Genomic DNA, 144,179 nt, shown 5'->3' with positions numbered 1-144,179 from the left:
ACTACTGACAATTATCCCTGAAGCTTCCCCTCAAGTGAAGAGGTTGGTCTCGTTTGCTGATGAAAATGAAAGTGTTAGTTGCTCAGTCTGTTTGACTCTTCGCAATCCCATGGACTATGGCCCTCCATGCTCCTCTGTCCATGGGATTCTCCAGGCAAGAATACTGGAGTGGGTAGCCATTCCCTTCTCCAGGGGATCTTCCTGACCCTGGGATCAACCCCGGGTCTCTGGCATTCAGGCAGATTCTTTTCCATCTGTGCCATCAGGGAAGCCCTCGTCTTCTTTGCTGATACCCAGCCTGAAATCCAGTCTGATCGTGTCTGTGGCTATCTCCTGGGCACTTGGAATTTCCTGCCTGGCATGTGAATCCCTACTGTGGCTATAACCTGTAAACAGGCCTCTGCATAGATCCTTGTAGAATTTTCCCCAACAGTTACTATCTCACTTCCTTGTTTCCGAGGAATTTATTTATTTGTTTGTTTATTTATTTCAAATTCTAAACTTGTCTGAAATCAGAACAGGTCTTTAAATCTCTCCATACAGGTAACATAGTAGTAACTCTTTTTATTTTCTTCCCTCCAGAAAAGCTGGTGAACCATCAGTGACAACTCAGAGTGAGTAAAAACACATAGTTCCCATTTTTTGGATCATTTCCAACCTTGTGTCTGTTGGCTGTGGTTGCCAGACCTTCAGAACTCCACCGCTCTGGAGCCTGGCATCTATGGGGAAAGGGGCCTTTAGGGAATGAGCTGGTGCCACAGCGCCCTCTGGTGTCCAAGAGGCTCTGCCAGCACATGCAATGGACCGCCTAAAGGCAACGAGGGGGTTTCAGAACATCTGCCCAGCTTTTCTTCTTCCCCAAGGAGGGCAGTGTAAGAGGCGTCATGCCTGCCTCATATGAGGCAATGGCACCCCACTCCAGTACTCTTGCCTAGAAAATCCCGTGGACAGAGGAGCCTGACTGAGCGACTTCACTTTCATTTTTCACTTTCACGCATTGGAGAAGGAAATGGCAACCAACTCCAGTGTTCTTGCCTGGAGAATCCCAGGGACGGGGGGAGCCTGGTGGGCTGCCATCTATGGGGTCGCACAGAGTCGGACACGACTGAAGTGACTTAGCAGTAGCAGCAGCATATGAGAAAGTGGGGATCAGATTGACCGTCCATGAGCCAATAAATTAGCAACCACAACCCAAATGATGAATCCTGACCTGGTGTACCTGCTCTCCAGCCAGGGCCTGGGAGACCTCCAGTTTCTTTCAGATGCTTCTTTGCTAAAGCTAAACCTGGCTTTGGTTTTCAGAGAAGATTTAATCCCCAGGATCTCTGCTCTGGCTTGTGCCTGCCAGGGACTGGGAAAGAAGGGATGCTGGGTCCAGAGAAGGGACCCTTTGAAACAAGAGAAGGGGAATTAGGGTACATTTCCAGGCCGCCCTTTGCCCATTCCTGCTAATGCTCTCTTGATACTAGGGTTCACTCTCTGTCACATCCTGCTGACTGTCTCTGCTGCTGGCTGCACTCAGTGGGGCTCTGCTTTGACTTCAAGAGCCAGGATCCTGCATCCAGCCCAGACATTGGTTGGGCTCCCCTTCCTGAATTTACTAGTTAGGTCTCACCATGGACCTCTGGAAGAAAGTAGATTGTATGAGCACCCAGCCTGATCCAGGACAGAATGAGGCTCAATGGGTCAGAAGAAAATGAGACAGGACCTCCAGCCTCAACCACTCCAACAGGGCCAAGTTCACACTGTGCCTGAGCAGGTCTCCCATCAAGATGTGGACAGTTAGCATTCAGACAGTTTCACTGAGTGCCCTGATAATTCACCTGATGTCTCCTTGGGTTTAATGTACAAGGAAGACCTGTGAGGCTGAACAGCATCTCTAGAGTCTTATACATGTTTTCAGGCAGTGCTTCTCAAACTGTAGTGTCCTACAGCATTAATGGGGAGCTTTCTGAGACTTTCTCTGGATGCAAATTCTTCCCCCCTGTCCCTGCCCGAGCAAATCAGGAATTCTGGGGATGGAGCAATCCGTGTTTTATCAAGCTTTCCAGGTGGGCCAGATACATCTGGAGTCTGAGAAATACTATTTTAAGGGAAAATGGAGAGAGGATCCATTATGAGCCACGCTGCTTGCTTGATACTTTCTTGTGTTTATTTATATTTTCCTGGTCATTTTTGAGTCGTGGGTTTGGAATACGTTGAGACGACGCTGAGCCTGGAAGTAGAAGATTTACTGACTGCGTCACTGCTCCAGGATGCATGCCACCATGTCATTTGAAGTGGATTTCCGGAACTTGTGACGTACAACATTTAAACGTAAAGACTTGTTACCAGCAAAAACATAAAAGAAGCTCCTGGAATTGCTGCCCTTTTGAATTACATGCTCTTGCTTTTGTTCGATTTGGGGTCATGAAAATTGGACTGTACCTATTCGGGAAATGCTGTCCTGAGTTTGCGACTCAGTTTCTCCTTTTCTACATGGTTTGCCATCTTCAGAGAATCCCCTTTGTATAATTTCAACATCATGGGAAATGACAGAAAATCAGCTGCCAAATCTCTGGAAAAGGAGCTAACAGAGGCAGTCCCCTGCTGAAAACAGCAGCGGCTCCTCTCTGCTGGGAGAAGAGGCTCACAAACTTGAGTCTGGCTTTCACGATCTTCTCTGATTGGCCCTTGGCCTGCCTTCTTAGCTCTGAGCCCTGCATTCTCCTTTACAGGTTCCTCTAAGTTCAGCAAAACCATCCACTCTTCCTCAAATGCTCTGCCTCTGTTCCACGTCCTTTCTCCACTGTCCCTCAATTCGTGGTTCCTTCCACAACTTGGTGAACCTGTCTGTATCCACCAAGGGCTCAGCTCAGAGGCCAATTCCTATATGAGATCTACCTAATCTCTGCCCGCCCCCCACACCCAGGCAGAGTTTGCCCCAGCATTAGCCCCATTCAATGCATCAAACTCACTTGCATACATGACATTTCAGTAAGTCTCATGTTGGCATATAATTTTTTATTTTCAAACTTTTTATTTTGTATTGGGGTATAGCTGATTAACAAACAATGTTGTGATAGTTTCAGATCAACAGCGTGGGGACCCAGCCATAGATACACAAGTATCATTTTTCCCCCAGACTCCCCTCCCGTTCAGGCTGCCACACAACATTAAGCAGGGTTCCATGTGCTATACAGTAGGTCCTTGTTGGTTTTCCATTTCAAACGTAGCAGTGTGTACATGTCCATCTCAAGCTCCCCAACTATCCGTTCCCCCCACCCCACACCCTGGCAAACATAAGTTCATCTTCCAAGTCTGTGGGTTTACTTCTGTTTTGTGAGCTCATTTCTTTTTAGATTCCACATAAGAGGGATGTCGTATGATATTTCTCCTTCTCTTTCTGACTTACTGCACTCAGTTCATCCACGTTGCTGCAAATGGCATGATTTCATTTTTAATGGCTGAGTAATATTCTGCTGTATGTATGCTCCACATCTTCTTTATCCATGCTTCTGTTGATGGGCATTTAAGCTGTTTCCATGGCTTGGCTATTGTAAGCAGGGGCATATAATTCTTTATCTGTATCTCTGTCTCTTCCATAAGACTGTGCTTTTGCTCTTCGGTAGCTGGGGCTTCTGTTATTCACCATGGTCAGTGATCGGCACACATAGATGTTTAATAGAATGTTCTGAATGAGTGAATGAGCCAAAAGTAAGGAGAGGAATAGGATAAAATTTAATGGCCATCGATAAACCTGACCGGGCAGGTCATCGGCTGCCACCACTGCCAGGACCAGCCCTCAGTTGGCTGCGCATTGGAAGTTCCAGCTGGAGGGGGGCCCTCCAAACTGTGCTCACATCACCACCCCCATCCCGATGCAACCTTCAAAGAGGAGCCTCCCCTACTTTCTTACTTTGAGAATCACTATGAGTTAAGGGAGCTATTACTGAAGGGACTCCCCAATGACCTATCAATAGTATAAAGGCAAAAAAAAATTGAAGGCCATTGTTTTCAAGTTCTTCTTTGAATAAAAAGGCATAAAAATGTAAATGGATACTGAAATACCTAACAGTCAGGAGATGACAAAATTCTGACATCAGCGGGCGCGTTTCTCCTGCTTTCTCTCCTGGGCTCTTTTCTTCTCTTGGTGTGGTGCTCACTTGGCATACGATCATGAAAGGATATCTACTCCAAAAAATGAAATTAGTCAAAATGTGATGGACACCGTAATTCAATGAAAATAAAAGTTTTGTCTTCAGGGAGTTGTATCTCTTTAGGGTTTGTTGAACCGCACCCCCCCCTTCTTTTAAAGCCAAGATATATAATTTTTCCTTTTCATTTTCATCTTGCTTACATAGGTAGTTGATGACATACCCAGAAAGTTGATTTAATTTATGGAACTGATTCACTTCTATAGTTACAATTTTCATAAAAGAAAGGCTTATCAGTTTGCATCTGTGAAATACAAAACAGAAGCCTTCGTGGGACTGTGAAAGCTCAAGTGCCAGCTACTTCTTATATTTTCCAGGAATAAATGAAAATCCAAAGAGGATTCAGAGACAATTTGAACCAGTGAAGCATAAATAGGCACCTTTTATTACATACTCACTTTGTGCCAAGAACTTTCAAAACATGATCTTATTTAATCCTCATGGCAACCCTGTGGGGTAGGTATTTTAAATCCTCACTTTATAGACAGAAGGGGAAACTGAAGCTCAGAGAGTTTAAGTAACTTGCCTAAGGTCACACAGCTACTGTTTCAGACTTGTGTTTCTTTGCAGAATTATTGGATTCAAAAGCCATGCTTCCTAATTATTATGAGATTGGCCAGGTACAGCCCATAAGAACTGAAGCCATAAGTGCTATTAAAGGCACAGCGGGGCTCTATATCCAGCCTCAGTTGGTGCCGCAGCTTCAAATTCCTCCATAGAAACTGGCCAGACTGATTTTAATGGAATGATACTAAGATGTTGGTAATTATTTAAAAACTGTTTACAATGCCATGCAGGCACATATGTAGGGTCCCTGTGGGATTGGCTGAGGTCTTATTGTGACTTTTTCTCTATTCAACTCCTCTCTCCCCAATCTTCCTTCCCTCCTTGACAGTGTCAGTTTAGAGAAAATTCACAGCTCCCCCTGCCAAAAAAAGAAAAAAAAATCTTCCATAACTGATAATTCTCTATCTTTGAGTCTATTTCTCTGGAACTTAACCTGTTTACACAAAGTTTGGGGTGAGAGGAACTCTGTATATCTGAGCATTTTACCCCAAAGAGATTGAAATAGCTAAGGACCTATGTTGAACCAGACTGAGTTCACCAGATTAAACTAAACTGACTGCCCATCTCCTTCTCTTCTTGTGCCCACTGCTATTCAGCAAAGTGGAGGCACTAAGGCAGATTCTATCACTGTAAGTAAAGAAGCCCCATACACACATGCACACAAGCATGTGTAAACTAGCAACTCTGCTCTCTGTGATTTTAAACAGCCTTAACTTAAATGGCTGTGAGCAGTGGTGTGCTGGTAAATATTAGACAGTGGACAATCTGGAAGGGGGAAAAAAGTGCTTTGCTTTAGAGCATGGCTGATTTCTATGGTGCAAACATTCCCACCATGGTTGATTTCAAGTGAGCTCTGTGAGGTTCCTAAACACTGGTTGGGAAGAGGTGCGCACAATCAGATTTTGTGAACAGGTGTGAACGTGCTCCAACACCCCACTGTTTTGGGGTTTCTTACAAGTCAGCAGTAGTCTCAGTGCTTGGCTGTGTAATATACAGCAATCCAACAGGCATTCCAGAAGCACCTGCTACATTCCAAGATGGTGCATTTGCTCCTGAGAGATGCTTAGAGAAGAAGAGATTAGTTCTAATACACAGCTGCGTGGGAACTTCACAGAGATTCTGCAGAGTAAATGCCTACCCTGAGGAAAAGTCGGAGAAGACCATTGGCTTTTATCTCCTTCTATCCTGGGACCTACATTCCAGAGAGAGTCACATCAGTGGTTTCTGGTCCTCTGGTCCTCCATCTATCCCTTTGTCACCTTTACTCATCATAACCCAATCTGGGTTTTGTAAGCACACATGCCTCTGGGGCACAGATAAAACACTCACATCTCCAGATGATAGTATCTCCCTCCTGAGAGGTTTGTTAGTGCTTCTACAAGGCAGTCAGAGCAAGTCATCTCTTTCCACTCAGGGAGCGAGTTTTGTGAGGTGGGTTTCAGGTATTCATATGGCACCATCTATTTCTGTTTGCTCTTATTCCTAGAGTCTCACCCTTCTAGAATCCCAATTAAAATCCTGAGTTTCTCCAAGGCTCCTCTTCCTTAATGGACCCTGAATTCTTTTTTAATTTTAACCACCCCTCCTCCTACCATTCATGTTCAGGAGCATATTCAGTTCCCCCTTGCAGAGAGGGCGCCACCAAATCCTGGACTCCCTTCTGGGTGTTTCCATTGGCCCCTAATGTCTTGGCTGCCTTGATAGACCTCAGTGCCACCTTTTGGTTCTCGGCCCGTGAGGCTCCGGAAGACTCTGCTCAGCCCCTCTGCCTCCCAGTTGCCGCTATCTCCAGGGCGTCAGCAGCCTCCATCTGCCCAGCTTAGGCACTGGCACATGACTTGAAATCGTCTGCTTCATTCTCAAGTATTTTCCTTTCCTCTGGAGCCCTATTTCCTCAAGCCCTGGCATCCTTAGCAGCCCTGCAGTGTTAGCCCTCCGATAGCGGTTTTTAAGTCCAGCTTCTCTAGTCATTTGCTGTGGGAGGGTTGGTCTGAATCAAGCCAGTCCATCACAGCTAAACGTGAACGACGTAACCTCTGAATTCTGTGTTGGCAATGGATCTAATTTTTGAAATATACTGTGTGATCCAATTCCTAGGAGCCAAACAAAACATATCTTTAGGCCAGTTTGAGTCCACCGGCTGCCAATTTGTGACCTCTGGTGTTTTGGAATGCGAGTGAGTGAAAGCTGTGCTCTGAGAGGAAGGCTGGGCTCTGATTGGGGTTTGTGAGTAGAGCTCAGGGAAACAGAGCAGCCTGGACTCTCTTTGGTCAGGTATCAGAGCACAGACATCAAAATCCAGCTGTTTTCTTTTTCTCTTCCCCTCCCCAAGTCGTTTCCCCCTCTTGGCTTCTCAAAAAGGACATGTGTTTTTATAAGTTGAGGTCTGTAGAGTCAGATGCACATGGGTTCGAATCCTGAATCTGCTACCTACGTGCTAAGTGATTTTGTCTAAGTTGCCTAACCTGTTCTGTAAGCTATTACTGTTCCCCTCAGAGGATTCAAACTGTGGGGATTAAATGAGATGTGGATGTGACTGCAGAAAGTAGTACATATTCAATATCTATCATTTTGAAGCCAGGTCCTGCCTCCCACAAATCTTCTTCTCTTTGGCCTCCTTTTCTATTGTCCCTGTTCAGACCTGCAGACCCTTTGATCTGTTGTTTTTCCAACCCTGGGTCCTTTGGTCTTTCCAAAAGGAGACAGAAAGGCAGCGCTATCTCCTCCCTATGCTGTTCACTGCCATATATCCACCACAGGAGTCAGCCAGCTCCAGCCCACGGGCCATGCTGGGCTGGGGAGATTTATTTCTGGGGAAAACTCAGGCTTAGGGGTCAGGAAGGTTTAAGAATTAATCCCCCATAAAACTTGAGAAGATGAAGAAGAGAAGACAAAAGAGTCATCCAGTGTCATTCTAGACTCATCGGTTGTCCAACTCTCCCCAGCTTTGGAGGAAAGAGAGCGCGCTGTTGATTAATGTAGGTTTCTAGATGTCACAAGCACAAGAAAATATTGGGCGGCAGGCTGCTTCCAATGACAAAACGCTAGCCGTCTATTTTGTTGTTGTTGCTGTCGTTGTTTGAAAGCAACAAACACTGGGAGACAGGTGATAGAGTGCTGAGAAATGCCATCTCCCCATTTCTTCCGGGGCTCAGCAAAGCAAAAAGCTGCAAGATAATTTAGAAACACCTTCCATCAAATGCCAACCCGCTAACCGATTTTGGAAAAGACCCTGAAACTGAATTCTCCACATGCCCCAGAATATGTAGGCCCTTACGAGGAAAGAGTGACAGAGGAGGAGAGAGGAAGAAGTACATTTAAGACCAGTAACCTCTGTAGTTTAAGGACCTTGGCAATCACTGAGAGCTTCACTTGACCCATGCAGCTGTAATTCGAAGTTACAGATTTTAATTCAAAATGATACTCAAAGGCAAGAATACCAGGGGGAAAAAAAATAATAGATTCTTCTGAAAGCCTGCCTGTTAATTTTTATGAACTCTAGAGAAGAGATTGTTAATTTAGTAGAAGGTGAAACTGCTCTTTGCCAAGTATTGTTAAAAACTCGCGGAATGCTCACAAAAGCTCCGGGAGGTCAGTGTGTCTCGTCTCCTCGGGTGGCAGCAACACCAGGGTTCAGACTCAATTCTTTCCTTTGCTCCCACCCCAGTCCCTGCTGTGCTGGAAGAAAACATGTCTTCAAAAAGTCACTCCGTGCGAGTATGTCTAGATCCAAAAGCTCACACATAGCTGTGTGTGCAGATTCTCTTTGAGCTTTCATCGAGGGGAATTACATAATAATATCACATGATTTTGCAAGAAGTTCACCAGGGCTGTGTCGGAGGCTGTCAGCCAAGACACTGTTCAGACAGGGAGGCGTCAGAGCTGCCACTACAAAGTGGATGTTAATTACCTAAAACAATGTGTGTAATAGGCAAAGAAAAAAACAGGACCTGCTCTCTCAGCCTGAACCACTCATCTATTACAGCGCCAACTGCACAGTTATTTAGCCCGGAGGAGTTGTAATTAGCTGGTTTGCAAATTAATAAGACCTTTCAAAAAAAAAAAAAAAAGACTACAACGGGGAAAGAATGGTGGGAAACTTTATATCTCTGATTCTCCAGGAATATATTTAACCTGCAATTACCTCATTAAGTGTCCAAAATTCACTTCATATATGCTGTGTACATTCCGCCCAGTTGGAGTCGCTGAGTATTGCCCAGACCCTAAGGGGCGGGCAGCCAGGGAAGGAAATCTGGAGGAACAGTCTATCACCCTGCTTCTATCTTAATCCCAGATTGCTTGTCTGGTTTGAGTTTGCAGATGCTAATAACCATGCTTGATTATGCCCGAGAAAGGAAAACATATCCAGGTGAACCAAACGCTCTATCATGCTGGTTCTTAAAAAGCTGGGGACCGGGCATGACTCAGCCCTGGTAACAATGGATAATACCAAACCCAGGACACTGTAATTAGCTCTTTAATCCTATTGGCCTTTAATAACAAAATGGACTTAATGAATGGTTAGTCAGTTTTGTTGGATTGAAGGATGCTTTCTCTCCCAGCAGTGAAAAAGTTTTTTTCTCTTCTTTTTGTTTGTCCTCTTGGCAAAGGAAGTTTCAAGATGAAAAGAGACTTAACTAGCTAGAGGATTGATGTTAGAGCATGCTTAACCAATCAGCGGAGTCACCCCAGATTCTCTCAATTCCAACTTCAAGGCTTCTACACAGCATACAACCATGACTACTATTGTAGTAAACAAATTGTAATGACCATCAATTCAGTATTCACTCTGTTTTAGCCATACAAATTATTTAAATCTCCGTTTCAACCCTGCAAAGGGAATATGATGAGTCTCACATCAAAGACGAGATGCTTGATGCTCAGATGGGTTTTGAAGTTTACTCAGGGTCCCAAGTGAGAGAGGATTTGAATTTAGGTGTCTTGTCCCCTGTGTCCTTTGTCCCATGTCCCCTGACCACAGGAATCTTTCATGAGGATTAAGGTTGGTCCTACAGAAGGGCCAACGAGTCATGATCAAATTAACTGAGCTAATTTTGCTTTCATCAGTTTTCCCAGTGAAGATCAGTCTTGTAGGCATCAATCTAGGGTGTGTAGCTTTAGCTGCCCTTCCTACAGAGTCTCCAGTTTTCCAGAGACTAGGATCTCCATTTATTGGCAGACTTCTGACAACCCACCAATAGAACTTCATTTATTGGGTAATTCTCAACCTGGGTAAAATGAAAATCTCAATGAATGGACCAACCATTACATAAGAGTCACTGATAAAAATGAAAGATGGATGGGAAGAGGCCAAGTGGGCCATGGATAGGAAAGGGCTGAAAACGCGAAGAAGGAGGTGCTTTAGACTAGTATCGTCCACTCGATAAATTTTAGAGGATCAAGCCTTGTGCAGCAAGGGAGGACCCACCAAGACCAAGTCAAATATGGGCACGCTCGCTGTGTGGAGACAGTCAGGGGGGTGAATGTGCTGTTTCTTTGTAAGCTCCATGAGGGCAGGTCTCTTTTTGCTTAATACTCTATAACTCTTTACAGTCCCTTGGACAGCAAGGAGATCAAAACAATCAATCCTAAAGGAAATCAACCTTGAATATTCATTGGAAGGACTGATGCTGAAGCTGAAGCTCTAATACTTTGGCCACCTGATGCAAAGAGCCAACTCACTGGAAAAGACCCTGACGCTGGGAAAGATTGAGGAAAAGAGGAGAAGGGGGCAACAGAGAATGAGATGAGATAGTTGGATAGCATCACTGACTCAATGGACATGAATCTGAGCAAACTCGGGAGTAGTGAAGGACAGGGAAGCCTGGAGTGCTGTAGTCCATGAGGTCAGAAAGAGTTGGACACGACTGAGCACCTGAACAGAAACAACGAACTCCAGCACCTTAAATAGTGCATGGCACCTGATAGGTGTTCAAAAATAGGTGTCCAGTGAAAAAGTGAGGTGAATGAATGAATGCCCTTCTCTCTTCTCCCAATGAAATCTTGCTACTCCATGAAAGACAGCAAGTGTGGCTATAATTGTCAAGTTAAAGCAGCTCATGCTTTCATGCATGCTAACTTTTCTGTCAGAAATGCCTTTCTCTATTTTTTTCCCGTGATAAATTCTTATGCAGTCTTCGAAACTCAGCTCAGCATGGCTCCTTAGCCTGCGATGATCCCCTAAGAGAAAGAACTGTTCCTTCTCTGTGTTCTCATAGCTCTTTGCACATATATCCCCTGTCCATGAATAGAGCCCTTCTTAAAGTGATCTTTTGTTTGGACAAAAGATCACATCTATTATGAGAGATGGATATAAGAAGTAGACTAAATTATTATTTAGCTCAGTTTAATGGAACTATCAAACTTACTACCCACAAACTAGACTGTGAGCTCACGGCATGACATAATTAAGAAGTCATCCAGGGCCTTCAGTTAGAATGCTGTCAGCTGCGAGTAACAACGATCTTGTCCCCCTACTGCCATAAGCAATGAGGATAATTGCTGTTTTTCAAAAGCAGAAGTCCTGCCTGTGAGAGGACAGGCTTCAGGGTATAATGATGTCATCAAGTTCTCATGTTCTTTCTGTTTCTCTGCTCTGCCATGCTCAAAATGGCTCCATCCTCAGACCACAACATTTCTAAGCCTCACGGGATGTAACAGCCCTCACAGGAAGACAAATGACCGATTTCTTCCATGACTCGCTTTTATGAGTAAAGAACTTTTCCTAGTAGTGCCTTCACTGACTTTTACTCACATCTCATGAACCTGAACTAGGTCCGGTGACCTATCCTTATCCAAACACCAGTAAGCGAAGAGGAATCCTTCTTGGATCTACCAGCCCCTTCCCCAACTGCTGGGGTGAAATTAACTCTCCCTGATGTACATGGCTGGAGAAGGCGATGGCACCCCACTCCAGTACTCTTGCCGGGAAAACTGCATGGACAGAGGAGCCTGGTGGGCTGCAGCCCATGGGGTCGCTAAGAGTTGGACACAACTGAGCGACTTCACTTTCACTTTTTACTTTCATGCATTGGAGAAGGAAATGGCAACCCACTCCAGTGTTCCTGCCTGGAGAATCCCAGGGATGGGGAAGCCTAGTGGGCTGCCATCTATGGGGTCGCACAGAGCTGGACACGACTGAAGCGACTTAGCAGCAGCAGCAGCAGCAGCAGATGTACGTGACTGCATGGGGTTGCATAGATACTTGAATATAACTGGGGTTCTAGAAAGAAAGGAAAGGGAACTGCACCCTGGAGAGACATCCTTAGACATGAAAAACATTTATAGAATGCCTGTCAAAAGGTTAAGGCAATGAAGGAACAGTCAGTAAAATTTTAGCATTCAGTGTAGACAAACTTCTGACTTGTAAGTTGGAGGCAATTTTGTCTCTGTTTCAAGTGATGCCCCAGTGGTTCTGGCTAAGACAGTGTGTTTTTAAGTCAACCATCAATTACCTGACTAACTGGTGAGGTAGGTAACTGGTTCGATAACTTGCTAAGGTCATACGACTTTCTTAGATTCAGTCCCGATCTGATGACACTGCTTTGGACCTGTCAGGATAGAGGATAGAGATCCAAGGAGATCGAATGATGTGCCCAAGGCCATATCATTCTAATGTACTTATTATCAACATCGCATTTTCTTCAACCTTGTATTATGGAGAATAGTTTTTTAAATTTTTTAACATAATCATAGGTCCACTTAGAGTATTACTCATATATTTGTTATGGGTTGAAAAAATACATTAACAATTGACATCAGAAATACTATCTAAAGAAATAAAATACTTTTCTTCAGGAAAAAACACGGTTAAAAGACAAGGTATACACACACACACACACACACACAAATCCTGACTGCTTTTCATTAGATTTGGGAGTGACGAAGCAAGTGGGAGAGGAAAGGGGATAGTCAGCAACGGAGGTGGAAATTTTTTAGACCAGAGACGTAGAGTATTCGTCTTCAAGCTGCGGTGGGTGCTTAAATGAAATCACTGTTCTGTAACCTCAAAATCTGTCATCAAAATCTTCTTCCTTTTTGTTGACCACGCCATGAAGCATGTGGGGTCTTAGTTCCCTCACCAGGGATCAAACCTGCCCCCCTCATTGGGAGTGTGGAATTTTAACCACTGGACTGCCAGTGTGTGAACAGCTCAGTCATATTCAACTCTTTGCGATACCATGGACTGGGCCTGTCAGGCTCCTCTGTCCATGAAATTCTCCAGGGGATCTTCCCAACCCAGGGACTGAACCTGTCTCCTGAATTGCAGGCAGATTTTTTAACGTCTGAGCCACCAGGAAGTGCCTAAAATACACAGAGGTCATATGTTTATAGAAAGGGATACATTTTACGACCTGGAGGCAGAAGATTTCAGAATAGGAGTTACAGAAAAAGTATGTGCTATTATAGTTACACTCTGATCAATGGTGTCAAAGTGTGGTTCTTAATTATACCTTTAGGTCTTTGGCTCTACAAGATAAAAGGAGTTCTCTCTTTCCCTAAGGAAGGCGTTGGCCCTGAAACTTCCTGAAGGATCAGAAGAGGGATGTGACGTGAGAGCACAGCTCGCAAATGAGGGCCGAGAAACTTAACCAAACAGGCAAAGAAGTTCAAGGTTGATCAAGGAGAGTAGGCCAAGACTTTTGCCCCTTACCTAACATCCTCTCTCCACACTATTTTGAGAATCAAGCAAGAGCATAATATTTGAATATAGAAAGATTTGAAATCTGTGTACTAAATATATCACTAATAGAATTTTTTTAAACCAAGAATTTGTGAAAGTATTTGTACCACAAATGGCAGAGAGTTAGTATATTTAATATAGAAAAATCTCTTTCAGGTCAATATGAAGGTAAAACACCCCAGCAGAGAAACTGACAAGAAACATGATTCACCAACAAACATTAATGCATCATTCGCCAAAGCATAGACTCCAAATACATAAAGAAAAAAGAAAGGCAATGAGAGATTAATAGAAACACCAGGGGAAAGGAGAACATTAGCAAATCTTTCTTCTCTTTGAGAGTGAAGAAAGCATCAAAAAAATAGAAAAACAAAAAAGGATTATTTAGCTCAAATTAGCAGGTACATATTGAACTTAGTACCTACAAAGAATATGCATTCTTCTCAAGTTTTGTGAGCACAGTTGCAAAAAATGACCAATTGAAATCATATAGAAAAATCTCAAGAAGAAACCGTCTTTCAAAATTAGAAAATTTATAGAAATATCCTTTGACCACAATAATAGATTTGAAACAAAGTAATTATCCTAAAATCACAATCTGTGTGCTTATGGGAAATGAAAACCAATCTAAACAGTTCTTAAAACGGAGAAAAATAAAAGTGTAATTATGGGTCATTTAGAAAATAACGATGAAAATCTATCAGATCTTAAGAGATGTGGTCAAACTAATTCAAAGAAAAGATGGCCTTCGCTTCTTGAATGAATGCAAATAAACGAGCCAAACATCTTGCCCTAAAGATCTTAAAAGAAAATAATAAAGTCAGCTTTAAAAAAAAAAAAGCAAAAGTATAAATTAATCAATTAGATATGATGGAGACAAACGCCCAGTAAAACTGATAAATCTGAGAACCAATTCTTCACAAGACCAAATAAAAAGAATGTTTTGGAAATTCTAATTAATTATTTTTAAAAAGGAATACGGGCATTTAAAATAATTAAAATATTTGTTAACTGATGGAGCAGTAAGGACTCAGATCAAAGGAAAGCAATAGGGGTCCAGAAATTGAACTAAGTGTTATAAAAATAAACGATAAAACAATTAAGCCAGCATTTGAAATCATCAAAGAAATAAAACATATTGCAAACAGACAAACCATGGATTAAAAGCAATCGTTTTCCCTACTTCACACTAAACAATAAATAAATTCCAAAATAGGTGAAAACTCTAGATGTGCAAAATACAGCCATAATCTGGAAGGTTAGAGTGGTCAGGCAATGCTGATTCCTTTGTTCTCAATACCCATGAGTTGAGAAGGGCTTTCTGGGTCTGACCACAAAAGCAGAAGGTTAAAGACCTATGGATTTGGCTATAGATTTAAATATATTCCATTATTTATTCAGTAAATAGATAATGTCTCCAGTGTCCATGTACTATTAAAGGCGCTCAGGGAGCAACTGTGAACAAAACTGACAGAGATCACTGCCCTCCACTGGGAGCGAGAGATCCCAGGCAATAGTAAATTAATACATAAATAAATTCTAGATTTTCAGGAAGCGATAAACTATAGTTTGTTCAAGTTTGAAAAAATAACTATGCATAAAGCATTTTTATTTTTTAAGGGGGTTGGGGATGCAGAGGTGGGGGCACTGTCACAGTCAGTAATCCGGTCAGTATAGGATTCACTGAGCAGGTGACGGTGGTGACGGCTGAAAGAGGTGAGGGAGGGACCATGCGACTGTCCCAGAGAAGAATGTTCTGGGCAGGAGCAGATGTGTGAAGCCCCTAAGGTGGGAACATGCCTGGACCATTCAAAGACTAGCAAACGGGAGATGAAATAGCTATGGCTGGAGACGAAATAGCCTAGGACAGAGCCCAGGGAGGTGAGGTCAGAGATGTCACGGGGCAGGAGGGTCATGGCAAGGTCGTTGGCTTTACTCCAAGAGAGGTGGGAGAGGTTTGAACAGAGGAAGGACAGGCTCTGCTTTGTCTCAACTGGCTCACTCACAGGCCGAGAATGGACTCTAGGAGGTCGAGAGCAAAGGTAAGGAGCTCGGTTAGGAGCCTGCTGCATTCCCCTCTTCTTAAAATGAAAATTTCTCTTTCTTAGAGAAAAATGCCACTTTAGAATCCTTGTTTAAAAATATAGTCATTCTGAATGCCCTTGAAAATGTATTTTTTTGGACTTGTCTCCTGGGTAGGCAGATGGTTACAGGGCAGAGACTTGGAAACTGAAAAATGCAGGTCAAGTCTCAGCTCTTCCTCTGTGTGACCTCGGATTGGTTTCCAAATCTCTCCCCTGTTTGGCTTCCTCACACTGAAAGTGGAGAATGACACTTAGAATGCAGAGTGATACAGGCACCGGCTCATATCACTCCTCACCTATATTGGGACATCTGTGAGAGTGAAAGGGGGCCCCATTAATAACGCTACTGGGACAGGTATAGATGGGGACTGTCCTGGGCTGGGGGACTCAGGATGTAGACTTGCCTTGCTACAAAGACTGCTGGGTGTTTGGAATGAACTAAGGAGCTGGGCGTGGAGTAGGGGCTCCGTCAGTGGTAGTTTTCTTCCCAGTGCATCTCTGTTGGCTATACTTTGGAAGCAGGGTAACAGAGGAGTGGTTCTCAACCTTGGCTCCCTTTGGAATCACCAGGAGATTAAAAAAACACGAATGCTCTTCATACTTGGCCGCAGTTGCAGCCAGGTCATCAGGATTTTTCAAACGTTTTAGGTGACTGTAGTGGGGAGCCAGGCAGCATTCCTGTTCCGGTGCAAGTGATTCTGGTCCCCTTGCACTCCTCAGCCACCTACCCCTTTTTCTATTGTAGTAAAATATACAAAAGTCTTACCATGTTGACCATTATTAAGTGGGCAGTTCAGTGGCATTATGTACACTCACATTGTTGCGCGACCATCACCACCATCCGTCTCCAGAACTGTCTCATCTTTTCCAACTCAAACTCTGTACCCGTTAAACACTAACTCCTCCTTGCCCACTTCCCCCAGCCCCTGGTAACCTCTATTCTACTCTGTCTCTATGAATTGGACTATTCTAGGTACCTTATGTCAGCAGAATCATCTAATATTTGTCCTTTTATGTCTGGCTTAGCGTACTGTCTTTAAGACTCATCCATGTTGTGATATGTGTCAGAATTTCTTTCCTCTTTATGACTGAGTAATATTCCATTGAATATATTACTATATAGCACACTTGATGTACCATCCCCATGCGTCTGTTGATGGACACTTGAGTTGTCTCCATCTTTGGGCCATTGTGAACAATGTTGCTATGAACCTGGCTGCGCAAATGTCTGTTTGGGTTCCTGCTTTCGGTCCTTTGGCAGGTAAATACTCAGAAGCGGAACTGTTGATTCTTTGTCCTTCTCTCTTTGATTACCATCTCACACCTTCCCCACCGAGACATTTGTCAAACACAAATCATTTACTCCCAAACTGAATCATCCTAAATCAACTTAAAGACTGGGCTGAAGAAGACTTGCAGAAAAGAAAAGTTAATGGCCTCTGAGCAGAGCAAAAATCAGTTACAGATTCACATCACCCCTGAACCTGGAGTGTGGAGTGTTTGGTGCCTATAGTGGAGGTTTTTGCTGATAAAGCACAGGTGCTGTGATGCCAAACAGCTCAGGCTCATTTTCAACTGATTCTGACATGAGCTGATGGTTTCCTGTCTGAGTTCATGGCTGGGAGGTCTCCAAGCCATTGTTCCCCTGGAGCCCAGACCTCCTGATGCTGGGAGGTTGTGACAGTCCTGGGAGGAAGTGGCTCAGACTTTGCCTCCTCCGTGACATATGCAATAATATGTGGGCATTGCAGGGGGCCTCCTGGGCATCACCCCCCTTCTTGACAAGTCTTGGATCTCCAGACTCCGGAGGGGCCTTCCTTCTCAGTTTGTAGGAGCAGCCCTCCTATCAGGAGCCTAGAGGCTGTGGGAATGATACGCATTGCTTTCTTGGAGTTCATGGCTCCCAAAAGGGATATAATTCCCCAAGTACAGAGATCGAGTTTAGTACTGCATTAGGCAATGATGATCTTCAAATATGGTAAAGATTAGTCAACCCTGACATTGGAAGCCATGATTAAACTGATTCCAAAGTTTCTGTGACAGCACCAGTCATCCTTGAAATGCAAGAGGAAAGAGCCAGGAAGTGAAATAAGACCCAAGGGAGAGCTGCTTCTAAATAGCTTAACTCATTTTAGGAATTCCCTGACTGTAGCAAGTAAATGGTCAAGTCATCTGACAAGGACAGTTTCCTGAATACCAAGACAGGACAGGCTTTGTCCTGGGAGGCAGGATATCTCCAATATTCAGAGCATAGATGGGCGTCGACATGCCCTGAGTTGTTGGTAGACATCTCCTTGCACAAAGTCTTGATAGGGGTAATCGTAGGCTTACAGGGAGAATCTACTCAGCGTTAGCTCCAGTAATGACTCTACTACTGGCTGAGCAAACAAGAGTTCTGGTCCTCCCAACACCCAGTGAAGGACCTGAACCTTCCCATCTTACGGATGGGCAAATGGGTTCAGCAGAGTGAAGTAATTTGCTCAGTCAGTCCCCTACTGTTGCTGTAAGAAGCTATCCCAAACCCAGTGGTGTGAAAACAGCATGCATCTATTCTCTCACAGTTCTGCAGGCCAGAAATCTGAAAAGGGTTTCATTTGACCCAAATCAAGGTCAGTGATGACCAGGCCATGATCCCTCTGAAGGCTCCAAAGGAAAACCCATTTCCTTGCTCTTTCCTGCTTCTGGAGGCTATCCTTATCCCTTGTTCATGCATTTTCCGTCCCATCATCTTTTCTGCCCTTGCTTCCCTTGCCTCCTTCTTCCCCCTCTGCCGTCTATTTTCCCTCTGTCTCCCTCTTACAAGAACCCGTGTGATTACATTTAGGTCCACCTTATAATCCAGGATGATCTCCCAAGATCCTAAACTTAACCACATCTCCAAAGACCCTTTGCCACTTGTTACCATTCACAGGCTCCAGGGATTAGGATGTGGACATCTTGGAGGCGGGCGTTATTCAGCTACTGCAGTGCCCGAAGCCGCATAGTCAGTGAGTGACAGAGTTCAGACTCACTTTGCATCTGATTGCATCTTTCTCTTCAAAAACCTTTTAATTACATTACATATCAAAACATTTTTTTTTTTAGTTCAGAATGTTACAGGGAAAGTTAATGTCTCTTTTGACAACTCCTCCCCCAGTGCAGTCTTGGCTCCTTCCCAGCTTCAGAGATGTATTTGTTCTGCTAGGCATCAGTTTGGGAGGCTGCCCGCCAGTACATTACTCAATCATTTGCACTCATAGTTACCCACCCATAATAAACACATATGTATATTATGTGCTATATTATATGGTGTCCTGCCATTATGCTCTTTCTACAGCTTGGTCTTCCATCTAACAGTATATCTTGGGCTTCTACCTGGTACTATGGATCCTATGAAGACCCCCTCATCCTTTTAAACATCTGTGTAGTATTCCATTAAATAGTCATGCCATTATTTTTATACCCCTATTTCCACTGTTCCCAATTTTACACTGTACAAATATTCTTTAGGCCTCCTGGACCACATGTGGGGATGTTTCTCTAGAGTGGATACAGAGAAATGGAATTGATGGTTGAGAGATTTTAAATTTTATTAGATGCTGGAAAATTGCTCTCTAATAAAACTCAGGCTTTCCTAGACACATTAGTTTCTTGTGCAAGTGAAAAAGCATTTAGGAAAACGTTCTCCTGCCTAGACTTAGGTATCTGCCATGGTGCCTTACCCAGGAAGCTTCTGAAGAAGTCTCCCTCACTTAATGGTGAAGTTCCCACTTGACTGTCCCAAGCTAGAGGGCCCAGGGAAACTTAGTGGGCAGGAATAAATGCTTGGGTGTTTGCTTCAATTAACTATCTTCTTATCTTCAAATCATGTGTCCACAGGCAGCCCTGGAATGGGAGCTAGGAGACTGAAATTCTATAATCCCCTCCGTTAGGATTTCTCCATGTCTTATACATACAAAACATGGGCTATATTTAATGAATTCATCCTGTTTGACCGTGTCAGGATCCCTTAAATATTCTATACTTAGCTTTGTTTTCAATAAGTTATAAAAATCCAACAGAGTTATTTTTCAAATTTAACTGGGTGTCCTATATTTTTGTTTGCGCTATCTGGCTACTCTAAATTTAACCAGCATTCTTATTTGGAAGGTGGATAAATCTAGAGGCTTTAAACACAACTGCATTCATATATCAGCTGTATTAGTTTCCTAGAGATGCTGTAACAAATAGCACAGATGGAGTGGCTTAAACACCAGAAATCTATTTTCTCACAATTCTGGAGACTAGACGTTTGAGATCAAGGTGTTGGCAAGGTTAGTTTCTTCTAAGCCCTCCTGGTTTGTGGACAATCACCTTCCCCCTTAGTCCTCACATGGTCTTTCCTGCACACATGTCTGTGTACTAATACCCTTTTCTTATAAGGACACCAGTTATATTGGATTAGGAGAAACTCACATGACCTCATTTTAACTTAGCTTCCTCTTGAAAGAACCTGTCTCCAAATATAGTCACATTCCAAGGCACTGAGTGTTAGGACTTCAACATATTCAGCCCTAACACCAACTCTGGCACTTACCTGCTGAATTCATTCATTGGACAGCGGTGGATAGTGAATGAAATCTACATGGCACCAAACAGTGACCAGGTGGTAGGGAGAAACAAATGAATGAGACAGATACAGCCCCACTATCCCCACCATTGTGGACCTTGCATTTTGATGAAAGCAGACAATCACTAAATATTACATAAACAGGAAAAAACATATAAAAATAGGCAGTATGCACAGTCATCAAGACAGTATGGTACTGGCACAAAGACAGAAATATAGATCAATGGAACAAAATAGAAAGCCCAGAGATAAATTGACACACATATGGACACCTTATCTTTGACAAAGGAGGCAAGAATATACAATGGAGTAAAGACAATCTCTTTAACAAGTGGTGCTGGGAAAACTGGTCAACCACTTGTAAAAGAATGAAACTAGATCACTGTCTAACACTGCACACAAAAATAAACTCAAAATGGATTAAAGATCTAAATGTAAGACCAGAAACTATAAAACTCCTAGAGGAGAATATAGGCAAAACACTCTCCGACATAAATCACAGCAGGATCCTCTATGATCCACCTCCCAGAATTCTGGAAATAAAAGCAAAAATAAACAAATGGGATCTAATTAAAATTAAAAGCTTCTGCACAACAAAGGAAAATATAAGCAAGGTGAAAAGACAGCCTTCTGAATGGGAGAAAATAATAGCAAATGAAGCAACTGACAAACAACTAATCTCAAAAATATACAAGCAACTTATGCAGCTCAATTCCAGAAAAATATACGACCCAATCAAAAAATGGGCCAAAGAACTAAATAGACATTTCTCCAAAGAAGACATACGGATGGCTAACAAACACATGAAAAGATGCTCAACATCACTCATTATTAGAGAAATGGAAATCAAAACCACAATGAGGTACCACTTCACACCAGTCAGAATGTCTGCGATCCAAAAATCTGCAAGCAATAAATGCTGGAGAGGGTGTGGAGAAAAGGGAACCCTCCTACACTGTTGGTGGGAATGCAAACTAGTACAGCCACTTTGGAGAACAGTGTGGAGATTCCTTAAAAAATTGCAAATAGAACTACCATATGACCCAGCAATCCCACTGCTGTGCATACACACCAAGGAAACCAGAACTGAAAGAGACACATGTACCCCAATGTTCATCGCAGCACTGTTTATAATAGCCAGGACATGGAAACAACCTAGATGTCCATCAGCAGATGAATGGACAAGAAAGCTGTGGTACATATACACAATGGAGTATTACTCAGCCATTAAAAAGAATACATTTGAATCAGTTCTGATGAGATGGATGAAACTGGAGCCGATTATACAGAGCGAAGTAAGCCAGAAAGAAAAACACCAATACAGTATACTAACACATATATATGGAATTTAGAAAGATGGCAATGACGACCCTGTATGCAAGAGAGCAAAAAAGACACAGATGTGTATAACGGACTTTTGGACTCTGAGGGAGAGGGAGAGGGTGGGATGATTTGGGAGAATGGCATTGTAACAGGTATACTATCATGTAAGAATCGAATCGCCAGTCTATGTCCAACGCAGGATACAGCATGCTTGGGGCTGGTACATGGTGATGACCCACAGAGATGTTATGGGGAGGGAGGTGGGAGGGGGGTTCATGTTTGGGAATGCATATACACCCGTGGTGGATTCATGTCAATGTATGGCAAAACCAATACAGTATTGTAAAGTAAAATAAAGTAAAAATAAAAAGAAAAAAAAATAAATCTCATACATATGCATTAGTAAAAAAAAAAAAAAAAATAGGCAGTATGCTAAGCTGAGAGAGTGCCTGGGTGTTACTTTAGCTAAGTTGGTCAGAGGAGGCCTGAGGAAGTGACGTTTAAGCAGAACCTTGAACAACAAGAAGGACCAGCTCTTCTGAGATGAGGGAATGGAGTGTTTCCAGCTCAGGACTCAAAGGTCCTGAGGTGAGAATGGGCTTAAGGTATTGAATCAGCAGAATTTCCTGCTCTGAAATCCTGAGACTGTAAGAAACTTTTTATTATGGGATTTTTCAGACACATACAATAAACAGAATAATATAATGAACCCACGTGTGTCCAGCATCCAGCTTTGACAAAGATCAACATTCTGTCATTGTTTTTGTACTTTTGCCTCCCCAGTCCTCCAAACCCCAACTCGATCATTGGTTTTTGTTTTTTGTTTTTTTGTAGTTTTTAAGGTAAAATTTACATGCACTGAAATACATGAATATGAAATGTACAGTTCTGACAAAATGATACACTCATGTAATTCACGTCTCTGTCGCATCGAATCTTGCCATTCACTTCAGATAGTTCCCTCATCGACATGCTCAATCAATTCCTCTCTCTCTCGAGACAACAGTATTCTGAGTTTTTCCAGCATACGTTAGCTTTGCCTCCTCCTGAACCTCATGTGAATGGGATCATGCCGCGGGTACTCTTTCGTCTCTGGCTTTTGTTCTCAGCCCCACATCTGTGAGGTGCATCCATGTAGTTGTACGTATCAATATTTGTTCCTTTTGATTGCTGAACCTTATTCCTTTGTGTGAATATGACACAGTTGATTTAGTCATTCTCCTGTTGATGGACTGTTGGATTGCTTCCAGTTTGGGACTATTATAAACAAAGCTGTTATAAGCTTTCATGTCCAGATCATTTCATGGATATATGTGTTCATTTCTCTTGGGTGAATGCTGGTTTATACACTAGATGTAAGTTTAAATATATGAGTTACTGCTAAATTTTTTTCTGCAGTGATTGTGCTTTTTATCCTCCAAAGAAATGGGTCTTTTTTACTCTACCTCCTTGCCAACACTTGGCATTCTCAATCTTTTAAAATTTCAACCATTCTAGTAAGTTTGAGTGGTATCTCAATGTGATTTTATTTCACACTTTCTTAATAAACTGTGACGTTGATTATTTTTGTATGGTGATTAACCACTGAGATATCTTCTTTTCTGAAGTGTCTTTGCCTATATTTTAAACTTGACTATTGTTTCTCATTATTACTGAGTTTTAGGAGTTATTTATGCATTTTGAACAGAAGTTCTGTGTCAGATATATGTTTTGCAAATATTTCAACCTGTCTATAGCTGCCTCCTCATTTTAAAAATATGTACTCTTAAAAAGTTATTTCGTAGTCACTTTATTTTTAGAGCAGTTTTAGATTCACAACAAAATTGAGCAGAAGGTACAGAAGTCTCTCATCTATCCTCGGCCCCCACGTATGCACAAACTCCGCCACTGTCAACATCTTAGACCAGAGGGTACTTTTGTTACAGTGATGAGCCCACACTGACACATCATTAGCACCCCACCTCCGTAGTTTATGTTAGGAGTCCTTCCAAGTGCTGAGCAGTCGGTGGATTTGGACAAATGTATAATGACATCTTCATTCTTTTTAATGGTGTCTTCAGAAGAGTAGAAGTTATTAATTCTAATGAATTCTAATTTATCAATTGTTTCTTATATGACTACTGCCATCTATACCCCATCTAAGTGCCCTTCATGGTCTATCTGCCTCTGCTTCAGACACAGGCTATCACCTGGTGAAGTAAGCCTTTTAGTTTTAGATAGTTCTGTGCCCTCTCTGGGCCTGAATAATGTAAGCCACTCCACCTCTCCCAGAACTTCTCTGAATTGCCAGCACTGGACAAATATCCCATTACAAGAAGCAAATAAGAGACATATCTTTGTTTATATGGAAGACTCAGTGTTTCAGTTCAGTTCAGTTCAGTTGCTCAGTTGTGTCGGACTCTTGGAGACCCCATGGACTGCAGCACACCAGGCTTCCCTGTCTATCACTAACTCCCAGAGCTTGCCCAAACTCATGTCCATCCAGTCAGTGATGCCATCCAACCATCTCATCCTCTGTCATCCCCTTCTCCTTCTGCCTTCAATCTTTCCCAGCATCCAGGTCTTTTCCAATGAGTCAGTTCTTCGCATGAGGTGGCCAAAGTATTGGAGTTTCAGCTTTAGCATCAGTATTTCCAATGATAAAAAAATATTTTTGTTCATGTGGAAGATTCAGTGTTTAGGAGAGACAAATCTGAGGAGCTGAGAGTAAATATCCATCTAAGGAAGAAGCAAGAGAAAAAGACATATATATGTATGTATGTATACATGTCATATATATATATGACATATATAAGTATAATATATATATTATATAAAGAAAGAAGAAATATATGTGTGTGTGTATATATGTGTATATATATATATATAGAGAGAGAGAGAGAGAGAAAGAGAGATCAATCTGAGGACCCAAGAGTAAATACCCATCTAAGGAAGACATATATTTATATACATATACATGAAATCAACCTAGGTTTTTGAGAAGGGAACATTCTGAGATCTAAAATGGTTGTTTTGAGACGTTTAATAGAAGGAATCATATTTCTAAAAACTCATCAGAAATCATGAGCAGCTCATTGGTACATTAAAAAACATAGCCAATAAATCGAGGTCTTGTGATAAATATGAATATCCAAGGAAACAAGTAACATGGAACAAAGGGTCATTTTATCACCAAAAGACACTGTGTTAGTATTTTGATATATTTGTATTTATCAGTGTAAATGCAATATATACCCAAGTTGCTTCCATTGTGCACGAAGGAAGCCACATTAACTTAAATATAGCTCCCTTTCCACCGTCTTCCCCCTGCAACAGTTCACTGAGTTATCTCCAGGATCCCCGGGGGAGGGTCTCATGCAGGCTCTCTTAGCCCTCAGGCATCCCCCTGGGGCTATGCCTTGTTTAAGGACTATCTCAAAGGCGGTGCCTGCTCCAGTCATTCATTGTAATTATGAAGCCCTGACCCAGCAGTGGCTTGATGGCAAGAATCATGACAGTGTCCCCTCTACCTGTACTGTAAAGCCTTGGGATATACTCCTGGCTCTATAATGGGTACAGCCAGCCCCCGTATCTGTGAGTTCCACATCTGCAAATTCAACCAGTGGGTTTTCCAGCCACAGTTGGTGGAATTCACAGACATAGAATCCACAGATATGATGGCTGACTATACAATGCCATCTAATATAAAGGACTTGAACATCCAAGGATTTGGGTACCCACGGGGTCTGGGGGGAGAGGAGCAGTTATGGAACCAGTGCCCCTAGGAAACCAAGGGGCAAGTGGACTTTCTAGTCCCTCTGCCTGACAAACTTTTAGTCCATCAAGACCCGGTTCTTATGTCACATTTATGGGAAATCTCTTCATCTCTCACTCACACGATTAGTGGAAAAATCCAGTTGTCCAGACTGTAGAGAAAAATAGACCTGGTCTTCTCTGCCACTCTGCAGCTTGTGACTGGGACCACCTCTCTTGCCTGTGAACAGGGTCCACAGGGGGATGTTCCTCAGAGGCCGGTTTGCAGATGTAACAAGATAGCGTGGGAAGAGGGTAGTGGTATCCTGGTCTAGACTAAGCGGCTATCAGTGTTGAAAAGCACATTCGAGCAGTTTAAGGGCCTTAAATTGATGACATGTGGACCATGTGCAACGCTGGATAGGTTCTGTTGGGACCAAATAGTGTTCACTTTAAAACCAGAATTAGTTAACATCCTGCAACATAAGAAGCTTAAACCTTCAAGTCAGGTGCCTCCCCTCACCCCACTGGCACCACCGAAAGTGGATTCTGTTTCCTCTTGAGAATTCCTCTTAAAGATGAGGCACCCTTTGAAGACCCTGCTCTGTTACAGTCTTCTTTCAATGGGGTCTGGGTACCCTTCTCCACCTACATAGCAGGTGGCTTCCCTCCTTCCTATTACCTGTGGGTCCCTGACCTACGAGGGCCCCAGTCCCAAGAGACAGCTTCGCACAGACACTGTGCTCACCCTGGGGAGGTTCATTCAGTGGAGCATTAGTCCTCCCCAACCTGCCTTCCCTCCGCACCCTGCCTCGCTCACCCCACCTCTAGGCCCTGAGTGCCTCTGAGACAGAGAAGATGTCTTACCATCTCTATAACCCCCTGTTTGTGAAGTGGACTAAAGTCTTTAAAAAAACTCATCTCTTCCCCAGTGATCAGTCTCAGGAAAGATCAAAACACCCAAGAGCTGTGTCAGCATAACAGTGATTCTTAAGAATGCGTGAAAAAAACAGGGTCAAGGTTAGAAAAGATGATGCCCTCCTCCCAATGCCATCTTCTGCCTAGGCCACCCCACCCTTCTGGTTGGCCAGACTCTTCACTTGCAGTGGCTCTGGCTCTTGATCTAAATGTTCACTGCCTTCTCCAACTAGTGTAATTGTTACTCATGGACACCATAGGACATTATATTTGGATTAGAACAGCCCTGGAGAATCCAGAGGTGCAGATGCTGTTACTATTTATTTTTTTCTTAGAACAATAAATAGCACCCAGCAGAGGCTGGCACAAGTTTAAAAGCCTGGTAAAATCCATTGTTGGTGTGAAGCAATAAAACTTCTCATTTACAGCACATGCTTACCAGGTGATACGGGAGAAAATGGTTTATCTTAGCAATTCTTATAATAATGATAACTTGAAAGTGTGTTATTCACTCAGGCATGTCCGACTTTTTGTGACCCCATAGGCTGTAGCCCACTGGGCTCCTCTGTCCATGGGATTCTTCAGGCAAGAATATTGGAGTGAGTTGTCATTCCCCTCTCCAGGGGATCTTCCCGGCCCAGAGATTGAACCCAGGTCTCCCGAGTTACAGGCAGATTCTTTACTGTCTGAGCCACCAGGGAAGCCCTCAGACAAGACTGAAATTCAACCTATGCAAACAGGCGGGCTGGTTTGCCTTTCTGAAACAGCTCCTCGGCCGGCAGGGATCAGGGTCTCTAGGGTTGAGCTGGTTTGTGTCGGTGGCACCACATTTAGAGGCTATCTGTTTGAAACATGTGAATATTCTTTTTGCCTTCTGTTTTATTCATGAGCTAAAGAGCTGAACAGATCTGAAATTACCAATAAATAACAATCCATGTATTATGTTTGAAATGTTATCAGTCCAGTGAATAAGCTACACAGCCATCGTTCAAGCCCAATCTCTCCACCAAGTTGCTTTCTTATCACATTTGCCCTTCAAGGGAAGTCTGAACAACCCAAACATTGTTTGTTGTTTAACTAAATAACAGTTAAAAATGAAACACACAATAAAAAGATATAGAAGCGAAGGATTCCAAACTCCACTGTGTGGGAGGTCAGGACTTTGGGCCTTGACTTTGAAAAGGAAAAAAAATGCCCATCAGCAGTCATTCTAGGTGTGATGACACAGCATAATAATGCTCAGGATGGATGAGAAAGTTCAGGTGTTTCTAGAGTGATTTCTATACGTTACCAGATGTCACATTTGGTTCCTAGAGATTTAGGCAAATCTTAGTATCTCTTTTTGTCAAGTATGATATACAAAAAGATGACAATAGTAGATGTGCCCTAAAGATATGAAAATATATATAAAACAAAACCATCATAAATTACATAGATTTGCAGTATAAAATTGTTTCTCCCCCCATTTAGAGTAAATACCATCCAAGTTTACAGATCATTGAAGTGAATTAAATATGCACACATATCTGAATCATTTTCAGAACTTTAAGAAAAAAAAAATCATTACAGATATGACCAGATGACTCAGAAACCAGAAACTGCTTACTTTTGAGAAGAATCACCTAAGACCCAAAAGGCATGGCTTGGGATTTAGGCTTAAGTTGTAAAACTGCCCCAAAGAACCATATGTAGCCATAGTTCTATAAATTTATAGGAAGCTGAACAATTTATCTTTGAAAAACGATAACTTAGAAACAGCCTAAAGTCTGGTCAATAAGAGAATTGAGACCTGTGTAATGTTTATGCAGTGGATTACTACCAACAATGACAACGAGTTAACTAGAGCTACCAAAAGCCATCCTCCATGTGAAAAGTAAACAGCATCCAGATGTAAATACTATTGTGTCATTTGTATAGTTTAAAAACAGCAAAACTCAAAGCTGTATAGTTTTAGGGATAATAAATAGCGTGACCCCACTGAAGAAGGTGGGAATTCATCCAATCAAGGTAGGGTACACAGGGAGAACCAATCATATCTGAAGTGGTTTATTTCTCTAGAAGAATATCTGAAATAAATAAGGCAAAACGTTGGATTTGACAGTGCTAGACAGTGGCTAATACATGTTTATTATATTATTGCCTACACCATAGTGTGTGCTTAAACTTTTCAAAATAAAAAGAAACTAATAGGCTATTATATGTATCACTTATCTTTGATTAAAATGACTTGGGTAGGAGTTATTTCTATCCCTAGTTTACAGATGAGGAAACAGGTTTTGAGGCATTTTGTGACTTGCCAAGGCCAACACAGCTGGTAGTGAGGTTTCCAGGCTGTGTTAATTCTAAAATGCACATTCTTACAAGAGTGCACGTGTACGCTCAGTTGTGTCTGACTCTTTGCAACCCCGTGGACTGTAGCCACCAGGCTCCTCAGTCCATGGGATTTTTCAGGTAAGAATACTAGAGTGAGTTGTCATTTTCTTCTTCCAGGGGATCTTCCCAACCCAGGGACAGAACCTGCATCTCCTGTGTCTCCTGCATTAGCAGGTGAGTTCTTTACCAGTAGCACCACCTGGGAAGCCACGACCCTTAAAAGATGAACTTGAACTTATTTCCTATGGTTAAACTCTTCTCCCATTCCTTTTTCATATTTCCCCTCCCATGTCTCCCTGCGTCTTGGCACCAGGCCCTGACTTTTCTTCAATATCCTTACCACTTGTGTGACATGGCCAGCCCTAGCCCAGACCCAAAGCGATCAAGATGTGCTCTGGTTTAAGAGTAAAGAGTGTGAACAGACTTTGTCTGTTTCCAGATCCTCTGGGGTGATCGATCAGTGTTTCCTTCCCTGGGGTACTGGGTGGCTTTGGCCGAAACCCACTGATTATTAGTACAGCTTTTGATCTTGTGACCCTAATCACTGATCCTTTCTGTTTTCCACAAATCCTCCTTGGAACAGGGCAACAGATCCCTTTGTCCTTTTCCATCTTTTGTAGACCTGGTTTAGACTACCTGATTTAGCTCACTGGGTACATCCTCATCAATCTTGTCTCCAGTCTTAGTGTCTCCAATCCAAACCCACACTGATGAATGGAATGATCATTCAGCCATTCAACAAACTTTTGCTGAGGACTTGTGGTCCTGAGTTTCATGGGATTGAGAAGATATAGTCAGTCCCTAACTTAAACCATTAAAGATCTAAAATGTATCTTGGAAGGACATGGCACTTCCTTGCTTAAAAATGGTCAGTGATTCCCCAGGCCCACTGACCAGACCCTCTGTTGGAGATGCCCAGAAACAACCATTTGACACACTCCCTAGATGGTTCCCTGGTAAAGCATCTACCTACAATGCAGGAGACCTGGGTTCAATCCCTGGGTAGGGAAGATCTCCTGGAGAAGGAAATGGCAACCCACTCCAGTATTCTTGCCTGGAAAATCCCATGGATGAAGGAGTCTGGTGGGCTACAGTCCATGGGGTTGCAAGGAGTTGGACATGACTGAGTGACTTCACTTTCTTTCTTTCTAGGTGGTTCAAACACTACAGTTTGAGAACACTGGCCTAAGGAGTAAAACTGAAAGTTCTTGGATTGGATATGACAAAAGAGAAAGCAGAGTCCATGGAGGGCCTTTTCTGGCAAGAGAGCCGTGACACCACCCTGACCGTCATTTGCATCCCACACCACCTGGTTTGCATCATGCTGATGTGGCTACTATGGCAGTGATGCTCTGTACCTCCCAGCCTGGTGGGACACTTCAGCACCATGTGCTGTGTATTCATGAAATGAAATTCTGTTAAGACAGAATGCCACAAAAACCATTCTAGTGACTAGATATCCGAATGAATGACCTACTTGAGATCCCTCTTAATAGGCTCTGCTCCCTCAAATCTTTATCCACAGCAGATGCTTACCCTTCTGCCTAAAATGCTTGTCCTTTTCCTTTGTTTTCCATGCAGTCTTCTATTTATCATCAAAATTGTCTCCTCTGAGCAGCCTTCCTTGCTCTCCGCTTTTTACCCCCATAACTTCTTAGGACTTTCTCTCCTGTTATCTGAATTGCAGGCTGCAGTAAGAAAGACACTGCATTTATCTTCATCCTGGAAGCTCACTGACTCCAGCCCAATCTTCTCATTCAAGCCTCTGAATCCCTGCATGGGTTCCTGGAATATGTGGGAGTATTCTATTCTACTAGACCCCAGGTCAAATCCTCCTTTGTAGCTTCAAAGCTCCCCTGAAAAATATTCATGCAACTTGTCTCTTCTTGTTTGAGAAAAAGATTTGTTTTTCTTGTTTGAGAAAAAGATTTGTAGTACTTGTTTGATAAAAAGTACTACAAGCAAATGCTTGTAGTACTGTTAATAATTATTCTCAAGTAAGCCACAGTGGGATACATGTACACAATTTTCCAGAAAGATAAATTCACATGTGTGCAATAAACATAATGTCTGATGCTTGCAAAGTCCTTATGAGAAATGTTTGTTTAAAAGCATGCAGCTAACCCAAATGCTCATCCACTAATAAACAGACAGATAAAATCTGGTCTATCCAAACCATGGAATACTATTCAGACATAAAAAGGAATGAAATATTGACTCTTGCTGCAACACGGATGAATCTTTTTTAAAGGATTTATTTATTTTGTTTTTTGACTGTGGTGGATCTTTCTTGCTACGTGAAGGCTTTCTCTAATTGCAGCGAGCGGAGCCTACTCTTCATTTTGATGTGTTGACTTCTCGTTGCAGTGGCTTCTCTTGTAGAGAACAGGCTCTGGAGCTCTCGTTCAGTAGTTGTGGCAGACAGGCTTAGTTGCTTTGCAGCATGTGGGATCTTCCTGGGCCTTGGATTGAACTGGTGCCCCACTCATTGCAAGGTGGATTCCTCATCACTAAACCACCAGGGAAGCCCATGGATGAACCTTGAATACACGATGTGGTGTGAAAGAAGCCAGTCACAAAAGGCCATATATTATAGGACTTTTCTATAAAGAGAGAAAACAGATCATGGTTGCCAGGGTCTGGTGGGGAGGGGGAATGGGGAGTGGTTGCTTAGTAGGTACAGAGGATTTCCATTCGGGATGATGAAAATGTTCTCAAAATAGGTAGTGGGTTTGGTTGCACAACCTTGTGAATATATGAAAAACCACTAAATTATACATTATGCAAGGGTGAATTTTATGGTATATGAATTATATCTCAGTTTTAAAAATCATGTAGCTACTAAATAACTATAGAGAGACAACTGCTGGCTAAGTGTGCCTGTAATGTGGGGAGGGCCCCCAAATTAGATTTCTTTGCTGCCAATCATGCCTGTCCCAGGAGAGGGTACAAGAAGGTGCAGAACACTTTCCATATCGAAGACTACTGATTGTGAGGAAAAAGCCTCAGGTTCAACCTCTGCCCCTTCCTCAACTGCCAAAGTGGAAGGCGTTCTGATAAGTTCAGAAGTATGAAAAAGAAGAAATCTCAAAAGCAGAGGAATAGAATTAGAATGGTCCCTTTGGCCCAGGACCATCTCATTTTACACCTGCTTTCCCAGCATAACTAGTAAGATTGTCCCCTGCTATTCTCTAAATTATAAGCTTGGATGATAAGTTATTTAACCACCCCACCTAACCCTGTTGGGGAAACAGCTGTGTGTTAGGTAATGTCTCATTGAATATAAAATAAAGGGCAATGGAGTCATTCGCTGACTATCTCCGAGTCTCTCTTTGTCTGGAAACTTCCATTCTCAGTGCTTATATTATAAGAACCAAAAGTAGACAGGACCTAGAAAGGGAGCCTCCTTCATCTTAGCAAGCACCCAGTATAAGTGTCCAAGAAGTGGTGGTGGGTGAGTCTGACCCTCACAGCAAATGAATGCTGCTTCTGTGTTCCATGGACCGCTGCCTCTATGAGCAAGTTTGCTTCACTGGTGTGTCTTGATGGGCACCAGCTTCTGGCCTGTTAGGGTAACAATCCTTACACTTCCTCCAGCCACTCACACTCTCAGCCTTCACGATGCCACAAGGGTGCAGCAATCTTCTGTGAAGAGGCTTCCTGGAGCCATGGGTAGTGTGACATTTAGAAAGATCACTCTCTTTATTCCTACAGTCCTCCCTGGTTTGGGGCCTGTTCCTTTACTGGCTGCCTTTCAACATCCAGAACAACGAAGACCCTTTGCTCCTCAGGCCCTGGACTGGAATCTGGTGTCTCCCAGAGGCGTCCTCCTTCCTTATAAAAATCCTCTGTTAGCACTCAACATCCCTCCCTAGAATCTGGTTTCCACCACTCCCTGGGATACCACCTTCATTAGCAACATCAAGGGGGATCTGAACCTATTGTGGACATGGTTCAGATTTTAATCCCAGGAGAAGAGATGAAAGGATACAGTGAAGAGGAGAGGGTCGTTGCTTAACTCTTGACCAGATATGCTTGCCTCTTAGCTCTGACTGAGGAGGCCTGGAATACATTTTCATTTTGTTTTATGTGTTTATGCACCTGTCCAATCTGCTCAACCACGAACCCCTTGAGGTTAGCGACTGTATATTCCCTGTACCCACAACCTAGTAGTGTCTGGCATACAAAGATCCCGGGGAATGGCTGTTGAATGAATGCACTTGTTAAAGGCTTTTGAAAAATTATCGATTTACTTTTGGCTGCACTAAGCCTTCATTGCCGTGCATGGGCTCTCTCTGCTCATGGCGAGTAGGGGCTGCTCTTCGTGGTGGTGTGCGGGTGTGTCACTGTGCTGGCTTGCCTGGTGTCGCACGGGCTCAGGAGTTCCGGTGCATGGGCTTAGTTGCTCTGTCGCACGTGGGATCTTCCTGGACGAGGGATCAAGCCTGTGCTCCCTGCATTGGCAGGAGGATTCTTCACCACTGAACCACCAGGGAAGTCCTGAATGCATTTGTTAAGACTGACCTACTCATCTCAACCTCCTCCACCAAACATGCACAACTTTGGATTTAACTAACCAACAACTTCAACTTCAGTGGAAGTTCTGCTAACTGTTAAAAGAGAGAAGAGTTGTGTTTTATAATTGATTTTAATTCACATAAGTTAGTAAATTTCTACTATAATCTTTGCATAAATAGAAGAAAAACCCAAAATCTGGTATGGTTAGTCTGGAGACGTGAGCTCTAAATCCTACTCACAGTCAAACAAATGAGAGATTGAGTGTTAACTCCATTCATTACTGAACATCAAAATTCAGAGACCATGACCAGTGTGTGTTATGTTTCATTTCTTCTGCTTGACTTGGAGATGCCTGAGAGAGTGTCAAAGGTGAAGAAAGGGTGAACCTCTGACCACTGAGAGGCAATAAGCAAAAATAATCCATTCACCTTTTTCCTTTCCTGGGAGGGACAACTATTTTTTCACTTTCTTCTGATTTGTTGGGTGGAGAGCTGGCTGGTACCCATATAAAGTGGAGAGGGATCCATACTGTAGTTAAGGCCTAATTCTTATGGCTCCCACATATCCACCTCCTGTGAAGAGTGCTTTTCTTTCTACTAGAAATCATTTGTCCCCCTAATCCAAGCCTGGACTCTCTATATAAAGCTGTAGCCTTATGGGACCCTGCCCCTGACTGGTCCAGAGGTTAGTTCCACACACAAGCTGCACCAATTAGAGTCCTTCCCCAGGGTTAGAGAGTAAAGGCAATTGTACGTGTGGAACTTAAGGAGATTAGGGGCTACATTTGCCATGTGGAAGAAACCCAGATTCATACATGTTTGTGTGGTATATCTGTTTCCATCATTTTGCTTTCAATCTAGGTCACTGAATTTGAAGTGTGTCTTTTGTGAGTGGTAGATAGTTGGGTTGTATTCTTTTTTTTTACCCACTCTACCAATCTCTGTCTGTTTATCGTTGTGTTTAGGCTATTCACTTTTGAGGCACTTATTTGTATGCTAACATCTAACTATAATTTTGTTTGTTTTCTATTTGTTTCTTCTTGTTCTCATCCTCTGTTTCTCTTTTCTTGCCTTCCTGCAGGTTGCTTTAACATATTTTAGAATTTTATTTTTATTTATTTTCAGTGCATTTTTAATATTTCTTTGTATAGTTTTTGTAGTTATTTCTCTATTACAACATCATCTGTGACTTACAACAGTATATTAGTAACAACATCCTGCCACTTTGAGTGAAGCATGAAAACTTTACTTATACTCTGATTTGGGGAAGAGGGTGTTAAGCTACTGGCTATATAAAAATCTTTATCTTCTTCACTTATCTTTCTTACTTTCAAATATTATTGTGTTATATATTAGTTGGTGTTATAATTTTTGTTTCAATCATCAAACATGATTTACAAAAGTATCAAGAGCAGTCTCTCATGTGTACCCATTTCTATTCTTTCCATTGTTTCTTCTTCCTTCCTGATGTTCTGACTCCTCCTTTAATCAGCTCATTTTTGTTTAAAGAATTTCCTTTAGCTAATCTTTAAGCAAATGAATTTTCTTTTAGTTTTACTTCATGTCAGAATGTTATTTTTTTTCACTCCTGAAGGACGGTTTCACCAGAAACAGAGTTTGCAGTTGATAATTCTTTTTTTTCAGCACTTGAATAGTATGGTGCCACTCATTTCCTCCTGGCCTCCAGATGAGTAATCTGCTGTCATTCGAGTTGATGTGTCCCTATAAACGTGCTGTTTTTCTCTGGTTGCTTTCAAGAGCTTTCTTTTCTGTCTATGTTGCTTTCTTTCTTTTTCATTTTTAAAAGTTTAATTATTATGTACCTTAGTATGGATTTACTTGAATTTATCTTATTTGAGATTTTCCCAGCTTTTTGGATCTGTAGATTTGTGTCTTGCCCCCAGTTTTGGAAGTTTTCAACCATTATTCCTGTGAATATTTTTCAATCCCATTTTTCTCTCTGATTTGGGACTCTAGTGATGCTAACGTTGAGTTATTTGTTACTGTCCCATAAGCTCCTAGGTCTCTAATCATTTTTAAGTCTATTTTCTCCCTGTTTTTTAGATTCAGTTCAGTTCAGTTGCTCAGTTGTGTCCAACTCTTTGTGACCCCATGAATCACAGCGTGCCAGGTCTCCCTGTTCATCACCATCTCCCGGAGTTCACTCAGACTCACATCCATTGAGTCCGTGATGCCATCCAGCCATCTCATTCTCGGTCGTCCCCTTCTCCTCCTGCCCCCAATCCCTCCCAGCATCAGAGTCTTTTCCAATGAGTCAGCTCTTCTCATGAGGTGGCCAAAGTACTGGAGTTTCAGCTTTAGCATCATTCCTTCCAAAAAACACCCAGGACTGATCTCCTTCAGAATGGACTGGTTGGCTCTCCTTGCAGTCCAAGGGACTCTCAAGAGTCTTCTCCAACACCACAGTTCAAAAGCATCAATTCTTTGGCGCTCAGCCTTCTTCACAGTCCAGGTCTCACATCCATACATGACCACTGGAAAAACCATAGCCTTGACTAGATGGACCTTAGTCGGCATAGATGAATTGTATTGTTCTTTTCTCGCATTTACTGATTCTATCCTTTTTCATCCCCACTCTCCTATTCAGCCCACCTATCTAGTGTTTTATTTCTGTGATTGAATTTTTCTGTTCTATAATTTCCATTTGGCTCTTTATCTTTGCTTAGAAAAAGAAATAGAAACAACTTATATTTCTTTGCTGAAATTTTTTTTCATGTGTTTCTAGAGAGTTTATAATTAATTGTTAAAGTATTTTATGACAGCTACTTTAAAAACCCTTGACAGAGAATTCAAACATCCGAGTCATGTCAACTACGGGTGTCTATTGATGGTCTTTTCTCATTCAATTTGTGATCTTTGTGGTTCTTTGTATAACAGGTGGGGGAGTTTTAATTGACTTCTGTGCATTTTTGTCTATTTCCCTAGGAGACTCTGGATCCTATATAATTCTTTTATTTTAGCAGGCAACCACTGTGTTCTGGTTCATCATGTGGGTTTAGCCTATTTTGTGGGTTGTGGTTCCGAAGGCAGTTTAATTTTCAGAACACTTGCAGTGTTGTTTTAGTCTTCTTGGTTTATGCGTGCCACTGGGGCTTTCGCTAATTCCTACTTGGGCTGCCTGAGGAGGCAGAAAAGGTATCCCCAGATCTGGCCAATAGAACACCCCTTAATGGAGACACTGCCGAGGGATTCATCCTGCTCATGTCTGCTGGCTTCCCAGTGCCTCTCGGCAGAGGAGAGGAGAGCTGTACTGACAAGGACAGAGAGGCTTCCTGGACCAGGCTGCCTGCTGTAGCTGGTCCTCTCTTGACAGCTCCTCCCATACTCCTCTGGACCTCTCACTACAAAGGGCGTCCTGGGCCTGGCAGGGAAGGAGAGCTCTCCTTCATCCTCTTACATCCACAAGGGGATCCCAATCACTCTCTGTAGGGGGATGTCAGACTCATTTGATGCTCTTAGAGTGACTCCCCTTTTGATCCAGGGATGGAATGAGCCTAGTCTGGCTGCCCTCCCTTGCTATGTTGGACGTTAGAAAATACCAGGTCCAGGGGACATTCCTCTGGTAGGATGAGCTGCTCCTGTGCTGTTCCTCCATTCCTGGGATCTCAGACCAGTTTATCTTCTTCTTCTTGTTTTTTTTTTTTAAATCACTTTTCAGAGTTCTCCTTTGGTGGTTGTATTAGTCAGAGTTCTTGAGAGAAACAGAACTAACAAAACAGATAGATTGACAGATAGACATCCTATGTAAACATGCACATATCCTGTCTATATAGCATAAGTGTATAGAGATGTCCATTTTTGTAGAGAGAGATGTATATATGTGGATAGATAGATACAGAGATAAAAGTATAGATATCTCTATCTAGCTCTGAGAGAAAGACTAATCTTAAGAAATTGGCTCACATGATCATGGAAGCATGGAAAGTCCAAAATCTACAGGATAGGCTGGCAGACTGGAGACTCAGGGAAGAATTACAGTTCAAATCCAAAGGCTATCTGCTCCAAGTATTTTTTCTAGCTCAAGGGAAATCCATCTTTGTTCTATTACAAACTTCAGTTGATTGTATGAGGCCCGTATATGACAGAGAACAATCCATTTTATTCAAAGTCCACCAGTTTGTATGAAAATTCAAAAAAAAAAAAAAATGAAAAAACAACCACCACAACTTCACTGAAACATCTAGGATAATAGCTGACCAAAGATTAGGACACCGTGGCCCAGCCAAGCTAACATGTAAAATTAACCACCACAGTTGTCTCTTGGGCCATTTTCAGGGCTTATAATTACGCTTAGCAGGAAAGAGCAGGAAAAAATAAGTCTATACTCTCTTGACTGGACTGTAAGTTAAAAAAGATCAGAGGGGCAATTTGTAGGGAGAGGGAATGAAGCTGATCCACACAGAGAAACTGGGATGAGAACTGTGTCCCAAGTTCAGCTGCCCTGACCTTATTGGAACTTGGTCTTCCAATCACTACCTAGATGCTGCTGCTGCTGCTGCTAAGTCGCTTCAGTCGTGTCCAACTCTGTGCGACCCCAGAGAAAGCAGCCCACCAGGCTCCCCCGTCCCTGGGATTCTCTAGGCAAGAACACTGGAGTGGGTTGCCATTTCCTTCTCCAATGCATGAAAGTGAAAAGTGAAAGTGAAGTCGCTCAGTCGTGTCCGACCCTTAGCGACCCCATGGACTGCGGCCCACCAGGCTCCTCTGTCCATGGGATTTTCCAGGCAAGAGTGCTGCAGTGGGGTGCCATTGCCTTCTCCAACCTAGATGCTAGTAACCCACAAAGCCTACCTTCCCCCCTTTTCTTGTTTAGTTAGTTTGACTTGGGTTTCTGTCACTTCCAACCAATTAAAAGAAGTGCCTGGCTGGGTCAAAGACCCAGCTACCCAGCAGCTGGTCATCCTCTCCTGATGTCAGCCCTGTTCTCCCTGCAGAAATAGGGTTGAAGTAGAGAATGAGCCCTTCACTGTGCTGGGGGTGGAGTCCCTACAGTCAGGCTGAATCAGGGGCTTTCTCAATGGAGGGCGTATCAGTCTGGGAAAATGGTCATTAGGGTCCTGTCTGCTAATTACGCTGGGGTTGTTCCAAGGGATGGGATCGGAAAATGAGGATCCAAAATAGGCCAAGGTGTCACCGTAAGGTGGAAATGTAGAGTTCCAGATTTCCTGAGAATGGCAATTTCTGAGTGAAACGTGTGTGCGGACTGTAAATCTGCGAGTTTATTGACAGATTCGTATCATCCCCAGTGCCCCAGTCCACAGCTCCTATTGCGGTGAGGCCGCACTGACTGCATCGTAAGAATTTTTAAAGTATCTTAACTTTGAACCCAGGGCTATTGGATTTCCTTTGATTGCAAAGTCAATATCAATCGCTTTGCCCAGGAAAAACTGTGCGTGAGAAAATATGCCCAAACCAGCTGAGTCCTTGTAACCAGACTTGCTTCTGATGAGGTGAAAAATCATTTGGAAATGGAGCCTTTCAGACTGTGCTTGACAATTGAACCTTCACGTTTCAGCTGAAAACACCGAAGGGAAAAGGGGGAAAAAAACAGATGTCCTTCTCCAGAAAAAAAAAAAAAAGAGAGAGAGAGCCAGAGGAAAAAAACACACCACTGTAACCTCAACTTTATTTGCATTTTATACATTTTCTATATTTCATTTTATAAAAACAGTCAAGCTTTAACCACAAGATTTCATAGATAAGAGGGAAATGCCGGACTTTGCTTAATTCAATATTTTAGAGACATGCTCTTACGGGCAGTGAGCAAACGGCATCCCAGCCAGACCGAGACTGCTGACGACTCTGAAGAATGTGACCACGATTCACACTGGGACACCACATCTCATAACACACCGCGTGTGCAAGGGGCTGTAATTACGAAATGTTTGCATTAAGCAACGTGGGTGCCGAAATACAGATGTTCCTCATTGAGCGTAATTGGACCTGACGTGGCTTTGGCCTGCTTTATAACAGTTGCCGGAACATGCAGCCTGCTTCGGCCTGGTCCTCTGAAGGCCTGTGTTTCATATCGCCTTTACGCAGGGGGAGACGCTGGGGTCCGGGGGAGCACCAGGTCGTCTGTCCCTGGGCTTGCTGGAAATGCCTTTCAGCCTGCTTTGAGGGGCACCCTTCTCAGGGGCTGACTGTGAAGCTTTACTCAACAATTTCTCTTTTTATTTGAAAGGGAAGGTCTTCTCGGATAGCTCGTCCTCCCCCAGGAAGACGGAGTGAAGGTGCCGTTTGTTTTCATGTTGCTTCATAATGTGTCCAAGATGGGCTGTCTTCTGAAACACATCAGTGAAGAAAGTCCTTCTCTGAAGCTCCAGACTCTCTCTACTCACTGGCCTCTGCTTCACTACACACCCTTAGAGTCCCCAGATGCAAAAGACCATCCTCCCAGAAGTGTCAACAATCGACACAAACATACCACACACCTCCCATGTGTAAGCCCTTCTGTGAAGGGAAAACTAAGGTGAACACACACAGACTGGCTGTGGCATAGTGTGTAGGAAATGATTTCCTGTTATTTAGAAAGAAATGGATGGAGATATATGTTGAACATCTCTTCTGTCCCAGGCAATGTTCAGAAAGTCACAAAGGCCCACGTAGGTTCAAGGGGCAGGAACATCAACCCCAACACTCAGTGACAGGCGCGACATTGGCACACGGGAAGAAGAGCCTTCCAGGGGAGGTAGGGAGGACAGGGGTTCAAAGGATGGGCTCTCAGTCAGACTATCCTCAACATTAAACCTGTATCCCTAAACTTATTCTGAAACACGCTTAGAGGCATGGATTTATCTACTCTCTGGTACAGAACCCGCCTGCCGATGCAGGAGACATAAAAGACGTGGATTCGATCCCTGAGTCAGAAAGATTCTGTGGAGAAGGAAATGGCAACACACTCCAGTATTCTTGCCTGGAGGATCCCATGGAGACAGAAGCCTGGCGGGCTACAGTCCATGGGGTTAAAAAGTCAGACGTGACCGAAGCAGCGGAGTATGTTCGCCTATGCGTGTACGCTATGTGTCTAATTATCTATCTACCTGTTTGTTGAGTTTCAAGTAAATATTTGGTTGCTCTGATTAAAGAAGAAACCATTACCTATATACTGATTTGAAATTAATGGACCATTGAGATTCAAATGAGATTCTATTCAAGGTAACATGAAAACGCATTTTTACAAAGCAAATGAACCAAGACTTTAACGGCACACAAGAGAGATACAAAGGTTAGAGTGAATGCAGGAATCCCACAACCTCGGCTACCCGGAACGATGCAGTCAGACCGTCCTGGGTTTGGTGATTCTTTTTTCAAGACCCGCCATCCATCTATTGAACCTCCTGGCATTCCTGGCTTCCTTGTATTTGTGCCCTTTGACTCCTCTCTTCCACTTCTCTGTCCTTGGGTAACAAACCATCCAAACTTAATGCCAGATGACACCGGCAGTCATTTGTTGTCCTCACAGTCTGCGCTCTGGGCAGGGCTCCGTGGGGTCAGCTCAATTCTGCTCCTGCTGCTGTCAGCTGGGGCAGCTCAAAGGCTGGAGTGATTCGGAGATTAGGGGCTGGGGTCGTCTGAAGACTCACTCGCTCACTCTCCTGTCCTGCGGTGGATGCTGGCCTGTCTGTGTGGCTGTCTAACTTCTTTGCATGATATTGACCGAATTTCTAGAGCAAGCATCACAGGAGAGCAGGAGGAAGAGCATTGTAACACCTCGCCTTGAGAGCCACAGTGCCGTGTCCACCATATTCCATTGGTTAAGATGGTCACAGAGGTTGAAAGGGAGGAAACATAGACCCCCCCCCAACTCAGCAGTAGTAGTGACAATGGCACATTGGAAGAAGAGCTTATGGGGTGGGTTCTTTCTTATTTTTATTTTGTGGCCCCTTTGGAGCAGCATATACAGGACCTCAGTTTCCCCACAGCCTGCACCCCTTCTATGGAAGCCTGCTGTCCTAACCACTGGACCACTAAGTGGCGTGGCTGTCACCCTCAGTGCATCAGGCTGAGAGACCCTCTGGCCACTCCTAGCTTGCAGCCTCATAATTCCACCCTCTCAAATACATCCAACTTAGTATGCACTTCACAGGCAGGCAGCGCCTCACAGAGGAGCCCCGCCAGCAGGGGTTCCCACATGGGGGAACAGATGACCAGCCACCAGCCCTGACCTCTGAGCTCCCAACAGATCCCCAGCAGAGGCCTGGCCTCCGAAGAGCTACTGCCAATGTGTCAGCTGCCCGCGCTTCAGAAACCGCCTTCCAGGAGAGGGCTGCCCCCTACCACTGCCGCCCTACTGCTCGTCCTCCTCAGAGAAGCTGCTGTTCTCACGCTCCAGGCCAAGGCGCCTCTCGTCCCCAGCCATGCCGGAGCCTTCACTCCACCGTTCGGCTTGCTTCCACCATGTCATTTTCCCAACTGGAGCATTCAGTCGGGTCTACCAGTTTCCTCCCCCCAGTAGCCCCCTCCTCCACCTGCCACCTCCTCGGCAGAGCCTCCAGGGTGGGGGTGGGGAGGGTTGGGGGGGGTGAGGGTGGGGGTGGGTAGGGGAGGTGGGGGGCTGTGGTGCTCGAGTGGAACCCCATGGGGTTGCACAGTGGAGGTGGCACCTAAGGTCCAGTGGCGGCATCCATCTAGACAGATTTTTTTTTTTTTTTTTTTCCAATCCCGAAGTTTTAAATCTGAAGCTGCACATATTTCCAGGGCATTCCTATTTTGTTTGCTTTTCCAGAAGCATTTTTGGGAAATCCTTGCCCTGGAGGAGCTCACAGTCTAGGTGGAATAGGAGATGAGTAAACAGATGACGAAACAGTGGGCAGCAGAGGAGACCCCAAGATAAAGTTCTGCACCGTCATTCCAGAAGCACAAAACGAGTAATTGCCGCAAGGCCACACATCTAGGAAACGGCAGAGCCAAGGTTCACAACCAGATGTCTGGTGTGAAAAGCCAAGGTCATCTGAATCCGTTCTAATGTGGTGGGTGAAACTGGAGCCGATTATACAGAGTGAAGCAAGCCAGAAAGAAAAACACCAATACAGTATACTAACACATATATATGGAATTTAGAAAGATGGCAATGATGACCCTGTATGCGAGACAGCAAAAGAGACACATATACAGAACAGTCTTTTGGACTCTGTAGGAGAGGAAGAGGGTGGGATGATTTGGGAGAATGGCATTGAAACGTGTATACTATCATGTAAGAAACGAATCGCCAGTCCAGGTTCAATGCAGGATACAGGATGCTTGGAGCTGGTGCAATGGGATGACCCAGAGAGATGGTACGGGGAGGGAGGTGGGAGGGGGTTCAGGATTGGGAACTCATGTACACCCATGGCGGATTCATGTTGATGTATGGCAAAACTAATACAGTATTGTAAAGCAAAATAAAGTAAAATTAAAAAAAAAAAAAAAGCCAAGGTCATTAACACAAAACCAAGCACCTTCCCTACCTCTGCGGCAGCTTCCAGCTCTTTGAAGACCGACGAAGTGGCACAGAAAGACCGTCTCTCTGTCTCCTCCCCGTTTCTGCCTTCCACCTGGTTCAGAGGTCAGGAAACAACGCTCTAGAAGATCTGCCATCTGAAAATCCAAGGAACAGAGGGAACAGCTTAGACCCGGACGCTTCAGTTCCCATGTTACTTGGGGGAAGGGGATGGTGTGTGGATTCTGTGACTTTGCTGAAGACAAATGCTGAAAGGTGACTTTGCTCATTAGAGATAAGCATGTTTGCTATTAAGACTCTGCCCAAGCAAATGGAAAGAGACTGGATGTTAAAGCGCTGAACTGAATTATCATCTTTACCATTCAGGTAGGCAAATCCATTTAACCAGTTAATACAGGCAGAAGAACTTTAGGTCTGGATCATCGAAAGACTTGACTCAATTTGCAAATTTTGTTTAAAATACACAGTCTCTTTCTATAACAACAAGAATACAGTGGAGGATTGAGGGGATTTTCAAGTAATTTCAGCAACAAAAGGTTTTTATCTATTAATGTTGATGTATGTATTTGACAAATATTTACTAAGTGTCCAAATACGTGCTGAGGATGGTCAGTGATACATGCTGAAGGTGGAGCAGCAGAAAAGACACAACGCCTTTCTTCAGATTTTCACAGTTTTTTGCAGGTAATTATGAAAGAGACTGGTTATCTGTTTACGAGACCTGTTTTATTTTCCTCCTGGGTGCACAGCTGGACTGTGTTTCCCATTCTGCCTTGCAGATGGGGTGAGGCCATGTGACCACGTTCAGCCAGTGGAATGTGAAAGAGAGAAATCTGTGCCACTTCAAAGCTCCCCCATGAAATTTCCTTCATGCTTCTCTACCCCATCTCTTTCACTGTCTGCTGATGGCGTCTCTACACCCAGGATGGTCCAGGGAGCCATTGTGCAGAGGGCAGTACTTTTATAAGTTGGGTCCTTGAATGACCGACTGCATGGAGCAAATCACCCTCCCAGCCCTGGCTGCTGATTCAATTTTACAAGAGTGAGGAGTGAATTCCTATTGTGTTAAGCAGTGAGATTTGGAGGTACCTCTGTTGAAGCGCTCCCTTAACATTAGTATTAACACTACCTTTGTAAATACTCTGGGGCTTTCCAGGTGAAGCTGGTGGTAGAGCCTGCCCAACAGTGCAGGAGACTTAAGAGATGCAGGTTCAATCCCTGGGTCAGGAAGATCCCCTGGAGAGGGGCATGGCAACTCATTGCAGCATTCTTGCCTGGAGAATACCATAGGCAGAGAAGCCTGTGGGCTGCAGTCCATAGGGTTGCAAAGAGTTGGACATTACTGAAGCGACTTAGCACAGCACAAAAAATACTCTAGACAGTTGCAATGCAGTTAGGAAAGTGTTGTCGTGTCGGTATATGTAAAATTTTGTAGAATACTAAGGAGTGGAATTACCTCCTTTTGAGACCAAAGGATTTCAAAATTTTTCTGTTAAATGAAGGAGTTGTTGGTGGAGAGGGTGTGTCAGAGAAGACTCCTCAAAAGGAAAGATGGCATTTAAAATGTGCTTTGAAGAGGGAATTGTATAGTTCCAGGCAGTGACCGGGCGAAGGGCATTGTGAGCAGAGAGAACAGCCTTTGAACAGACTTGGGGTCTGAAAGTGCATGGCATGTTCATGAAATGGCCCTCCTTCCTGCAGGGCTAGAATTAAATCTGCCCAGTTGAGACAGGAGGGAAAGAGGTGAGGGAAAGAGGTGAGGGAAAGAGGTGAGGGAAAGTGGTAAGGGAAAGAGGTTGAGACTCTATAATGCAGAGTCATGGATGGCATGGGAGAGTCTATCTGAAACTAATGAGAAGGCAGGGAAATGTGAAAACAATGAAGAGGGCAACAAATAAGACTGGTATTTCATCTCAGTAAGATAATGCTGATACCTGGGTATTGTGGATTCAAGTAGAAAGAGGCATTTAAAGAAATTAAATTATCTTAATTCAGCACCTTACTTTTTCCATGACTATTTTCCACCAGACAGAAAATTATTTTACAATTCAGTTAAATTGAGGAATGGGTAGGAATGGTCAACTCAGTATTCTAAACCAGCTACAAAATATTGTTTGGCACGAAGTTAACAAGACATTTTGATTTGTGGGTGGTTAAACTTAACCCTAGTTGAGTCAGTATTTTATTGACTCTTTGGCAAAGCATGATTTCATATTTTTGAGAAAAATGGACCTCACAACTTTCACATGAAATCGGAGGATTTCTTGGCCCTCCAATCGTTCTTGCTAACTTGAGTTTCAATACTTTTATGTAAAGGAATCGAAAACATTTAAATCAAATTTCCTTTTGAGGAGACATCAACTTGAAAATGATGGGAAAAGTGGATTGGCAAAATTTGTTAAGGGACTTGGTGGGCAAAAATTATTTGGGGGGAAAATAGATATTTTGAAAGGTTCACAGTGAAAGCAAAACATAAGAGAGTTCACCTAAGCCCCAATCCAAATGCCAAGAAATCCAACCCTGAGACCACTACCTTTCCTTGAATTTCAATATCATCTGAAACCCAAAGGAGAATCTAATGATTTTGTTCAGTTGGAACTGATTTTCCTCACCTACTCGTCACTGTGTGAGGATTAGCAGCCAAGAAAAATCCCATTTTGTAGGACTCTCTCCATGGTAAGCGGCCTCCAAGGTGGCCCCCAGTGGTCCAGCTCTCCTGGTTCACACCCTTGTGCAGTCCCCTGTCCCATAGCACGGTTACTCTGTGTGACCAGGAGCAGACAGTGAGAAAGATTAGGCCATAAACGACAATGGCTTCCATTGTGGGGACTGGCTGACTACTTACTCTGGGGAAAGCTAGAGGCCATGTTGTGGGGCTCATGTGGCAAGAAATCCCACAGCCAGTAAGGAGCACCCAGTGAAGAACATGATCGCCTGCAGTGAATCATGTCAGTGAACCTGGAAGGGCCCAAGGTCAGAGCCTGCAGCCCCAGCTAACAGCTTTGTTGTAACCTCATGAGAAGCCCTGAACCAAGACCACTTGGCTAAGATACTCTGGGATTCCTGACTCTCAGACACTGTAAAATAATAAATGTTGTTCTAATCAGCTAAAATTTGAGGTAATTTGTTATACAGTAATAGCTAACTGGGGCTTCCCAGGGGGCACTAGTGGTAAAGAACCTGCCTGGCAACGCAGGAGAGGTGAGAGACACAGGTTTGTTCCCTGGGTTGGGAAGATCCCTGGAGGAGGGCACAGCAACCCACTCCAGTTTTCTTGCCTGGAAAATCCACTGGGACAGAGGAGCCTGGCAGGCTGCATTCCATAGAGTCGCACAGAGTTGGACATGACAGAAGCGACTTAGCACAATAGCTAAATAATATGCCTTCTACTATGAGAGTATTCCACAAGAGGCTTCCCTAGTGGCTCAGATGGTAAAGAATCTGCCAGCAATACAGGAGACCCAGGTTTTATCACCGAGTCAGGAAGATCCTCTGGAGAAGGTAATGGCTACCCACTCTCGTATTCTTGTCTAGAGAATTCCTTGGACAGAGGAGTCTGTCCATGGAGGGCTACAGTCCATGGGGTTGCAAAGTCGTATCCACGGTTGGACAGGACTGAGCGACTAACAGTTTCACTTCTACTGTGGTCTGAAAGTATTCAGTAATATTCGTTATAATGTCCTCTTTGACAAATAATTTACAAGGGCTCTTTTTTAGTTTGTAAATGTGTATTGTGTTGGTTTTGAATTTTACAGCATTGTGGTTAAAGGGTTATCTCTATGATATTCATTTTTTAGTATTTGTTGAGGCTTCCTTTGGGCTTGATATCTACTAAATGCTTGCAAATATTCTGTGTGAGTATGAAATGCATACATATTCTGTTTTTTGGATGCAAGGTTCTGTATATGCTCATCAACTCAAGTTTGTGTATGTATTTATTGGTCAAATTTCCCATATATTCTTTTTCTTTCTTTTTTGGTCTTTCCATTTCCAATAGTTATATGAAAATCTCCATTATGATTATGAGTGTGTCAATTTCCAACTAAACTTCTAAAGCTTTTTCCTGGTTGAGCAAGTGCATATTCATTTATTTAAATTTAACTGTGTTAAAAAATCATTATTGAAGGACACACAGTTAAGCATTATATTAAACAGAAGCCCAGAAAAAAAATCAAGATCGTTATTTTGGGAAAACCTCACTCCTCAAATCTTGTAGGGTGAGTACACATCATTTCAGTGTTATGTATCTCCTTAACCGGAGATCAGTTCCTTCATCTGCTTCTCACTCCAGCTCCAGTCTCCAGGAAGTAAATGCTCATTAACTCAAATTACATAATCATTTATATTTGGAATAGTGATCTAAATGCCAAAAAAAAAGGATCATCATTTTATTATTAATAGTGATTTTTACACAAAACAACAAGAGAATTCAGTTAATGAAAAAACTCATTTCTCAGGTGCTCTGATTTCCCATGACTGTACCATACAATAGTGAAGAACAAATCTGTTCACCAAAAATACTCTGCGACTCTATGGACTGTAGCCCTCCAGGCTCCTCTGTCCATGGGATTCTCCAGGCAAGAATACTGGAGTGGGTTGCCATGCCCTCCTCCAGAGGATCTTCCCAACCCCCGGATTAAAACCGCCTCTCCTGCCGTTCCTGCATTGCAGGCAGATTCTTTACCGCTGAGCCTGTGGAAGCCCCAGCGAAAATAGTGCCAGGTCCTAAATATTGGTCACTTACTTTTAGCAAGATTCTATACAACCAATTCTAGACTAATAATGAACAGATTGGGCAAAGTCATTTAATGCTTACTGAAGCAAACCCAGACTCTTAATATTATTACTACAGTGATTTTATTATTATTTCTCCTCCTGTTGTACCCAGGAATGATAATGATCAATTCCTAGGGTCTCATTAACTGAACATACTTCACTGTTAAAATTGTTTTCACTTCTACATGAGTCAAGCCTCTCATGTCCTCTCTCTGCTCTCTCTACAATAAAAGCTCATTAGGCGAGTGCTTGTCTTCGTCTTCTATTGCCGTACCCCCTACACCTAGCCCTGTGCATACTGAACATGTGTCGGTTAAAGATCTGCATGACTGAAGGTTTAAACATGCTTCTTACCTGGGCCACTCGTGCCCGGTGTTAAAGGCTGTGTACGTGGCAGTTGTTCTGACAGCTCTTGGTAAGGGAATGGCCTGGCGTGCATCTCCCCAAGTCACATGCTTCGCTGCAGCACCCGTGAGAGTCAGCTCTAGGGCTGGCGGGGACAAGAGAAAACAGAAGAGGCTGTTTCAAGTCTTGAAAGTGAAGCTCTAATTATCTTGAAACAAGTCGTCCAACAGAGAACAAATGGTGATTATCCCCAAATAAGAGGTCTCCTCTCCAGGCCTCTAATTTACAGGACCCATAACATAATCTGGTTTCTGCAGGATCCTTGAAAAGAGGCTTTGTTCACCTGGGTGACCTAACCCCAAGGGAAGGAGCAGAGGAATGAGGCAAACCATTATGTATCAAAGAACCAGAGCAGGAGAGGAAAACTGGACAGCCTCTGGAATTAACCACAGGCGTCATTCTCCCTGGATTGCTAGCATCCTCAAAGCCTGGCTGTCGGCCTCAGGGGCCAGCTGCCTCTCCCCTTGGAGCCCACCGAGTGGCTGCCTTGCTCATTCAGTACACCCACCAGGCAGCTGGCCTGATGCTGGTTGTCCCTCACCAGCTCACAGTCTGCTCAAGCGGGAGAATGGACACAGAGATAGGTTTTCTTTATCTTTTTTCAAAGATTGATTTTAAAAAGCAATTTCAATTCTTCAGTCCACAGTCAATTCTTGAGCATATAAAATAATGATAAAGGGCCTCAATTCCAGACTCAGATGGAACCAAGCTCCTCCAAACTTGTCTCAGCTGGCCTGCCACCTTGGAAAAGTAATTCACCTGTCTGTGCCTCCATTTCTTAGTTCTAATGCAGGGAGAATAATAGAGGCAATCTCATAGTGACGGTGTGAAGATTTAAGAGTTGGTGCTTGTAATTTCCTTAGCATAGCACCTGGCATGTAGTTATGAACGGTGTGTCCCAGGCTGAGTTACATAGCCAACTGTCTCTGTCTAGATACCACTTCAATACTTCTCGGACTCTTTAAGGGGCCCATGAGGAAGAAAAGTGGAAGAAAAGAGGCTCCACTCCTTCTCCCGAATAATTTTCATGAAACATGGGAACTCTTCGGACCCATTTGGTGAAGTTTCTGGGTTCCCACCAACTGAAGGCCAAGTAAAATCCACTGTAGAGGCTTTTACCTAAGGATGTAAAGATCAGCTGGCCAGAGACAAAGGATGAGAATGAAGAAAAAAGGCTTTGAAGACAGGCAAGTGAAGTGCCTAATCCCAGTTTTGTACTTTACCATCTATGCCACCTTGGGCAACATAATGTGCCCTTGGAGCATCAATTTCCTCTTCTGTAGAATGGGATAATGATATGTATCTCTTGGTTTGGTAAGCCTTGAACAAGCTAATGATTGCAAAATGCCCAGGATGGTCTCTGATACAGAATAAGTGGTTAAGGAATGCATTCCTTACTTTAAGATGTAAAAAGATACAAAGTGAAAGTGAAGTCGCTCAGTCGTATCCGACTTTCTGTGACCCCGTGGACTCTAATTCCAAATCAAGTTTTGTTTAGCAAGAAATAGGAGCATGCAGAAGTCATAATCTATAGGAAAGCAGTGTTTTATCTGCCATTTGTACCTCAGGTACCCTTGAACATAGTAAGGGTTAGTGAGCGGTTGCGCACTCAACAGTTAGTTCACCTAGTACCTTGGGCCTATGCATCTCCTCCCTGGGCCTCAGTTTCCTGACCTGCATCAAGGTGGTGACCTCTATAAGGACTCTTCAGTCCCAAGTGACTTTGATCTAGTGACTGGACTGATCTGAAGCTGCATGGGTGCATATAACCATGGTGTGCCTATTAGAAAATTCAATACTGAAGCCTTCTCTCACAGCTCTGAGCTATAAACAGAGAGCAACTCATATCCTCCTGCAAAGAAGATCTTACTGTTGATAACAACTAGAGTCTAAATGGAGCCTTCTGGACCCAAATTCTTTATGGAGCGCTCCAGGGGAAATGAATGTGATAAACCTGAGCAGGGAGTGGGGTGGGCATGTGAGGATCTGTTTGAATTTTGCAAAATGCAAATCAGACTATCAGGGTCTAAGCTCCCAAATCAAGTTGCAACAGCTTCTGACACTCCCTTCCTGACTCTCATATCCCTGGTTCCCTAACTACGACCAAGACTCGATAATTCAGTTGCAACTGCCACCAAGTTATGGGAGAACTCAGCAACAGGGACCCTTCCCCACAGAGAGAGGACGAGAGCCCTTGTCTCCTACTTCGTGGTGTGTGCACAGTGTCGGACAGCCTACACACCAATTGAGCCTGTGCTGCACTCTGTGCCACTAAGTCCTCCTAGAATGTCCTGAGGCTGGTCTGTGGGATGCATGAAGCATCTATTAAGTGCTTGACACTGAGCATTGCCAATATGAAGAGGTAGGGAAATAAACCTAACTCCCCCAAATCTAGAAAGTGGCAGGTGTGAAAGTGAAAGCATTAGTTGCTCAGTTGTGGCTGACTCTTTGTGACCCGATGGACTGTAGCCCTCCAGGTTCCTCTGTCCATGGGATTTTTCAGGCAAGTATACTGGAGTGGGTTGCCATTCCCTTCTCTAGGGTGTCTTCCTGACCCAGGGATTGAACCTGGGTCTCCTTCATTGCAGACAGATTCTTTACCGTCTGAGCTACCAGACAGGTCTAGAAAGTGGCATACTATGATGAGAAATACATTAGGTGTGTTGGAGAGGAATGTGAGTTCCATCATGGCTCCTGTCTTAGCTCCAGCTGCTATAACAAAACACCATAGACTGAGTGGCTTAAACAACATAATTTATTTCTCACAGTTCTGGAGATTGGAAATCTAAGATCAAGGTGCTGGCTGATTTCTTCCCTAGTGAGAGCTCTCTCTGTGGCTTACAGATGGCCATCCTGTTGCTATGTCATCTCTTGATGTAAAGAGAACACCTTCTTTGATCTCTTCCCCTAAGCACACTAATCCCATCATTAGGACCCCACCTTCATGATTTAATTACCCCCAACAGTCTTTAACTACTAACACCATCACATTGGGAGTTAGGGCTTCGATATATGAATTGGAGGTAGGGGATAGAACTCAGTCCATCATTTAGTTGCTAAGTAGTGTCTGACTCTCTGCGACCCCATGGACTATAGCCCACCAGTTCCCTCTGACCTTGGGATTCTCCAGAAAAGAATACTAGGGTGGGTTACCAGAGGATCTTCCAGATCCAGGGATGAACTCGAGTCCTTATGTCCCCTGCATTGGTAGACAGGTTCTTTACCACTAGCACCAGTGGTCCTATGGTCCTATGGTGATTGATTTAATCACCTGCTTTCTCTACCAAACAAGACGTTCTTTATGGCCAAGGGACTGGTCTCATTCATCATCAGAGCCTCAGCACCTACCAGAATGCCAAGGTCATGGCAGATGTCCAATAAATCATTGTTGCATGAATGAATAAAATGTGGTTCTGAGCAGGTTATTTCACCATTCTCTGGTCCTCAGATTATTCTTCTGTAAAACCAGGACTGCGGTGAAGATGAAATGAGGGGGTGGATGTAGGGCTGGATTCACCAACCCTGGGCCTGACATATGACATTCTTTTTGCCCTTAGTTTTCATCAGAAAGCCCAGACTGATACACATGACATGAACGCAAAAGAAGATGAAGCTGAAGATTGTGTAATCTGAACACAAAGGCTTAGGGAAGGTTTATGGAGTTGGTTGGACCTTTGGGGGGAGCAAACTCACTACTGGTGTTTATAGGATTATTATCCCACACCATTTCTCACATTTAGAAAGCTTTATTGTGGCAAAATATACAGAAAATTTATGATTTTAATCCTTGGTAATGTTCAGTGGCATTAAACACATTGACATTGTTGGGCTGCCATTACCACCGTCTGTCTCCAGAATTTTTCATCTGCTCAGAAAGAAACTCTGTCCTCATTCAACAGAAACTCCCCATCCCCTCTCCCCACAGCCCCTAGTAACCACCATTCCAATGTCTCTATGAATTTCACTACTCTAGGTACCTCATATAAGTGGAATCATATAGTAGTTGCCTTTTTGATGCTAGCTTATTTCTCTTAGCATGATGTCCTCAAGGCTTAATCCATATTTTAGCATGTGGCAGAAAGTCTTTCCCCTTTTTAACAACTGAGTAATATTCCATTGCATGTATATACCACATTTTATTTATTCATTTATCCATCAATGGTCATTCAGGTTGCTTCTACTTTTGGCTTTTGTATATGATGCTATTATGAACATGGGTGTACAAATATCTTTTTTAAAGCATGCTTTGGATTCTTTGGGGAGTATACCCAAAAGTGGAGTTGCTAGATCATACAGAAAGTCTATGTTTAATTATCTGAGGAGCCGCTATACTGTTTTCCACATTGGCTGCACCATTGACATTCCCACCAGCAAGGCACAAGGGTTCTAATTTCTCCCCAAGCTCATGAACGTTTGTTATTTTTGTCTTTTGGTTTTAGAATAGCCATCCTAATGGCATCTCCCAAATGTTAAAGCATTACTTTAGCAGTCCTCAAAAACTTTTGTCTAAATTCACCTAGCAAGAATTCATTTACAACTCCCAATGCTTGGACACCATTAACGTGATAAAGTAGTGAATAAAGCAAATTCTCTTTGCTTGGGAAGCTGACATTCTCACCAGGAGAGAAAACGTTAGCAAATCTAAACAGACAACATGTCAGATGCCGATGTGTTCTGTGAAGAACAATAAATTTCACGGAGAGGATTCAGCATGACCACAGGGTGGGGGAGGAGGCAAGGACATAGGATTTTAGATTAGTTTGTAATGGAAGCCTGATTCTCTGAAGACCCATTTGAGAATTAATGAAACTGAAGCTTGGAGTGGGTATGTGACTTGGGGAAGTTTGAGAAGCAAGAGTGGGAACTCAGGGTCAGCTGTGCCTTCGAGACAACTCAGCAAACTGCACACCTATGATCTGTGCACCTCTATGTCTGTGTGTTATTCGTCCAAAAAAAGTTTAAAAATTATTGTATGCTTGATTTCAGAATTTGTCATCTTTCAAGGATACCACCCTGTCTGTCTCTCATTAATTGAGGAGGACTAAGAAAGTGATGTTTGGAGTTCAATCGGCAAAAAGACTCAAATCAAAATGGTTTGGAACCACTGGATGACACAGTGGACAGCTTCCTGGAAGGGAGCCATAGGTGCAGCAGCGGTGAGCTCGGCTATTCCCTTTGATTGCCTGTTGGGCTTCGTCCAGGGTCCAGCTCCTTGCCATTTTAGCTGCTGAATCCAGCAAAAGAAATCTGGTTCTCACAGACCACTCAGGAGACTGCAAACGGCCAAGGGCTTTCCCCCTTTCTCCAGTCCCTCTCCCAGCCAGCATATCTGGCCCCATATCACTGGGCAAACCCAGGGGAGACCCAGTTTCCTAAAGAGATGAATCATTGTTAGGGCTGTGAGGTTAGCAGGGGGGGGGGTCAAGGCAGTCACTCAGAAGTTGCAATAAAGTTTGGAATCTGAAATAAAGGCCTCCCCATGCTCAGGAAATCGAATGGCTGCCCACAAAGGTGTCTGCAGACAAACTCTCTGCGGGTCACCAGCCCGTGCAGGCGATGACCAATTGACTGCTTCTCTAAAGCACTTGTGGCTGCTGCAAATGATTTACCAGGGGGTCCCCAAGGTGCATGTCCTGCTGAAAGACTGACACAGTGACAGAAGCAGATGTCCAGATAAGATCTCGTGGTGAGGTGAGCGCAGGAGCAGGAACAAAATATTTAGGAGCCTTTCCTCATGGTAGAGCCAACTGGAGCATCAGACTCTATACTCATTCATTCATTCACTCACAGTGGCTTATTTGTACCAACTGTGTGCCAGACACAGAATACATTGTTGCAGAAGACATGTCCCCACTCCCAGGGGTCCATCCTTTTTAGATGGGGGGTCAGCATGTTCACCGTCCCCTGTAACGGTGGGACAAGTGTGACACTGGAGGGAAGCATTTGGGGCTGGAGACACAAGAGATGGTTTGGGTGTGTGTGAGGTGGGCAAAGGGGGTGTCTCAGCAGCAGTGAGAGTTGGGGTAAGTTTGGAAGGGACAGCATGTTCAAGACACAGTGACATGAGCTCTTGGTGCATTTGGCAGGGAGGATAGAGAAGGAGTGGACGAAAACAGGACCCCGATTAGGGAAAGCTGTGATACCAAGCTGAATGGCACAGTAAGATTTGTGTTTTAAAGTGACTGATTCCAAGAAGGAGTATTGGAGGAAAGAATGGCACCATGGAGACCAGACAGGAGCATGGTCTAGGGCAGGTCAGGGGCTTAATTGCTGAGATCAGAGATGGATAAAGAGATAACAAGTTTGAAAAAGTATAGTTGACATACCTTGAAAATGACTGAGAGGAGTCCAGGATGTGTGGGGAGGTGGCAATGCCACCATTGGAACCAGGGGGAGTGGGTTTGGGGACAGGGCAGGATGACCTCAGGTATGGACATCTAGATGAGAGGTGAGGCCGTTGGCAGTAGCAGGATGATATTGTGGGTCATGGACCTGGTGTTCAGGGGCCTATGGCAGGTGTAAGATGGAGCGCTAGTGGGGACCCAGTACTTGTGATTGAAACAAGCAAATCACTCTGGCACAGTGGTCAGCAAGAAATTATAAAGCCAAGGGCTTCCATGGTGGCTCAGTGGGAAAGAATCTGCCGGCCAATGCCAGAGACGCCGGATCATCCCCTGGTCCAGGAAGATCCCACGTGCCGCGGAGCAACTAAGCCCACGGGCCACAACTACTGAGCCTGTGCCTCTAGGGCCCGGGAGCCGCAACTACTGAGCCTGTGCTTCTAGGGCCCGGAAGCCACAACTACTGGGCCCATGTGCCCTGGAGCCTGTGCTTTGCAGCAAGAGAAGCCACCGCAATGAAAAGCCTGCGTACTGCAACTAGAGAGTAGCCTCAGCTTACCATGACTAGAGAAAAACCTGCAGCAATGAAGACCCAACACAGCCAACAATAAATAAATAAAAGTGATAAATCCTTTAAAACCAGAAAATACAAAGCCAAGTGCAATTAAGGTGATATCTGTTTGTGTTTCTGCTCCGGCACTCTGGACTGCGTTTTCATGACCTAGAGAGAGAGGACCATCCTAGGATATAGACTTCCCGCTTTCTTGGCCATGGAAAGGGTAGGGCAGCTGTAACTGCCTGTCCCCATGTCTGACTCCCTCCCTGAACTCTTTACGAGCCAAGAAACATGTTTGGTTCACTGCTGGATCCAGAGCACAGGACAATACCTGCGCTGCCAGGCACGCCATAAATACCTGCTGAGTGGATGAGGATGGGGCATCCGGAAGAAAGGCCGGTGGATATGTGGACCTACTCCTGACATCAGGAAAACAACCTGGAGAGAGTTATGAGTGTGGAAGTCATCAGCATACCACGGTCAGCGTCCAATACATGTAGATGAAATGGAATCTGCTCCAGATTCTTCCTACAGATTCCTGGCCACAAACCTTCTGCCTCTCCGCAGTATCCCTTCCTCTCTCTACACGGCCATGCCCTCCCTCTGGCATTGACCAGCTTTGGGTTTCACCTAAAGGTAAAATCTGATCCCAGTTCCCTTGAGACAACAGATGAGTTTTTGCATCTCTTGCTTCTCCTCAGAAAAGCAACATTGGGTAGGGAAGAGGTCATAGGTTTTGATGGTGAGCAGATATGGGCTGGGACCTGGGTCCACCTCCATCAGCTGTGGTTTTGAAGAGGTGTAGTCACCACTCTAGGCCTTGGGCCTCTCCTTATAGAATGGGAATATGTAGGCTTGGTAGCAAAGCGGGGAAGCAAGCAGGATTTGGAGTTGATAGTCCTTCCTTGACCCCAGGCAAGCAACTCCTAGCTGTCTGTCAGTTCCCTCAGTGGGAACATTAGCAGCAGATCCTCATTGGTTATTATGAGATGTTGATGAGCCTATGTCTTGCTCCTAGTCAATATCTCTATGTGTCAGCAACTGCTACCATTTAGACTGTTTAGTGGGAATATTATAATGTAGATTCCATGGCACTTATTAGGTGCCCAGCAAATCACAGAATTTCTCCCTAATTACTAAGGTTGAATGTTTTCTTCTGAGACAACTTGCTGTCCACTCTTCACCAATACACCTAATCATACAAGAATTTATCACTGCACACCAAGGTCGTTGGAAAATGTAGAAGCAAGATCACTGAGGAATGCGGAAGGCTGCTGGGAAAGTTGGAATATACAGTAAATGCGGTGGGAGGAGCTGAATTCAAATCCCAATTTCACAATGCCCTACCTTCAAAATGCTTATCCTCTTTTAAAAAAAATTAATTTGTTTATTTTAATTGGATGAGGCTAATTACTTTACAATATTGTGGTGGGTTTTGCCATACATCGACTTACTTAAGGAGTCTTGCTCCTCTGAGCCTCAGTTTCCTCATCTGCTTAATGGGGATAGTAATTCTTACTCTTTTAAAATGGCCGTGAAGGTTGCAAACTTCACAAAGGATGGTATGGAGCTGCTTCTCCTGAAACAGGCTGAGATGGAGGAGTCTTAGAGCAAAGGTGCTTGTGCTCTAAAGATCAGTGCCTCTGACCGGAAGAGAGTGCAGCATCTCAGGGCAGAGAAGGCACCTTGATTCAGGTCTGGCAGAGCCTCAGTCAGCAGCGAAGGGGCCCGGCATTACCATGGGCCAGGGTCCTGAGTCAGCACACCTAGGTCTTCACTCCCCTGCCCTCCTCAGCCTCCATATCCTCAAAGGGCTAGGGTGTGACCTCTAGAATGGTCCAGAACGAGCTGATAGCCAGGGATCTTTGGACCATGATCCCCACAGTTGAGCAGCAAGTCTTGCCTTGAAGTGGGCTCTGGGTGGCACCTCTGCTTGTCTACCATCCGAGTGGAGCTCTAGGCATAGGACAGGTATCAGTTACGATCAGTGAATCTTAATCTGATTCTGTTTGGGGAATATTAGCAACTGCTATCACCCTTTTAGAACCCCCCAAACTATTAAAACCATTGTCTGTTTATCCCCTCCTGAATTGCAGCAGAAGATCTATTAATGATCTCCATTCCCATGTCCAATTACTGCTGCTCCCCCGGAAGAGGTGGTTTCATCTGGCTTATGTGCCAGAGAGGCTGTGCTCCTGGGCTCTGTTGGGCTCTCATAGTTTCAGTGGTCAAATCCTTCTCAGTAACAAACATCCTGGAATAAACCATGGCAGAGGGCAACGTGGAGTATCCCTTCACCCTAATCTACACCACCACCACCACCACCACCACCACACACCCACCACACCACAAACCCCACAGTATCCAGCCCCAGTGAACCAGTGCCCCCAAATCAAAAACATATCATTCCAAACCCATACTGCAAGCACGCCCACCCAACCTATAATCTCCCAAACAGGCCCAATATACCAACAGTTTGGGTATGAGAAAACCCCAAGCCTGTTTTGGTAAACCGTTCGAATCATTCGGTTCACGCATAATTTAAAGGAAATTCAATCCATGTGTTGCTGATTTATTCACCATTGGATCCTCAGAGTAGTGCCATTCAAGGAGCGCTTTCTATCTCCAGTGCTGTACCTCATGCAGATAGTTGCCACACCACACGAAGTAGCAGTTCTTCTATTTCAGGGGGGTGGTAGAAGTGGGGATCATCCTTTTAGAAAAAGTGCATGCATGCCAAACTGTATCGAATTCCAAAAGGCTTACAGGCTTTCCCAAAGCCAGGTGGAGAGGCTCAACTCTAGAAGCCAGAGTTTGGAGACCAACATTGTCTTAGAAAAATGAAGGGGGAAATCCTAGGAAAGCGAGGTTTGAGTCATCATCCTGTTGCTGACAAGGTGTGCTACCCCAATCATAAAACACCTGTGTACCCACCTGCTCCTCCAGGGTCTCTCAGAATGTTGCCTTATTTTTGTTAAGTATGGCTAATAATACCCTGCACTGCTCTTGTGAGGATTAAACAATAATAATAACAACAATAAGGTGATACATGATCACCAGTCAGGATTGGGAACACCCAACTCAATCACAACGTTTCTGATTCTTCAGCTCTAGGAGATCACCTGGTCACCTTCCCTGGATCTGAACACCTTCCAGACTCCTTGGTCACACCTTTGGAAGTCAGTTTCCTGGATCACCCCTCAAAAAGTCTGGTGGCTCAGTGATGACGGATTCACCTGCCGACGCAGGAGACATGGGTTCAATTCCTGGTCCAGGAAGATCCCAGAGGCTGTGAAGCAACTAGGCTGGGGCACCGCAATGACTGAGCTTGTGCTCTAGAGCCTGGGAGTCCCAACTACTGAGCCCACGGGCCACAGCGACTGAAGTCCTGTGCTCCGCAGCAAGAGACGCTGCCCCAGTGAGAAGCCTGTGCTCCGCAACTGGAGAGCATCCCCCACTCTCTGCAGCTAGAGCAAAGCCCGAGCAGCAGTGAAACCCTGAGCACCAACGAAGAAGACCCAGCACGGCCAAAAATTAGTGGTCTGAGCTCATCAATCATGCATTTTTAAAATCCTGTAATTTGGACGGAGGAGCCTGGAAGGCTGCAGTCCATGAGGCCGCTGAGGGTCGGACACGACTGAGCGACTACACTTTCACTTTTTACTTTCATGCATCAGAGAAGGAAATGGCAACCCACTCCAGTGTTCTTGCCTGGAGAATCCCAGGGACGGGGGAGCCTGGTGGGCTGCCGTCTATGGGGTTGCACAGAGTCGGACAGGACTACAGTGACTTAGCAGCAGCAGTGTGAAAGTAACATCTGTTCCTTTTAGAAACAAAAATGACCAAAGGTAAAAACTACGCAGCAGAAATTGAAACTCTTCCACCATTTTCCCATCCAAAGAAGCTGTTGGTACTTTTATGTCTTTGTCATGGGTAATATCAACGCAAATACATCCTCCAAGTTTCCCCTCTAGGCCTTGTGTCCAGTGAGGTCACATTTACTAAATTAACCTTCAGGGCCTCCGTCTGCCAATCTCCCCCTGAGCTCTCCTAGGGAGCCTGGGGTGGGGGTCTCAGATGAGCTCAAGACAGAGCCCCCGTGTTCTGCTGCCCTGTGCCCACCACTCCAGGCCCCAGTGAGAAACATCTCTAGGTTAGTGCCCACCTTGGCCGCTGCTCTCCATTCCGTGTCCACTGAGACAGTGGTGACATCTGGGCCAAAAGCCAGTCTCCTGAGACAACCAAGGGATCCTGAGTTCCCAGGTCCTTCTCCAGAGCTGGGCCAGGGTACTGGCAAAACAGTAGGACAGGTTCTCTCCACTGGAACTGGCCCTGAGCTGCCTGAGGTCAGACAGAGTCCTCGAGCACTGCTTCTGAGTCCCTGCCTCTCACAAGGGCCCCTGGAGCTGGCCAGAGGCTGCAGGTCGTTTGCTGCCCTCCTCACGCCCCTACCCCATTTCTTTCCCAAATCTCCTCTATGATGTTTCCTTTCATCCACTGAGAAAAGCTCATGCCATTAGACACATGTTTAATGAATTCATCTAACGGAGAGAGACACGTCTAAATCCCAGGAGTTAGGGGCTCAGCTGGAGTCCAAGTGATCTTTATGAAACTGGGATCGTATTTCATATACATTCTAGCATCATGCGCATTCGTGCTTGATATCAAAACTCTCCTAAAACATGACTTTTAAATTTGATTAGTACTCTTGCATCTAGTTCTTTGACCACAATTTATTTAAGTAATTCCATACTTTTGGACTTCCAAGTTTCTTTTGTGTGTTTGTAAAAAGTGTTGCAATAAATGCTTTTGTAAATCTATGTGTTCATGCAGGCCATCAAGAGTCCAATGGCTCCTCCAGCTCTCTCTGTGACCGGCAAGACATGTGCCCTCCAGAAAGAATGACTTTCTAATTCATAAGTAGGTTTTCTCCAAGGTCTCTTTCACTTTTCCAACTCTTTAAACTGAAACTCAAATTTTTATTAAAGCATCTATAACACAAAATTTTATCTAAGAAGGAAAGACATGCCCTCAATGAACTGTCAAGGTCAAACCCTTATAACAAGGATTGCAAACTGTTGGCCCCTGGGCTGAATCTGGTTCAGACATTGATGTTGCTTGGCCAAGCCTACCACTTGAATTTAGATTTGAATCCCCTGTCAGGCACACCCCACTCTGCCCCGTTGTCACCACACCCCGTGTCTTACATCGTCATTGCATTGTGTTGCAGGATTTGGCTCCCAAAGTCTTTCGAGTTGCCTGCCTCTGCTTTATAGCTCAGCCAACTACTCTCATCTTTCCATTTAGATGTCCAATTAATGAATCAATTAGTCAAGCTGATCAGGTGTTTACTGAACCCTCCTGTGTGCTGACTGCTGCATGCGGTGCTGAGGATGCAGCTGTGAACAGCAGATCTGGGATTTCACGGAGTTTGTAGACAGAGGGAAAGCCAGACAATTAACACACAGACATGTGCCTCAACGGACAAGAGAATCCTTAGTCAAAATAAGGGCTGTGATGAAAATAAAGCAGGGTGAGTGCTAGAGAGACGTGGAGAGGATATGTGGGAGCTTGGGGAAGGCTTCTCCAAGGATGTGGTGTGTAAACTAGGGCCTGAAGGAGCCAGCTTGTGCAAACCTGTAGCTGAACAATGAGATGCTCTGGATGGGGAGAGGCGAGAGAAACCAAATAATGAACACAGTCCTCACCTTGGGACACACAAAGATAATAAAGGCCGGTGCAGATGACACCACCCTTATGGCAGAAAGTGAAGAGGAGCTAAAAAGCCTCTTGATGAAAGTGAAAGAGAGGAGAGCGAAAAAGTTGGCTTAAAGCTCAACATTCAGAAAACGAAGATCATGGCATCTGGTCCCATCACTCCATGGGAAATAGATGGGGAAACAGTGGAAACAGTGTCAGACTTTATTTTGGGGGGCTCCAAAATCACTGCAGATGGTAACTGCAGCCATGAAATTAAAAGACGCTTACTCCTTGGAAGAAAAGTTATGACCAACCTAGATAGTATATTCAAAAGCAGAGATATTACTTTGCCAACTAAGGTCCAGCTAGTCAAGGCTATGGTTTTTCCAGTGGTCATGTATGGATGTGAGAGTTGGACTATGAAGAAAGCTGAGCACTGAAGAATTGCTGCTTTTGAACTGTGGTGTTGGAGAAGACCCTTGAGAGTCCCTTGGACTGCAAGGAGATCCAACCAGTCCATCCTAAAGGAAATCAGTCCTGGGTGTTCATTGGAAGGACTGATGCTGAAGCTGAAACTTCAATACTTTGGCCACTTGATGCGAAGAACTGACTCATTGGAAAAGACCCTGATGCTGGGGAAGATTCAAGGTGGGAGGAGAAGGGGACAACCGAGTATAAGATGGTTGGATGGCATCACCAACTCAATGGACATGAGTTTGAGTAAGCTCCAGGAGTTGGTGATGGACAGGGAGGCCTGGCGTGCTGTGGTCCATGGGGTTGCAAAGGGTCGGACACGACTGAGCGACTGAACTGACTGACTGACTGAGGCACAGCATCTCTTCTACCTGGCTGGGGGATCCTAGATTGCTTTTTAACACCCAAGAGCTTGGCTTTCCCCTGTAAAATGGGAATGGAAATCACTGTATCAGAGCGCAAGAGGGAATGGAATGAGATCGTGTGTGTGCAGGAATCATCAAAAGGCCAGGCACAGAGGAGACAATAGATTCTTCCAGCCAACTCTTAAGAGGACCACCTGGGTACCAGCCCCTGTGCTTGGCATTGGGGCCATGGTGGTTTCCAGGACTCCAAGGCCCCAACTTTTGTGGTCTTTACACTCCGGGTAGCTGCTTTTCTTCCCTGCTAACACCGTCAGTCAAGCATCATTTTGGCACCACCCTGCCTCCTAGTTTTGTGCTCCCAATGAATGAATGTGTGACTTCACATGAGCTCTGAGTGAGTGAGTGGATCTCTTTGCATGTCCAATTCTTTGCAACCCTGTGGACTGTAGCCTGCCAGGTTTCTCTGTCTGTGGAATTGTCCAGGGAAGAATACTGGAGTGGGTTGCCATTTCCCCCTCCAACAGAAAACTCTCATTGTAAAATAAATGTCATTGTCCACATTTAGTGTTTCCAAATTCATAGATTTCTTTATAACTCTCGTGAAGACAAGCCGAAAAATATTTTTTTCTAATACATCTTTTCTTTCTTTACAACCCACCTGGAACTCTTCTCAAGGGGTATCACTCTTTCAACCTATCACTTGACTATGATAACTATAGCTCACATTACTGAGCATGTACTAGAAGCCAGGCATAGTACTCGGCCCTTTTTATTCATTCTCTCATTTATCCCCCATTTTACAGACAAGGAAATTGAAGCCTAAGAGATTATGTGACTATCCTGGGTCACAGGAATTCAAATCTCAGCAGGTTGCTTGTGGAATAGGCACTGGTAACCCTTACTGTCCACGGCCTTCTGGATATAATACAAGTTATAAGAGTTATAATTTTATTTTATTTTGTAACAACATTGTTGGTGTTGTTTAGTCATGAAGTCGTGTCCAGCTCTTTGTGACCCCGTGGACTGCAGCCTGCCACGCTTCTCTGTCCATGGGACTTTCCAGGCAAGAAGACTGGAGTGGGCTGCCATTGCCTCCACGTCACAATGTAGTTGATCTATAATCTGCACATCGTACAAATCCTTCTTTAAATTGTAGTGTAGAATTCAGTGGCTTTCAGTATCCTTACCTGCATTCAAAATCACAATCAAGTGTAGAAAACTTGCCCCCCAAAGAAACTTGGCACTTTGTAGCCATCACTCCCCAATCTTCTCATCAACCCCAGCCCCGCCCCTGACAATTACTAATCTACTTCCTGTCTAGATTTTTCTGTGGTAGCCTTTCCCATAAATGGAATCATACGATATAAGATCCCTTGTTGGTTTCTTTCGGTGTGCACACACGTTGTTGCTTACGTCAGTGTTTCACTCATGTTCATGGGTGAGCTGTATGGCCACATCACGTCATGTTTAGCCGTTTGTCTGTTGGTGGACATTACGGTTTACACCTTTTGTCTCTTATGAATAAAGCTGCTACGAACATTCCTGCACAAGTTTTCATGTGGACATATGTTTTCATTTCTTTCAGGTATATACCTAGGCATGGGGTTTTTTCCTTTCTTTGGGGTATATACCCAGGAGTGGGATTTTTCCCTTTCTTTCGGGTATATACCCAGGAGTGGGATTGCCAGGTTGTGTGATAACTCTGCGTTTAACATTTTGTGTGAAATAAGTGGCTGCACCATTTTATAGTCTCACCAGCAGTATACGAAGGTTTCAATTTCTGCACACCTTCACTACCATTTTGTTATTATCGATCTTTTGATTATAGCCCTACTAGTAAATAGACGGTGATATCTTGTGGCTTTGACTTACATTTCCCTGATGGCTAATGATGTTGACCATCTTTTCATGTGCCATTGGCTATTTTTTCATCTTCTTTGTAGAAGTGTCTATTCAGCTCTACTGTCCATTTTAAGCTATTTGTTATTTGTCCTTTTATCATCGAGCTATAATAGTTACTTACAGTCTAGATAATAGTTGCTTATTGGATACATCATTTGCAAAATTTTTCTCCCATTCGGTGGATTGTCTTTGCATTTTCTTGATGGCATCCTTTGAAGTGTAATTCTAAAAATTTTGACCGTATCCTGTTTATCTGTTTATTTTCTTCTGGTGCTTGTGATTTTGATGTCATTTCTACTTTTTCATTTTTTTCCTTTGCTTTTAGACACATCTTCCCCTTCCTTATTTTGTATGTGACTCATCCTTTGGGAACTCTGTGTCAAAATCACTCTTCTTCTCTAAGAGCTCTATCTTCTCCAAGACAGAGCTGGGCCCTCCCAATGTTCCTCGTAACTCCCTGCACCCTTGCTGAACTTATGTGTCCACTTGCTCATCTCTCTCCTGATAGACTGGGGCTCCTTGAAGGAAGTACTGTTTTTTCTTTTCTGTTGAGTGTCTCAGGCTTGGGACAGAGTAGATCTCAATAGTATTGAAAGAAAGAAGGGAGAAAAAAATATAAAGAACAGCCTGAGGAGAGTGTGGGGACCAGACAGGACAGAGAGTGCCTGGGGTTCGAAGAGGGGCCCCCTTGGCTAAATGGTCATATTTGTTCAGATTCCTGAGGGAGTTAAAAATTAGGCATATGATGGTTATTAATTTCCTTTTTTTCTATTCTTTCTTCCTTTTTCCACTCCATAAACACTTTCAAACTCTAGAAATTATTAATGAAATACATAAAGTGGGTAACTGAATAATCTCAGCCTCTGAGTCACCTCTGACCCAGCCCCAAGGTCCTTCTAACTAGTCATCTTCAAGCCATTTAGAAGCTGGAGCCCCAGGAAAGTTGTCAGATCAAACACGGCCTTTTGACTGGGGACGGTTTTTGGTCACACATTGTTTACAGCATAGTTTTGGGAATACAGTGGTCTGCTTTGGTATCTGTATTTTTCTACCTCTTTGTGTCCCCAAAGAGTTAGCTGAAAACAAGCCAGCTACTATTTGCAACCTCCTGCCAAAGTTTTGCCCAAATTGCCTCTGTATGTCACACTATATTTAATAATCTTACAAAAGGGTGAACAATTGAATCAGGGAATTCTTTAAACAAATTAAACTTTCATGACATCAAGATGCTCTTCCAGATCAGATCAATAGGCTAGGGTGTTGGGCAGACCCAAGCTTCTTGAGGCAAACTTCAAAGAAAGGCATGCATGTCTTTGTATAACTGAAACCCCATGGAATCCATCTGAGCTTGCTGCTTTTTTCACGGATCCAAGTCATCTCAATTGACAATTGAGTATGTTTGTGCTAATTAACTAAGTGTTAGCTATTCTTAATTGCAATTGCAGTGTAAAAACATGAATGTTTCTAGGGGAAAATACTTAACAAAATATATTTGCTCTGGTCAAATCTACACAGTTAACCACAGCCAGATCCCTGTAGAAAGCAGCACAATTCTCCCAGAGGCAGAGCTGATTTGTACCTTTCATAGAGGTAAAACTACATACAGGATCCAATCACATTTTTTTCTCCAATTACAAGATAATCACCATTAATTCTTACTTCCTGTAAAAACCCTTCATTGACCTCATTTCACAAAATAGCTTTTTAAAGCTAGAAAGCAGCCCTGAGAGCATCCTTTCCACAGTGGTCCCTTCCCACTCCGACGTTTTCCAGATGTGGACGCTGGGATCCTGAGTAGTCAGGTGAGGTGACTGTGCCACACAGAGGTACAGTTTATTGCCAGAAAGATGTCCTGGGCCCAGGTGTGATTAGAGCCTCCATGGAGCTCTAGTGCGCTGCTCCTCTTTCTTGAGATAGTTTCTTCATCAGTAAAGTGAAAGTCGCTCAGTTGTGCCCTACTGTTTGTGACCCCATGGTCACACATACAGTCCATGGAATTCTCCAGGCCAGAATACTGGAGTGGGTAGCCTTTCCCTTCTCCAGGGGATCTTCCCAACCCAGGGATCAAACCCAGCTCTCCCGCATTGCAGGCAGATTCTTTACCAGCTGAGCCACCAGGGAAGCCCAAGAATACTGGAGTGGTTCAATAAGCTCAAAACCATCTCCCCTGTGCAGATGAAAGACAGTAACCGCGAGGTGTCCTTCCAGAACAGGCCCACAAAATATATTGATTTCAGAGCCCACAAAATATATTGGGGATGGGGGCTAGCCCTTGGCCATCACACATGTCCTCATGATCCATCAAGAATCATGGAGGATGGTTCTCAGGAGATTTCGTTCCCTGTAGTAACAGCAGCTACATTTATTGAGAGCTCACAATATGCCAAGTGACATCTGAAGCACTGAGCTCTCCTGCCCACCAGTGACCACGGCCTTCCCTTCTCAGTGCCCACAGCTGAGTTTTGAGTCACTCTTTGGTCAGCTACAACCACTGGACTGTGATCTGGTGTCTCCCCTCCCTTTCTTGATAATCCTTGCTCTCTTTCTCATCTGCTAGCTGCAGGGGGAGAAATCTCAGGACCCAGAGGAAGATGAGCACCGAGGTGGAAGGAGCCTGGGTGCCTGCGAGGCTGTGGAGGAGGTGGCTGTGAGCAACTGAGTCCAGGATGAACTGTTAGAGTAGCTGGGGCTACTTTCTCTGCCTAAAGCCCTGTTGCGTCTGTTCCGTGATCTACAGGTACTGACTTATCCGTCTTCACAAGCCTTTTCATCCTCACATTACAGTTGAGGAAGTTGAATCACTCAGAGGTTTAGGGACACACCCAGGTTCTCACAGCTGGGACATGACATGGCAGAGTTCAGCCCCAATTGGTCTGGCCCCGAGTGTGCACCTTACAGCGCTCTTGACGTTCTGATGATAAGGAACAACACCTTTACTTGTCTGGAAGGACCCACCCCTCCTCCCGGGCTTCCCAGGTGGCGCAGTGGTAAAGAATCCACCTGCCAGTGCAGACGCCATGAGAGGCATGAGTTCGATCCTTGGGTTGAGAAGATCCCCTGGAGGAGAGCATGGAAACCCACTCCAGTACTCTAGCCTGGAGAACCTAGTGGACAGAGGAGCCTGGTGGGCTACAGTCCATGGGGTCTCAAAGAGCGGGACACACACATGCACGCACACACTCCTCCTCCCTCTTCCTTCATTCTCTCTTCCTTACTGACTCTTTCAAGTTCACTAAATGTCTACTTTGTGCAAGAACTGGACCATGCAGTAGTGAGGCTGCTATGATGAATGGGACACGGTCACTGCCTTATAACATTCGCTGCCTCATGGGGAAAGAGACACGAGGATGAGTAATTACCATGCTGTGTGATAAGGCTCTGATAGGATGAGCGAAGAGTGCTGTGGGGTCACAGGCAAGGGATGCAGTGACCACATTAGTGGTAGGCTGAGCGAGCACAGGCTTAAACTAGATCTTGGGGGCAAAGGGAAGTTAGCAAGGCCAAGGAGGTGGGGAAAGTCATTCCAGGTGGAGGGTACACCTTGAGTAAGGGTGTGACTGCATAACATACTGTTTCAGACTTGCAGGTCTGGAGAGCAGGTGGAAGAGGGGAGGGCAAGAAGGATGGAGAGGTTGGAAGGAGCTGGAGTCTGAGGGTCTTGATGGGTAGGCTAAGGAGTTGGCTTAATTTTGGAAACAAGGGAGTGATGCAGTCAGATTAACATCCCAGAGAGTTAGTTACTCCGAGAATGACTCAGCATACACAGGGCTGGACTGGGGTCAGGAAGTGGGTGCTGATGTAGAACCAACGGTATCTCCAAGACCCAAGCTTCCCCTGCCACCTGATCCAGGCAGCGAGACTCCTTCCCGTTCCATTATCATGGGCACCGAGCAGTTTATCTCTTCTTTTTGAGAGCCTTCTAAAAACAGACTGAGGGGATGTAACAACTTCAGAAGGCAGCGTCCCCATCAAGCTTCAGACAGTCTCTCCAAGGCAGCTCATCTCTCTTGCCAGAATGGGGCCGGGAAGCTGGCAGTATTCTAGTAACTGCTATCAGGGGACGTTTAAAGATAAAAAAGTCTTCTCCAAGAACAGAGAGGTGTTTCCAAAACCAGCAGCCCCATCCTTGGGATCCAAGCAACCTCAAGTAGCTCCTTCTTCAGTTTAAAAACTAAAGGCCAAGGTCAAGTGTCTGTGGACCTCTAAGTCCACAGAATGAATAGGGGTTGCCATCAGGGAATGCCACCAAAGGACAGGGGAGCCTGGTGGCTTCAAGAAACAGTGTCTCCTGATTAACTCAGAAATGACTCATTTTCTGCAATGCTCAGAATCCGTGATCTGGAAAGAAGGCCAGAAAACAGTTGTTTACTCCTGGATGTGAATCCAGACTGCTTAGGGCTTGCTCATCCTGGAATCTTCTATGGAAGCCTCCCTGCCGGGTTCTTAATGCCTGAAATTCTTGGGGTTTGTGCCCTGTGCAGTGGGGTCTACCCTGGGTGTCTCCGATTAGTTTTGTGTTACTGGATATTGAGCAGAAGTAGAAAGAAGCAAGGGCCCCTGGAGCCTGGCCATGAGTTTACCTTCCAGTTCAGAGTCTGAGTGTCTTCTTGTGCTGTGAAATAGGGCGAGTTAGCTCTTCTCCCGGAACCTCTTTCTTTCTCTGTGAAAACCAGAAAATAACATTGCCTCATCCTACTGTCATTCTGAGAATGAAATGAGATGTGGCCTGTGAAATGACCCAGCTGAATGCCTGCATGTAGATGTGAGTTTTTTCCTCTCATTTTTGGAATGCAATTGTATTAGTATCTTGTGGGCCTCATGTTTCATTAGGACTGTGTTTCTTTTTAAAATCATAGGACTGACAGGGTACTGAACCATATTCAGAATGCATTTTCATCCCACGTGGGTCTCCTGCACACTCCCCTGCAGCTGTGTGAGGTTAGCAGGGCAGGCTATGGTCTTTATTTTATGGGACTGAGAGGTTGAGTTTTTCACAGGTGCTTGCCTTGCCTAAGCCGATGGCTTGGGCCAGGTTTGTTGTTACTGTTGCTGTTGATTCTTCCCTCTTTTCATGCGTAATGGGTCTAAAGAACTTTCCCTCCTGAGTAGATGCTGGGTGCTGGCTACTGAATTCTCACACATCATCACGTCTGCGGTGCCTGGGGGGAACCCGGGACACCACAGATTCATCACTGCTTCCCTCTCTGTCTCGCGTTCACTCTCATTTCTCAGCAAAGCTTTTATCTTCCAGTGTGTCTGGAAGAAAAGGGTCATCTCACCAGTCCCCACAGACAGAAACCAAGGCCAGGAATAGAAGTTAATGTTTCCCAGAATGCCCGGCTCAAATCAAATTTAGTGCCTGGGAAGAGTCAGTCAGAGGGTATAAAACAGGCTCTTTTCCTATTCTTGGCAGACCTCAAGGGGCACAATTTGAAAGCGGGAACAGGGTAGATACATAGCTTCCCTGGTGGCTCAGAAGGTAAAGCATCTGCCTATAACACAGGAGACCTGGGTTCAGTCCCTGGGTCGGGAAGATCTCCTGGAGAAGGAAATGGCAGCCCACTCCAGCATTCTTGCCTGGAGAATCCCACGGACAGAGGAGCCTGGTAGGCTTCAGTCCATGGGGTCACAGAGAGTCGGACATGACTGAGCGACTTCACTTCACTTCCAAAGGGTAACGAGGAAGTACCAAGTTCATGGAAGAAAGGTATTGTACAACCATTTGGTAGTTAGGAAACATTTTCCCTCACTCTTTACAACTTGAGGCTCTGTTTTCTCTGAGGATTCATGTACACTCGTGTGTGAGCATGAGGCCACAAGGGCTCTGAATGGTGACCTCGGGCCCAACGTGACTCAGATTTGAGACATAGAGGATCAGATACCTGCTCTTCCTAAGAGGTCCCACACTTCCTTCTCCATGAAGGCCACGGAGAGTGGAGATTTTCCTAACGAGGAGATAATACCCAGGAGTGGCCGCAGGCATCAGAAGTGAAAAGTGTCCCACTGCTGACTAGGGGAAACACACAGACGGTGTGCTGGGGTGTAAATAGAAAAAGGATCCTTCTCCAGATAAACTGGGACAGTGATTCTCAAACCATAGAACAAAACTGCTAAGTAGTGCAATCAGTTCCATTGCTGATGACAAGCTCTAAATTAAAAGAAAAAAGTAATAATGAAAGAAAGAAATAGAAGAAACTAGAAAGGATTGAATAAAGTTAGGGTAATTTCTGTGCTTGAAACTTTTGTCTGATACAAACTGTATTTTGAAATCCAATTACTAAAAAAAAAAAAAAAAAAAAAAGTTTACCCTTGAAAGAGAATAAGGTAGAATGTTAGTACTACCTTTATTTTTGCAAGTGGCCATTTAAGCATTTACATGTGTATTTCTCTTTAAAAGTCTTTGGTTCAATAATTGAGAGTCTACACGCTCTGGAACCCTTGGTAGGCTCCCAGCTAAATAAAATACAGCCCATGACCTAGAGGAGCTCACCATTTGCCGAGGAAGACTGACTTGAAAACGGATGTCACAGGAAGAACAATAATAATTGCATGAGTATTCATGAGCTTCTACTTTTTCCCATGGCTGTCGTGGGAAAGATCTTTGCTCGCTGAGTCAGCATCCAGAGACTGGCTAAGGGAGAGGGTAGAGAAAATAAAATAAGCCAGAGATACAAAGTTATTGTATATAAAATAAGCTCAGAGAAAGATAAGGAACATATTTACTCATTACAAAAATTCAGGGAGCATCATTTGCTTGATATTCTATGAAAGTAGCAATCTTAGAAGTACCACTCCAAAGGCTAGGGCAGGAATGGTGCCCTTGTTGTGTGCAACTCAGGGGCCTTGATGAGGAAGCAGTAATAAACATAGAAGATAGAAGTCGCGGTTAGCTTCAGAGAGTTAGAATTTGAGAGAGAGAAAGAATGAGCGAGTTAGTTTTAGACGAACTGTTGACAGAAAGATATTGAGAGAGCCAACAGCTGGGAGAGAATTTCAAAGGTGTATACTAGTGAGAATCCATCCTCCTCTTTGCCATTCCCATGGAGGAGCTCAACAAAGACTTTCAAAATGCTTCATTACTTGTGGATTGCAAGACTCTGCCTTTTCAGGACCTGAGCCTATGTTGAAATTGGACCAGTATGTCCCCAGAGAGAGATATTCTTGAGTTGTACAAGCCATCATGGAATCACAGTATAATATATTAAGGACTGGTTACAGAACAATAGTGTTTGAAAACACAGATGGAGAGCCAATTATTTTATCCTATGTGGGTAGAAGAGATGGGTTGGGGTAAAGAAAGCAGAAAATTTTTTATCTAAGTCCTTAAAAAATGAAAAAATTAGCCTGGTTGCACAGGTGAATAAAAATTCCAGGCAGAAAGAACAGGATGGAAATATGAAGTTCTGTCTGTTAGGAAATGGGATAGCTTGCTAAGGCTGGGTGATTAGAAGAATAGAGGAAAGTGGAGATTATTCTATAACAGAAAGTTAGTTCATTATCAGGTCTTTAAACAGATTTTTGCTGTCTGGCTACAGGACACCTGGATGTTCAGAGACTGAGGCCCACTCTTCCAGGACCAGGGTAGGAGAGGGGCTCCGCTCTTCTCTTTCTTTTTTTAAATTATTATTTCATTTTATTATTGGAGTATAATCACTTTACAATGTTGGGTTAATTTCAGCTGTACAACAAAGTGAATCAGCTATGAAAGTGAAAGTGTTAGTCACTCAGTCGTGTCTGATCCTTTGTGACCCCATGGACTTTAGCCAGCCAGGCTCCTCTGTCCATGGAATTCTCCAGGCCAGAATACTGGAGTGGGTTGCCACTTCCTGCTCCAGGGGAAACTTCACAATGCAGGGATCGAATCTGGGTCTTCTGCATTGCAGGCAGGTTCTTTATTGTCTGAGCCACCAGGAATAAGTACTGAGTCTCCTTCCCATGCCCACCCCCTACTCTTGTCTTTCAATAAAGCTGGTGATCAAAAAAAAATTTTTTTTAATTGGTGATCTTGTGGAAAATGAGAACCAGTGGAAGCTCTACAACAAGGGGTATAGTCAGCTTATCACTTTGGAATGGTCACTGATTGGAGTGTGGGGAACGGACAAGACGAAGCATGAGGAAGTGACGAGTCTGGAGGTTGCCACAGCAACCCCATAGCAGTTGGGATGAGAGTGAGACATTGTACTGGAGGGTCATCGGATGATCAAGGTTCCTCACTTGGATGGTGGAGAGAGTACCGAACAATTGCGATGACACCTGATGGAAGGAGGCTTTGGAGAGAGGATGGTAAATTTCATTCTGGACGTGTTTTGAATCTGAGTTGGTGGCTGGAAAGGATTCAGTTGGGCTGGTTCTTCTGCTTCTCCAGCAAAAGTCCCTCTACTTCATCCCACCCTCCACACTGTCACACTTCGGTGGTCTCAGAAATCATCTGGTCCCCCTGCCGCCTCTGAGCTTTCGCTCACTGTTCCCTCTTCCTACAGGGCTCTTCTCACTTTTGTCCACCTGGCAAACTCCTACTGATCTTACGCACTTCACATGATGGCTGTATTCCTAACTAACCACCATCCACTCTCCCAGCCCAGGTTGGCTCACTCTTTACAGAAAAAACCTTGGTTGCCCAATTTTTTGTGTTTAACGTTAGCCCAACACTTACCACATATCTTGCACTGGCTGATCTCTCTGTTTGTCTTATCCCTAAGACGTAAACTCTTAGAGAGCAGGAATCAGATATTCCTTGAATCCACAGAAAGTCCTGGGGCAGAGTAGACGCTGAACTCTTGTAGAATGAATGAATGTGTGAATGAATGAATGAGTCATCGAATTTTAGACTATCTTAGCTGGGGTTAATTAATCACAGCTTTCCATAGCTACTCTGCTCCTGATCCTTTTCCAAATAACTGCTTACATTTATTCATGTGGGAGGCAACTTTGGGGACACTGAGAAATGGACATTTGTGTTAGGAGATGGGCCATTAGGGTAGGGTGGATAAGGATAAAGCAGTGTTTGCCTTCCCCGTGGTTTTCTGGACTGGCCTGGAGACCTTTGGGAGAAAGGTCATAAAATAAACTGAAAGATCTATTCTAGAAATGTTCTGTGCAACTCTGCTTTGGAGTCCAGTTAACAAAATGCATTGGGGTGTTCATGAAGAGTGTCCCACAGCTCTGCACAGAAATCACCACCACTCCAGCACCCCAAGAACTGAAAACTCTGGGAGCTTCCAATGATGACGTCCTTGATGTGAACATTCATGTTCTCCTGATGCACAGGAGCCACGGGGAGATTCTATCAGGTGGTTTTAGGTGGTTGGTGGTAACCAGTGGGAACAGAGAAAAGAGAGGAAGAAGGGAGGGAATGATATTTAGTGGCTGTCACGGACACGTGAATCACCCCTTGGGGACTCCCAGAAATAAGAGCCAACAAATTCCAAGATTCCCATTACATCATAATATCACAGTAAGTATGACCTTCATAGACAAATGTTGATGATGTGTGGGAATTAAAATTAATATCACCAATTTCTTTTTACTTTCTTTAAGATGCCTACTAGAAAAGTAAGAATTATAACTGTGACTGGCATTAGGTCTTTATGACAGCTACTGTAGACTATTGTGTAACCATTAAATGAAGGAAGTCCATCTGTAGGCACTGTCAGCGATGATATCTGAATAAAAATGTACTGTTAAGTGAAGAAACCAAGCTGTATCACTAAATGCATAATCCGATTTATAGAAGTATTTTTAAAACTACGTACACATTGCAAAGTGAAAGATTAAGGAGAAGTATCTGAAGAGGTCCCTGGGAGGTTGGGACCAGATGCTGTACCCAAATGGAGCAATTAAGCAGAAGACTCTTGAAAGGCATGAACAGGGTTAGGAAAAAACCAAAGGAGTAGTAAGCTGTCCTGGGGATGGATACAGGCTTGGGGAAGAGGATGTAGAAATTTGATATTTTACTATACTTATTTCTGTAGGTTTTGAGAAAATAAGCACTTATGCATTCTGCAACTTCTTAAATAGAAATTGATTATAAGACAGGTCATCACTGTTGATGGGCTGACATGGGTTCTGGAAACGCATCAGGACCATGTCAACTGTTGGCCCATTTCACTGGGCTCCAAAGCTCTGCCCTCTCTAGGGCAGTACTCCATGGAGGCAGTTCCATGCCCCATTTGATAAATGCATTGTCAATTGCTCAAGCCAACTAAAATAATAATGGGAGAAACGTCTGCTTCTGCCAAGAACTGAGGACTGGAATGACGCTGCCGAGTGTTTCCTGAAGCAAAAGACAGGTTTCCTATAATTAGAAGCAATTTGCTAGAAAGTTTACCAGGCTCTTCCAAAGCATACAATATGGCAAATTGTTAAAGCTTTCTTTATTTTTCCTTTCCTTTCCTGACACACTGCAGATGGAGACTGTGGAATATTCCCTTTTCCTGGGCTGGGACTGTTATTTTAGAGGATCACATCTTCGCCGAGTCAGTGGAATAGGAAGAAGAAAACCAACTTTTTGTATCATTGTGGGAAATGGGAGTGAATTCACAATCATATTCTAAACAATTTGAAGCTCAAGGCCTTTCCAACTATCTCCACTGAGAGACTTCAGATTTAGACAAGCAAGACCTAACAAGTGAAATATATGCCAAGACTAAACTCATCAAATTCCCATTACAGTGTGTAAGAAAATAGGAAACTCAGAACGCAGTTACACAAAGATCTATTCCCATTTCTATATTCCAGAAGTCAGCTGCAAAGACCAGAGATGCGGGGGTGGGGAGACTAACATCTATTGAGCACCTACACCCATGTGGTATTTTCCTAGCTCTGTGCCAAGCAATTTGCCCATTTTCTGCAGTGCAGCCCCTGACCGTCACCCCCTCCCCGACTCCCTCTAGCTCCAGCAACCCTGATGTAGGTACTGTCTCCAATCTTGACTTACAGATGAAACTGAGACACAGCAAGGCTAAGAAAGTTTCCCAGGGTCAGTGGTAAAGTTAGGGCGCAACGCAAGTCTTGCTGACTCCTAAGCTAGTGCTCTTTGCTCTGTGCCCATCTGCCCTGCTGCTTTTGGAGACAGTCTTCAGCTGACGAAAGGCTGGTTCTTAATGCCCAAGATGACTCTACAGGATTCCGTTCTCCTAACTTGTGGTCTCTAAGAGAGGTAGTGGGAGCAGGCTTGCACAGCTTTCCTGGTCCAGGAGCAGTAGCCGTACGGCACTGGGAACAGCCACTTTCCGGGGAGCCTCTTCATCCAGCTTTAGCTATCTATTCTATGACATAACCCAGTAGTTCTGAGTGGGCTCTGACTCAGGACACTGCTGTTTTCAGCCCTCCTATCTAACCTTAGGCACACTGTAGTCCAGAACCCTGGGAAGATGGTCTCCTCAATCCTTGTTTACTATCAGTCTAGTTGAGAGAGAATGGAGATGGGTACTGGGGGACATACAATGTGTTTGTAAAATATGGTCTAAATGAGAGATAGATTAGATTAGGAGAAGTCCTTGATACAAAGGAAAAAAACTTATTTAATCAGCCCGTCCATCTATTCCATCCATCCAGTACTCATCCATCTGTCTACCATCTATTCATCCATCCATCCATCACCCATCCAGCCAGCCAGCCCTCATCCATCCATCACCCTTCCATTCAATTATTTGATCAGTTTTATATATAAGCCAGAACAAATGAAAAAAGATTGTGTTCAGTTAGTGGCATCTTTACTTCCACCTTTTTAATTAGAATTTTTATGACTTTTTAAAATTTGGCTGAAGCTTTAAATAAACTAAGGGAGATCAGTAGAAAAAAGCATGGAGACAGAGAAAGACAAATACTGCACCATCTCACTCATACGTGGAATCGAAAAAAATCCGACTCATAGAAGCAGAGAGCAGAATGGTGGTTGCCAGGAGTCAGGGAAGGAAGTGTTGGTCAAAGGATATAAACTTTCAGTTACAATATGAATAAATTCTCCCGATTTGACATATAGCATGGTGACTATAGTTAATAACAATGTATCGTGTCCTTGAAATTTGCTTAGAGAGGAGATCTTTAAAGTTTTCACCTCTCACCAGAAAAAGGTTACTACATGAGGTGACGGAAAGTTCAATTAGTTGGATTGAGGGAATCATTTCACAATGGATTGATACATCAAAGCATCATGTTGTACACCTAAATATATATAATGATTGTAAATCATTAACTTTATTCAAGCCTCAATAAAGCTGAAAAAAATGGCAAAACCATGGGCTTTGGCAATAGAGAGGCATGAAGGCAGGACTCTGTCTGTTACCGGGACACCAGCAAACCTTGACGTCTTTCCTCAGCTCATTTCCTGGTCTGCCCTGTGGAGGGAGGCTGCAGGGAGCGGGGTTTAGGGCGTGATCATTGCACCAGGGAGAAAAGGGAGGCCTCTGAGAGAGCTTAATGGGCCTCTGTTGCTCTGAATCCCAACCGGTTCTGTAACCAAATGCCACCTTTTATATTTCGTGATTAAGTAACAAGTGGATTATGCATGGGATGGGGACTGTTATAAGCTGGCTTTTAGAACAAGGATGGTGCGGGGGTGGGGCGAGGTGGGGGTGGTGGGGGAAGGGAGGTGGGGGATGCTGTTCCAGACCCACGCCTTAAACCTCCTTATCAAAGCAGGCACGTTTCAGCCCAATCTGCCTTTGAAACTCAGCAAGTTCACTTGACCCGGGGGTTAAGTGCTGCTGGGGCCCCGGCTGAACTCTGTCCGGGAATGGAAAAGTTGAGCAGGTCGCGCCTTCCTGCCAGAGGCTTAATCTGCTTACAGGATCACCTACCCTCTGACAGGCCGGAGAGCGGCCTCTTTGAGTGCCCAGGGGAGGCCACCTCTCCAGGATTTTGCTGAGCCTCTCAGCCAGGAGACAAGATCCGTGTCTCACCTTTGTTCATAACCCTCTAACTGACAGGCACTCAGTAGGTCCCCAGGACAGCCTTTCAGAGGCTCCATGATGGTGTCCTAGGCTTCAGAGGCCAGGATTTGATTTCAGGTAAGAGGGCCTTGGTAAGGGACCTGGGTCACATGGAGGCCTTGGTGATTTCTAAGAGTTATTTCCCCACCCAGAGTCTCAGTTTCTTGGCTCTAAAATGGGCCCATAATTCCTCCCTCTTAGGATTGTGTGGAGAACTTGAATTAGATCTCACAGGTGAAAAGTACCTTCAGAAGTAAGTGCTCATTAAGTTTTCCTTTCCCGTTGCCCTCCTTCCTTCTGCTCTTCTGCTCTTCCTTCTTCACTTTCTGAGCTTCAGATTCCTCAGCTATCAGAGAGGATGCATCACAAAGCCCATGTCCCTGGGTCGTTGTAAACGATGATGAAAGTCTTACTTAGATTCTAAGGTGCTGGACACATCAATCAAAACTGAACTGAAAGAGAACATCTTGAAGCACAAAACGCTTGACTCTCCTGCCAGAGAGGATTGGGTCCATTCCCCACCCACCTCAGCTCAGAGAAGCCCGACGTCCCGGGATGTAATGCTTTCTTGGCAAGAAAAGGACAAAGCCCTGTTGAATGAACAAAAGTTGACCACACCTTTCCAGATTATGGTATCAAGTGAGAAATGGTTTCAGCTGAAGCTGTCTGAATAAATTACTGGCAGTCAGAGGGTGAGGAAATTGAGCTGTGAATGCATTTATTTAATATATTTATATGTCAAAGTTAGCTCCTGCTCTGCATATTTTTGTGGCTTTTAGACATAAGATATTGTTACTGGATTTTCCTTCCCTCAGGAGGCAGTTGTGTAGGTTAGGAAAAGGCCCAGACAAATCTCCAAGTGAGATATAAATTCTTCCCTCTTCCATAAGTTTTTTGTAAGGAAAAAAAAAGATACTCTTTACAGCAAGGTACACATCTGGGGACATGATTTTTAAAGCTGAATTGAAAAATACTCGAATGTAGCTTTAGGATGCTTTTCTTCCCTCACCACTTGGTGAACTCCTAACATATGGCAAAGCCAGGATTAAAGCTGCAGAGTTTAATGAACTCTCCTGACCTGCTGCTAATGGTAGTGAAACCCCTCCTCTGTGCTTGGACCACCCTTTATAGATCCCTCTGTCAAAGCACATGACACTCTAGTTCCTCTTCTGTTTCTCTCTAGAAATATGCCCTCCTGGAGGTCGGGAGCCACTTCTGATCCATGCTGGAGCCGAGGAAGGCAACTGTGTAGCACATACTTAGCTGATGGCTTAGCAAGCGATGTCCTGCATAGTACATCCATTGTACTAGGACAAGTGAACAGAAAGTTATGGACAAACACGGGACAGGAATTGTTCTGATGGAGAGTAGATGGGCCAAGAGGTAGCGCATAGTGTTTCCTGGACAAATAATATTAAGAAACAATCTATAACCATGTGTGGAGGTTGATCTTATTGGGTGTGAAGTTGGCAAGTAAGGTAAGATCAGGAAGGATCAACACTCCTCTTTAAGATTCTTTAAATTCCCGTAAGTGTTAGTCTCTCAGTCGTGTTCCACTCTTTGTGACCCCATGGACCGTAGCCCACCAGGCTCCTCTGTCCATGGAATTCTCCAGGCCAGAATACTGGAGTGGGTAGCCATTCCCTTCTCCGGGGGATCTTCCCAGTCCAGGGATCAAACCTGGGTCTCCCACACTGCTGGCAGATTCTTTACTGTCTGAGCCCCCAGGGAAGCCCTGAAAAAGTGGCTCAGTCATGTCCAACTCTTTCTATACAGTCCATGGAATTCTCCAGGCCAGAATACTGGAGTGGGTGGCCTTTCCCTTCTCCAGAGGATCTTCTCTATCAAGGGATTGAACCCAGGTCTTCCGAATTGCAGGCGGACTCTTTAGCAGCTGAGCCACAAGGGAAGCCCTAAATACCTATAAATAACAATAAAAAATGTCTTTGTGCATTCAGTGTCATAGATGACTTTCTCCATCCATCTGCTTTTCTGTTGGTGGTCTTCAATTTTCCTTTAAGTTTTCTGTTAGAAGAAGTAATACACCATCACTTCTCAAAAGCCTTGTCTTCAGAAAAGTGGATTCCCTTGGTTGTGATGGTTAAGAACACCTTGAAATCCACACTGTTTCCATCAGTTTGGGGCACATACATTGACCACATCAGGAGAGAGGACCTTTCTTTCCAGGGCATGTATTCACAGAGGGGAAGGCGTGCAATAAGAACTATATGATTTTATGCCACTGGGTCTAGTTTTGAGCATTATTTCATAGTTTTTAATTTATCTTTTATATAAAAATTTGACACTATAATTCATTAAAATGTATATAATACCCCATAATATACATATATTCATCACCCAGGAACATTTGCAAGTGATGGAAACCTCTCAAAAAGTAGCTTAAGAGTAAAAGGGAAATGATTTATTTCATTTCATCAGACTTCAAAGAGCGCAAGTGTTGAGTGGACTTTGAGGATGGCTGGAGGCCTCTCTCTCTCCCTCTCTCTGTCTCTCTTTACATCCCACCTCCCACAGGAGGCAGGCTTCCCACAAGTGCTGGGCACCATTGCTGCCCTTCATGGGTTCACAATTTTCCAGCTCTGTGGCTTGAAGCACGAAGAAAACTCTTCTTCCCCATGATTCCAGGAGAAAAATTCCCAGGGAATAACATTGATTGGATCAGCTTAAGTGACACTCCTACCTAATAGGGTGGATGATTGAGTCCCGGACAGATGTGCTATTAGCCATCACATTGTGTGACCCTGATCTATATTTATTAAATATGCTATATGGATACAAAACATCCAGTGATATATTTGAAGATCTCAAGATAGCTGAAAGAAATGAGCTATTCTCTACCCTCTGCTACTACTGAGATATCTTATGTTGTGCCACATTGAAGGATATGCAGACAAACAGGATTTGGACTCCATCACGAAGGAGCTACTGCTTGGTGAGAGAGACAGAGACAAATTGAAAGGGAAAACTGGGGATACCGAACTGGTTCTATAAGTGCACAGAGAAGGAAGCACTGATGTAACTGGAATAATTTGAGAAGTCTTTCCTTAGGAGGGTACATTTGGACTGGGTCTTGAGGGATGAATAGAAACTTGCCACCTAGCTCTGACAAAGGGCATCTAGCCTCCAAGGAATGAGGATCTGGTGTGGGTTTAAAGCCTAGTTTGAGTATGTCGCTTTCAAGTCAGGCTTTCTGAACTCAAATCCTAGCCTTCCCACTCAACAGACACATGACCTCTGGAGAGATGCCCAAATTACATGCCATTTCCATGGCTTCATCCTTCTCATTTATCGAATGGAATTAGCAACCTCATCCTCATGAGCTGTTATGAAGATCACATTATTTGGTATTTAAAAAGGTTCAGATTTTGAGCCACACACAGCTAAGTGTACATGCCTGCCTCATTGCTTATTAACTGAGATCCTGGGGGAAGGTATTCTGTCTGTATCCTCACCTAAAACGTGTGGGCAGCAATAGTATAGATCTCAGGGTAATTCCCAACCTTGAATGAGATATAATGCATGGAAAATATTTGCCTCAAGATCCGGTCTATAGTACACACTAAATACACATTGCCTGTCACTGTGTAATCATTACTGTGCAAACTGCTCAGTGCAGTACTTGGCATATAGTAGCTGATCAGGTTTCTTCCTCCCATTACAGGTAAGACTGACCCATGACCAGGGATTGTGCTTGAACATCTAATCAACCTGCAGGTCTTTGTCCACATGCTGAGAAAGGGCAGGGGAGGTGGCCCGTAACCCACCTGAGTCAGGGTTGCGTGTGAGGTGGGAGGTTGTCTCCATTCAATCCAGCTCAACTTTCCTAGGCAGAAGCCCAGAGTCTAATGAATAGAAAGCTGACACGCCAGGGAGTTCATTCTGGAAGAGAATGAAAGCTCATTTGAAGAAAATGCTTCCATCGGCTCGCCCATACCACATGTAGGGGCGTTTTGGCGTATGTAACGGAATCACTGACCAGTGGGGACAGCAGTCTTACTTTCCCCGGGGTGTTTGGGAACCAGAAAGAATGTTCGCATAGCCTGTACAAATGGGCAGCTGAGTTATGCTAATGAGCCACCAGGCCTGCCGGGAGGGAGCAAGCATGAAGTCAGGAAGGGATCAGAGTCTGGGCGTCTCCATGCCCACAGGCATGAACGATTCATTCTACTTTCCAAGCCTTGCCTTCAGACCAGGGGGGAGGGAAGGGAACATCACGGGGTCCAGGCAGGGCCTGGAGGACCCAAGAATGGGCAGCTTTGCCCCTTGAGCCAAACCTCATCAAAGAGAGTGCCTTCACTTTACCAGATTCCTGATTACTGTGGCCCTTCCAAACCCTGACACAGGCAGGAAAGTGACCTGTCCAAGGTCAGCCTCGGTTTCCAGCCAGGCTCGGTCAGATGTCGAGCCCTGGGTTGTTTCATTGGCAAACTTCTGCAGCTGGCTGTGGTGGGGAGGCTTCTTTTAGAGGCATTCAGATAAAGGTCCTGTAATTTTCTAGCCCTGTGACCTTAAGAGGCACCTTCTTCCCTCTGAGCCCTGATTATCCTCATCTGTAAAATGGGAAGAGTAATGCCTATTTCAGGGTATCATGGTGGGAATTCTAGTGCAACAAAGGCTATGAAAATACTCCAAAAACTATAAATTTTCTGTACACATACATGTGCAGATTCTTTTGAGTTTTCAGAGGGACTCTGAGAGCAAGAAAGATGGTAGCAAGGAGGGTGAAGAATTAACCCTTAATTGTGTCAGGCCAGAAATCCAACTGGGCACAACTTGTCCTTATCAGGTATCTCCCGAGGGTTTGGCAGAATCTTGGCACATGGAGATGAGAAAGAATCATGGACAGGGAGCTTCTAAGTTACCATGTGAACCCTTAAGACATGGTGATGGGCAGTTCTGGACCGCTCTGTATTCCCAGCTCCTGGACGGCTGAGTGTTGCTTTTACATGTAAATGACTGTGCAAATGAGCTAAAGTTTCTCACCAAAGCCACAGAACTGCATGCCGTGTGAAGCGTGGCTGATGAGACCTCTTTCAAGACATTACACGTGTTTTTGTTTTGTTCTTTCAATGAATGAGTCTCTCACAGTGTGCTTAAATGTGTCCCATTTCCTGAGAGTCCCAAGCAAGTTTTTCATCCTCTTTCTGCTCAGGATATTTTCTTCTCACGTGTGAGTGCCTTTATCCTCTTTGTCAGCCAAAGAGGAAAAAAAAATGTGCAAGGGAGGGGTATATGTATTTCTACATGGAAAACCTATTTGTGTGCAGTCAGATGAAGAGAAATTTCTAAAGTGTGGACCCTCGAGAACAGGCAGAGGCTGGAGACCTGGACAACCTTGTCCAGTACAACCTCTTCTCTGGGCTCTAGGAAAACTGGGAGAGGCGAGTGGGGAGGCCTAGGGGGTTACAGACCAGTCAGGACACCATCGCCCATCACAGGCTAGAGGTGGGAGAGTTTAATCTTCCTCAGGAAATCCTCAGGGTGTAAAGAGTCAAGCCTTATATTATAAAAACCCTGCCGAGAGGTTTTAATGGGAGCGGACATATCAGGAGCATTCTCTAGCTCCAATTTTCTCATTATAAAACTGACCGAAGTGTAAAAAACACCCAAAGCACATTGAATATCTCTAATATGTGGCTGCCTTTTAGCCTCCGGAGGAGGACAGGTATTCATTTTCATAAATTACTTTTTAACTATTTTTTTTTCAAAGGACAGGGGGGTGGTGAAAGAAAACAGAGACAAAACAGATGCCTTCAGCCCTTTGATCAGCCTCGCTGCAGACAAGCAGGCTGCCCGCTAGCACCTCTTTAACTAGAGCTTGCCAGGAGGAAAATGGGTGGTTTTAACTGCAATTATAGTGCCTGCTGAAGGCCTGTCATCACAGCCGGGGGACCTGATCCCAAGCAGCTCGGCTGCCTCCAGAATTACAACCAGCGGGGGCCGAGCGCTAAATGCCCCCTGTGGCCAGTGTCTTCCACGGGCCCAGGAGCTCCGGGCCAGTCTGCCATCCCCCTGCTCACGTCCCCTACCCACGTCACTATAAACACAGAAAACTAAGACCATATAAGCTAGCTTGACCAGGCCAGACAGAAGAGAAAGGAAGAGGAGACAGCGGCCTTATCTCAGGCCCGAGGTCTGGGAATGCAGCTGGAATGGGGGGTGGGGGTAGTGGGGTGAGGGGGTGGGGGGGCAGGAGAGTGGCACAGGCAGAGGTCAGATCTTGGGAGCTAGAACCTCTTGAAAGTAGGCTCAGAGCATCTGGGCTGGCCTTTGGGATATTATGCATTAAATAGCTACTCAGTTCAGTTCAGTCACTCAGTCGTGTCCCACTCTCTGTGACCCCATGAACCGCAGCACGCCAGGCCTCCCTGTCCATCACCAACTCCCGGAGTTTACCTAAACTCATGTCCATTGAGTCGGTGATGCCATCCAACCATCTCATCCTCTGTCGTCTCCTTATCCTCGTGCCTTTAATCTTTCCCAATATCAGGGTCTTTTCAAATGAGTCAGCTCTTCATATCAGGTGGCCAAAGTATTGGAGTTTCAGCTTCAACATCAGTCCTTTATTGATTGGTCTCAAAAGGACAAAAAGGAGATGATAACATTGACTGGAGCCCCTGTCTTCAGGCTCTGCCCTAAGCAATTTCTGTGTGGTCTCGGATAGTCAGCGAGTCTCTGTGCATGCCCAGGGCCGGGCACTGAGGTCTCAGATCCTCAGGCAGTCTCTGTGCATGCCTAGGAGTGGGCTCAGAGCCAGGCACATGGTGGATACTTGGGAAAAGAAAAAAATCAATTGGATTAATGAGGGACTGCCCAATTTTCAGAAGGAGAAGCTAGAAACTCAGAGAAATTCAGTGGCCAGCCCATGGTCACCCAAGTGGGGTTAGGGGTGATGCTAGAGGTGCGAGTGGAGTCCCCATGGGCCTGCCCACAAAGCCAGTTCCTTCCAGAAGTGTGGGTACCTGACTGAGAAAGGGTGGTGGGCTTCCCAACAAGAAATACAAATCCAGGATGCTACCCTGACTCCTGCTATACTTCTATACTGACTCGAGGCCCTTGCATCTGGAGCAGAATTTAAAGGGATGTCAAAAAAAAAACTTTAATCAAGATAAGTAATGTCTTAATGCAATATTTTCCAACATCAAAGTTGATGCAAAAATCATGATGAACAAAATACTGAATTTTACAATAAAAGCAGGATCGGGTTTATGAGTGTCTGCTTTTGCCTCAGGCTCCGTTACGCCTTGGCATGACATGGCTGACTTAAATTGCTGTTATCTTGGTCATCCAGATTTCCTCTCTGGGCCTGAGCTTCCTGCCTGCTTAAAGAGAGGAGCAGACTGCAGGCTTCTGAGGCTCTTTGCAACTCTGACATGCTGCAGTAGGGTTCAAGTCCCACCCTGGCCCATGAGCGGCTTCTGGTGTGGGCACAGGCCCTGTGGAGGCACCTGCTGGTCCCCAGCCGTGATGCTGGGGAAATTATGAGAGGAGCATCCGCCCTGCTGTCCTTTTACAGCATCTGGGTTGAGTTTTAAAAGTGCATCCCCAAGAACGCCCAGGCAGGAACTGGGAACCGAGGTCAGCTACAGACATGACCTTGGTGCATTTTTGGCTCCATGGGGCGGGGATGGCTTGAGGGAAGCACTGTCTGCTTTGTGGCACTGGGGACATGGGCAGCTCATTGTGAAGTCATTGACAGTTCTGGCCTCTCCTCCTGGTATGCCAGCTCTTGGGGTCACTGCTCATCATTCATGTGGCTTTTAAAATTTATCCCCAACCCCCACCAGCAAAAATTCCCTCATTTTAAGAACAATGAGAAAGACAGCTGGGGAACTGTGGCCGTGATTTGCTTAAATTTTTCTGACATTTGCTCATTGCTTTGTAATTGCATTTCTGATTCTGTCCTCTCCCACAAATTAGTGCACAGATTAGTTCCAGCCATTCACTAGCTCATTCATTCATTCACTTAAAAAAATTCTTAATATTGGCTAAATGCTTTTCTGGCACAAAAGCACCACCCCAAGCAATCATGTATTTACCCACCCCTTGATCTTCCAGTCCCAGCATGTGTCACACACCTACTGTGTGCCAGGTACTGAGCTAAGCTCTGGATTTACACTATGGAACAAACCAGCCCCATCGCTAGTCTTGCAAAACAGGACCAGCTGGGCAGCCCGACATTAACCAAACAGTAATAAGCAAACTAGCTTCAGTCTCTGTGATGGTTGAAGTTATATGTCAACTTGACCTGGCCACAGAGAGACTAGATATTTGGTTAATCATGATTTCTAGGTGTGTCTGTGAGGGTGCTGCTGTATGGTATCAGCCTGTGAGTCAGTAGGCTGAGTCAAGCAGATTGTCCTCCTCCTTGAAGGTGGGCCTCACCCAATCGGTTGAAGGTCTAAAGAAAATACAAAGGCAGAGGAAAGGAGAATGCTGTCTTTCTGCCTGACTCCTGAGTGGGGACGCCAATATTCTCTTGCCCTCTGACTGAGACTTGCACCATTGATTATCCTGGTTCTCAGGCCTTGGGACTCAGACTGGAATTACACCACTGGCTTCCCTGTGTCTCCAGTTTACAGATAACAGATCATGGTACTTCTCTGCCTCCATAATTGTGGAATCAATTCCTTATAATAAATCAATCTCTCTGTATATATAGATAAAGATACACATGTAGGCATGTTGAGTGTGTGTATTATGTGTATGTGTGTATAGACATACAAACAGATACGTTGGGTGTGTGTTTTGTATGTATGTGTATGTGTGTATAGATATGTTACGTGTAGGCTTCCCTGGTGGCTGAGACAGTAAAGAATCCGCCTGCAGTGCGGGAGACCTGGGTTTGATCCCTGGATTGGGAAGATCCCCTGGAAGAGGGCATGGCAACCCACTCCAGTATTCTTGCCTGGAGAATCCTCATGGACAGAGGAGCCTGGCGGGGCCACAAAGCGTCAGACACGACTCAGGGACTAACACGGCACACCACATGTTGTATGTGTGTGTACATAGATACAGATATGAGTGTATGTCCGTATAGATAGGTTGAGTGTGAGTGTTGTGTGTCTGTGTGCCTGTGTGCATGTGTGTATTCTGTTTCTGGAGGGTCTGTTCTCTGGGGAACCCTGACTAATACCACCTCTGAGGAGAGCCAGGCAGAAAAAGCACACGGTGCCCTGAAACCAAGCAACGAGAGGATCCAGCCTGGTGCAGAGGGCCAGGAGGGGCTGAGCTCAGGCACTGCTAATGGGACCGGAAAGGGAGAAATAGCTAGTTCAGTGGAGACAGAGAGAAAAGTCCATCTGACACAGAGAACAGCATGTGCAAAGGCCTGAGACGAGGAGACAGGTGAGTCTGAGAAAGGGGAATGCAGCTCTGGTGACTGGAGGGCAGAGAGCCATGGGCCTTGGTGTGGAGAGAGGCTGGAGGCCCACGGTGTGAGACTACGCAGGGCCGCCCAGCCTGTGAAGAAGAGCTGAGGCTTGACATCATCACCCTGACTGCACCAGCTGTCCCTGTTGTTATCACAGCTTTTCAGATGAAGAAAATAAGGCTCAGAGAGGTTTGTTCATTGATCCAGCAAACAGTTATGGAACACTGACTACCCGTCAGGGGCTACCCTGGGTGCTGGGGAGTCAGCTGTGAGCGGGAAGTGACACGAAAGTCACTCAGTCGTGTCTGACTCTTGGCGACCCCATGGACTATACAGTCTATGGAATTCTCCAGGCCAGAATACTGGAGTGGGTAGCCTTTCCCTTCTCCAGGGGATCTTCCCAACCCAGGGATTGAACCCAGCTCTCCCGCGTTGCAGGCGGATACTTTACCGGCTGAGCCACAAGGGAAGCTTTCACTCATACAAGTGACAGCGGCAGGATGGGAACTGGGGTCTGCATGGTCCCCGTCCCAGCTCCCTGGGCCCAGCGCTGGGATGAACGAGGACTATTGTCCCTGCCCCTGCCATCAAGTGCTCAGAGCCTGGGGGCCAAATGCCTCACTTCTGTGGTTTCTTCATCTGGGCCAGACTCAGCACCCCAGCCCCCTCAAGATGTCACAGCCACACCCCAAAACTCCAAAAAAAGAGGAAAAAGGCTGAAGCTGAGGAGTGGGCACGCAATCCTGGGCAGGAAAGTGGCAGAGGCCCTCAGCTGTTGAGCTAAGTATAGATCACCTCCAATCTCATCTTCACTTTTGCCGATTAAAATAGACTCTTTGTGGGTTGAAAATAGATTTTTTTGTTTTTGCCACTCCTTGTTTCAAGAGGTGGAGGCTGTTTCCCCCTCATTCTGTCTGAGCTGTTCTTGTGACTTGGTTGCCCCAGCGCCGTCAATGTGGTACGAGTGACTCCCTGCTGTGGGAAGATCACCCTGAGAGGAAGCAGCTGAAGGTAGCTGCTGAGTGATGGGAGAGTATGTGGAGGAAGAGGGCAGGTAAGTGACCCCGAGGAGCCATCTGAATGCAGTCCCACAGGCAACCCTAGGTGGGGCCAGCAGGGGAACTGCCCGGGGAAGTCACAGCCTCTTGAGAAAATATAGATTCCCGTATTTCAGACCCTACGCTTTGGGGTGCCTTATTGTCCATCAAGAGATAGCTGAAACCCAATCAAAAAGTGGGCAAAAGACCTAAACAGACATTTCTCCAAAGAAGACATACAGATGGCTAATAAACATGAAAAGACACTCAACATCCTCATTATTAGAGAAATGCAAATCAAAACAACCATGAGATATTACCGCACACCACTCAGAATGGCCACCATCAAAAAATTTACAAACAATAATTGCTGGAGAGAGTGTGGAGAAAAGGGAGCCCTCTTGCACTCCAGCTGGGGATACAGACTGATACAACCACTGAGGAGAACAGTATGGGGATTCCTTAAAAGACTAGGACTAAAACTACCATCGTCATTGTTGCTGTTTAGTGGCTAATTTGTGACCAAATCTTTGCAACTCCACGGACTGCAGCATACCAGGCTTCCCTGTCCTTCACCATCTCCTGGAGTTTGTTCCAATTCATGTCCATTGGGTCACTGATGCTATCTAACATCTCATCCTCTGTCACCTCCTTTTCCTTTTGCCTGCAGTCTTTCCCAACATTAGGGTCTTTTCCAGTGAGTCGGCTCTTTGCATCAGGTGGTCAAGTGTTGGAGCTTCAGCTTCAGCATCAGTCCTTCCAGTGAATATTCAGAGTTGGTAATTACTATATGAGCCACTAATCCCACCGCTGGGCACACACTCTGAGGGAACCATAATTGAAACACACACACCCCAGTGTGCGCTGCAGCACCATGTATAAATAACAGCTAGGACATGGAAGCAACCTAGACATCCATTGGCAGACGAATGGATAAAGCAATTTTGGCAAATAAGCACAATAGACTATTACTCAGCCATAAAAAGGAACACATTTGACTGAATTCTAATGATGTGGATGAACCTAGAGCCTATTACATAGAGTGAAGTAAGTCAGAAAAACAAATATCATATATTAACATATATATATATATGTATATATGTAATCTGGAAAGATGGTACTGATGAGCTTATCTGCAGGGCAGCAATGAAGATGCAGACATAGAGAACTGACTTGTGGACACAGGGAGGGAAGGGAAGGGCGGGATGAATGGAGAGAGCAGCATGGAAATATATACATTACCATATGCAAAATTAGTTCGCCAGTGGAAATTTACTGTATCAATCTAGAGAGGTCAGATGGGGTAGGAGGTGGGAGGGAGGGGACATCTGTATACCTATGGCTGATTCATGTTGATGTATTGCAGAAACCAACACAGGATTGTAAAACAATTATTGCCCAATGAAAAATAAATAAGTTTAAAGAATAAATAAGTTTTTTTTTTAAGAAAGGATTAATTTAGTGACTTCAAAAAAGAAAGACAGCTGAAAGACCACTGCATGTGCCTTTGGGCATAATGTGAAGCCTGATCTATGGAGAGGAGACACCTGTGGTTTTCATTCAGCATCCATTTCTCTTTCTTCTGCTAAGTGAACCCCAGTTTTCCCCAGGGCTCCTTGACTCTCAGTTGTGATAAGTGAAGCTAATGTTCCTCCAGGGGAGGGAAACCAGTCAGGGTCCCTGAATGGTCCGAGGGATATGATGTGTGAACCAAGCCAGGTAGTTCAAGTGTGGATGGAAGGGACAGGATGGATTTGGAAGATATCTTCAAGCAAATCTCAATAGGATTTGATGACTGGTTGGAAAGAAGGATGGGTGGGATGGACAAGGAGAAGCAGAAAGGGCTCCAAGTCATCCACTCTGCAAATGTCAATGGTGATAAAACCTCTCTATGGAGTGCTCCCTGTGGGCGCTTCTCTTACCTAATATCACAACCACCCTAAGAGACATTAGGTTATTATCATTAACATTATTATCCTATTTTCCAGACGAGAAAACTGAAACGTACTGATGTTTGAAAAACTGGCAGCTAGCAAGTAGTGTTGCTAGAATTTAAACCCAGGTCCACCTGGCTGTAAAAAGCAGAGTTCTCGGCCGCCACGGTATATTTCACCATCTGAGCTGCCTTTAGCAGGACAAGCTCAGATTCACTCTCCCCGAACAGGCAGAGGGACAGTGCTCACCGGCACCCTCATCCCAGCACCCTCACGGCCCCCTGTGCCCACCGGGTCGCATCCTTCCACAGACGTGGCTCACCTGGCAGAGGCAGCTGACTTATTTAAATGAACTGCTGTGCAGTTTTACTGCCTTCTTGGAAAGGAAGGCGATTTTGCAGGGAACACAAACCTCCCCTCATCCTTTGGCAATAGGGGCTATAAATGTATCTCTGGCCACACCTTTTGACATGGAAGCTCTCTTCTTTCTACCCGCCCCTCTTCTCCGCGTAGGTCCCGCATGGATCATATTCTGTCTCCTTTCCTCCCTGTCTCCCACCAGCAGACACACACCACCCTGCCTCCTTTTTCGGCAGGAGACTCTGACTTCCCTCTGTTCAGATATTCACTGGCCTCTCCGTGAAATGGGGATGTGAAAACCAGAGACTCGAGAGTAAATTATCGTGGTCAGCAGCGATCAAAAATAAATGGGGCAAAACTGTCTCATGGAGAACTGATGAAAACCAGCTGAGTCCGGGAAGACGGCTGGCCTGTCTTATTTCCACAACAGGGCAGGGGCCTACATTGGAACTGCACCCCCCAGATGCACTGGGATGACTGGTTCTCAAGTGCCCACTGGATGGTCATCGTCACAGTGGTTATGAATTGGCTTAACAGACAGTAAGGGCACTTGAGACCCGAGTAGAGCCAAATGACCACATAGGGCATTACAGGTGATTTTTCAAAATTTATTTTATTGACGTATGGTTGATTTATTCTATGGAAGTATAGTTGTTTTCTAGTTGTGTTAATTTCTGCTATAGAGCGAAGTGACTCAATTACATATATATTAATGTTCTTTTTCATATTCTTTTCCATTATGGCTTGTCACAGAATATTGAGTATAGTTCTCTGTCCTGTGCAGTAGGACCTTGTCGTTCATTCATTTTATATATAACAGTTTGCATCTGCTAATACCAAGCTCCCAATCCTTCCCTCTCCCCATTGCCTCTCCCTTGGCAACCACAGCTTCCTCTTTTCATTCATTACAGTTTATTTTGACTGAATTAAGAAAGGAAAGACAGGAGAAGAGATGGAGAGGGAAAGAAAGAGGGAGGCAGGGGATGAGAAAGAAAATGTGGAAAATAAAAGAGGAGTGAGGTCCCCTGCTGCGTCAGGTACAGCCCCCATGCGTCATTCGGTCATTCCACAGCCCCAGTGCCCTGGGAGGGAGCGGTCTGGTCTTTACCTGCATTGTGCAGGCAAGTGAGGCTGCGCTCGGAGCTGAGGTCACCTTGTTTGCAAAGGTGGAGCAAAGCCTTCAATTCAGAACCAGGCCAAAGGCAAAGACCTTCATTTCATTAGTGATAGGCGACAGTCTGGCCAGAAAATAACCTTTTTTTTTCTGAATTTACTCCCGGAAATGGCATATATGTCAACTGGTTGCTTCAGACCTTTAAAGTTGAAACTCAGATTTCCCCAGCCCGACGGTGACAGTGGCCTCCACTGCTCCTTGGCTGTTGGGCCTCACAGACCTCCGCCTGCCGGGCACGGGCATCTGGGAGCCCTGGAGCATCCCCCAGGGGCACAGGCACAGTCCTCTTGTCTTCATCGTCACTAGGTCACTTTGCGCCCTGGCCCCATGATGGCTCAGCGGAGGCTCCGCTGTGGCTTAGGGACCCCATGGCAAAGCAGGCGTCAGCTCCATCAAAAACCCCTTGGCGGGCAGAGCTCAGACCAAGGTGCCTGAGCTGACATGCAGGACAATATTCAGAACAGGCTCAAGAGACCCTGGGCACTTCCCCAGGCTCAGCATGCAAAACCACTTCCTCATACTCCTTCGGTCACAAACAACCCCAAATCTCTCTAAATTGACTCCTGAGAGGGGTCTGGCAGGGCCTTTCCCTAACAGGCCCAGACTTGTCTGAATTCCAGCGTGGGCTCAGCTAGAATCCTCACCCTCTGATTCAGTTTAGGAAACAATTTCCTACCTACTCTCGCAAGTAAGCTTCAAAATAACCCCATGAATCTGGCAGGAAACAGATCTTTTTCCTTTGCAAATGGAGAGAGGTCACATGGATGGAGGGGTCAGGGTCAGACCCCGTCTTCTGAAAGCATGGCTCCCCCTCCTCTGCCGCAGCCCCTTACCCCACTCCCCTCCTTGGAGGCTGGTGGACACGAGCGTGAGTCTGGAGTCAGGAAACCTATATTCCATCCCTGGCTCCTTAGTCAGTTCCCTCAGCCTGGGTCTCTTTGTAAAACAAAGGTATAAACCATGCTACCCCTTAAGGTTGCTGTGAGGATTAAATGGAAGAATTCCTACCAAGACCTGTGCCGAGCTCCTGACACGGAGACATTGCTCACCGGCCGTCGGCTGTCCACACAGACGCGCTGGAGACAGTGACGTCCCACCCGAAGCATGCAGCTCTAAACAGCCGTTCACCTTCCACTGGAGGAAATGTTCCATGCATGACCTCAGTGGGACACGTTCGCTATAAAATGGGTATAAAAATACATCTTATTCCACAGGGTTCTTGTAAAGATTAAACAACAACAAATGTGATGACCTCTCTGGAAACTATGACGGGCAGATCAGTTCTTCCTGTCATTACCGGCCTAAAGCCTTCTTTGCAAGGACTCTTAGGGAAGATTCTCCCAGGCTGGGAGAAGAAAGCAGGGCAGGCCCCGCTGACTGAGGCCCCAGGATGGGGCAAGCACACTGTGAACACTGGCTCCTCCTCAGGTGCAACCTTCTTATAGACGAGGAAACAGAGGCTCAGAGAGGCCGCCCAAGACGCCCAGGTTTCCAAGGCTTGTGAGTAGAAAACCAGGGATTCAAACCCTGTTCCATCCACCTCTCCTAGGCATAAAGATCCTGGAGAAAGATCAACGGAGCCTCCTCTCATCAATCTCCATGGAGATTTTTATTAAAAACGGAGACATGGGTTGGTAAGACGGGAAAGAAAGAAATGGTCCAGAGGTGGCCATCTTAGAAAAATCCCCCAAATGAAAGACCAGGCAGAGGCTCCTTGGGAGGGACTGTGCTGGTAAGGGGGGGCGACAGGCTGGAGTCTGAGGCAGCACCAGCTGAGTTATAACCTGGGGCTCAGACGCTGCCACCCCTCCCTCTCCTGTGAGCCCAGACCAAGTGGAGAAACCAGATCCCAGATGTATCTGCAAAGAGGCCACAGGTTAGGCTGGCGGCCTCTTTGTCAGACAATGGCGCCCTCTGCTGGCAGCACAAAGGGAAGCGGCTTCAAGCAGAGGCAATACTGGAGTGAGTTGCCAGTTTCTTCTCCAGGGGATCTTTCTGACCCAGGTATCAAACTCTCGTCTCCTGCATTGCAGGCCGATTCATGTATAGATATGGAACTTCTCTAGTGGCTCAGACAGTAGAGAATCTGCCTGCAATGTAAGAGACCTGGGTTCCATCCCTGGGTCTGGACGACCTCCTGGAGGAGGAAGTGGCTACCCACTCCAGTATTCTTGCCTGGAGAATTCCTTGGACAGAGGAGCCTGGGGGGCTACAGTGCATGGGGTAGCAAAGAGTCAGACACAACTGAAGCGACACACTCTCACTTTCACACACACACACACACACACACATACACGTATGGCCTTAAAGACATCTTCAGCTGTGTGGGCTGCAGGTCTTAAAAGAAACAAGTGAAGCAGAGCTGGCAGAGACCAGAGCCCTGAAGACCCCAGGATTCCAAGACTGGGCATCGGGCCGTCTGGGCACCAGAAGTCATGAAGAGCAGTGGCCACAGCGCCGGGAAGGCCCATTCCACACTGGCGCTTCCAGCACGTGGGGGCCCCCTCTTGCTCAGCGGCAGAGCCTACCCTGAGCTCCGGCAGAGCCTTTGCCCAGCTCCCAGTCCATGGAATGTCATATCTCCCCTGTGGCTCCAGGAACCCAGGTCCCACTCTGTCCCCCACGTGGGTCCCCTGGAGCTGGATGGTATTAGCAAAGGCGGACACAGCATGGGGTCAGCTGAGACACCCCCCTGTGGCTTCAGAAACCACTTCATCAAGGACAGGCATCCAGGGCGAGGTCTGCAGACCTGAAGGAAGCTTTATGGCCAAAAGAAAGACCTTCAGAGTTGGAAACTCTGGAAGGGAGTTAGAGGCACGCCTTCCCCGGTGATGTGAAGATGGTGGAACTGACTTCATGTAAATTGAGATTTATTTATCCATATTCTTTACCACTGAGACACCAGGGAAGCCAAAGTCCTTTAATGCTGACAATAAATAAGGCATTTAATGTTAATAATAGAAATAATAACAGTGAGGATAACACACACAGTAGTACCACAAAATGACCACAAAAAGGAGGCAGAGGAAGAATAGAGGCATTTATGGAGCTCATAGAGCCAGTCTCTGAGCTAAGCATTTTACACATCTAATTTCATGTGATCTTAGGTACTAGTATTTTTTGTCAACTTGCAGAAAAATAACCAGAATGCAGAGAGGTTAATGAACTTGCCCAAGGTAAAACTAGATATACCTGCCACAGCCTTACGCTGTCTAGCTTGGCCCAGTTCATTTCCATCCCAGATAGAGCCCTTGTTTTCTTAGGTGGCTGGTATGATGGGTGAACTCAGCACAGCACCTTTGCCGTGGGACACAAAAGCAAGGTCCCTTGCACTACAGGGTTGCCAGACTTGGCAAATAAACAGACAGGATACCCAGCTAAAACTGAATTTCAGGAAAATAACATATTTTAGTATAAGTAGATGATAAGTAGTATAAGTAGATGATAAGATGGATGAGATGGTTAGATAGCACCACTGATTCAATGGACATGAATTTGAGCAAACTCAAGGAGATAGTGAAGGACAGGGAAGAATGGTGTGCTGCAGTCCATGGGGTCACAAAGAGTTAGACAGGACTTAGCAACTGAACAATAACAATAAAAGTAGTTCCCAAATGCTCGCATGGGGCATAGTTATAGTTGGGCTTCCCTGGTGGGTGGCTCAGATGGTAAAGAATCTGCCTGCAATATGGGAGACCTGGGTTCAATCCCTGTGTTGGGAAGATGCCCTGAAGGAGAGCATGGCAACCCACTCCAATATTCTTGCCTGGAGAGTCCCCATAGACAGAGGAGTCTGGCAGGGCCACTCCATGGGGTTGCAAAGAGTTGGACACAACTGAGCAACTAAGCACAGCACATAGTTATAGGTTAAAAAAAATGTTGTTTATCTGAAATTCAAGCTTAGGGACTTCCCTGGGGGTCTAGTGGTTAAGACTCTGTGCTTCCAATGCAGGGGCACAGGTTCAATCCCTGGTTGGGAACTAGAATTCATTATGCTGTGTGGCATGGCGGAAAATAGTAAAAAATATATATATATAAATGAAAATTTAAGCTTAAATAGGTGTCCTGCATTTTATCTAACTCCTCTCTCCAGCTTCAAACATCTAGACTGAAATCTCTGTCCCACCACTTTCTGGTTGTGTAATCTTGGCAAATTATATAATCTCTGAGTTTTAGCTGCTGTACCACAGGAAAAATATCTGCTTCTTAGAGTCATCATGATGACCGTGATCTCCTCCTACTAGTCCTGATTCCCTGGACATATCAAGTGGTCTCTCATAGCCTTGGGACCCTCAGGAGCCAGGCTGGCCCAGGCTTGGTTAATCCAGCTGATCAACATCAGAGCCTGGGTTGGCTTCTACACGGTTCTTTCATACTTCTGCCTGACGTCCACCTCAGCTTCCAACACCACGTCCCATCGTAACACAAGGTCCAAAGACAAGAAAAGGAATTTCCATCCCAGGCAACTTTCCCTCATATCTCATTGTCTGAAATCGAGCATCAGAGGCTGGAGAAAATGAATAGCTTGCATTTTCAGCCTTAGGGGTGGAAGACTGTCTCTACCTGCAAAGAAAGGCAAGAAAAACAGTCACTGGCAGAGAGCAAACACATTATAGTCATTCTCTGCCAGGCATTGTCCGAACAGTCCTAAAGATATTCATGCATCTAACCCTCATAAGATAAGCATCGTTACTGCATTTTACAGATGACAAAAGTGAGGGCCAGCGATGTGAAGGTGGCTCCTTGGACAGATTGGCAGATTAGCAGGCGGGAGGATGGTGATCTGAGCCTAGGCAGACACATCAGCATCTATGAGCCTGGCCATCAGCCGTCTTGTCTGCGGGCAGCCTCCCTGGTCCTCACTCACCTCTCTTCTCTCGTTGCTGCACCAGGCCTGGCACAATGTGTCCTTAACTGAGTCCCAGGGCTGGCTGCACACCAGTCTTCCGATAAATGTCAACAGTTACAGACTTGCGCTTTCTTTCCACCCTCCCTGTCTCCCATCACAGTGAGGTGGTTTCACTAGATACATGTGCAAACGCTTGACTCCCCCACAGAGGGGTGGGGGATGGGCTGTGCCTGTGGGCTGTCCCTTCTGATCTGGGCCCTGTCCCTGCCTGCTTTGTTCCCATCAGTTACTAGAACGAGAGTTGCTGATGAGACAATGCAATAACCGTCACGATTAAAATGCAAGAGATGCAACAGCGTGGTCTGGAAAATGCCAAATGTAATATATTAATTATTCTTAGACTTTGGCATCTTACTTTTATTATTTTACTATTCATGTGTTCATATTTGTGTTTATTATTCATTATCATGTATTAATGTGTAGTTTTAATTATTATTGTTGGGGATTAAATTTATCAATGCTTACTGGATTGGAAATTAAAATGGGGAAATTTATAAAATACTTATTTTAACTCACTTGTAAGCCCAGTACATCTAACATATCATATTTTATTTAAAAAATGTGCAGTTTTCAAAACAAAAAATTTAGTGGAAGAGTGGCATCAATTTTTGTGCAAATCTCTTTAGTGTCCAGCTTAATAGAAGAGACCTGGATTTCGGATTTGCTCTGCAAAGAAAATCTGGTCTCACACAAATACGTAGTTGGTAAAGGGAAGAGTACTTTAACAGATTTTCTAGGTGATTGTGAATATTCTTCTTTGATATTATACCCCAAATTGACAAATGGCACTTTCTCAAAGGTTAGCAGCAATCTGGAATCTGAAACATATCATTTGTTATCATTTCAGAATTTCTTTCTCCTCTGGTATATTGCAACTGATTATTCTTTCTTTGATGGACCCTCACTCATGCAGGATTTTGTAACATTCTGCATTCATTGTTTGGGAGTCATTCATTCACTGAATCATGCAGATCTATCAAATCTTGGCATGTTTCTCTTTAAAATATCAGAAGATCACTTTCACTAATATCAGCACGTTTTTTTCTGACGGGTGTTTAATTATTGGAAAATTGTCAGGCTCACAGTGCTGAACATGGATTTTCCCAAATTCAAATTTTCACTGGCAAGTTCAGATTTCATCATTGATAAAAATTGTCATCCCCCCCGCTTTGAAGTGATAAGCTCACATTATTTTCAAGAAAATGTTTATCAAATACTTCAGTGAGTTTGGATAGATTATCAGTTGTGCTTTCAGGAAAATGTGGCTAGTTTAGCTCAAAAAAATTAGCAAAGTGCTTTCCTTCAAGGCAACTGTCATACTTGAGTCTACAAAAAAATACTTTATGCATACTTCCTATTTTGTCATGCAGAATAGTAAAAAGTTGTGTATGCAAGGGTTGCGATTTAATAAAACTGATGATTTTACACAGCTTCATCCAGACATTGGTCCGTCATTGGCTTTGCTTTCCCTTCCTTTTCTTTTCTCCCTCTTTCCTTCCTTTCTTTTTCTTTCTTTCCTCCCTCCCTCCTCCCTCCCCCCTCCCTTTCTCCCTCTCTTTCTTTCTTTCTTACCCTAAGTGCCTGGTGGGAGAGAACACTCTGATGCCGACACCACTTTGGGCCACTTCTTTTGAGTTTTCACAAAAGTTCTATGAGTTGCACCTCTATTGCCTTCCACCCTCGGTACAAATATCAACACTGTGAAACATAAACAATGCCTTGGTATTCTCATGAAAAGAGTTTTAATCATGCAGCCCCCCTGGCAGGAAGCTGGGATGCCCCCAGGTCTGCAGACCACAATTTTAGAACTGCTCGTGGTGGCAGCCTGCACAGGAGGTGATGTGGCCTGCCCAGCAGAAGAGCAGGAAGAGAGACAAGAATGGAGACTGGATGGGAGCTATGGCTGGTGAGGTGTTTGAATGGAGGAGGGAGAGGGGCTGAATCAAGGATGACACGCAGGCATCTGACTGGGGACAGGGAGGCTGGCCCTGGGAATGCTGGCAGAAGGCCAGGCTACAGGTTGGGGCAGATAATGATTTCATGGTTAGTTACAGTGGGGTGTCTCTGAGACACCTCTAGGGAGGCAGTTGGAGACTGGTTTTGGCTTTCAGAATTATATGTTCAGAAGGTATACATTGGTTCCTAAGAACACTGAGATTTTCCCAAGAAGGAAAGCCTATTTGTCTTCTTATTAATAGAATGTTGAGCAAGCTTAAATGGCTTTAAGTCAAGGCAAGGAATAGTGTGGCTGGTGTTAACTTCTTATCCACAGGCAAATGCTTAGAGCTTTGCAATCAAAATGTTAGTACTAGTAATGGTTGATGGTCACTGGGCACTCACTCGGAAGCTTGCTGTGGCCCCAGTGGGGCAGTGCTCGCCAGCACCCTAAGTCTGGCTAGTGGGGAGCAGTCAGGAAGGCGATGGAGGTGGAGAGGGCATCATGGTGCCAGGTGAACTCTCAGTGAGCCATGCGAGCTTTGTTTGAATATGGTCCATTCATCATCGGCTCCATGACAGGCACCCCGGAAATGACTGGGGGGTGAATGGGCAGGTGATTGTGGAACTGGACTCAGGTTTGAGCTGCACAAAACCCAGGGAGAAACACAGGAGCAGCCAAGTAGAGGGGGTGCTGGATGAATCGTTGCAAACAGCACGCAGAGAAGGCTGCAATTTGGGGGCAACATCCCCGCCAACCGGGTTACTGCAGACGTTCTCTTCCTCTCTCCAGCTGCTTTTTTGGAGAGCAGCCACACTGCATGAAGAGGCAGCAAAGCAGCAGCCAAAACCCATGACTTGTCCAGGCTGAAGAAGTCGGGGGGGGGCTCGTTTAGTTAATAAATATGTATGTGTATTTGAGTCCCACCAGTTTCTCCAAACTGCCTGCTCTCATAGTCACGTCTGTAACATGTCCCTTTGTCTCAGGTCCCAGTCCTTTCTCCAAAAAGCTGTGGCTGGTGAAGCGTGCAGAAGGCACCTGATGGGGCCTCCAGAAGCCTGATGTGGCTCTGAGCTCACACCTGTCTGCTGCCTGCCCAATGCAACACCTTCGTTTGTTTTTCTTTGACCCAATTGGAAAAATAAATAAAGGGGAAATTACATAAACATCTTCCCCATCAGTAGAAGGATGCTCAAATAATTATTCGCCCATCATTCAGTGGAAAGCTATGCCACTGGTGAAACGAATGCGTCTGATCAAGCTTCAGATTTGGAATGCTCTCCAAGATCCATCTCTCAGTGGAAAAACAGCAAACACACAGTGTGATATCACTGCCATTTAAAAATGGATATGCAGATGTATTTGTTCCTTTTCACATATGGGTGTACACATGTGTGTGTGTGTGTGTGTGCGTATGTACGTATGAGGCTTCCCAGGTGGCAGTAGTGGTAAAGAATCCACTTGTCAGTGCAGGAAACATAAGAGACTCGGGTTCAATCCCTGGGTTGAGAAGACCCCCTGGAGGAGGGCATGGTGACCCACTCACTCCAGGATTCTTGCCTGGAGAATCCCAGGGACAGAGGAGCCTGGTGGGCTACAGTTCACAGGGACACAAAGAGTCAGACTTGACTGAAGTGACTTAGCATGCATGCAGGCATATATGTGTGTGTGTGTGTGTGTGTGTGTGTGTGTGTGTAAAATGGAAGAATGTAGTAGAAACCGAGGACACTGGTTTTCTGAGCAAAGGGACTAAAGGAAGGAAGGGAAAATTAATGTTGATTGTAAACCTTTGTGTTCTATCTTAGTTTTTAGAATAATGCATGGATATTGGTTAAATAATGAATGGCAACATTTATTAAGCTCTCATTATGCGCCAGGCATGGTCCTAAGTGCTGTGCGTGTATCACCTTCCCTACAGGGAGAGTTACGGCCCTGGCATTGTTTCTGGGAGACAGCTGCCAGCCAGGGACTACATTTCCCAGCCTGCCTTACATCCAGCGGCAGCCACATGACTTGTTCTTACCAATGAAATGTGAGCAGAAGTGACGTGACATCACTAGGGTGGAACTCTTAAAAACAAGCAGTACTGTTCTGGTACCCTCTTCCAGCTCCACCACCAGATGCAGAAGGTTTGGGGGCCCTGGGGGAGGGTAGAGCCACAAGATAAGGCACCTAGCCTCCCGAATTATCTTGTAGACAAGTCTCTCACCAACTGGGATTGTCCACATTGGACAATGACTTAGAAATTCTATGAAATTAATTCTGTAGGAGGAGACATAGAATTCTAGGGTTTATTTCTTTTTGCAGCTAGTGTTGCTCTAACTTATCTAAAAGGATTGGATTAGCTGCCAGGTGCAGCGTGAACTAGCTAGGAGCAACAGTGTGTTGGGGGGGAAGCCCAGTTAAAAAATCCTCCGAGTGTGAATGGTGGTGTCAGATTTGGAAAGAAGGAGACAGGACCTAGGAGGAGGCATGGCAACCCACTCCACTGTTCTTGCCTGGAGAATCCCAGGGACGGCGGAGCCTGCTGGGCTGCCGTCTATGGGGTCACACAGAGTCGGACACGCCTAAAGCGACTTAGCAGCAGCAGCAGCAGACAGGACCTAGGGGGAGGCATGGCAACCCACTCCGGTACTCTTGCCTGGAGAATCCCCATGCGCAGAGGAGGCTGGCGGGCCACAGTCCGTGGGGTCACGAAGAGTCGGACACAACTGAGCGCCTAAGCACAGCACAGCACAGACAGGATCTAGACGTCAGGAGGCAGAGGACTGAAAGGAGTCCGGAGGGAGGGGTGTGAAGGAGAGGGAAGAGCAGAGGAAGCCGTTCGGGTCTCTTCCCTTCCCAGCCGCGTGGGCAGCGATGCTGGTTCAGGGGGCAGAGCGCCGAGGGAGAACCAGCGTCTCCATTAGGATTCAGAAAGCCTGGACCGCTTATTCAGTATGAATTTCTGTCACTTGAGGGCTTCTAAAAATTATATCCAATGAAATAAGTAGTATTTACTGAATGTCATCTGTGTTCACGTTCCCCCATTTGCCTTCAAACCGTCACCCTACAGTTAGTTTACTACAAAAGTGAAAGTGAAAGTCACTCAGTCGTGCCCGACTCTTTATGACTCCATGGACTATACAGTCCATGGAATTCTCCAGACCAGAATACTGGTGTGGGTAGCCTTTCCTTTCTTCAGGGGATCTTCCCAACCCAGGGATCAAACCCAGGTCTCCCGCACTGCAGGCGGTTTTTTTTTTTCCCAGCTGAACCACAAGGGAAGCCCCTATCTAAATACAGGATTCAACACTGGATTTTTTTTATATCTCTTAATTGTCTTTTAGTGAGGCTCTCCCTCTCACCTGCCTGCCATTCATTTCTTGAAGAAACAGGGTCATTTTTCCTGTAGCATTTCTCACATTTTGATCTTGGCAGATTGACTGATGATGCTGATAAGTTTCTCTCTCCCACACGTATCTCTAAAACTTAGTACTAGAAGCTTGGAATTCCAGGTGAGTGATTTTTTGCAAGAATACCTTACAGGTAGTGCTGTGAACCTCTCACAGTCTGTGTGTCCTTCCTTGCGTCTGGGTGTTCACATTTCAGTATTGTCAAATTGCCCAGAAAGTTAAGGGTATGGCAACCAGATGGCTCCACCCAGTGTAAGTTACCACACTGATTTGTCCCTTGAGAGTTTTAGCAGAAATTAGTAACCATTGCCGAGATGGAGTGTTTTATTTGTAAAAGAATTGGGTTTCTAACTCTATCATTGCTCCTGTATTTGTTAGCTTAGAGTCTTTCCCAAAGAAGAATATTCCATCAACCATCTGCTTATCCTGAAATATGGTCTATAGAGGCAAGGCAAGATAAATGTTTTATTCTTTCTCTGTATTTATCAATTTTCAGAATAATAAACTGGTATCCCAGCAACCTCCAAAAGTAAGAAGTAGTATTATTATGAATTCAGAGACTCTATACATTTGCTGTGTTTCAATCCAGTCCAGTCATTATTCTTTCTGATGCTAAAATTATCCCATTGTTAAGCCGAAGGAGGAGCCCTTCAAATCAGCTCTTTGATAGCTTCTTACTTTTAGGCATGACAAGACGTGCCAGATGCTTCTTATATACTTCCTGCTCCAGATCTGGACGCACATGTACACACATACATTATCCTGAGCCAAGCCTTTTCCACCCAATACTTTAGAGATAATGAAACAGGGACTTGGGGAAGTGCTATGACTTGTCCAAGGTCACACAACCAGGGAGGGGCTGATGGGGTCTGAGGCCACAGCTCTCACTCCCCAACCCTTGCCACTGTTGAAAAAATAAAAAAGGAAAATTATTCATGACACTCGTGGAAATGAGTAAGGAAGATGTTATTCAAAGGGGGCCATTGTCATGGTTAGGGGACACTGCCCTGGGGTCTTGTAGCCAAGGAGAGAGATTGGGCCCAACTCCAAGCATAACGTGGGCAGGTGAAATTCTATAGCCAACAGGCAGAGGGGGTCTGTGCCTGGACAGCCACCAAAAGGAAACTTCAGCGCAAGGAGGGGTTTAGGGTGTTATTAAATGAACACTTGTTAACACCAGAACCAGGTGCTAGAAGGTGAGCCAAGATTCACCAACAGAAAGTGAAAGTTGCTCGGTCATGTCCGACTCTTTGTGACCCCATGGACTGGTAGCTTGCCAGACTCCTCTGTCTATGGAATTCTCTGGACAAGAACACTGGTGTGGGTAGCAGTTCCCTTCTGCAAGGGATCTTCCCAACCCAGGGATCGAACCCAGGACTCCCACATTGCAGGTGGATTTTTTATCATCTGAGCCACCAGGGAAGCCTGCAAGGGAAGTTTATCCCTTACAGGTCCTGAGGGACATTCGCAACACCCCTCAAGTGGCCACACAGGGAGGTCAAGGCAGCGTGCAGGGAGAGAAAGGACCTAGAGCACGTGCATTTATGGGGGTCTTTGAGTGGGGTTCTGGGGCTGAGGCCAGATCAGCCCATTTAAACCGAAAGAGCGAGGCTTTGGTAAGCCCTTCAGGGGTCACATCTAAGGGGTGCTGGGAGCCCCAGGAGATGGCGATCTAGAAGGAAAGCGGATGGGGCAGCCGCAGCAGGATTTCCATTTGCTGGAGACTCTGGAGTCTAGAGCACATGCTCCAAGTCCACCCGGCTGCCCGGAGCTGGCTCAGAGGGAGGGCACCTTCCCTCCGGACACAGAGGGCTCTAACTGTGCCCCCAGAACTGACTCACAGGGACGGCGTCTGCAGAAGGACAGACATGGGCGTCAAGAACAGCCAGGCGTAGTCAGATTCCAAGGGCTGAGAGAGAAGAGAAATTTATCAGGCCCGTCGATGTGCAAAGCTCTGTGAGCCAAGGGTTGTTATTTCTGGTTTATAGATGAGAAAACAGACGCCCAATGAGGTGATGACCTTGACCAAGGGCACTCAGCTCACAGGCCATAGTTAGGTTGTGGACCTTGCTCTGTCTGATGCCTGAGATCTTGCTGTTCCCCTGATCACAGCTGCCTCCTGGCTGGAGAGGGCTGCCTCTGACTGAGGAGCCAGAAAGCCTCCCTCGACCTCTACTCCCCAAGCCTGCTACGCCCAGGGGAAGCCTGGCCTCCTCTTATTAACCTGATCTAGGGTTTGGGAAACAGAAATATAGCCAGTTATGCTCTCCTTTAAAGGTATTGATGAGCTCATGGTCTTTTCTCTGCATTCCCACTGACCTATTTAGAAGTAAAATGGAAAAAAATTAAATTATTTCAATCAAAGGCAAATTATAAAATACTTAGCAACCAAGTTAATACAAAAAGATACAGCACCTATATGAATGAAGCTGTGCAGCCTTAATGAAGATGCAAAATATGTCTTAATGAGCAGAAAAAAAATTTCAGGTACCTGAATAGGAAAATGAATTACCATAAATTCTTACCACTTCAGTTAGGATCTCAGTAGGTTTTGAACAGGACAAAGTTATTTTCAAGTTCTTATGAAAGAAAAAATGTCAAGAAAATGCAAACTATTCTTGAAAAGGGAAAATACTTCCGGAAACAATCAAACAAACAAGCTAATTTAAGAGACAGCAAAAGTACAGTAGGGCAATGACCAGCAAGAAAGCACTGTTGCAGGACAGCGTGTTAAAAATATACCCAAGTTCACAGGGAAACTTGATATTTAAAATAGTGGCCTTTCATTTCATTGAGAAATATATGGTACTTGACATCTGGTGGAAAACAGTATCTGGGCCACATTGATCATACATTTAAAATAAAAGATTCAAGGTAAATTAATAATCTAAATGCAAAAAACAAAATGAAAATAATAGAAGACATCTTAGGAAAATATCTTTGAATGGAGACGATCTCAGACAAGCCGGGAGAATATACACACGACTGTCTATTCAATAGATGATCAGCACGGACCTACTGCGCAGCTTAAGGAGCTGTACTCAGTATCTTGTGATAACCTGCGACGGAAAAGAATTGTGAACAAGAATCTGAGTCACTTAGCTGTACATCTGACACTAACACACTATCAGTTCAGTTCAGTTCAGTCGCTCAGTCATGTCCAACTCTTTGCGACCCCGTGAATCGCAGCACCCCAGGCCTCCCTGTCCGTCACCAACTCTCGGAGTTCACTCAGACTCACGTCCATCGAGTCCGTGATGCCATCCAGCCATCTCATCCTCTGTCATCCCCTTCTCCTCCTGCCCCCAATCCCTCTCAGCATCAGAGTCTTTTCCAATGAGTCAAGTCTTCCCATGAGGTGGCCAAAGTACTGGAGTTGCAGCTTCAGCATCAGTCCTTCCAAAGAAATCCCAGGGCTGATCTCCTTCAGAATGGACTGGTTGGATCTCCTTGCAGTCCAAGGGACTCTCAAGAGTCTTCTTCAACACCACAGTTCAAAAGCATCAATTCTTCGACTCTCAGCTTTCTTCACAGTCCAACTCTCACATCCAAACATGACCACAGGGAAAACCACAGCCTTGACTAGACAGACCTTTGTTGGCAAAGTAATGTCTCTGCTTTTGAATATGCTGTCTAGGATGGTCATAACTTTCCTTCCAAGGAGTAAGCATCTTTTAATTTCATGGCTGCAGTCACCATCTGCAGTGATTTTGGAGCCCCCCAAAATAAAGTTTGACGCTGTTTCCACTGTTTCCCCATCTACTTCCCATAAAGTGATGGGACCGGATGCCATGATCTTCGTTTTCTGAATGTTGAGCTTTAAGCCAACTTTTTCCCTCTCCTCTTTCACTTTCATCAAGAGGCTTTTTAGTTCCTCTTCACTTTCTGCCATAAGGGTGGTGTCATCTGCATATCTGAGGTTATTGGTATTTCTCCTGGGAATCTTGATTCCAGCTTGTGTTTTTTCAGCCCAGCATTTCTCATGATGTACTCTGCATATAAGTTAAATAAGCAGGGTGACAATATACAGCCTTGACGGACTCCTTTTCCTATTTGGAACCAGTCTGTTGTTCCATGTCCAGTTCTAACGGTTGCTTCCTGACCTGCATATAGTTTTCTCAAGAGGCAGGTCAGGTGGTCTGGTATTCCCATCTCTTTCAGAATTTTCTACAGTTTCTTGTGATTCACACAGTCAAAGGCTTTGGCATAGTCAATAAAGCAGAAATAGATGTTTTTCTGGAACTCTCTTGCTTTTTCGATGATCCAGTGGATGCTGGCAATTTGATCTCTGGTTCCTCTGCCTTTTCTAAATCCAGCTTAAACATCTGGAAGTTCATGGTTCATGTATTGCTGAAGCCTGGCTTGGAGAATTATAAATCAACTATATTTCAATAAAAATTTAAAAAATAAAGATAAAACAAGTCAGGAAACCCAGGTGCTTCAACAGGTAGGAGAAACAGAGCTGACTGCTCAATATACTTCAAATTCTGAAAAGCAAAAGATCCCATAATCAAAATAAAAATGTTTGGGGAAAACGTTACATATGTGAGAGTCAATTGTTCCCAGTAGATGAAGAACTCCTATAAACTGATAAATAAGAGGCAAACAATGAATCTAAAATTGAACAAAAAATATGAAAAAGCAAATCTTTTTGTAATTAGGGAAGTGCAAAATAGAAGAAAATGAAATATTGCTTCCACCCATTATATTTGCAACATTCAAAAGAATGGTCAATCTGATTCTGATGTGGAGATTAAGTAAGTAAATGTTAGTGGCTCAGTTATGTCAGATTCTTTGCAACCCCATGAACTGCCCTGCAGGCTCCTCTGTCCATGGAATTCTCCAGACAAGAATACTAGAGTGGGTAGCCATTCCTTCTCCAGGGAATCTTCCTGACCCAGAGTTCAAACCCTGGTCTCCTGCATCACAGGCAGGTTCTTTACCCTCTGAGCCATCAGGGAAGCTCTGATGTGGGGAATGGTCCTCCTCTTACAATGGTGTGGGAGTGCTGATGGCTATAATCGTTTTAGAAGGAATTCTGGGGGAAAAAAATATTGTAGGTTCATAAACACATATCTTTTGGCCCAGGAATACCACTCTTGAAAAACCTACCCACTAGATATTAAAACACACACATGAAGATGCACTGAACGTGGAGACGCAAGAGGAGGAAGCTACCTGGGAGTTTAGGGGTGAGAGTGCAAGTAAATCGAGGTAATCTCTCCAGTGAATCACTGTGCACCTGTTACCCAGCAGAAGACCTAGGGAGATGGCCAAGATGCTTAGGTAAAAATAACAAATTGAAGAGAAGTGTATGAGGCACACTCTTATTTGTGGTCAAACAAAAAGCCCCCAAAGACATGAATGAATATGTGAGCACAGAGGAATCCTGTATTTCAGCAGAGTCCCAAGCCTGCTCAGCCCTGAAGTCTCCATAGCCCTGAGCACAAGGGACGCCTCCGAGCAGTTCCCACACAGGGGCGGCCAAGCTGGGAGCATCTGCACCCTAGAAATTGGCAAATGCTGGGTATGTTCCGGTTTTATGCCCTGGAAGCCAGTAGTTAACTGTGACCAGCACATTGCTGCCACAAGGGGGCTGGAAAGGGGAACAAACACTGTCTGCAGAAGCTCCCAAAGACCTACTTACTCTTCACACTAGGAAACAGACAAATACAGATTAATTTTTATAGCACACAGGGGACCTATCCAGGCTCCATCAAAGGAACACGGTTCTTTCAGGAGGAGCCTGTGGTCTGTGTAGCCTGAGCCACTGCACCAAGGGTATGCTGCACCTTGGCCACTTGAGGGCAGTATAGCCACAGCCAAGTCCCCGCACAGCCTGGGTGACGCTCCCAGCTTCTGCCAGAAGCCGGGCTTCTCAGCTCCTCCCCGCCCTGGGACCCTCCCCGTAAGGGGAGGCGGGGAGAAAGGGGGGAGAAGACTCAACCTTAGTTTACTTACGGAGAAGGCAATGGCACCCCACTCCAGTACTCTTCCTGGAAAATCCCATGGGCGGAAGAGCCTGGTAGGCTGCAGCCCATGGGGCCGCTAAGAGATACGACTCTGCGACTTCACTTTCACTTTTCACTTTCGTGCTTTGGAGAAGGAAATGGCTACCTACTCCAGTGTACTTGCCTGGAGAATTCTAGGGATGGGGGAGTCTGGTGGGCTGCCGTCTATGGGGTCGCACAGAGTCGGACAGGACTGAAGTGACTTAGCAGTAGCAGTTGTTTACTTAAACCCAAAGGATGTTGATTTCATAGGTGGGGATAACAGTAATAGCCTTTCAGCCTGTGTGCTTGGTCACCCAGTTGTGTCCGACTCTTGCAACCCCATGGACTGTAGCCCACCAGGTTCCTCTGTCCATGGGATTCTCCAGGCAAAAATACCAGAGTGGGTTGCCATTTCCTTCTCCAGGGGATCTTCCCGACCCAGGAATCGAGCCTGGGTCTCCTGCATTGCAGGCAGACTCTTTACCAACTGAGCTACAAGGGAAGACCACTAAAATGAAAACCACTCAGTCATGTTGGACTCTTTGCAACCCCACAGACTATACAGCCCATGGAATTCTCCAGGCCAGAATACTGGAGCGGGTAGCCTTTCCCTTCTCTAGGGGATCTTCCCAACCCAGGGATTGAACTTAGGTCTCCTGCATTGCAGGTAGATTCTTTACCAGCTGAGCCACAAGGGAAGTCCGCCTGCTCAGCCTGTTACCATGTAAACCACGTGGTCCCCCTTGCAGTGTGGGAGCCATTGCAAGATCATGAGCCTCAGTTTCTTCATCTGGAACCACAGAGGATCCACAGAGGATGATAGTACTGCTGTCAGGGGGCTTTGTGACAATTAAATATTATGATCTATCAAGAGTTAAGTACTATTTTATAGAGTAAAACACTGACTGACATAGAGAAGTGACTGACCAAGGCTGCACACTGAGTGGGGTCTGGTCACGGGACTTGGTCTCGTCTGCATAATGGCACAAAGCTCTCCTCCCCGACCTGGCACAGCAGAGACGATGGAGAGTCTGCAGGCTGCTCTGGGGCCCGAGCCACTCTGCCCCCCACCCCTACCAGGGTAGGCCACCTGGGACTCCGTGTTCCACTCTCTGAGCATGACTCCTTCCTTGTAAAGTGAGGCTTGTAACCACAGGGGTGGTGTGGGATCCAGAGACAGGGGCATGGAGCTCTTCATAACAAGCTGTCCCTTCAGCTCTTCATTCAACTTGCATGCGCTCCAAATGCACAGAAGGCTGCATAAGGGTGCGGGGTGAACCCCCTGATTTTGCCATAATAGGCTCCTGATCTGGAGAGGGAAGACTGATTGAGGCTGTTCCCTCCTCTGGGCATGAGTATTGTTATTTGGCAGGGTCAGGCATTTAGTGGGTGGGCAAGGCACCTGTTAACACCCTTCTCCTTCCGACCTCCCCACCAAATGTTCAAACACATGTTGTTACTGTTTGGTCACTCACTCACGCCCAGTTCTTTGCAACCCCATGGACTGTAGCACACCAGGCTTCCCTGTCCTTCACTGTCTTCTGGAGTTCACTAAAATTCATGCCAAATGAGTCGGTGGTGCCATCTAAACATCTCATCCTCTGCCATCCCCTTCTCCTGTTGTATTCAATTTTTGTCAGCACCAAAGTCTTTTTCAATGAGTTGGCTCTTCACATCAGGTGGCCAAAATATTGGAGCTTCAGCAACAGGCCTTCCAATGAATATTCAGGATTGATCTCCTTTAGGATTGATTGGTTTGATCTCCTTGTGGTCCAAGGGACTCTCAAGAGTCTTCTCCAGCACGAAAATTTGAAAGCATCTCATCTTTGGTGCTCAGCCTTCTTTATGGCCCAACTCTCACATCCATGAATGACTACTGGAAAAACAATAGATTTGACTATATGGACCTTTTTTGGCAAAGTAATGTCTCTGCTTTTTAATATGTCATCTAGGTTGGTCATAGATTTCCTTTCAAGGAACAAGTGTCTTTTAATTTCACGGCTGCGGTCACCATTCATAGTGATTTTGGAGCCCAAGAAAATAAAGTCTGTCACTACTTCCACTTTTTCCCCTTTTATTTGCCATGATGTGATGGGAACAGATGCCATGATCTTAGTTTTTTGAATGTTGAGTTTCAAGCCAGCTTTTTCACTCTCCTTTCACCCTCATCAAGAGGCTCTTTAGTTTGTCTTCACTGTCTGCCATTAGAGTGGTGTCATCTGTATATCTGAGATTGATACTTCCCCCAGCAAACTTATTCCAGCTTGTGATTCATCCACCCCAGCATTTTGCATGATGTACTAAATATACAGCCTTGACGTACTCCTTTCTCAATTTTGAACTAGTCCGTTGTTCCGTGTCCAGTTCTAACTGTTGTTCTTGATGAGCATACAGGTTTCTCAGCAGACAGGTAGTCGTGGTACTCCCATTTCTTTAAGAACTTTCCACAGTTTATTGTGATCGACACAGTCAAAGGCTTTAGCATAATCAATGAAGCAGAAATTGATGTTTTTCTGGAACTCCCTTGCTTTTGCCATGATCCAATGGATGTTGGCAATTTGATCTTTGGTTTCTTTGCCTCTTCAAAACCCAGGTTGTCCATGTGGAAGTTCTCCGTTCACACATGCTCAAATGCATACATGGATGCACACGTACACGTGCACATGTGCAGACGCACACAGATGTTGAGTCTTCATTTGTGGGGCACTGCCTTTCCCTGTTTCAGAGCAACATACGGGGCTGCCTGGCAACCAGGAATAGCTCAGCGTGACAAGCACTATCCGACGCCTGATGCCCGATGCTCACAGGGCCACGGACAGGAGGGCTCCTCTGTCGAACCTCACCCAGACTTAGGAGGCAGTGGCGTGTGAGCCAAGCCCTGAGCATCCCATGCTCCCCACCCGGAAAGGCCTCCCAGCTCCGAGGGTCACAGGCAGGCGGCCACATCCTGTTTCTGAGCCGGGCTTTCTGGTCCACAAGCCAGGGCAGGAGCAGCTAGACAGGGCTCTGCAGGGAGGGCACGGAGCGGGGGTCTGGGCGAGTAAGCACTGCCGGGAGAGTCCATGCTGGCGTTCCTGCAGCCGGTCCTCAGGCCTCAGCTCACAGCCTCCCTCAAAGCTGAGGACCGCTTTTGCCCTGCAGTGTTTCATCACAAATGAGTGTCACGGACCTTCCCCCTCCATCCGTCCCCATCAGGGACGCTGCTCGGAGCACTGACTAGGACAGAGACGCACTGACTGGCCGCACAACGATGTGACTAGACCTTGCTCCCTGACCCTCTCTCCATTCTTTTAGGGGCTGGAGCCCAAACCTTGCCTCATGCCCGACTCTCTCTCCTGCTCCCCATCCAGCAAATGCAGGTGTTCAGACTCTGGCCGGACTCCTGCTCATCCCGCACTGCAGACGACTGCCCGATGCCAGCCTGGATCATTTCAGCCACTTTCAGCTTCCTGGGGACCAAAGTGGTCCCTGCATGGAGCTCTCCAGTGGCTGCCATCTCATTCAGAATAAAACTCAACGTGCTTCCTTGGCCTGGCCATCTGCCCCGATATCTCCCCCGACTCTCCCCTCCCCCAGCCTCAGGCACTAACCTCTCATCCACTCCTCAGACACTTTGCACCTCCTGTTCCCTCCGCCTCGCATGCCCTTCCCCAGAGAGCTACTTCCGGTCTCTGCTGACCCCTCGTGTCAGACCTGCCTCTTCTTCCCACATTACAAGGATATGTTCCTCTTCACCTCCTGGAGACCTACCATCCTCTCTGTCTGGTCCTTTGTAGGTCTCGCTGCCACTTAACACTTTGTATACTGACTGTGCCCCTTTCACGTGTGCAAACTCCGCAAACGAAGGGAGCAGTTCTCCACTCAGCCCCCAGCTGGCAGTCCTCAGCCATGGCAATGAGTAAGCACCCAGCAAATAAATCCTGAACAAACGACTGAAGAGGAAGCAGGGGGAGGGCTGAATAAGTGAGTGAGCGAGCGACTGAGTCTGGCGTACGCTCCAAGGGGTTGGTTCAGAATGAAAGGAGATGGCAAATGCTCTTCTGCACTGGCTTCCTCTCTGCACCACAGTCCCTCCAAAATCCCACACAACTGTCCTCATGGGCACACGCAGAATTCTTGTTCCTGAATGCATTACAAAAACACTGATGGCTGGAGTTGAGTCAAAGAACTTTGGACCTAGAAGAATCCAATGACTGCCCAGAAATGGTGCTCCAGGTTAGTTCTTTCTCCTCCAAAGACAGCCTGGTCTAGGGGAAATGAAAGACTCTGCAGGGACAATCCTGGAATCAAATTCTGAATGTTCTTTCTCCAATCTATAGGACCTCGGGTGTGGTCATTCACTCGTCTGTGCCTCAGTTTCCCCCTGTGTATAATGGACGTGATGCTTCCACACACAGCTGGAGCGCTGGGACAGTTAGGCAGGGACAGAGCCCTTTGGGGAGCCACGTGTTTGATGCTGGGCACACAGAGCACCCAGCACGTAGGGGACACACGGCAAATACCAGTACCCTTTCCCCACTGCTGGCCCACGACCCCAATACCCCTGTCTCCTATTCCCCTGGGGAGCTAGGGGCAGCAGGAGAATAAAACAACTTACCCAAGGCCATACATGGAGAGAGTTCTGTGAAGCTGAAGCTGGGTGACTCTCAGACCCTTGATTCCCAGCCCAGGACTCACCCCCTGCCTCCCACGAAAAGTGTTCATTTTAAAGACTGCCTGGAAACACAGTTCCCTGGGCTAGCACTGGGAGTAATGTTGAAGAGAGGAGCTCAGGTGAGCTCCACGCTCGATGAAATCTCTTGAGCTGGGATGGCGCTTATTGAGAGCCTCCTATGTGCCAAGCCGTTTGGTATAAATGCCTTCATTTGATTTAATCCTTACACAGCCCTGGGTGGCAGGGGATCACTCTACCCATTTCACAGAGGGGAAAGCTGAGGCTCCAAGAGAGGTAGCGACTTTCCCAAAGTCCCAAGCAGCTTACAAATACTGGAACTTGGATTCAAACCCAGCTGTCTAAACCCCAGCTTTCCCCACTGTGCCCGTCTACCTTTCTGAGTCCCCTGAAAGCCTCCCTTCTCAGCCGCATCCACCAGGGCTGTGACCCTGCTTTCTCCACAGCAGAGACCTCCAGCTTAGACCCCTGCAGAGTTTGAGCAGGTAAGGCGGTGAGCGAGGTGGGCAGTGTGGGGAACCTCACTGCTAAAACCCTGCTAGACATGGGCTCCCATCACTCCTTCGGAATGCGGGGCGAGAAACCTCGTTCAAGAGAAAGGGAAATCCAGGTTCTCATGGGAAATTCCCTTTAGAACGTCGGTCACAGCTGCAGGTTGTGCGCGGTCCTCATCTGAAAGCCAGCATCACTGGGTCACATAAAGTCCAGCGAGAGGGACAGAGAGCAAGAGGACGAAACTTCCACACGGACGAACTGTCTCCTCTTTTTCTTTTCCCTTTCCTTCCTTCATCCTTCCCTCCCTCCCTCCCTTTCCCTTCTTTCTTTCTCACTGTTATGGGGTGAGTCATGTACCCCAAAATGTACACATTGAAATCCTAAGCCCCAGTACCTCAGAATGGGGCTGTATTTGGAAATAGATTCCTTAAAGAGGTGATTAAGTAAAAAACTAAGCAAAAGGCCATGAGGGTGAGCCCTAACCCAACACGTGTGAGCTCGTGGGAAGAGATTTGGACCCAGCCCCACAGAAGGAAGGTCATGTGGAGACACAGGGGGAAGATGCTCACCTGCAAGGCACACTGCGAGGCCCCAGAGGAGACCAAGCCCGCTGGCGCCGCAAGCCTGAAGCTCCCAGCTCCAGACCTGTGAGGCAACACGTTTCTGTTGTTTAACCACCGAGGCTGTGGTACTCGCTACCGCAGCCCCGGCGAGCTGATTCACACTGATTGCTTCTCATTCTCTCTTCCTCTCTCTTCCTCCTGTATCCGGTACTGAAAAGGATCCCATCGCAGAAGGAAGCAGAGCTCACAGGATGAATAGGTGACCCATCTGCTCCAGGAAGAACGTAATTTGAGCAGGAATCTGCCTTTGCACCCTTCCTAGAGACCAAAGTGAAGGACACGCCTCTCAGGAATTCCCGCACTTCCTCTCAGGGACCTTATGGAATTTTCTTAGAACAATGCTTGGGGATGTACAGTGAGACCTTGAGGGCTTGTCACTCCAGCAACAAGAGCTATGCTTCAAGATGCAGGCCAAGAAGAATGAGGGTTGGGGAAAGGAGAGGAAGGGTATGAGGAGTCCCTGTGTGCTGGGACCCCAAGCTGCCTCCCACCACCAAAGCTTGTATAAAATTCTATGCAAGCTCACAAAATGGTGCAGATGAGTAGATTTTGTTTTTTCTATTTCTTTTAAACAGAGACATTTTTACTAAAAGATTGATTTGCAATTTCTGCTGTATAGCAAAGTGATTCAGTTACATTCCTTTTCATAGTCTTTTCCATTGTGGTCTATCCCAGAATATTCCCTGTGCTATACAGTTGGACCTTGTTGTTTATCCATTCTGTATGTAACAGTTTGCATCTGCTAATCCCAGACTCCCACTCTATCTGGCCCCCAACCTCGGCAACCACAAATCTGTTCCGCATGAGACTTCTTAAGGAAACTTGTGAAGGAGCTGTAAGCAGGGTCAGAATGAGACCAATATCTCATTTGTTGTGGTTTAGTCATTAAGTACCAACCGACTCTTTGTGACCCCATGGACTGGAGCCCACCAGGCTCCTCTGTCCATGGGAGCTCTCCAAGCAAGAATACTGGAGTGCGTTGCCATTTCCTTCTACAAGGGATCTTCCTGACCCAGGGATCGAACCCACGTCTCCTGCATTGGCAGCTGGTGTTAAGCTGGTTGGGGGGTGGGGGTGGAAGGGGGAACAAGAAGGCCTCAAGCAGCCTCCTGTGCCGCTTATCCAGAAGCACCGCCAATTCCTGAGCTTCCCCTCCCCACCTCACCCCTAAACCCATGAGTCCGGGCCCTCCTTGTCCCCATTTTATACGGGGGAAACGGAGGCTCTGAGCGGGCTTGCAGGCCACGAACTGCAGTGCCGGGAATCTAACCGGTTTCCTGCCAGCCTCCGCGGGGAGCTGGCACCTGCAAACAAAGGCAGCGGGCTGGCGGGCTGCGCGGGGAGCCCCTCACCGCCAGGGGGCAGCGCGCGCCCGCGGACGCCGCCCGGACGGCCTTTGTCCGGGTGAGGCCGCTTCCCGCACCCGGCTCCTCCCGCCAACCCCGTGGGCCCCGCGCTGCATCCCGGAACCGTCCTCTGCATCGCCTGCCTTGACTCCTCTCTTACAGACGGACTGGATTCCTTTTCATCTGTCGGGGCCTGGCTCAAAGATCTTTGCAGTCTTTTCCCTTTGCAGGTTCTCTTTCCTTATCGTCTGCACACAGGGACCCATGCGCTGCAGCCCAGTCTCCCTCGTCATCAGCTCCATCAGCTGCCGTGAAGGCACCTTCTGTTCCAGTGTGGATTCCAGCATCCCCAGTTTCTCCAGAGTGAGGCCGAGGCCTGTCCTGGTACAAACGTGGAGGCTGCTAGGGCGCCTCGGCTGCAGGACCAGCCAGGGTCTGTGTCCCTCCCCATGCTGATTGCAGGGGCTGATCCGAGAAGATGATCCGAGATCTTGGGCCAGGACCACCTCTGGGCCCCTCTGGTTCCCCCAGGCCCAGCTTGATGCCTGCTGAGTAACTCCTACGTGCGGTGCCTTGGTGCCTGGAGGCCCTGCAGCCCTCATTTCTCCTGGTGTGTGTGTGCCTGTGCCGGGAGGCTTTTACAAACTCAAAGTGAGCCTCAACCTGGGGCAGATCATTTGGAAATCAGCAGATTTCTAGCAGCTAAGGCAGGGTGTCTTCCCTACTGCTCCAGATGAGAGCCAGCCCCTTCCCTCAGCACACAGGCATACACACAGACACCAACGTTTCTCTGATTTGATCTGAACTGAATTTATCTTCTGCTCATAAGGTTCCCCATGTGCTTTTCCCAGTTTCCCCTCAGTCAACCTTGTCTCACCCACTGGAGGAAACTGAGGCCCAGAGCAGGGGAGGGACCAGCAACCACCTCCTCCACCTGGAAGCCCACTTTCTAGTCCTTCTGGAACCTGCCCACCCCCATGCCTCCTGCATTTGCCTCAATTCCCAACTATTCCCCTGCTCTTTCTTATGGCTCCCCATCCTGATTCTCCGGAGGGTTCAACACATGGCAGCTTTCTCAGGAGACTGTTCCTGCCTGTCTCCTGTTCAGTTCTGAGCTCCATCAGCAGAAACTGTGTGAATTTTGTTCACCATGCACTCTGCCTAACACAGAATATGTATTCATCAAATGTGTCAAATGAATGAATGAAACTTTGAAACAGCCTTAGGGAGGATGTGATATCAGCCCCATCATCCCCCTCCTTCCCGTGCCATGGATGAGGAGACCCAGGCTCAGAATGCCAACTGGTATGGAAAAGAAGGAACACTTCTGTTCCACGTGAATCAAGACTTCTCTTTCTGTCTCTCTACTTGCTCAGTCATGTCAGACTGTGTGTGACCCCACGGACCGTAGCCCACCAGGCTCCTCTGTCCACGGAATTCTCCAGGCAAGTATGCAGGAGTGGGTTGCCATTCCCTTCTCCAGGGGACCTTCTTGACCCAGGGAATGCAGACCTACCATCTGCATTGTAGGCAGATTCTTCACCGTCTGAGCCAACGGGGAAGCCCACCAAGACATTTATTAAAGTGTATTTGGTTAAAGGGTTTATGAAAATAAAATTACATGTCTGTGTATTGAAAATACCTTGCATGTTTTTAATTGATCTGTGATTATTTTATTATTGTTATTTTTAATGTAAGTATAGTTGATTTACAATATTTGGTCAGATAAATAGTAAAATGGTGCAGTTATATATATATGTATATATAATATTCAGATTTAAATATATATGTACATATATACATATTCAGTTTTATATATAAATATATATATACATGCATGCTCTGTGCTCAGTCATGTCCAACTCTTTGCAATCCCATGGACTGTAGCCCGCCAGGCTCCCCTGTCCATGGGATTCTCCAGGCAAGAATACTGGAGTGGGTTGCCATTTCCTCCTCCAAAATATATATATGTTGCCCAGGCTGGAGTACAGTGGCTATTCACAGGCGCGATCCCACTACTGATCAGCACGGGAGTTTTGACCTGCTCCGTTTCCGACCTGGGCCGGTTCACCACTCCTTAGGCAAGCTGGTGGTCCCCCACTCCTGGGAGGTCACCATATTGATGCTGAACTTAGTGTGGACACCCGATCGGCATAGCGCACTGCAGCCCAGAACCCCTGCCTCCAGCCTCAGCCTCCCGAGTAGCTGGGATTACAGGCACGCGCCACCGCACCCAGCCAAAAAATACATATGTGTGTATATATATATATATATAGGCGTCCCTAGTGGCTCAGACGGTAAATTGTCTGTCCACAATGCGGGTAGACCTGGCTTCGATCCCTGGGTTGGGAAGATCCCCTGGAGAAGGAAATGGCAACCCCACTCCAGGACCCTTGCTTGGAAAATCCTATGGATGGGGGAGCCTGGTAGGCTACAGTCCATGGGGTCACAAAGAGTCGGACATGACTGAGTGACCTCACATTTTTCACTTATATATGTATGTATATTGGGTGGGCCAAAAAATTTGTTTTGGTTTTTACATAACATCTTATGAAAACCCTTAGCCAATCCAATATTATAAAAGAATATATATGTATTCTTATATATATATATATACACATATATTCTAATATATAAATGTCCCAGTCCATGGGATCGCAGAGTTAGACATGACTGAGCAACTGAGCATGAGGGCACGCGCATACACACACACACACAGACACACACACACACACAGACACACACACACAGACACACACAGACACACACAGACACACACACACAGACACACACACACAGACACACACACACAGACACACACAGACACACACAGAGACACACAGACACACACACACAGACACACACACACACAGAGACACACACACACAGACACACACAGACACACACAGAGACACACAGACACACACACACAGACACACACACAGACACACACAGAGACACACAGACACACACACACAGACACACACACACACAGAGACACACACACACACAGACACACACAGAGACACACAGACACACACACACACAGACACACACACACACAGACACACACACACACACAGGCACACACACACACAAAAACACATATATATGAGACTGTATATACATATTCTTTTTTAGGTTCCTGTCCACTTTGTATGTTTTAGTGACAAAAATAGAATGGACTAGAACAGTTAACTTAGTAAAATGCATCTCAGTGAACCATGTGAACACAAGGGTGATGGAATGAGGGGGCCTTGGAGCGTCCGGGTTGTGGATCCGGGACTGTAGGTGGGGTGAGCCAAGCGCACAGCTGGGATTTGACGAAATGGAGCCCAGGGCTGGGCTGAGGCTGCAAAACCCAGGCACACCGCCCTAGTCACGCCCTGTTCCTTTTGCTAGTGAGGTTGTAAGAATAATAACACTAATCACAGGCAAATGAAGTAAACAGTGGGGCTGGGCCAGCCATTGTCTTGCTAGCTGCACCTGGGTAGGGTGTCAGGAGGAAACCAGGAGTTTTGCAGGGAACTTGCAATTGCTAGTGCATTGCTAAGGAGATGACCACACTGCCTGGTGGGTTTGGAGGCCTATGAAGCTGTCCTTTAGGGGTGAGTCTGGACCACCCCGGAGAAGGCAGTGGCAACTCACTCCAGTACTTTTGCCTGGCAAATCCCATGGACAGAGGAGCCTGGTAGGCTGCAGTCTATGGGGTCACTAGGAGTCGGACACGACTGAACGACTTCACTTTCACTTTTCACTTTTATGCACTGGAGAAGGAAATGGCAACCCACTCCAGTGTTCTTGCCTGGAGAATCCCAGGGACGGGGGAGCCTGGTGGGCTGCCATCTATGGGGTCGTACAGAGTCGGACATGACTGAAGCGAGTTAGCAGCAGCTGGATCACCCCTCCTGTCCGTCTTGCCCCCATCAACAAATGAGAGAAGAGAGTGGGGGGAGAAGCAGGAGTCAGCACAGAAAGCAGGGCTGCTTGCCTAAGCTTCGCAGTGGTGGTGGGGAGAGGACTGCCAGGCAGCTTTCTCTGTCTCCCCTGCAGCTGCCAGAGCTGTGAACTGCATCCTGGAGCAGGGCCAGGCAGGGCAGGGAGCCCTATAGAGCCTAAATCTGGCAGGTTTTTGTCTTAAGTCCTAGTCGTTTGCCATGAATTACTCCTCTGGCATGAGGGATCCCATCTGGGGCTCTCCACCTCACTGGCTTTTAATTTACGATGCTTTCCGACAGGCAACTGCTGGGGTCAGAGCCAGAAGATGCTCAGGAGAGCCCACAGAGGTCGTTGTTCCTGTTCACTTTTGTCAGACCCACGGCACATGCCAGGCCTTGGGCTCAGAGCTCCATAAACTGGCCTCCAGGAAGTTGAATGAACTGGCTTCAAACCTCAGGTCTGTCTCTTCTTAGCTGTGTGACCTTGGGAAAATCACTCAACCTCTCGGGTCACTTTTCCTCGTTTATAAAATGCAGCCAATCATTCATAGCATTTTGTGCGGAGCTGAAGAGTAAGATATGAAATGTGGATGTGACTGATGGAATCAGAGCAGGCGGGCACTGGGTTCCTGACCAGTGCCTTCTCTTCAGATCAGAAGGATCTAAATGGTGGTAAGACCAAGTTATGGGCCTTTGAATGCTGGACACTGAACTTGACTTTTCTCCCGGGAGCCCTGGCAAGTTTGGAGGGAAGTGCTCAGACTTGTGTTTCAGGAGAGATCTGTGGAGGGTTGGTGGGAGGGGAGAGGCTGGAGACTGAAGGCCTTCAGGGAGATGACCAGGCGTCCCCCGTGGAGATGGGTAAAGCTAGTGAACACAGGGGCCTCACAGAGGACCAAGGAGCTGCCCTATTCATGGTGGTGTTCCTGCGGGGGTCATCATGGAGCTCTGCCACTGGAGACGCACAGCTCCAGGACCCCTGTTATCTAGGGGATTCCTCACTCAGCTAGGGGCTTCCCTGGTGACCCAGACAGTAAAGAATCCGCCTTCAATGCAGGAGACCCAGGTTCAATTCCTGGGTAGGGAAGATCCCGTGGAGAAGGGAATGGCAACCCACTCTTACCTGGGAAATCTCAGGGACAGAGGAGCCCAGGAGGCTACAGTCCAGGAGGTCCCAAAGAGTCAGACACGACTAACACTTTCACCTTTCATACAGTTTTACCCAAATCCTTACTTCTGTCCCTTTCTGCCCATTCCATGTAAAACATCAGGATTTAAGCATTTTCTTGTAAAGGAAGCCACTTGGTGTTGGAAAAGGGCGAGGAGAACAATGTAGACATGAGTTTCTCACTCTGCTCCTCCCAGCGCTCACATCCTCCCATCGAACCATGTGGAAGCCTGAATAACCGGCCCAAATTGACCACATCCTGGCCCCCAGAAGCCATGGATGTGCACTTCACATGGTAAAAAGGACTTTGCAGGTGTGATTGAGTCAAGGATCTTGAGATGGAGAGATGCCCCAGTGGCTTGGTATCATCACAAGGGTCTTTATAAAAGGGAGGCAGGAGACAGATTGGAAGACATGGTGCTACTGTGTTTGAAGGTAGAGAAAGAAGCCACAAACCAAGGAACACAGGTGGCCTTGAGAGGCTGGAAAAGGCAGGGAAACAGATTCTCTCTGCTGACGTCTAAGTGTGTGCATCCAACATTCATATGCTGAAATCTTAACCCCCAGTGGTCTGGTATTAGGAGGTAGGGTCTTTGGGAGACAAATAGCTCATTCCACCTTCATGAGGGGAATCAGTGCTTTTAGAAGAGACCCTACAGAGCTCCCTTGCCCCTCCCACCATGTGAGGACACAACGAGAAGTGTGTGGCCTGGAAGAGGGTCCCAGGCTGGTCCCCTGACCTTGGACTTCCAGCATCCAGAACTATGAGAAATAAATTTCTGTTTTTTATAAGCTGCCCAGTCTGTGGCACTTAGTTACTGAAGCTTGAATGAACTAAGACACTCTCTGAGGACCTCAAGAAGGAGCAGAGCTCTGCTGATGCCTTGACGTTAGCCAGTGACATGCATTTTGGACTTCTGACCTCCAGAGCTGTGGGAGAATAAATATGTTGGCTTAAGGCAGTAAATTCATGGTACGTTGTTACAGCAGCAAAAGGAAACTAATGTATGCCTTCCCCAACTCTGGGCCTCTGTTTCCCATTGAGGCTGTGGCCCCAGAAAAGCTTCAGGCACAGGCTGCAGTGCGTGGAGGTCAAGGGGACGTGGAAATGAAGCAGGTCCTTCTGGGCAGACTGGGCTCTCTCTGCGCCCACTGCAGACACGGCAGAGTAGATGCTCAGAACTCGATTCCTGCCTCTCAGATCCTAGAGCTGAGTGAGATGAGCAGCTGAGAGTGGTGGTAGGGGCTGGTGGGGTCCCAGAGCGGAGACCTTGGCCAGAAGGCAGCCCTTCCTGCGTTGCCAGGTGCAGCAGCCGGCCTCGTTGCCTGGATCATCCCGCTCTGCTTAGAAAATCAGGACGATGGATGCGCCCATGAAATCTCTCAGTCCTTGGGTGTTGCCAACCAATTAGAAAAGAATTAAACATGGAGCGAGCCAAACCAAACACATCTGCAGCCCAACCTGGCCTCCAGACCGCGGCAATGCTGCCTCCAGCTTGATCAATCTCTGTGCTTCGGGATCAGCCGGAGCTGGGCTGGAATCTCGGCTCTGCCAGGTCACCTGGGCAGCTTGCCCGATCTCTTTGAGCCTCAGTTTCCTCCTCTGTAAAAGATATATGAGTGCCAACCTCCTGAGTTGGGGGAGGAATAGATATTGAAGTGCATGTAAGGTGCCCCAAGTGGGGCCTGGCATGGAAGAAGCCAGTTATCACATGATCCTTCTTACCGTTGTTACCATTGTTTACTGTGTGAGCAGGAAGACGGCTTTCCATCCTTCTGTGCCCTGTGCTGGTCCTTCCTGTAGGAAGGACCTCTGTGTCAACCAGTGATGGGACTCAAAGCCTGAGCTCCAGAGAATCCCACAGTCTGCCGTCTCTGAGTTCACACCTCAGGGCACAGATCCTGGTGCAAGAACACAAACAGCAAGGTGCTACAAAGAGCAACTTCAGGGACACAGTGTTCCAGTCCCCACTCTAAGTCAGCACCCCACCCGTCCCTTCATAAAACCGTGTTGGCAAACAGATTGTCCTGCCCCACATGCCAGACTGAGGTCTGGCTTGCAACGCACATCCTCTGCACCCCACAGATACTGAGTAGACTCAGTGCTCCCCGATGTTCAGGTCCTTACAGTACAGCCAGTATCTTCTATTCTCATTTGCATACTGTTTTTCTTTTAATTGGGCTTCCCTGGTGCTTAGACAGTAAAATGTCTGCCTGCAATGCGGGAGACCCGGGTTCAATCCCTGGGTTGGGAAAATCTCGTGAAGAAGGAAACGGCAACCCACTCCAGCATTCTTGCCTGGAAAATCCCATGGGTGGAGGAAGCTGGTAGGCTACAGTCCATGGGATTGCAAAGAGTCGGACACGACTGAGCGACTTCACTTTTCACTTTCTTTCTTGTGGCTCAGCTGGTAAAGAATCCACCTGCAATGTGGGAGACCTGGGCTTGATCTCTGGGTTGGGAAGATCCCCTGGCGAAAGGAAAGGCCACCAACTCCAGTATTCTGGCATGAAGAATTCCATGGACTGTATAGTCCGTGGGTCACAAAGAATCAGACATGACTGAGCGACTTTCACTCACTTTCTTTAAATTGACCCATTTTCTCATATAAATGTAGCTCCCACTTGGGAACATTATATGTAAAACAACGGCTTTGATGAGCTAATTATTTTTTTCTCACCGATGTTAAGAAAAAAGTGTCTCTGTTAAAAATGTAAAAGCTTGTCAGTATGATGACGGCAAATCACCCTGCCAGCTCTTGCGATAGCTGGGGTGCCCTCCTCGAGACGCGCTGAGGCGAAAGAGCAGTGAGATCTCTCATCCTCGCTGCTTCTCCCCGAGGAGGTTTCTCCCAGTTTGGGTTCCCCTGCCGTGGGCACTCACAAACGGTGAAGAGCGGAGTCCAGGAGAAGGTGAGAACGTGCCTGCAGGCGCCATCATCAGCTCCTCACTCTCTCAAATGGATTTTACAGTGCATCTGAGCAGCTCATTCCCGCCTTCTACCCGGAAAATGGTTTCCAGTCCTTCCACTGGAATTCAGGGTGTAAACTAGCCATGTGACTTCTGCAGCTCTCTCCTTCTCTAGGACCAAGTGCAAACCCAACATGGCTTTCAAGGCTCCTCGAGGCCCTGACTTTGCCCTCCTGCCATCCTCTCCTTTACTCTCTGTGTTCCAGTGCTGTCCAGCCACTGAAGGTTCCCCTTCTGTGATATTGTCCATGCCGGTCTCACTCTTGGGAGAAACCCGTTAGCCTTTGCTTGCTGAGAAAACTCCTATTCAGTCTTAAAAACCCTACTCACAGTCACTCTTTGGTTGGCATCTTCCCTCCGAGCTCAGTCTCCCCAGAAGAGTTGCTTACTCTTCCTCTCGCAGCAAATGCCCCACATCCTTCAGCTTCGTGTGGTCTCCTCTGGCAGCACCTTGCGCTGAGCCCACAATACCCATCACCCAGCTGATGACAACATCCCCAATAGGTCTCCTAACTCCCCCTCCAGCCCCTTCTACCTCTTCTGACCTCATCTCCACAGCAGCCAGAATTATGACAGAAAAACCTTAGTCCAGAGCACATCACTCCCTGTTTAAAATCTTCCAGCAGTTGCATTGTACACAGAATCAAATCCAAGCTCCTCTAAAGTCCCTCAAGGCCTGGTGTGATCTAGTCCCACTTAGCTCTCTGCCTTTTTTCTTGTCCTCTCTTCCTCAGCTCACTGGCCCAGTCTTCCTGCCCCAGCATCTCCTGGGCCCTGGCTGGAGTGTTCCATGCCTATCAGCCTTCCATACATGTGACCCACCTACCCGGTCCTGCACATACATGTCCGCCCTTCACCTGCCCCTCACCTGTCATCTGGCTGCCACCACTTGGACTATCACCACCCAGGGAAGCCTCCCTTATGTGACTGGGTGCTCCTGGAGGCAGGGACTGCATTGCATCCAGCTATGTGTCCTCAGGCTGGAGACAGGCCTAGTCTATGTGTGGGGATAGACCCTCTGAGCCCCCCAGGAAGATCCACCTTCTCTCACGATGAGGGCCCTCAGCCAGCTCACCCAGGCTCGTGCACAGCAAGTGTGAACACCGCTGGCTAATGAGGGATGTTCCTCCCACAGGGAGGTTCCTGGGGCTCAGGCACACTGCCTGCCCTAAGACCAGGCAGTGGATTTATAGAGAAAGCGGCCCATGTGTCTTTGGGGATTATGGAGACAGGGACCTTCCAGGCAGTGAGTGCAATGAGCACACTGATTGCAATGAGCTCAAGGTCTGCAGTCAGGAGCACCTGGGCTGGAGACTCAGTCCTGTCCTAGTTCAGGGCAGCCCTGTGTGCCCTGGGCCATTTCCTGGGGGCCAAGATTCGAGGTCTCCAGCTTGGGGTCAGTACAGGTCAACTTCACATACCCCTAGTTTCTTTGCCCCCCAAAATAAGGATAACGATTTCTACCAGGCTGTTAGGATGAAATGAGACAACACAGCAAAAAACCTCACAGGGTCTTGCCCACAGAAGTTAGGCCCCACTGGGACTTGCATGGACCTCAGGTGTCCTTTTATTATTATTTTTAATCAACTATTTAATGAACTTATTTGTCTGTTTTTGGCTATGTCGGGTCTTTGTTGCTGCGTGTGCCCTTTCTCTAGCTGCCCTGAGCAGGGGCTACTCTTGAGTTGTGGCTTCTCATTGTAGTGGCTTCTCTTGTTGTGCAACACAGGCTCCAGGGTGTGTGGGCTTCAGAAGTTGCAGTTCAGTAGTTGTAACCACAGGCTCCAGAGTGCAGGCTCAGTAGCTGAGGTGCATAAGCTCAGTCGCCTCGTGAGGCAGAAACTTCTCAGACCAGGGATTGAACCTGTGTCCCCCACATTGGCAGGTGGATTCTTAACCACTAGGCCACCAGGGAAGTCTTACCTAAAACACTTTTGCTTTTATGGGTCCTTATTTTATTATTTCCTCATAAAATAAGCTTAAAACTTTATGCAATTGGTATAAAGATAAATACAATTCAGGTTGGAACTGTGGTGTTGGAGAAGACTCTTGAGAGTCCCTTGGACTGCAAGGAGATCAAACCAATCAATCCTAAGGGAAATCAACCCTGACTATTCATTGGAAAGACTGGTGCTGAAGCTGAAGCTCCAATACTTTAGCCACCTGATGTGAAGAGCTGACTCACTGGAAAAGACCTTGATTCTGGTAAAGACTGAGGGAAGGAGGAGAAGGGGGCAACAGAGGGTGAGATGGTTTGTTGGTGTCACCCACTCAATGGACATGACTTTGAGTAAACTCTGGGAGTTGGTGATGGACAGGCAAAGCTGGTGTGCGGCAGTCCATGGGATCACCAAGAGTAGAACCTGACTGAGTCACCGAACAACAACAACAATTCAAGTTGGATACCACTCATTTTTTCTTTTCTTAGTTTAGAATAAGCTGAAACATTTCCATGGACTTCTAGGATTATCTGCTCCCCACCACACCACCCTTCATTTTGCCTCCCACCACAGTGCCTGCCTGCACAAGGTCCTCGGCTCTGCCAGGGTCTCAGCCTGGGGGATGAGGGGCCAACCATGCCGACTGTGCCTACTGTGTGAGTCAGCTTGCTAACTCACTCAGTGATTGTCGAACATGTTCCATCACGGGTAGTGACAGATTTGTTGGTGCCAATAACTTCCCTTGTGTTATGGTAAAGTGGGTTCAATAGAGTCCGCCAAAAACCCATGTCCCCTCAGAACCTCCAAAGGTGGTCTTCTTTGGAATCAGGGTCCCTGCAGATGTCATTAAAGACCTCAGGACAAAATCCTCCTGGCTCAATTCAATGATTGGTGTCCTTCTAAGAAGAGGTGAGGACACAGAGAAGAAGCTGATATGAAGATGGAGGTAGAAACTGGGATGACGTGTCTGTAAGGAGTTCCAAGGATTGCCTGGAGAAGGAAATGGCAACCCACTCCAGTATTCTTGCCCGGGAAATCTCATGGACAGAGGTGGGTTGCCGTTCATGGGGTCACAAAGAGTCGGACACGACTTAGGGACTACACAAAGGCAACAAGGACTGCCAGCTGCACTTCCCTGGCAGCCACCGGGAGCCGAGAGAGGCACACCCACAGCACATCTGGCCTCCTAATCTGGGTGAGAAGACCGCTTTGCGGGAAGCCCCCCGTTTGTGATCATTTGTTATGGCTGCCCTGGAACAGGAATATACGCTGCTCATCTTCACAGCAGCCCCGCCCGTGAGAAAGACGCTTCGTCCTCCACTTTAGACATGCACAAGGAGGCTCGGAAAGGGCCAGCAGCTGCCCCAGAGCTACCCGGGTCCCCCCACTCTGGTCATAACAGGCCCATCATGGGTTGGGGGGGGAAGGGAACGCTGAGCGGAGGGGCAGGAAGTAAAGCTGGCAGGTGAGCCAGGGCACTGCCCCCAAGGGGGAAGCCGTATTCTGCTGTGGTTGACGCTGATAATTAGAAGCCCCACGGAGACGTGCTTACAGGGGACCTCTAAAGAAGAAACAGGGTGAAAGCAAGCCGGCTTCTGCGCAAGCTGTGCACACGCAGAGCTGCCGGCGGACAAAGCCAAGAGGAGCACGTCGCCCTCGGGCCGCTAGGTTTGTAAGAGATTCTTTTCCGTACATTTTCCAAAATTTCTCTGACGTTATGTTCTTCTTTTTTTCTTTTTTGGATAGGGAAAACACACAGAGAGACCCTCTCCCCATCCGAAAAGCCACAAAAAAACCCCACAGAAAGCCAAGACAACCGGAGCGCCGGCACAGAGCTCCCTCCACCTGCTCTGTGGATTCTGCTGCCCAAATTCCATTTCCTTCCGGTGTCTGCACTGCAGGAACCGCAGCCCTGCTGAAAACACCCCTCAGGCGAGCAGGATCCGTCGGAGCTGGCTTGTCAGCGGAAAGACAAAAGGAAAATTCTTTATCCGCGTGTTGAAGTCAGAACCGCTGCCAGAGCCCAGGACCGCGTCCCGGAGGAGTGGGGGCGCGAGAGGTGCTGCAGAGTGGGGTGAGAGGGGGAGCAGAAACCGCCCTGGGCACCGCTGTGAAGGTGCTGCATCTGCACAACAAGCTGTATTTTCCGGAGCGCCTATTGCTTATTCATTCGCTATTCCTAGACTTGCCTGGTGAGAGCACCTGCAAGGCGCTGAGGCACGTGGCGGGGGCGCTGAGCCGTCTCGTGGGTGGTGGGCGGCGGACCCTGTGAGGTCAGAGGTCCCGGCTGAGGAATCGGGTCTTCAAGGCCATGCTGATTCCTCTCCAGAGCCTAAAGACATGTTCATTAATCCAGTGCATTGTTCATCTCTATATAGTGATCACTTTCTATAGCCCCTCCCCCCAATATAGTTTTAGACCAGGACTTCAAATGAGACCTCTATCCCTGCGGCGCTCACAAGCTGATGTGAGTGACTGGAGTCATTTTTAGACCACAAACAATACCAATGTCAAGAACGGGGAAGCAGGAGAAGTACCTCTGGGGCCAAATAAGGTGGGTTTCTCCATGAAAGGGAAGTTCCAGCTAATTGCTGCGAAGTGAGGAGGTGCTGGGTGAAGAGAGGAAGAAGGGTGGGTCTGTGCAGGAGTAACAGCCAGGCAGAGGGGATAGCATATGCAAAGGCCCTGAGGCAGGAGGGAATGTGGCGCTTTCAAGGAAGAGAAAAGCAATGTATCTGGAGCAAAGAAAGTGATAAAAGAGGGCTGTGGGAGATGGGGGTGCAGAGAAGGGGGTCAGGGAGGAGGAAGGAAGTCACCCAGGGTTGATAGGATGGGCGGTGGTTCTGCTCTCCGGCTCTCAAACAATAGGAAACACTAAAGAAGTTTAAAGCTGAATGACACAATCAGATCTTCACCTGACTGGGGACCCTAAATCACGGCTGGAATCCCTAACACACACAGACTTTGTGGCTGGGCCATTTCCTTCTTTGTAAAATTTGAGTCAACGGGACCACCTCCCTGGACCTTTATAATTTAACTAGGTGTCTACTTAATGCCATGTGGACATAATCTTCCTTGCTATGGATGAGGAAACTAAGGCTCAGGGAGGTGAAGTGGCTTGCCAAGGACACAGCAGGAGAGTGGCCAAGGTTGGTGTGAACCTGAGTAATTCACGGCTACCCGAAACTCCCATTCCTCGAGCTGGAGTGTGACCGGCTTAAGATAAGGGATGAAAAGTGGGCAGAAGGAGGCATCAGTTCCCTCTCAAATCCAGCCTTGTCAGATACACAGAGAAAAACACTAGAGGGACCTCTTTGTGTGTGTTAGTGTGTGTATGTGTGTGGTTCTAGTTATTTTTGGCACCAGGGGAACTTAATTAAGAATTGAGTTCACAGCTTTCCCGCTGAGAGCAAGCCAGGGGCACAGAATGGAGAAAGGGAGTTGAAGTCAGAGCAGACTGCAGACAGTGACACTGAAATGAGGAAGCAGAGCCTTGGGGCCTTCCGCTGGGGCCAGGGAGGGGGCACAGATGCTATTCTGGGCCCTGGTCATGCTTTCCCAACCCAGTGTGTTAATGTTCTGCGTTCCCAGGCAGAATTCTTTCTGGGTCTTGAGACGGAGTGGACTCTAAGATGCTGTTTGCCCTTGGTGATGGCAGAGACTGTGTCCTTGGACAGAGCCTGTGGAGGAGGGGGCCATCCGGGAAAAAGCTTTGGACATGGAGCCCTCCCACTGCCCCAGCATCTCCATTCCTCTCTTCCTGACACCTTCTCTCTTCACCCAGGCCTTTCCCTGCAGCCTGCCACCTGAGTTCCGGATACCGTGGGTCTTTGCTCTCTCTCTAGAATTTTAGAAAGTTTCCTGGAGCATCCATCCAAGACAGGCAGCTGTGCCATGAATCTAGTTTAGAGATGAGTCTGGTTCGGCTGTACCATTTTAAAAACATGTGAACTGAAGCTTGATAATACGAAACTTGGTGCAAACAGGCGGCATCGTGACAGGCCCTGATTTAAGTGCTGGGGGGACAGTGGGGAGAGGACAGGGAGATAGGTGGTGAGCAGGTATGTATGCACAGCAGTGAAATTGGCTGGTGATAAGGGCCTTGAGGGGGGAATCAGTGAGATGGGGTATAGTTATGGTACTTTGAGTGGTTGGGTGCCTACGAGGCTGAGGAGGAGGCAACCCGGTGAAGCAGATGAAGGCATGTGGCAGAAAGAGGAACTGACCCTGAGGGAGACCCTCATGGACTTTTTCATGAGAGCCAGGGGTAGGGAGGAGACGCTGCTGTCGGCAGAGATGTCGCTGTTATTAACTGATTGGTTGTTTTTGCTTTAACTGCTGCATTGAACAAGAACGCCTTACAGGAGTGTCAACTTTATTTTTGTCTGCTGCATTGGAGAGAGCTCCCCGTGCCTCTCTTACTCCTCCCTCCTAGGTGATAGAGACAGGCCTAAGCCACGCAAGCCCCCTGCCCCAGCCTCGGTTCAGAAACTAAGTGTCTACCGGTCCGTGTGCCCACCAGCCGCTCCTTCGTGTCATGCTGTGAGGCGAGCGGGGAGGGGGGAGTGAAGCGGTAGTTTAGGCTTGACAAGGTGGCTTAGCATTCTCTGGCCAGGCAGGGGCTAATGATGTTCTCTACAAGGGGGTCTCCGGGAACTCTCTGGTTACACCTGCAGTGCTGGTGATGTCTCTCATTTAGGTGACCTGTCTCTCCTCAGGCCCTTGGCCTCCTGGGTTTCTTGGCCATCCCTCCAGTCAGCACTAGCTGTCCCTTCCAGGAGAGCCTTTCAGCAGGAGGTAAGCTTTCAGCTAGCCTTCTCTACTGCTGAGGCCACATCTGGCCCAAGGAAGCTCTCGGGTTTCTTGGCCTTGCCTGAAGTCAGTCAGTTACATCACCATCATCACTACCATCATTACCACCATCACCGTCATCCTCATCACCATCACTGTCACCATCATATTCTTAAAGAACCAGCTAGCAAATGCCTTAGGAATCGTTTGCCATTTGATCTCTATTTCAGCTACTACTTTACCACCACTTTTCTGCTGTTCTCAAGACCAACTTAAGAGAAAAAATTGAGTGCCAGTGGTGGGGAGTAGGAAGCAGTCAAGTAAGATGTAAGATTAACAAGAAAAAAGAGCATCTAAGAAACACCTTCTCCCTGTTGGGGAAGCTTGTAGCTGTCTCTTTAAGTCATTTCAGAGGCTCTGAAGGTTTAAGGTCAGAGAACTCCTGGATCTTCAAACCTTGAGGCAGAGATAGTTTCTGACACAGCTGCCCTGGCCTTTCCTGACTTCCTGGAATAGCTGAGAAGAGCTGCCAAGATGAGTCTTCTTTGTAGGTTAAGTGAGTTCGGTGATTCTTGCCGCTGGTGGCATCTTGGGGTCATGCAAGGTCCAGGGGCAGCTCTGAGTTTGAGCAGCAGACCCACCATCTGCGTGTCCTTGGGCAGGCACTTGGCCCCTTGACCTCGATTTTCACGTCGGCCCCCAGATGGTGGTTGCAAGAATTACACTAAATAACGTATGGCACGTGATTTTTAAAAATATATTCTGAACTTAGTTCGGGGTATAAACATGAAGCTATCGTTTTTCTTCCATGCCTGCTTTCAGCTGTATGTCACTGAAACATGCTTTTCTATCCTTTGTCAACAACTTGAGCAGATGATGGATTCTTACGCGTTCCCTTTCCCTGGATCCAACCCAGTCCATCTTCTTTTGCTCTCTCTCCTTTGTAAAGTCACTAAGTGGCCTCATTTAGTCATTCAACAGATACATGCTGGCATCTGTTCCATGCCGGCATCTGTTCCATGCCATGTGCACAGAGATGAAGTGGGCAGGTTCCTTGTCGCCTCAAAACTCGGGGTCTAGGAGGGCACTTACATAGGCCAACTCACCAGGGTCCTTAGATGGACAAGGTGAAACAGCCCTCGAGGCATCACGAAGAGGGAAGTCTGATCACCACAAAACCACCCCAAGCCCATCCCATGCCTCCTGGGCTGCAGAAGCGAAAGACAAGAAGGCAAGGAGGAGGAGACCTTCGGAATTTTGAGTCAGCATCTTAGTGCAGAAGGCAGGGCCTCATCCCTCTCCTCCAGGATCCAAATGTTTGCCCACATGAACACACAAGCGTCCAGTGCCTTTCACACAGAGGGCGTCAAAGCCAATCAGTGTTGTCCAGAGCAGCAATGACGATCAAAGGTGGAGGACAAGAGAAGGCAGTGAGCTGAGATATGGCTCCTCTTCCCTATCCCTCCTCTTTCTTGTCCTCAGAAAAGGGAGCAGACAGGAAGGGTGTCAGAGACAGACGGTAGCAGTCCACTGTCCAACAAGTTCAGGATGGAAAGAAGGAATCAAAGAGAACACTTATACCCTCTCCCCAGCTCTGAGTCCCTTAAGCCTCCAGTCTGGCTGGCGATCAGGAAAATAGAGGAGAGAGGAGAGAAGTTGTAGTTCTACGTGGTTGAAACCAGACTTCTAATGACCTACAGCATCCAGAAAGCTCTGAGCATCAGCTGGGCACTTTATAGATGGTACCCCATTCTAATTTCACCACCGACATGTGTAGGAGTCAGGACTAATTTGGTGGCTACTTAAAGAAGACTGGCCCAGACTAGATTAAGCAGTAAAAGGATTCATTGCTCACATTATTGGGGAAGAAAAACAGATCAACTCTTGAGGGAGGGGCTGCAGGAACCAGTGTCCCGCTGCCTGTTGCCCAGTTCTCTCTCTCTGCCTCTCCATCTTTCATCTTGCCCTCTGTTTCTCATTGCCTTGATTATTTTGTATTATTTATGTACTTAGCCACCAGCATCAGGTAGCCACTGAGATGTCTGCAGTAGTTTCCAATGGATGCTGTAACATATTACCCTAAACTTGGTGGCTTAAAACAATACAAGCTACTGTCCTACAGTCCTGGAGGCTAGAGGTCCAGAATGGGTTTCACTGGGCTGAAATCAAGGTGTTGGCAGAGCTATAGTCCTCTGGAGACTCTAAAGGAAAATCCTTGACCTTGCCTTTCCCAGCTTCTAGGGGCCTCCTGCTCTCCTCAGCTTGAGGCCCTTCCTCCATCCTTGATGGCCAGTTGAGTCCTCACATGGCATCACTCTGATGGCCTTCTTCCTCCTCCTTCCACTTTTAAGGGCACTTAAAATGATATAGGGCTCACCTGGATAATTCAGGACACTTCCAATTTTAAGGCCAGCTAATCAGTCAACTTATTTCTATCAGCAAACTTCATTCCACTTAACCATGTAAGGTAACACATTTGTAAGTTCTGGGGTTTAGTATGTGGACACCCTTAGGGGCCATTATTCTGCCTGCTGTAACGTCTAACAGGCATCTCAAGCTTGACAAGTCCGTATCTGAACTCTTCTTTCTCTCCCCTCGGAAACTCGCTCCACCTGTGACCACCTGTGTCTGAGCTGATGGCAAGTCTGTCCTTCAGTTGCACAAGTCCCTGGGACCTGGCTCCCTTGTTCTCACATCCTGCCCCCAACCTGTCAGCTACTCTGGTGCACTCTTCCGTCAGCATCTGCTCCCGGTCTCCACAGCCTGGACCAGCCACCATCCTCTGTCTTCTGGATGATGGCAAAAGCCTTCCCTCAGGCTTCTCCGATTCTAACTCTTGCCTCCTGCCCTGTTCCCAACAGGGCAAACAAGGGGCCCTTTGAAATCCTAGATCGGATGGTGTCACTATTGGTAGGTAGGTCCATCTGCTCCTGCACTTTCTGAGAGGGAAACAGGGATCAGAGCAATGGGGGCAAAGTGCTGGTCTGTTCCTGGGAAAGCTATGCTAGAGGACATGACTCAGGTGGGAAAGTGTTGTCGAAACTCTTCTGAGGTGAATATTCTTGCCCACAACTTCAGGCAGGGATCTGATAAGGTGGCCAAGCAAGTGGACCCAAATCCTCTTTTCCTGAAGGCAGGCAGATGTGAAGGAGAGGGAGGGGACAGCTCTGAGCCAGCATCATCTCTCCAACTTCCCACCTGAAGGAGAGAGTGAAAGATGGGGAGAGAGGCCAAGAGGGTCCTGGGGATGTTCCTCTACCAGGAGACTGTACAAGGGGGAAGTAATTGTTCCTTTTCATTTTCTACCTATGTGTCAGAATGATAAGATTAGTTTTCATGGTCCAGAGAAGTTTGAGTCTACACTCAGATCTGTCAAGGGAGGGGATTGATTTGGACTTTAGGAGCATGGGAGCTAGAGGATGTTAGTAACACCTGCTTCAGTATGGAAGGCATTTCTGACATGGCCCCACAATCCACTTCCTGGTAGTCATGTCCTGGTGTAATCCCCTCCCATAAAAAGTGATGGAATGTCCCTTCTTAGATATGATCACACAGTCACTGAAGGACTAAAGTTCTTAGTCTCATAACCTATGAGATATTGACTCCCGTCTACAGTACACAAGTGATCTTAAAAGCTGATGCTTCCCCAATAGAGCCTCAAAATATCTACAGCCCTGGGTGACACCTTGATCGCTCCTATGAGAGACCTTGATACAGAGGCCAAGATAAGCCACGCAACTCCTGAATACAGAAACTGAGATGATAAATTCTGTTAAGGCGTGATGCTTTGGACTGACTTCTTATGCAGCAATAGCTAACTGACACATGGCTCCTTAGCACAGTGCTCAGCACCTAAATGCTCATACAAGGGACATTCTTTTTTGTATATATCTGATTCCAAAATCACTTCTCCAGCTGTCTTTCAAGAGTGGCTGAGAGGGACTTCACTGGTGGTCCAGGGACTAAGTCTGCACTCCCAATGCAAGGGGCCCGTGTTCAATCCCTGGTCAGGAAACTGGATTCCACATGCTGCTACTAAGAGTTTGCATGCCACAGCTAAGACCCACATGGCTGAATAGCCATAACAAGTAAGTAAGTAAATAAATCAATATATATAAAGAGTGACTGAGAGATACTTCTAAGGTTGGGAATGTTTTCAAAATATCTTACCTCCTGTGGTTCTTTTCTATCTCTAAGTCTCAGAAAATTAAGGGAAAGAAGTAGAAAAATATTCTCCTTCCCTCCTGCTTGGGAGTCACCAAGAGGCTGAAACTGAAGTGAAGTGAATTTTCCTCCCTACTGTGATTTTGCTGGTCCTGAATTTCCTCCTCATCCCATGAATTTAGTTGCAGCAAAAATTCAACCCTAGCTGAATAGCTCTAAAGTGGTGCTAGATAAAAACAGCACAGCCCACATAGAAACAAGCCTTCTATATCACAGTTGCCATAGAAATAAGGGAAAAGGTGACTAATAAAAAAGCTTCGCCTGGATCTTGGTAAACAGACCCAGCCATGGTGCCTGGGAAATTGCTTACACACAAAATCCTCTAGAGCTGTCTTCAGATGGATGGTTACAAAAAAGCTAGTTCCACTGGGTTCCCAGCAATGTGGTGTGTGAACTCATAAGACAAATCATGTTCTAAAGGTATCTAATGAGGTCATGTTTCATGTATGATAATAATTTGTCTCGGGGGATTAGCCAAACCATTCCTGCATAGACTGTGTCAGTAATTTCCCCAGGGGGGCACATGACCAGGCCATACAATGAGGTTTTGTCACGGAATCCTGCTGGATCTAATGAGAAAGAGAAAGCATTAAATAGCAGTTATTAGAATGTTAGGTATGAGCCGCCATATCAAGATGAATTCCCTAAGAGAAAGGGGACACAGAGAGAAACCGACTAGAAAGTGGGGGAAGGAGAAGAAAGGAAGACGGAGTCCCCAGAATGCCCCTTTAACATTTAGATCTGCCATCCTTAGAGTTGTTGGTCCCTAGAACCAGCCAATCTCATTTTTATTTAGGTGGATCTTGCGTGGGCAAGAGACCTCTTAGAGATTGAATTGTGTTCCCTCAAAGGAGGGGTTGAGAGCTTAACCCACAGCACCTTATCAGTTCGGTTCAGTTCAGTCGCTCAGTCGTGTCCGACTCTTTGCGACCCCATGAATCGCAGCACGCCAGGCCTCCCTGTCCATCACCAACTCCCAGAGTTCACGCAGACTCACGTCCATCGAGTCAGTGACCTTATACTGTGACCTTATTTGGAAATAGGGTGATTGTGGATATCATAAGTTAAGGTGGAGTCACCCTGAGATGTGGTGCATATGTAGAAAGGGATTTTACTCAGACATTAGAAAGAATGAAATAATGTCATTCACAGCAACATGGATGGGCCTAGAGATTGTCATGTTGAGTGACGTAAGTCAGACAGAGAGGAGAAATGTCATATAATATCCCTTTTATGCAGAACTAAAAAGAAATGATACAAATAAACTTACTCACAAAACAGAAATAGACTCACAGACTTAGAGAACCAACTTCAGTTTGCCAGGAAGAAGAATGGGGGAAAAGGATAATTAGGGAGCTTGGAATGGACATGCATGTACTGTTATATATGAAATGGCAACCAACAAGGCCCTACTGTATAGCGCAGGTAACTCCTCTCCATGTCTTGTGGTGGCCTGGATGGGAAAGGAGTTTGGCAGGGAATGGACAGTGTATATGAATGGCTGGGTCCCTTTGCTGTCCATCTGAAACTATCACAACATTGTTAATAGGAAATAGTCCAACATAAAATAAAAAGTTTAGAAAGAAGTCAGTCTGGAGTAAGGTGAACCTCAAATCTGATACAGTTGGTGTCCTTGTAAGATGAGGTAAAGACCCATGTGATGACGCCACGTGATGACAGAGGCAGGGATTAGAGTGATGTGGCTGGAAGCCGAGGCATGCTGAAGGCGCCAGCCGCCATCAGAAGCCAGCAAGAGGCTTGACCCTGTAACTCCTTCATTTCAGTCTTCCGGCCTCCAGAGCTGAAAATGAATTTCTCTTGTTCTATCTCATCCAGTGTGTGCTACTCATTTAATACAGCAACCTTGGAAAACTAATCCAACCCCTCGTAGGAATGGGGGGAAAGGAAACCAAAGTCTGGCAGCAGAGACGGTGCTGTTCAGCTCCTTGCATCTCTCTCCCAGCTCTGTGGCTCTGTGTGAGGGTCCTCACGTTGATCATCTGGTCCGTGAAGTAAGGAGTGCAGGGCTTCTGCAGTGCTGTGAGTGTGTCTGACAAGGGGCCTGGCCATGCCTAGTCCTCAAAGACCCTTTGCCCAAAGAAAGTGGGACCATTAGGGGCACCTCCAATAGGATGTCAAACACGAAGGGCCGCTCCTGGCTGTTGCCCTTTTTCTTTTCATTTAGGTATAAAGTGAGATTTCTTTAGGCTTCTTTTTCTTGACTTCACTCCAGCCTCAGAAGGTCTTGCTGAGACCTTTATAACATATTAGGTCCCTGTTTAGTGTCCCAGTAAAGGCAGTGTCCTTCATTCTCCTCACCTCAGCCTTCTGAATGGGGCGGATGAGTGGCAAATAACAATAGCTGAAACACTGATAGACAGTCTTTATTTACCTGAAGTTATTTTTCAAGGGCAAGAAAACGAAGACAGAGGCACAACTTTTAGCACTTCTTCCACTTGGGGTTCTTAATGGAAATGGGATTTTTAATGAAAGGGGATGGGGACCTTCAGATTATTGAACTTCCTTATTCTGTGTCTTGGAGGGAGACTGCAAGGTACTCTGCTTCTTCAAAAGTTGGTGGAATGGGACAGCCCACAATGGGAGGATAAAAAACAAGAGAGAAGGAAGGACCCTGTACAAATAAAATTTCTAGATTATGGTGGTTCTAGAGATATGAAGCTCTAAAGTCTACTCACATGCTTCAAAGGTGAATCGATTTTGAAGAAAATTATTATGCTCAATCCTATTTTTCTGCTCTTGCATATCCTCTCTCCATATCCTCAATATTTTCCAAAGGGAACAGCCCACTTGTAGATGACACTTTAGGCTCTAACCATGGTCATGCATCATTTTTTTTTTAGTAAAAAAGGATCCATCATTTTCCCCACTCTACTTCAAACTAGACACAAAGTCCTGAGATCAAGTCTGTGCACCCAAATAATGGGCCATTGCTGTGGCCTGACTGATTGGAACACCAGTACATAGGCTATGGGAATGATAGCAGTTACATTTGTGTGTGTTTTAAATTTCACCTGCTTTGTTTTGTTGGTGTTATTGTTGTTCTCAGTGTAATTCAGGTCACCTGGGCCTCAGTCCTGTAGATCAGACTAGCAAGAGCCAGCATTCCACAGTGTTGAGACGATGACACTCTTCTGTTAGATTTCTGCCAGTTTGGAGTGGCTTCCTCTGCCTCAGGTCCTACAACAACCTAAGCACAAAACTCAGTTCCAGCACTGGCAGCTAGAGGAAACTGCTTAGGCAAAACAGTTTGGGAATCTCTGTAGTCCTCGGTGAAGATGTGTGGGTCACGGTGGCTTCCTGGGTGGCTCAGCCGTAAAGAATCCACCTGCTCTGCAAGAGTCACAGGAGCCACAGAAGACGTGCGTTCTGTCCCTGGATCAGAAAGATCCCCTGGAGGAGGGCATGGCAACCCACTCCAGAATACTTACCTGGAGAATCCCAGGGACAGAGGAGCCTAGTGGGCTATAGTCCACGGGGTCGCAAAGAGTCAGACACAACTGAAGCGACTTAGCATACATGGGTCATGGACTGTGGGAGACGGATAATATTTGCCCACACTCTTTCAGCCAACGTTATCTCCTAATTTCCCTTAGGACCAAAACAAATTTTTAAAAATCTTTTATGGTTTAAATATGCTGGAAGGTGGGGTGGGGAGGGGCTCTCCTTCCACCTTAAGTGACTCAGCCAAAGGCAATTAGATGCTTTCTCCTAGAGAAATAACAGTGAATAAAAATGTTTTCATTTTTTATTGTTACTTTAGTAAATATATCCCAGAATTAGGTTGCTAGAGCTGTTGTAACAAAATAGGAGATGATTTTAAAAAAAATAAATTTACTGTCTCCACAGTTTGCAGATCTAAAAATCTGAGCTCATGGTGTTGGCAGGTTCAGTTCCTTCTGAAGATTGTAAGGAAGGATTTGCTTCAGGCCGCTCCTTGTCTTCCTGTTCATGTTTTTCTCCTTGCATGGGTGTCTTTCTCCAAATTTCCCCTTTGTATAGATCCAGTTACAATGGATTAAGGCCCACCCAAATGACCATGCTTTAATTTGATTACCTCTGTAAACACCCTATGTCCAAACAAGGTTGCATTCTGAGGCATTGCACATTAGGACTTCAACACAGGAATTTGAGACGAAACACAGTTCAACCCATAGCAGTCCCATTATCCAATTCAAGAAATTCTGCATATGAAATACCCCAAATTTGCATGAAAAAGTTGAAAGAATATGCACGTGTCTGGTGATTTTTATGTGAGTAAGGTGGTCACCATCTAGCCACATTCTGAAGCTGGATGTAACGCCTTGTGGCAGCTGTCAGCTGTGGTCTGTGAAGGCCTTTCTCACTATGAGAGCCTCATAGCAAGTGTGGCTACTTTTCCAAACCTTATTTCAGAAGCCAGAACGTCAGCTTTTGCCTTTTGAGTTATGATTGTTGCACATATGATTAAAATCCTGCTCTTCAAAGTTTAAGTAATTTACACCTTTGGTGATTTTCTCCAAAGGGATATCACCTTGGCTCAGTGTGATGAATGTTTAATTAACTCTTATTGTTGGCAACACAGGATTTCCCCATGACTGTGAGCTTCCAGAGAGGTGTTCCATTATGTGGCTAAATATGCTGTCACCCTGCTGAACTATGGTGAATCTGAACTCTCACCCTGCCAGACAGAATGAAAATAACTCCAGACGGCTCGTAGGAGTGATCCCAGTGTAGACTGCATTTGCACGGTAGAGACATCATTGTTGGAGAGTATGGTTGCTCCTCTGACACCACTTAGCTCAGCTAGTGTCATTTCTTGAGTGAAAGTTATGCTGAAACTTCAGAATGTATATTTGGTGTATGGAGTAGGGGGGCAAGAATGAACTCAGTTATAACAATGAGAGAAACATTAATAACTACTTTTGCCCTCAGTCACTTTGTCGTGTCCAGCTGTTTGCAACCCCATGGACAGTGGTCCACCAGGCTTCTCTGTCCATGGGCTTCTTCAGGCAAGAATACTGCAGTGGGTTGCCATTTCCTCCTCCAAGGGATCTTCCCAACCCAGGGATTGAACCCTTGACTCCTGTGTCTCCTGTACAGCAGGCAGATTCTTTACCACTGGGCTACCAGGGAAGCCCTTAACTGCTTTTAGCAGAAAGAAAAGCTCAGCCTCAGGGAAGCTGAGATTTGCCCCAGGACACATGACTCCAATCAACTGAGCCAAAACTTGAACTTAGGTTTTATACTCCAAAGTCCTTTAGACTATATAATAGAGATCTAGCCCCGTGGTGGCCATCTGCTCCACTTGACTTGAATTTTCTTTTGGGAATCACCATTTCTTCAGTTTCAGGTCATTTAACTCAAGTGAGAATCATCTATTCCACTTTAGTTAGGCTTGAACACCTACCCAGCCTGGCCAGTCAAAGTCATAAGATTGGTTCAGGGGTGGGCTTGTGACTCCATACAGGCCAATGAAATCTAACAGAGGGGCTCAGTTCCCAGGCTGAATCGGGAGGTGCTGGTGGTCATCTTAGGGCTTCCCTGGTGGCGCTAGCGGTAAAGAACCTGCTTGCCACTGCAGGAGACATAAAAGACATGAGTTCGATCCCTAGGTTGGGAAGATCCCCTGGTGGAGGGCATGGCAATCCATTCCAGTATTCTTGCCTGGAAAGTCCCATAGACAGAGGAGCCTGGTGGGCTACAGTCCATAGGGTCATGAAGAGTTGGACATGACTGAAGTGACTTGGCATGCACTTATTTGTGGTCATCCTTACCTACCCTTGGGAAGAGCCTAACTGAGAATGAAAGAACAGGTAAGGAAATAATCATGGCTGAAGTCAAAATTATCCCTGGACTTTTCAGTTGAATGAGTTAATAAAATTTCTTTGTTGTTGTTTGTTTGTTTGAATCGAGTTTTTGATATTTGTGCTCAAAAGAGTACAGATTGATCCAATCCTTATCATTTAAAGTGTCCAAAGCACATGATTGGATGGTGTCAGAAGGACCAGTCTTGTGGACAGGGAATATCAGGAGCAAAGAATCTTTAAAGTCAAGTGGGCATTGGTCGGGATGTGAAGTCTTGGGGTCCTACCTTATGATTGGAAATCTGAGAAAGTCCAAGGCAGAATGAGATGAGCTGGCCACCTTAGACTCAGAAGTGTTCTTATAATAAGAACCCTTATAGATGTTCTTCTCTTATAGGCTTTGGCACTAAGGGAATCCACCATCTTCCAAAGTGCCTTCCTCTCTCTTTCCCCAAAGCAGTGCATTCCCATGACTGTCCATCTGGTCCTCTTTCCTTTCGAGCCTTTCCTTTTTGCTCACCCACCGCATTTGAAAGCTGCTGTCAGTGGCTCCACTGAGGGGGGTCTCCCTTCTTCTGGGTGAGCCTTGTCAGTGTGTTGCGCTTCTGTACTGCCGGGTTCCTCTTCACTCTCTGTCCATCCAGGCAACCCCCATGGTTCTACCCGCACTAGAATTGGCTCCAGCTCTTCTGAACTCAAATGTATATGTTTTTGCCTCACATGTGAGTTGGAATTTCAGATCTTTGCTTCTTCCAGGTTAAGCTGCAGCTGTCGTTGTAAACTAGAGTGTTTTGTTTTGGTCTATAGATTTTTAGAAGATGTGAGAGAATTAAAATCGAGGGCTGTGTTGTGCTTAGTCACTCAGTTGTGTCCGACTCTTTGTGACACTATGAACTGTCGCCTGCCAGGCTCCTCTGTCCATGGGATTCTTCAGGCAAGAATACTGGGCTTGGAGGTCATTCCTCTCGCCAGAGGATCTTCCTGACCTAGGGATCAAACCTGGGTCTCTTGCATTGCAGGCAGATTCATTACTGTCTGAGACACCAGAGATATCCAGAATCTGAGGAACTGGATTGGTCTACTGCCATACTCTACTGCAAGGCCATGTCTGCCACACCAATGCCAGTGAGCTTTAGGAACCCAAGCTTCCTGTCTCCTCGGTCCCTCCATCAATTGCTTTCAGGGGAGTGGGCTCAGGAAGAACTATTTGCCAGACATCTTGTCGTTCTCAGAAACCGTGTTAAGCACTTTCATGCCTCCATGCCTTTGCTTATGCTGTTACTTCTGCCTTAAATACCCTCTACCTAATTCTCCATCTGGAAAAATTATCTGCATCTTTCAAATTCATCTCAAATGTCAGCCTTCTTTAAGAAGCTTCCCCCACCCCCCCCGCCCTGCCTGCCCCCTGCTCCATCACCACCAACTTATTCTGTTGTGTTAATGCATCTCTCCTTCTGCTGTGTTATAGCATCACTTGGCTGGATCTCCCATACTGTAGCACTTATTCCATTGAACCTAACATACACACTCTCTCTTACTAGACCCTGAGGTCTTCAAGGTCAGAGAACGGGCCTGATTCATCTTTGTGTCCCAAACATCTGGCACAGTGCTTGGCGTAGAGGAGCTGATCTCAAATTTTCATCGGATGAATAAGTAAATAAAATAGTTTATGCCAGGCTTGCGCCTCAGACGGCTTCATGGTGTTGGGAGAACTGGCACAAAGCACTTCTCGCCATTCACAAAGGCAGCTGACACTGCAGACTTGGGCCCTCAGTTGGGAAGCACAGGGCTCTTTGAGTCTGCTTCATTATTATTTTTTTTAAAGAAAACAATACGATGCTTCCTTAGTGCTTCCCAAAGCACCCCAATCAACACACTAATCACTCTGAAGTGTCATCTGAAATCTGCCAATTTCATAAATTTGCATATTTTCCAATCAGTTCCTCACCCCTCCCCCCTTTCATTAGCTATTCTTGGAAGAGCCACACTTTTTCCATATTGCTCAAATGAACTTGATTTTTATTTCTCTTTGTAAAGACAGATTTGTGAGATGATGAATTAGTCATTGCCAATTTCATGTGTTTACGCACTGTGCGTTTACACCTTATATTTATTCAGCCCCATTCTCCCCTTCTGGCTCCAGATGGTGTGGCAATACAGCCTCGGATATGGAAGGGAGAAAGCTCTTTCTCCCTCCCTCCTCCCACGATTTCAGCTCTAGCTCAACTGTGCCAGGTTTGAATGGCGCAGCACTCTCTTGCAAAACGCTCCTGCTTCGACAGATTTCACAGCCGCTTGGGAACCGGGAAATGTGAGTGAGACGATAGGAACCATCAGACACACTCTTTTCACTCCAGCCACTGTCCTTCTGATAAAACCTCAGTGGGTGATATTTTGATAGATTGGCAGGTATGTATTTTTCCAAAGCTTTCATCATTCAAGCTTTGGGCCAGAAATGCCTCAAGAGAAGGCTGACACAATGGAACCATGGAACAAAAGAATAAAATCGCTAGGTTTTCAAAAGTCAAAAGTCCCGGTGGCAGAGGAACACGTGATCAGGTCAAACCAGACTTCTTGCTTCTTCTGGAGACCGAAATGGAAGTCCAGATAAGAATGTGAAACAAGAACTATAATGGGTGCAGGAAGGATCAGAGACAAAGGTATGGTCATCATCCTTGTGGAAGGCTTCGAGCACCTGCCCATCGCCCATAGCTGAGCCCCGGAGAAGGTAACAGACCACAGTTCAGTTCAGTTCACTCGCTCAGTCGTGTCTGACTCTTGGCTGCGACGGACCGCGCAGAAGCGTGGCCTAGAGGAGCTACCCCTCGCCCAAGGAACAGACCACAGAGCATGGAAATCCCAGGTGACTGGGCTGTTAACTAGGAGTGTTTCTAGACAGGGCCAAGGGAGGTGGCAAGTTTGCTTGGTTCCTCGTAGGAGTCCCCAGGCTCAGTAGAGTCATCAATGTGCCACATGCAGATAAAGGACACGAGATGGAAACAAGCACTCAGCATCTCCTGTGACCAGAAACGTTCTGATTCCCATGACAGGGGCAGAAACAGACAATGGGGCGGGGCCTGGGGAGCATGAGGCCTCAGGAGTGAGTGAGGGTAAAAGAAGGGTGCAGGGGAGGATGACCCAGGGAGGTATTGAGTGGCAGATGCTCAGCCTGGACATAGGACCACCCAGGAACAGAGGACCCTCACCTATGATGCTGTGGCCCTACATAAGCCTCTGAGAACTCAGACACAGGAGGGGGTTGGGGAGTGAGGAAGCCCCTGACTTCTTGAAGACACTGTAAATTGCTTGAGATCTTCTGGACTCAGTTGAGATTACCCAGAATGGGCCGGAGAATGGAGGGTGGAGAGAGCATTAAGGTGAGTTTCAGGGAAAATTGAAGAGGTTTCTGTCTTACATGTCTGTACTGGGGCCTAGAAAACTATCTGCCCTACTGAGCAAAAGAACATGAGTTGACTTCAAAAGCAAAGTGAAGTGTTAGTCGCTCAGTCGTGTCCAACTCTTTGCAACCTCATGGACTGTAGCTTGCCAGGCTCTTCCATCCATGAGATTTTCCAGACAAGAATAATGGAGTGGGTTGACATTTCCTTCTCCCAGGGATCTTCTCGACCCAGGGGTTGAACCCAGGTCTCCTGCATTGCAGGCAGATTCTTTACCACCTGAGCTACCAGGAAGTTGACTTCAAAGTTTCAGTAGATCCAACATTCCCAGAGGAAAATGTAAAGGTCATTCAGGGAAACCACACATTTTAGGGATCTGAACATTTTATGTGCTAATTTGGCCAGAGTCTGAGAGCCCCTAAGGAGAGCTGGGTCTCCCAGGCCTGCAAGCTTACCAACACCTACAGAAGCTATTGATCATATCAGAAAAGCTAATCATATTTCTCAACAGAGGTGTCCACACAAAAACATTTTACAGGGATATTTTAAAACATCTATGGTGTGTGTGTGTGTGAGAGAGAGAGAGAGAGAGAAAGAGAGAGAGAGAGAGATTATGCAGAAAATAAAAAGAAGAAATGAGAAAAGCTTCTGGGAGCAGAGGGTCTTCAACTTGTTGGGATGGTGGAGTCCCTGATGATGTTTCACAGAGCATGGTGATAGGGGGACATCTGGACCAGGAGTGACATTATAGGAAAAATATAACCAGGAATTTTGTGTTGCACATAAAGCTTAAACATAGTTAATTTGAGGCCTACGAAATATAATGAATTATAAAAGGAATGGTCAAAATAATTCCAGTTGGAATCTTCCAAGTTTTCTCAGGCTCTGTTTGCATCCCATATGTTACTCGTGCACAATCTCAGTAAAAGCTGGCAGGAAGAGTGGGAAGAAAATCTACGGAAGAAGCATCAGCCATTGTTTTCACTTGTTAGGCAAAATGGGGATAGAGGTAGGGGAGGGAAGATGAGACGATTTGCTTTTAGAGGCAATTTGGTAAGTGCTCACTGAGCAAAAATGCTAAGCCAAGAACTCCCTGGTGACCACATGTGGTCTCCACCCAGAGGAGCTGAGGGGCCCCAGTGACAATGAATTGAGAGGCCAGAGCTCTGTGATCCTATGTCTGATACACTCTGACCTGTCTGGGGAACTCTACAGCAGCTGTGGGTGGGAAATGGAGAGAGAGAGTAGCTGCTGTGGGCAGTGAGGCCAGAGGCAGTCATGAAAGGAGCATCATTTGAGGACCACAGCTCCAGAGGTTTAGAGCAGAGGGAAAACTGCTTCTCTGTATCTACATAAATAAAAACCCTGGGACGCGGCTGCTCCTGCAAGGTCTAGAATGTCATATGGCCACCCTCCTTTGTTCAGAAGATCTCAACTCCCTGTTGGAGGAGAGAATGAGCCATGTAATGTTAGCAAGCAAACAACCAGAATTTTGTAAAAACAGCAGTTCTATAGGACATGAGCTCTCTACACCTCACCATACATTCTTATCATTTTATCACTCCTTGTTCAGTTAAGAATTATCACTTGAGATCCTTCCAGAGCTGGTGCTGTGCAGGACTCAGTGGACATGTAGTGGACAGAAACAGGGCCAAACTTGACCATGTGGCTGATACATGTCCAGGTCCTCAGGGGGCAGACAGTTTGCCCTCTAACCCCCACCTCCCAGAGCTTTTCTCCTTGGGTCTGATGTGGTCTTTGGAGGCAGCAAACTCACTTATACATTAATGCTATATATCATGCTATAAAACTTAAAGATTTATGCTATAAAAGTATAGGCTTCAACTTGCAGCAACATGGATGGACCTAGAGATTATCATGCTAAGGGAATTAAGTCAGAGAAAGACAAATACATGATACCACTCATGTGTAGAATCTAAAAATGATACAAATGAACTTATTTACAAAACAGAAACCGATTCACAGACATGGAAACTAAAGTTATGGTTACCAAAGGGGAAAGTGAAGATGGGGGGTGGGGGGAATAAATTAGGAGCATGGGATTACTGTATACATATTACTGTATACCAACAATGACCTACTGTATAGCGCAGGGAACCCTGCTCAATATCTTTTAATAATTCACAAGGGAAAAGGATCTTATAAAGAATATATATATATCCATATGCATGCATATGGATAACTGAATCATTTTGCATACCTTTGAAACTAATACAACGCTGTAAGTTGACTATACTTCAATTTAAAGAGTACTTTAAAAAACCCATCGGCTTCAGTTTCCTGAGAGACATATGCAGAGGCCAATGACAGAGGCCGCACTGGATGTAAAGACAGTATTTGGCTTATTTATTCTGAGGTGAGTCACTGCCCTGAAGGAACTCACAGCCAGCTGGACAGATGGAGAATTGAAGGATGACAGTGATAACAGAAGGTGGTCTTTCCTGCAGCAGAAAGTCGGATTAATTTTGTCTAATGGGAGAAGTATCAATAACTTCAGGTATTCAGATGACCCTACTCTAAAGGCAGAAAGTGAAGAGGAACTAAGGAGCCTCTTGATGAAGGTGAAAGTGGAGAGTGAAAAGGCTGGCTTAAAACTCAGCCTTCAAAAAACTAAGATCATGGCATCCAGCCCCATCACTTCATGGCAAATAGATGGGGAAATGATGGAAACCCTGACAGACTTTATTTCTTGGGCTTCAAGATCACTGTGGATGGTGACTGCAGCCATGAAATTAAAAGACGCTTGCTCTTTAGAAGAAAA

This window comes from Budorcas taxicolor, chromosome 20, assembly GCF_023091745.1.
Source record: "Budorcas taxicolor isolate Tak-1 chromosome 20, Takin1.1, whole genome shotgun sequence".
In the NCBI taxonomy this organism is placed as follows: Eukaryota; Metazoa; Chordata; class Mammalia; order Artiodactyla; family Bovidae; genus Budorcas; species Budorcas taxicolor.
The sequence above is the reverse complement of the archived record's forward strand: the minus strand, read 5'-3'. Positions refer to the sequence as shown.